The sequence below is a fragment of the Calonectris borealis genome, chromosome 22, assembly GCF_964195595.1.
Source record: "Calonectris borealis chromosome 22, bCalBor7.hap1.2, whole genome shotgun sequence".
Taxonomy (NCBI): Eukaryota; Metazoa; Chordata; class Aves; order Procellariiformes; family Procellariidae; genus Calonectris; species Calonectris borealis.
In genome coordinates this window covers 10,730,900-10,873,237 of record NC_134333.1, presented here as the reverse complement: position 1 = coordinate 10,873,237, position 142,338 = coordinate 10,730,900, and the positions used below count along the sequence as shown (strand labels likewise).

At 41.2% G+C, this 142,338-nt stretch overlaps 6 protein-coding genes across 12 annotated transcripts in view; 3 read left to right on the top strand and 3 right to left on the bottom strand.

Moving 5' to 3' along the window:
* The window catches only part of MEOX1 (mesenchyme homeobox 1), a 7,950-nt gene extending 6,087 nt beyond the window's left edge, over positions 1-1,863 (top strand). The window contains exons 2-3 of the mRNA XM_075171898.1: positions 639-811; positions 1,680-1,863. Of these exons, the coding sequence (XP_075027999.1) occupies positions 639-811; positions 1,680-1,802 (296 nt within the window). The 3' untranslated portion in view covers positions 1,803-1,863. The remainder of the gene's footprint in view (positions 1-638; positions 812-1,679) is intronic.
* A 34,563-nt stretch (positions 1,864-36,426) lies between these two features.
* On the top strand, positions 36,427-53,019 carry ETV4 (ETS variant transcription factor 4). Its single transcript, XM_075171776.1, has 13 exons — positions 36,427-36,494; positions 36,583-36,676; positions 36,854-36,933; positions 41,529-41,547; positions 42,528-42,581; positions 46,310-46,436; positions 47,060-47,218; positions 47,616-47,860; positions 50,202-50,276; positions 50,376-50,444; positions 50,807-50,979; positions 52,036-52,137; positions 52,798-53,019. Exons 1-13 carry the CDS (start codon positions 36,450-36,452, stop codon positions 53,017-53,019), a joined length of 1,464 nt encoding a protein of 487 aa, XP_075027877.1. The 5' UTR covers positions 36,427-36,449.
* Positions 53,020-59,639: 6,620 nt separating this feature from the next.
* On the bottom strand, positions 59,640-77,948 carry DHX8 (DEAH-box helicase 8). Of its 4 annotated transcripts, none has more exons than XR_012676937.1 (24): positions 77,799-77,947; positions 77,286-77,371; positions 76,586-76,658; positions 76,005-76,090; positions 75,282-75,391; positions 74,862-75,173; positions 74,414-74,558; positions 73,647-73,850; positions 73,042-73,129; positions 72,609-72,706; positions 71,953-72,100; positions 71,384-71,565; positions 70,779-70,973; positions 70,394-70,579; positions 69,676-69,886; positions 69,169-69,350; positions 68,280-68,420; positions 67,832-67,987; positions 66,841-66,978; positions 66,304-66,432; positions 65,011-65,207; positions 64,682-64,861; positions 63,565-64,122; positions 59,640-59,657 (listed from the first exon to the last, which is right to left on the bottom strand). XR_012676937.1 is itself a non-coding variant. In XM_075171769.1 (23 exons), the coding sequence occupies exons 1-23, from the start codon at positions 77,938-77,940 to the stop codon at positions 63,903-63,905; spliced, it is 3,528 nt and encodes a 1,175-aa protein (XP_075027870.1). In that variant the 5' UTR covers positions 77,941-77,948; the 3' UTR covers positions 62,612-63,902. The 4 variants fall into 4 exon arrangements, 2 of the variants coding, with proteins under 2 accessions (XP_075027870.1, XP_075027869.1); XR_012676938.1 differs by lacking the exon at positions 59,640-59,657 and adding an exon at positions 61,604-62,204; XM_075171769.1 differs by lacking the exon at positions 59,640-59,657 and having other exon boundaries at positions 62,612-64,122; positions 74,862-75,092; positions 77,799-77,948.
* A 1,153-nt stretch (positions 77,949-79,101) lies between these two features.
* TMEM106A (transmembrane protein 106A) lies at positions 79,102-86,506 on the bottom strand. 3 transcript variants are annotated; one of them, XM_075171773.1, is made up of 9 exons: positions 86,403-86,506; positions 85,434-85,567; positions 84,517-84,750; positions 84,016-84,079; positions 83,457-83,616; positions 82,804-82,944; positions 82,205-82,248; positions 81,505-81,558; positions 79,102-80,115 (listed from the first exon to the last, which is right to left on the bottom strand). In XM_075171773.1, exons 3-9 carry the CDS (start codon positions 84,728-84,730, stop codon positions 79,995-79,997), a joined length of 798 nt encoding a protein of 265 aa, XP_075027874.1. In that variant the 5' UTR covers positions 84,731-84,750; positions 85,434-85,567; positions 86,403-86,506; the 3' UTR covers positions 79,102-79,994. The 3 variants fall into 3 exon arrangements, 2 of the variants coding, with proteins under 2 accessions (XP_075027874.1, XP_075027873.1); XM_075171772.1 differs by lacking the exon at positions 86,403-86,506 and having other exon boundaries at positions 85,434-86,146; XR_012676939.1 differs by lacking the exon at positions 86,403-86,506 and having other exon boundaries at positions 81,357-81,558; positions 84,517-86,146.
* A 91-nt stretch (positions 86,507-86,597) lies between these two features.
* On the bottom strand, positions 86,598-106,618 carry NBR1 (NBR1 autophagy cargo receptor). Of its 2 annotated transcripts, none has more exons than XM_075171770.1 (21): positions 106,338-106,618; positions 103,911-103,973; positions 102,571-102,589; positions 102,160-102,182; positions 101,094-101,312; positions 100,447-100,521; positions 99,091-99,308; positions 97,834-97,998; positions 97,140-97,346; positions 95,727-95,886; positions 94,919-95,206; positions 94,340-94,492; positions 93,778-93,853; positions 93,201-93,311; positions 92,529-92,690; positions 92,275-92,409; positions 91,289-91,652; positions 90,891-90,985; positions 90,241-90,319; positions 89,372-89,477; positions 86,598-89,000 (listed from the first exon to the last, which is right to left on the bottom strand). In XM_075171770.1, the coding sequence occupies exons 1-21, from the start codon at positions 106,494-106,496 to the stop codon at positions 88,824-88,826; spliced, it is 3,054 nt and encodes a 1,017-aa protein (XP_075027871.1). In that variant the 5' UTR covers positions 106,497-106,618; the 3' UTR covers positions 86,598-88,823. The 2 variants fall into 2 exon arrangements, with proteins under 2 accessions (XP_075027871.1, XP_075027872.1); XM_075171771.1 differs by having other exon boundaries at positions 92,529-92,717; positions 106,338-106,504.
* A 1,025-nt stretch (positions 106,619-107,643) lies between these two features.
* Positions 107,644-134,150, top strand: BRCA1 (BRCA1 DNA repair associated). The gene is made up of 22 exons (XM_075171767.1): positions 107,644-107,732; positions 109,846-109,899; positions 110,227-110,307; positions 110,801-110,889; positions 111,825-111,970; positions 112,657-112,762; positions 113,719-113,764; positions 114,237-114,379; positions 114,883-118,254; positions 118,927-119,012; positions 120,588-120,762; positions 123,075-123,207; positions 123,400-123,566; positions 124,603-124,928; positions 125,594-125,681; positions 127,196-127,273; positions 127,790-127,830; positions 129,173-129,256; positions 129,672-129,726; positions 130,916-130,989; positions 131,520-131,580; positions 133,871-134,150. The coding sequence occupies exons 1-22, from the start codon at positions 107,653-107,655 to the stop codon at positions 133,972-133,974; spliced, it is 5,589 nt and encodes a 1,862-aa protein (XP_075027868.1). The 5' UTR covers positions 107,644-107,652; the 3' UTR covers positions 133,975-134,150.
* Positions 134,151-142,338: the final 8,188 nt, after the last annotated feature.

Below are 142,338 nucleotides of genomic sequence, written 5' to 3'. Positions count from 1 at the left end.
CCAAATCTCCTCGTAGTTTTCATTTAGCAAGGATTAGAAGCAGCTCAAAGTCTGGAGTATCGTGTGCCAATTCAAACAACACCGGTTCTCTGGTGTTGCTTGTTTTACCACGTTCCTCCCCCCCCGCCCCCAATATTTCCAGGCCATATGCTAGCTTAGGGTGCTTACTAAGTGACTTTATCTTACGCCCTGCACCAGAGGTCGTCACTGTGCGCTCATAACACATTACACATCGTACACACAGTGCTAGCTTTGCTGCCTGTTGCTTGGTAGATCGGGGAGAGTCATAATATGTATATAAGGAATGAAAGTAAAGATGTGGGGAAGGAAACTATTTCAATGCAATGATAGCAAGGAATGAGAGCTTCCTTCCCATAGCTGCTCATTTCTGACCTTGCAGACCCAAGCCTGTGCTTCTGCAGTTTTGACAACACACCCCTTCCTGACTCTGAGCAGTCCCACCTTTGTCCCCTTGAACCCAAGACTGACAAGTCATGCTGAGCTTGAGGGGGCATAACACAAACTTCTTAAAACTTCCACTGAACACTTCAATTAGTAGTTTATATCAGACCTCTGCAATGCACATGTTCACACAGATCAATGTGACTGCAAATTACACATGTGTGCTTGCCTCTTAGAAAACCAGAACTCAAGCAACAAGGCAGAAACAAGCAGCAAATCACGGAAGGAAAGGACAGCTTTCACAAAGGAGCAGCTACGGGAGCTGGAAGCTGAATTTGCCCACCATAACTACTTGACAAGGCTCAGGAGATATGAGATAGCTGTGAACCTGGATCTCACCGAGAGACAAGTACTTCCTGAATCCCTGCCTCCCCAGCTTCTTCTTCCTCCCCCACAACTTCTCCCTAAAGCTAAAAACCATATATGTTACTCAAGGGTGTACTTTTGCAATGGCACAGAGGTATTTTAATACAAAGCCTCCACATTCTTTTAAAATACATTTGTTACAAATTTCTGTAAGTAGTTAATAAATGTAATTATGTTTATCTAAACTAAAGACACGTTTGGGAATAACTGATATCTTCTGAGCTGTTGTTTACCATTACCCATTGGTACATACTGATATGTCAAGGCTTGCAGATGGAATACGGATATCACCTTAGACTGCGATTACCAGGAAATTATTAGAATTATATATGTTTGATACATGCATTCTTCCTGGGTCAGGTAGTATTTTGAGGTGATAAGGAAAGACAAAAATGCAGAGTTTCGTGGAGAGAGGTATTTCTGTTCTCTCATTGTGATCTCAGAAAGGGTTTCCTTATCCAAGCTTAGTGGACAATAGAGGAATTGCTCAATCAGGTGAAGCAAATTACAATTCCTGAAGCATTAGATTGGATGGACTAGATGTTAAATTACATGAGATCCACTGTGCTCATTGGATTGACATGCTCATGCTTGGTTGACATAAAGACAGATTCTAGGCAAAGCCCTTGTAGTACCTTTGCAGGTCTCAGAGAAATATCTGCCTGGATGTTTAGAAAGAATTGTTCCTGCCTCTGTTAGAGAGATGGATTACTTAAACTTGTGAGGTTCCTTTCACCTTTTCTTCTAGATTTCCACAAAACTTCTGTCTATTGATACACACATATATGCATAGGTCTGCTTATACAGCTCAGATTGAGGCAATAAGTAATTAATTCCTTTTTATCATCCAGGTCAAAGTATGGTTTCAAAACAGAAGGATGAAGTGGAAACGTGTTAAAGGCGGGCAACCAGTGTCCCCACATGAACATGACACAGAAGATGTGGACTCTGCTGCCTCCCCCAGCTCTGACTAGTCCTTGCAGCAATGAGAGAGGAGTATGGAGAAAGTAATTAATCAGAAAGTGGATGCAACACTGCTCCAGGTCAGCTACACCATGAGATGATCCTGCATGAAAAACCTGTAGCCCTGAGTCTTTAAAAGGTGCATGATGCTTTAGGTTACAGAAGCAATTAAAGAACGCAGGGGAAAAAAGCCAAAGGAGGGCATGATTTTGATTTTTGTCTGAATGAATTTAACTCTCTCTGGAATTGTCTTACTACGACAGATGTGTCTTCAAAGTGAAAGCTAACAAACACTGATTATAAAACAGGAGTCATGTAGTCTAGGCTCTCAAACACTCAGAAAATACAGGTTGTCAGTCAGCAAGAAAGGATTCAGCAAGTGATAATGCAACTGTATTCTCATCCAACCTTTCCCTGGTCACATCTATTCATTCTGTGTTTGGACTTGACAAAGCACATTTTCCTTGTGCCTTACTTTAAGAGAAGTAAGTACTTTGATAGTCACTGATTTTTCTTGCAATATGAATTGAACACCTGTATGGCTAGGCAGTAAGATTACAAAATAAAAATTTGAGATCAAAACTATATACACAGAATTCTGCTTACCAGTTTCAGAAGAGATGGCTTTCACATTGACAGTCCAAGAGGACAGGTGCCTTGTTGATGGTAGCAATTTGCAGAGGGAGATTTCTTCAAAGCTTACTGTAAATCCTGAAATTAAATTGCTAGATCTCAATTTCAAATATTTTTTCAAAGCAGTCATTACCAAATGTCAAAGCAGGTACAGCAGAGAATAAGCCCTCAACACAATAGCTATCACTATTTTGTTTTCAACATTTAAATTTATTTAACTAAAGGAAAACTACTGTTTAGTGCTGCATTTCTTTTGGATTTATGGAATCTCTCTGGAAACCCACAGTTTTCTTTGTGAATGCAGGATTGTCAAAAGAAACAGAAAACAATGTTATCTAGAGTGATTTAACTGAGTTTACTGTCTATAAATTCTTGTTTCATTTTTCATTGGAGACAAAACTTTCCTCCGAATAAACATGTACATGTGTATATTTAAATTACATATAAAAGCATCTGTTAATCTAGGTATTGTGTGGATTTACACTCATTACTGTCTTCTAAATCAATATTTGGATTTATGAAATTTACAGCTAAGTGACTAACCTAGCCCTTTTAGCAAACTTCCCATTAATAGGTTATTTTTTGTGAAATTTTTTTTTTAGTGTTTGCAACTGATCAAATATTTCATACAAACGAATAGTATCTGTGCTTTTCAAAACATGTAAACGTATTGTGTCTTTGATCACCTGCCTTTGACAGGGTTTGAGGACACCAAGAAACTTTACCAGCAATCTTTAAAGCCACTAATCTGACACAGCCAACTGCCCATACTTCTAATATAAATAATATGTAAAAGAAGCTTTCCAATACAGAATCATAAACTGCCGTGGCACCACCAGAAGTCTTAAAAACACTTCCACTTCAAATTATCCCGCCTTTCAGCCAAAACTTGTAATATATCAAATTATGAAGTTTTAGAAAAACATAGTGTCTGTTTCCATTTCTTTCAGCTTTTTATTTAATGTACAAATGCTATATTTTAAACAGAATTTTACACTAGCATATCACATTATGACTACTGAGAATACTAAAACTTCAGTTTAAATATTTGAAACGTAACCATTATTTGCAGCTATGGCCTACTATCTTCCTTTCACCTTACTCTGATGCATTGTTATTGGGGTTTAACATGGACTGCAGATATGCTGGATATGAAGTTGCATATCTGGATGATATGTTTATAAAGTTATCTGTGGTTATTCCCCTTGAATTCCCCTAAGACCTCAAAACAGATAAATATAAACTTTTTTTATTTTTTGGAACAGAGATGCTGTATTCTTTTCAAAGAGCTGATTACTGCATCTACTAAGAAAAAACATCCATTTCATTCCTTCTTTAACGTTTCCTAACTCTATTTGACAGATGAAAAAATGAACAGTTTAGAGTATATATTTGTGCAAAACCAATTAAAAATAAAGAATTATTTTTTTAAAGAAATTATTTAAAAATAAAGAAACTTGAGAAGTGAAAAACTATGCAAGATATTTTCCACTTCAAACCAAGCCCAGTAGGTGGAATGGAGAAAGGAGAATCTCTTGTTAAAAAAGAGTCATTAAATCTATTATGTATTTGACAACTGAAGATTGAGAATTCTTTCAGTCTTCCATGGTGACAATGAAACATCAGGATGTCCTTACTGATGTTTATGCACAAGGAAACAAGGGCCTTGCTTTGCAGGACATTCCTTACTAGCTTGAGGGACAAGGTGCCTTCAAGCCAGCCCTCTGCAGCAGCAGCAGCAGCAGCTGCTTGCCTCTCAACAACCAACAAGATGAGGGAGCTAGCTGCCTTACTGTATGATTTCCCACACCATACTACTTGCAGCATGCCTACAACTCTTACCCACTATAAACAAAACCAAAACACATACCCTCCCATCCCACCCCCCCCAAAAAAAAAAAAAAGAAACAAGAAAAGAAAAGAAAACTTCATCACTGATGTTTCACAGGGCCTCTGCACAAACTGTGCTGTGATCACAGCATGGATGCAAACTTATGTAAAACCTGTGACTGTATTCACAGAGGCGTATTCCTATTCTCAGACCAGCTAGACAGATAGTCAGCAAGAACTGTTACCCCTGAAAAGTCCACCTATTTCTCTGCAGAAAAAAATGTGCACCTCGTCACCATAAGTTTAAATGAATGCTGCATTTAATGCAAATTAATAATTAATAAATAATCAATTGAAACAATTAGGAGTATGCATGTCCTTTCTCTGAGCTAGATCTACCCACGTCTCTTCAGGTAAGGAAACACTACCCTCAATTTCCTCCCAGGACATTTGCATGTGAATAGTATGATATTTCGATGGGACATCTTGCAGACAAGAAGTTATGGCTGGATCCCAGTTACTCCAGCAGCAATAAGCTGAGGTGTACTATGACAGAGCACTATTATTTGGGTTACAAACCTGACGTTAATAGATTAATAACCTCACTACTCAGGTTACATAAAACTAGTTGGCTAAAAAAATTGCCCATGCACAGATGAGAAGAAGCTATGGTTTACTGTAACTTTAAGAGCAGAAAATGTGTATAGCTCCGCTTAAACCTTGGTGCCTTCTGATTAAGCTTCTGACTAAACTCACCAGTTTAGCTCTTGGCAAACAATGAAGAAAGCTATTTTTGTGAAGAACTCTCTGGTGCTAACTCAGACATCCTACCCTCATCTCCAAGAACACAAAACACTGCGGGGCAGGACTTCTTTGTTACTCATTTCCTTGTAAGCTCTTAAGTCAATTACGCACTGTACATGACCTTACTGCCTCCTCCCCACTGTGGTTAGAAAGTTTGCAAGCTGCAGAAGCAGCTTAATTTGTGATGAAAACTTTTGGGCTCTTGGCTACCAACATAAACCAAAATCAGGTTCCTCAGCCAGAAAGAAGGCTAATAAATCTTCCCTTTCAAGGAAGCTGCCAACAGTAGTACATTGCAACCTAATTCACTTAAAAGCTAGTCAATGGGATCTCAGTCCGTACCCATAATTACAGCTCCTAAACAGTTCTTGCTCTGTCTTTTGAGAAATAAGGTATGAGCCACCTGTGAGATCTTTTTATGCTTAGGCAGTTTCTGCATGAAACCATCTGCTTATTCTAAGACTTTAGTGTTTTGTGAAGGAACATTTCACTCCTGACATCAAAGCATTTGACCCCTGAACCTCTGGTGCCAAGAATCTTTCAGGCAAAGTCTGTCATCTGGGAGCAAAATCTCTGACCTGCAATTATTTTTCGCAGAAATACACATCAGGCTTTATTCTCCTCACAGAAGGGAAGTGAGCTACCTGGGGATGTTTGGCAATGCTTCCTATGCCTGATTCTCAATAAATAATCACATAACATTGGAAAGGTCTGGCAGGTCTGCCACAGGAAGCACATGCAGGCAGAGAAGCAAGACTTTCTTCCCATATAAGGCCAGTACCAATAGCCCACAGGGAATGGGGATATCTGTATAAACACAAAAATATGTGCTGTAGCCCTTTATATCTGTGCTGCCTCTTCTAAATACAGGAAGGGAAGCACTTTCCTTAGAGTCATATATTTTATGGACATTTTATCTACCTAGCCAGATGCCAATGTAGCATAGGCCCTAATTTGTTTTACATAGTTTCTGTATCCCATGACTCCTCTATTGTTAGCCCTCAGTTTCTCTGCATCTTTCTACAGCATTAAGCTAGTGATTTTTCCAGTCAATGGAGCTACTTGGACAACTTAAAAATAACCCAAAGGTGACGAAGAAAGCATGTACTCGTGTGTGTGTACACTTGACGAAGTCTTAGACATGTCTACAACCCCACTAGAAAAACTTCAGACAGTCCATAACTTTAAAGAATCACTGATTTTCAGTGTCAACTACACCATCCCCATCCCCTCACCCCCTCCAGCTTAGTAGAGATCAGGAGTCTTAGCAGCAATGGTATGATTTTAGAAGATGATGCTACTATGAATTCCTCATCTAGTTTTCTAGCTGTTGTCTAAGAATACCATTGCATGGTTTTTAATCTAGTAAACTGCAGATCTAGACTTCTGTGATGAGCTCTCCAACTCATATGTGAATAAGTATTTACTCATTTGGGTTTTTTTAATGATGTCTTATATGTTATATGATTCAAAGGATACAGATGAAGGGCCTTCCAGCAAAATACACGATTCCCTATTATTCACTCTTGACAAATTCTCTTCAGAAAGGAGATTGAATTTTGTACTTGAGAAAATAAAGTAAAAAAACCAACAAACAAACAAACAGAAAACTGCAACAACTGCAGTACAGACAGATGAGCCCATGGTAGTTAGTTCAATGCCCTGTTAAAGTAGAAGGGAAGCACTCCAAGCTTGCTAGTTTTGGTACTACATTGCAAGGATAAGACTTGAAGTCAATCATTTTTGGCCGGGTTGGGAGAAAGTCTCTAGCTATGGCCTGGAGTTAGACGGTACTTATTCAGGAGCTATGTTTCTGGAAATTTGAATACCTGAATGAATATAGAAGCTTGCCAAAGATACAACAAAATATAAAAGCTATTGGTTTCAAGTGTCCTGGTTATTTTGATTTATTTACTTTGGTCATTTTTTAGGTCAAAACATTTTCAGACATGTTACAGTTTTCTCATGAAGATGACACTATAGACCATCCAGTCAACTGCTTCAGTGACATTTTACAACAGTAATCACTAGTATTAATAAAATAGATATGAAGCTCGTAACAGTTAACTGAATCTGTGCATAGCTATGAAATTACTATACTATTAAATTACAATCTCTCTGTAGAAGTTTTCATGCTGGCCTCATCTGTAAACTCTCCAAGTGTTTTTTTCAGAGCTGAACAATAAAGGTTGTCTTTAAACACCTGAGACAAGCTTATATTCAGAATATCTGTTTCAAAAGAAAAGATCATTTCCTTAGAAATACAAGTATAATGAAGATTGCACAGAAATAGCTTGGAGAAAATACCTCCTCAGAGTGGAACAACATTCTGGTATGTTTCCTCTGCATGTATGTCTTACCAGACTGTTACTATTATCAATTAAATGCAAGAAAAGGATTTGTAAAAGAAACCTACTGCATCCTAGATCCAGAGACAAAAATTGGATTTCAAATATGTGCCAAAGTGCTGCTGTGCTTGGCTATATACCATCCATCTCATGCCAAACCAGATGTCTGCAAGGCCTTACTGTCATTCCAAGAACTCCAGCAGTAACAAAACACTCTTCCCCTCTTTTGCTTTCCAGCAACACAGGAGAGAATCCTGTCTATGTTGCAGGGTAAACCGCATTCTTCTATTTACAGTCTATTTTAGTAGAGGAGCAAGGAGAAATCCAGCAATAATGAAGGACAGGTATTCTTCAGGAATGGGAAACAGGGTAGATGACCCATTGGAACGTATTTTCAGTGGTTTGATGATAGCAAATTCACAGTAATAATTTTGTTTCTTTTTTTTTTGCTATAACACGTATCATTACCAAAGCTCTTCCAGCCCCTGAGAGCAACCTGTCCCATGTAAAGAGATACTCAGCAATCACTACCACTAAGGGATTGTGTAAAATTACCTGGTCCATGAAACAAGTGTGGTATCACCAGAGCTTAAGGAAGTGACAGATTGCTATTTTGGAAACATTTTTATTCATTTCTGAATAGAACAGGGCTTTGGAGGAGCTGTGTGGCAGTTTTATATCAGCAGGCCCATGGCTAGCCTAGGGAAGATGTTTGTGCTTTGAAGAATTTCACCTCATAGTGCTTTGGCATTTACTGCAGAGTAAATTCTCTCCCCAGTGATTTTCTGCCATTACAGGCAGAAACGTAACACTAGAAGTAGCAAAGTACCAGCCAGTGACTGACTCAATGTGTTTTGTTATTTTTGTTATCTTGTTTGTTTTTTTTCCAAATATTGCTAATTGTGACTGATCACAAACATCTAATACTGTTTTAAACAACACTCTCTCAACAATAAGCATATCTACTCAAATAGCCTTATAGTGGACAAGAATATCTACAGTTTCCTAAGCAAGACCCCTGGAGCTCCAGGCAGAAAAGGTGCATTGTGCTTCCTATGCACTTCATTTCATAACTAGTCTTTCCAAGATAATCTTGAAATTGCTGATAGGACTAGTGTGATTGTTACAATCCATGAACTGGCACCCTGTTGGGGAATTTCCTAAAACTTTGTCATGTCAGTAGAATCATAAAATGGTTTGGGTTGGAAGGGACCTTTAAAGATCATCTAGTCAAAACCTCTGCCATGGGCAGGGACATCTTTCACTAGATCAGGTTGCTCAAAGCCCCGTCCAACCTGACCCTGAACACTTCCAGGGATGGGGCACCCAAAACATCTCTGGGCAACTTGTTCCAGTGCCTCACCACCCTCATAGTAAAGAATTTCTTCCTTGTATCTAATCTAAATCTACCCTCTTTTAATTTAAAACTGTTGCTCCTTGTCCTATCACCACAAGCCCTGGAAAAAGTAACTCCTGCTGCTGCAAATCTCTGTCTCCGAGAAGGAGCCCATCTCTGTCAGGATTACAAGCTGGTGAAAGGCCTAAGGAATGGATACTTGCTCACAACTGCACTTTTCATCAGGGCTGGTAATAAAAGGTGTCCAATAAAAACATGACACTTCCTTTTTCATAAGGCATTACTTAAGTGGATATGACTGTATTTCATTACGGAGACAGCAAAGCAAAAAATTAGAAGCAACAGTTCTGTTTCCCTTCAAACACTTTTTAAAGCTGTGGCATATCCTTGCTAATGTTTTGTTAAACCACCTGCTCATACTTTTCCCTGACAGTGTAAGAGGCAAAGATTGTGGAGGGAAGAGTTGTGCACCCCAAGGGTAAAACTGTTGGATTGGCTGGCTGTAACTCAGAGAAAAGCTGTGATACCTTCTACATCTCCTCCTAGAGGCTTATTGCAAGGGTTGGGAAAACAAGGTGCTAAAAGAGAGCAAGCAACACACACATCTAGTGGCTGTCCATCCGTAGGATTTGCTCAAGCAGAACCACTGTTCTTTTTCCAAAGACATTTGTGACCCTTCTGGGGCAAATAATTATTTCCCCCCCCCCGTGCATAAGAAGTCTGAACCAGTTACAATCACATGACTAAACATTCATTACCTGCCTTTCCTGAGCTGCTTTTCCTGTGACAGTTTTCTGCTATGTAGTAGGTACTAAAGTTGTGGAAGATGGACAATGCCTCTCTTTACCATGTAGGCTATCTAGTAGCGGCGTTCAGAAGGGAGGAAGAGGAGGTGGGGGGGAAAGTAAGAAACTGGAGAATGTTTTTTGCAATGCATCCTCAAACCTGCACATCTGGGGGTTAAGCAGGCAATCCAGAGTCCCTTTGTAGCCACATGTGTTGTAGTGGCTACAACACTAAGAGGGCCACAATTTGGCACTAAAGCCTCTGAGCATCTCCTGTTCTAAAGCCAGCCTCAATAACAGGGTCCCAGACAGTTTGACACTTGCATCCTGGGTCTAGTTTAAGCTTTTAAGATAATAGATTACTCTGTTTTTATCATTTTCAAGAAAAGTGAATCTGTTTGGGGCTGGCGTTCAGTTTCAAGCTGTGATGTGTCAGCTCCAGCTATGAGATTTCTCCTGCTAATTAATTGCAACTTAGAGACAAATCTGGTTTCGTCTGTATGAAGTTGTGAGTAGACGATGAAAGTATATGAGTTGACATGCAAATTCAGTCACTCAAAAGTAAATGGTCATGAGAGGACCCTGCATTCCAGTTGGCTTAATCTAGGGAAACACCAGTCATTTCAAAGATGAACAGATAAATGTGGCATTACATATTTGGCATTGATCGGTGGAAGGGTAAATAGGACTACCATAGATCTACTATTAGGGCAGTGTATCTTCTAGAAAATATATGTTGGTGCAGCTCCTTATAGCAGACCAATCTAAAGAAGGTGGTAGAGCTTAATACAGCTAGTATGGATGGACAGAAGAGAATACACATTACCTTTTTGAAGCTATAATAATTATATCATGATCATAAAAAACAACCAGTCTTAGGACGAGGACAACAGAGCAGTGCAGATCTTAGCAAGTCTCGGAGAATTCTAAGCCAGTCTCAGGAATTTATGGCAAGTGTCATTTTCCAGAAGCCTGAGACAGGTCTCCATCCTGAAAAAGAAGCTAACAGAGATTTGCCAAAGGAAATTTTTAAAAAGTCCAAAAGGGCATCCAAAAAATGGTCAAGATTAGTGTTTTGAGCACATCTCTCAAGTCTCCTATAAGGTTACGCTTGACTGCTGGCTCTCTAGTTTGACCTAGAAAGTCTTTAATAAATCCTCAGGCAGTTTATCTTGCAGAGGAAATGAGAGAAATCTTACCATCCTCACTGAGCCAGCTGTTCACATTTGGGTGGCAGGCATATGAACTTTAAGAGGTTCTCTCTCTTTTGACATTATAAACAAAGATAGGCAGTATGGGTGAGCATTGCTGAGTATACAACCTGCATAATCAGCCTAACTCATTCCCCAAATTGTGAGTTCTGAAAATGAGCAAATGGAACTTACACCTCTTCCAACATGCTACTTTGACACATTCCCAAGAACTCCGCACTATGCTATCAGATAGTGGATAGTAGTCACAAAATAAATATAATGACAAGAATGTAAACTATGAAGAAAAAACTTGGATGCTTCTTTTTCTATATTCAAAATCTGGAGAAGCAATTTGTCAAAAAGATGCACAGCAAAAGCATGGTAGATATCTATATATAGGCTCTAGAGAGAGAGAGCACACACGAAAGACATTGGTATGTGATGACTTCTGGAATTAAGATGAATCTGATCTGACAAAAAAAAAATCAAAATCCATATTTCACAAAAAATCCTTCTTATTAAAAATCACTTTGAATTCTTCAGATAAAAGCAATTAAGTTCGCATTTCACTCTTTCTTGTGACTTTTAATTTCTAGAGAAACAACATTGCAGCACCCTATTTCAGCTGTTTGGAGCATAAAAGAGATCCTTTCAACATGCGTTACACAAATCTAGCTACCTGTATGAACTTTCCAACCGCCTGGCCTCTCCTCATTATTCAGTGCTACTCTTTGTGCTGGCAGCCTCTATCTGCACCATTTATTGCTATGGTAAGGTGGGTCTCTAGAGATGCACCGACTAATGCTAGCTTAAGCTCCTGTGACAGGAAATGCTCTGGATCAGGACTGACAAGGCAACCTTATTTTAATGAGTAATGAGATGGAGAGGAGTCCCACACAGGATATGGCTGTGTTCTGTCAAACTTTATTTCAGTGTACATCTTGGCCAAGACATAATCTAAATCTTTAGTTGTAGAGAGTTACTGTCTCAGCATATTTGGTTTCTGCATACTGTTTCTCATCAAGCTGGGTGGTTAGTGTTGGATAAAACGGTGCCAGCTTCAACAAAACAGACAGCTTATGATTATGCCACAGCACCATTGACTGACACTGTAAATACTAGAAGAATACATAGCTAGAAAAGCTATGTCTGAATTCTCAGCTTAAATGATAAACATAAGCAAACATGCTATAGCCAACTATGCATGTGCACTGAAAAGATACAAGCAACCTATGCCTTCTAGAGGAGGCTACCACTGTTCTTCGATTAGCTGTGCAATATTAGGAGATAATGTAGATGCCCCAGATAGCATGTCTAGATATTCTATATAGTTTAGAATGTCCTATATTTTATTGTCAAATCCCACAGTCCCTATAAACGCAATTGCGATACTGCTTTTTCCATGTCCAGGAGTAATAGATGCCTTTTCTAGACCTAGCTGAGAGAAGCAGGTATCCTACACTAATAAACAAATGATGCAGCAATTCTGACAATAGATACTTTATAGCTACTGAGTGTTGCCTGTATAGATGAACTGTGCAAGCAGGGACAGAAAGGGAAAAATCTTTGGCACATGGGTTGAGTCTGTATACAGACATACACATGTCCGGTGGTGTCATATGAGAGTGTTGCCCTGCAACTCCCCTAGTTGGTATTTCTTTCTTACCCCTTATGAAAGCAGTCCTGCAGTTTCTTTCAGAATTAGAAGCTCTTCCTCTCCACCTCCTAAGGCCAAGTATGATCATGTCTTCCTGGGTCTAGCATCTTAATCTCTGCTGAGATGCTGCTCTGCTGTAGAAACAACAGTCTCTGTCAATGTAATGTGGAAAAAAATCCAGCCTGCCATTTTTCTCTTTTCACTGGATACACCTTATCACATGGCTAGAAAAGCCTAATGTTTTGTTAAGGAGTGCAAAGGTTAACACACACCAGATGGCAGAGAAACATATTTCTGTAGAAGCTGAAGAAGTGTTCAGTTGAAAATACATCAGGCTGGAAATCCGGGGAAGAACGATCAGAGGTTTCTCAGCATTTTACACAGGAAAAGAAACCTGGTCTGAATGCAAACCATTGAAAGTCCTACTGCCTCTTAAAGGTCTCTAGAGCTGCCATATCTCATGGAGTATCACCTATGTTTTATATAACTGTCCTGGTTCCGGCTGGGACAGAGTTAACTTTCTTCCCAGTAGCTTGGCGGGGTGTGCTGTCTTTTGGGTTCGGTGTGAAAGGAGCGTTGATGGCCCATTGATGCTTTGGCTGTTGCTGGGTGGTGCTTGCACCGGGAGGGGGGAGCACAGCCGGGGTGGTGGACCCAGCTGGCCAATGGGGTATTCTATACCATGTGACATCATGCTCAGTATAAAAACCGGGGGTGGGGGTGGGGGGGTGTTGTGCTCGCCGCCGTTCGTGACACGCGGTCGGCGAGCAGTTGCGTTGCGCATTGCCTGCTTTGTGTATTCTGTTATTGTTGTTCTCATTGTTATTATTACTGTTCTACTTAGTTTTATTTTCAATTATTAAACTGTTTTTATCTCAACCCGGGAGCTTTCCTACTTGTGCCCTCCCGATTCTCTCCCCCATCCCACCGGATGGGGGGGTGATCGAGCGGCTGCGTGCGGTTTATTTTTTGCTGGCTGGGGTTAAACCACGGCAATAACACATTGGTCTATGGGCAGCTTGAGAATTTCCATGTGTATGACACACCGTGGAGACACGTTAAGCCCTCATTTAGGGCATTGTGCTAGCTGCTGAGCTCTCACACAGCCATTTTAGCTTTACAGAAAGAGTAGTGGAAATTATGTGCTCACGTTTAGCAATGACTAGATTTTTAGGGAGAGTGAGCCATTATTACTGACACGAAAGCAGTGGACTTGAGGGTGGCCAGTGCTCCACTTGATCACCTTTATCTCATGCTTCTATTGTCACCCAAAACAGACTTCCACCCCTCCTAGCCAAGAACTCCTATGCTCCCACCTTTCAATAGTCTTTCACATCCCAACCACTGGGAAATGACTAATTTCTTCCCATTCACAGATGAAACGGGTCTGGGGGCACAGAGATGTCATGCTGCTCCCTGCTTGGCACACAGGGTGCTGCAGGAAACGTGGCTGCACCCAGAGCACACAGGTGGCATGTGGTGTGCCTGATAGCTATTGAAAATGCATGTTTCTCCTCCAGTTCTCCTCCAACCTCCCACCCTGTCATGAGCTAATGAGGCGAGTCCTTAAAGTCCCCACATGTACAGTCCTCCTGATTGAGGGGGGCATGGTGTGACTAATGAACCAAACCTTCCAGAGTTCACAGTGTCTGGAAAACAAGGGAGTCCTTTTAGGAAACACTTCACAGCCAGAGATTTTGCCTGGGTCATATTCTACATGAGCAAAGCTTACAAATCCTTCTTCCAGTAGAATTTCCTACACACGGAGACAAGCACACACAACGGATCAGGGCAGCTTACAGAACAGACACACAATTTTTCAATTATCCCACTTTCTTCCCCCCCCTCTAGCAGTGCTCATATTAAGTTTCATCAGCCACTATCTCATATTTTGGGTAATTCCCTTCCCTTGAGGAAAGTGTACAGCCCCTTCAAGAAATATTATATGTCTGCAGTAGTGACTGAACTCTGAATACTGGATCCATGTAGCACTTCTAGGCAGATAGACGGGAAATCCATTTTCTTCCAGTGATTACAGTGGAAGGGCTTCTGTCTAACTGGAACTTGCCTGGTGTGGCTGTAAAATAATCTCAGGATCAGGCTATTGCCTTTCAGGCTATATTTGTGAAATATGATGGGGCAGTTTCCACTGCAGTACTGGGTATGGGCAAGTGTCTGCAGAGCCCTACAGCTTCTTTTCCCCACTTTCTCTCCACACAATGCCACATTGTTTTAATTTCTACGTGAAGAAAGGATTTGCATACAGGACCAGACTTTTCCACCACTATTCCCTCCCTCTATACTGTAATTTTTTATTTTATTTTTTAAAATAACTTTCACACAAGGGTAAGCAGCCAGTTGTCTGGAAGCTCCTTTGGGAACAGATTGCAAAGAGATTACGGGAGTGAGCAACAGAGAGATGGTGACTTCATACCATGGAGGTTTGAATCATGTTTCTCTCTCTCCTTTTTAAAGAAGAAAACATTTTTCAAACCTCCCTCAATCATGCCATGGGCCCCTGGCTTTGGAGCAGGACATAGACATGTGAATTGACACTTATGCTTTCTTGCAGCCTTTAATTCTTAATTCAGTGAAAGATTCTGATGCCCCACACTCATACCCCATGATAGTCTGTCACCCAGAATCCCACATGCAGAGTATTTCCTACACTTGGGAATTTATCATCAGGTGAGAGTTAGCCCAGCAAGTCGATGATGGGAGAGACACCAGAAGGATTGTTTCCTCCTTTCAATACTTGCCACAAACATCCTTACAGTTTTGTACTTTCATCTGCTTTTCATTCTATATTTCGACCCTTTTCTATATATCTACGTTCAACCCTTTCCATTCTGTATTTCTGTCATGAGAGATGATCAAGAAGAGTGATGTAACTGATGAGGATCTGTGCACAGTTTCCAATTCAGAAAAAGAAAAATCTATCAGATCTAATTTCATTGCTCCATCCACTTTCCGTAGCTGCAGGGAGGGAGGAGGACAGACCTCTGGTCCCAGTGTCAGGGTCACTAACAAATCTGGCCAGGAAGTTATTTTCCAGGGAAAAGAAGTATCACTTTCCACAATAATTACTCACAACTGTTTCTGTCTGAAGTTAATTGAAAAGGAGATTCTGGGAAAAAGTGTAGCTCAAGAAGCTGAGCTTCTTTCAAGTGTTTTGAGATTTCTTGCTCAGGTCAAGTTCTGCTTGCACCCAAGCTTGGCCCTACTCTTCTTTCCTTCATTGTGACTATTTTAGGCTAACTTCAGTCTATGCTTCTATATCGTTAGATTCCTTAAGAAAAATTAGCTAATTTAATGTAGTCAGACCTGACTGCAATCTCCAGCTTTACACATTATTAAGAAAGGAAATAATACAACATTTCCATGAAATTTAGGTCAGGGAAACTCCTGATTTTCACACAAAGCTGGAAGCAGGCCTTCAAACAAAACAAGAGCAAGTGAAAATAGAGAATATTACATTTTCAATACGAAAGACCCAAAAGTTGCATTCCCTGATTATTCTGCTTTAAGTGTTCTAATGGTTGCTACCTTATTTGTGACAGGTGGAGTCCAGAACAGAACCCAAATGCAGGTATGAAGGAATCTACTACTACTTTTGTCCTCAGGCAGCCAGGTTTATATGCTACCCTCTCCGAGTCTGTCCTTGGGGTTAGCAAACCTCAGAGCTCCTCTGAGCTACAATTGCCGCCATAAAGCACTTGAAACACAACACAGCCTGCCTCAAGTGCTCACTGGACATGCTCAGCCATGCAGGTACTATGTGCAGTGCCTCATGGTTGGTGGGCATTTAAAGATTTGCTTACAGGCATGACCAATGGGGCTGTGTAGAGCCTGTACGAGACACACCAGAAAGAAGATAAGCCAAACAGAATAGTCTGATCAGACCTGGCAGGGAGAAGGAGAAAGACAGAACATTTAAGAGAATTCTGGCATTACATGGCAATAAGAAAAACTTTTAAAAAAACAAACGGAACCATCATTTTTAAGAACTTACACTCCAGTACCAGCATAGCTCCTTTTCTATCTTTCTGCAACAGCACTAGCTCAGATGCTCCTTTATGTCAGTTTTCTCATGAACAATTTTCAATATATTCTTTTTGTACACTTCACATCAGTTTTTAAGTATGTTATAGGATCAGTCTTATACACAAAAAGGAGAGAAGGACAACAGTGCCTCTTTCTTTCACATGGTGTGTGGTTGGCTGCTGGCTGCAAAGATGGTACCTCTCCCCTAACTGTACAATAACTGCTCATCAGCCCTGCCAGAAAGAGCAGAGCAGAGCAAAGGCAGATGTGCGCAGCTCTAGGAAATGGCTGGGGGATTTAAAAAGGAAAAAAGTGATGTCAGACACCACAGAGGAGATGGAGGAAAAGAATATCCATGAAGGATTTTGCAAATAGAAAGTAAGGAGAAAAAGAATTCCAAAATACACTCCTAGTCATAGGACTCTTAGTTTAAAGATTTCCAGCATATGTTGGATACATATGTATCCAATACTCTATTCTGTGCATTCTACCCAGAAAATGACACGAAGTGTAAAATAAGGCTTCTTATTTAAAAGGACTAGCAGCATGGACTTGTGTCAGGCTACTCGCTGCCTTCAAGTGGCCTTAATTTAGCAGGATTGAGTTATAGCAAAGTTATAATAAAGTTCTTTAAAGTATCACCTTAAAAAAAAAATCTATTAAAAAGAGAATGAAATAATGAGATGAGAAATTGTCTGTCTCAGGGAAACGTTTTAGGCACATCTCTGCCTTGTTTATTTGCAGAAGAGAACACAGACACAACTGGGGTATGTTTTACATTACACAGCATAAGGGTTTGTGGCATTCCTGCCTGCACTGAAGACATGTTTATACTGTTAGGTTCCATTATGAATCTGTTTAATATCCTGTGAATGCTCAGAGCCCTTTGCACACTCCAGGCAGGAAGTCCTTAATGCACATACTGAGAAGACATTTCCATCCATTCCAACATTAGATAAATAAGCATGAAAAAAGTCATTCTACTGCAATAATTAAATTCTTCTTGTGCTTTTGCAAGATTTCTTAGAGAACAAACCTCCCAATTCTAGCAGAGTTGTTCATAAAGTCTGAGAAAGCCATAAGGGAAACAAACTCAGTGGAAAACATTGAGTCATTTACCCTTTGCATTTTGTAGCACCATGAGATATTAGTTAAGATCAGAGCCTCACAGTGTTCAGCTCAGAGCAGGCCTTGTCTCAAAGGCATTTTGTCATTTAAGATAGGTAAGTATCAAGAAGAAAGCAAAAATAGTCCTAAGTAACCTCCTTCTCTAACTGTAAAGTGGAGACTTGTCCAATGCTGGAAGAGCGCTAGTAAGGGAACTGAGATGTCTGGAGCCCTTGTCTGGTAGATCAATGACAATACCGTTCTTGTTCTGATGTTATTATAAGGAATAACTCTACTCATCTTTGAGAGATCAGAGTCTGGCCCATAGCATCTCATTACTGCTTATACACAATAATTTCTTTTGTATTTCTTTTCTTTTTGCATTGTGAGAATTTCTCAGCCTGTAACAAGTTGAGAGAGCAGCTGGAGAGGAAGTTGTGCCTGAAACTTTCTAGAACTGAAGATGAAACCACCTGTAGGGGTCAAATATTCTCAGGCCAGTCAAAAACTTATCCTTTGGAGACCAGCCCGTGGATGTTAAGAAACAGTTAAAACAGTTGCAGACGGATCTAGATAGATTGGAGCATTGGGCAATCATCTTTTTAACAAGAACAAATGCTGGATTCTACATCTGGGAGGGAGTAATGCCAGACATGAGTATAAATTGGGAGAGGAGTCAGCAGCGTACCCTGGCAGCCAAGAGGGCAAACCGCATCCTGTGGTGCATCAAACACAGTATAACCAGCTGGTCAAAAGAGGTGATTATCCCACTGCAGTTAGCGTTGGTGCGGCCTCACCTTGAATACTCTGTGCAGTTCTGGGCCCCGCCATTTAAGGATGTTAAGGTGCTTGAACCATCCAGAGGAGGACAACAAAGCTGGTGACAGGGCTGGAAGGCATGTCCTATGAGGAGTGGCTGAGGGCTTTGGGCTTGTCTCGTTTGGAGAGGAGGTGGCTGAGGGGTGACCTCACTGCTGTCTGCAGCTTCCTGAGGAGGGGACATGGAGAGGGAGGTACTGTTCTCTTCTCCCTGGGATCCAGGGACAGGATGCCTGGGAATAGTTCAAAGCTGCATCAGGGGAGGTTCAGAATTGACATTAGGAAACATTTCTTCGCCAAGAGGGTAGTCAAACCTTGGAACAAGATTCTTAGAGAGGTGGTCGATGCCCCATGCCTGTCAGTGTTTAAGAGGCATTTGCACAGTGCCCTTGATAATACGCTTTAACTTTTGGTCAGCTCTGAAGCGGTCAGGCAGTTGGACTGGGTGATCGTTGTGTGTCCCTTCCAACTGAACTATTCTATTCTAGTTGCAGTTGCTTCTCCATCTTTTATGTATGTAAGGAATATAACTCACCATTTGGAAAACAACGCAAGGGTAATAATGTTGGATTTGGAATCTGTGTATGTATCAAATATGAAACTTGGCTTGAATTTTCACTTTCCTTCACAGTTGCTAGGGCCAACTTGACTAGCATTATTTTTAGGAGAAAAATGAGCTCTCTTTTTACAGTCTTCTCTCTGCTGTAATTTCATTGTGTCTCTGCCAGAATCAAGATGAGATGATGCCAAGAAAAAGGATGAGCTCACTGCATTTAACGGTATGAGGTTTCAACAAATAAAAACTACATTACTCTATTGAGAAGTAGGCAATGGTATACAACAGGGTTAAAGGCAGGTAATTTTTCTTGGAAACAAAATGAAAATGCTTTATTTCTCAGGTGTGAAACTGGCTGCTATTGTTGAGAGTACATTTCCTGAAATACTAAATAATCTACCCCACCACTTGCCAGACTGGCACACCATTCACTAATGGCCATATTTATCTGTCCTACAGCTGCTTATGGGAGAGTGATGTTCAAACGCACTGAATGCTGGCAGCTCTGACTTGCTTTCATGACATTTGTTCCTGTTTTAGATAGTTTGAAATCAGGCCATTGCTGAAGTCAGTGAAGATATAATTATAAGGGCATGTGAGAAGATGATGCATATATTTTAAAATGCACCCGTGTACTTTATACACAGATTAAGCCTTAGAATTTAAAGTCTGGTCATAAGTGTAAATGCTGCAGTGCTTGAGATGCCTCCACCTGCATTGCACGCTAGTGTCAGCATTGCAAGCTGCTTTTCTCTTGTTCTAGGGTATCCATTGGGCTTTTACATGCAGAACTGCAGAATGTAGACCATGAGTCTTAGAATATCTGGGACTTTGCAAGAAGCTCTTCAGGCACAGCAAGAAGAAAGTGAACTGGGTGCCTGCCTTGATTGTTTGGCAGGTACTGGAATTAGTGTTTAAGCACATACTGCTGCTCAGTTCAGCCCCTGCTCTCATCTCTGAGGATTTCTTGGCCGTGATCACTTATGTCTTCTGTTACACGTGTTAAACATTCCCTTTAAAGTTGGTTGTTCCCACCCCAGCAGGGGTGAAGGCAAATGCAAGTGACTGGTGTTTGCAGAGTTCAAATGTGTTCAAATTGCTAATTTCCAACTCCCTGTGCAGCAGGTGAGGAAATGGTAGTATACAGCACCACTATTGTGTGTCAAGAATTATGTCAGAAAACACAATTATCTATTCACACTCAGCCTGAAATTTTTCTAGTTTTAGGATTTGCCTATAAACAAATTACGAATCCAAAAATGTAAGCTCTGTATTTCTACCCTAGTTCCAGTTTGCAAAGGCCCATTCTGCAAAGGCTTCCTTTTTTCCATGGTTTGTAATGTTTGTTCCATAACCAATAATATATTAATAAAGCATTTTGGTAGTCTGCTCCAGTCTAGGATACAAGCTCTCTGTGAGGTAGAGGCATTACAAATGTTGAACTTCAGAGAGTTACAGGCAGTATGGACATTTCCTTAGCTGGATCTTTCCTCAAAAGGGCTTGTGCAGCTGTGATTCAATTCTGCATCTCTTTTCATCTTATCACACAGGCTTTTTAAAGGAGAAGGGATCTGGGATATCTAGGAAAATTCTCCTGCTGGTAGTCCTTAGAGAACTGATCTGATTGCCCTTCCATAAGGATGGAGTTTCTGATTATTTGCCATTATTGTATTGTTATTGCACTTTTATGACTTAATATTAAACGAACAAGATAAATGCTATTGGTAAAACAACATAAATGAAAACAGTAAATTATAAGAAAGAGTCATTTGGATCTTCCTGTTCAAACCCAAGGTATAAGTCTCAGCCTCTGGAATGATGGATTCAACACCCTTTCCACACTTTGTTGACTTTTGGGTTGCATTGAGATGAAAAAGTTCTTATTCCACAGAACAATGAATCCTTCTCAATGGTGCTGTACTAGTTCAGAAGAATCTCTCAAAGCTGAGAGATCTATCAACCATTACCTCTCCAGCAGTGCATTTTCTAAGAAAGCCAGAAGCACAGTCTCTTATACAAGCCTCATGCAATGTTTGCAGCGTGTTGCATAAAAATGAAGGAGTCTTCAACAGGGAAAGACAGTTCAGATGTCTATAACGTACATCTGAGCTCATGATGTGTTTGACTGATTGGCTGGATTTTTGCACAAGGGCGTGGACAGGTACAACTTAATCATTTTATGCAAGATAGGTAGTCAGAGGTGTCAAAGATTGCCTCATTCTCTATGTGACCAAAATTTAAATAAAATTTAAAGATATATAGTTTTCCTGTATCCTTATGAAAATCCTTTAACTATGCTGCCAAGTATCCCATGGCTCCTGTTTAGAAAGCAATAGGAAGATATGACCCATTCTATCTCCTTCGCTCTTCCTGCAACATAACTGGATCAGAGTCCCCTGTGACTTTCCCAGTGGTGTCTGCTCCAATGTCTCACTGACACGGAATGACCTAATTTGTTATGGCTGGTAAGAACTGAGAGAAATGAAATCCAGGGTCTGTAGTTAATTGGGGTCAGGTTAAGATGATTTATGATCTGAGGAATGTGCTCACTCTTGACACTATCATACAAACAACAGTATCAACTGGTCTCAGCAACCTTTGGAATCAAATTAAAATTGGGATTTTCCAGAAAATGAGAAATAACACAGGCAAGACCCGAGGGAGAAGGCAGAGTAGTGGGCAGATGAGGCCGTATTTGATCTAGAAAGCCAGGCACCATCTCTTCCCACACTGTCCATCAGCTAACCTTCAAGTCCTGATTTATTGTGATTCAGAGGAGAAATGTTGCCAGGAATGGGTCTATGCCAAGAAAATTTCATCTGTCTGGAATCTGACAGGAGGAAAAAAAAAAAAAAATGTTTGGAAATTTCAGAGGAAGGTGGGATTTGTCCTAGTTACAGTGTCTGTGTTCACTTAGCCGGCTCATGTTAGCAAGTTAGGCTTGCTGAAAAATAGCGTCAAACGTTTTTCCATCACTCAAGAACCTTGAGCTTGATCCCAAGCCAGCAGGCTGTGCAGTGTAACTCATGACCCTAAACAGCAGGAGCCTTCAGCAGGTTCTCCCATGTCTTTTGCTGTATATCTTAAATCAACATCTTTGTTTTCTCTGTGGGTTTTAGAAAAGGATTACAGAAGAGTTACTCTATTTTCAAGTCCAAGGCACTTTAACACACTTCAGAAGTTAAATACAACATGAAAATAAATTCATTCAATACTGATTTTCTTTGAAAAAAATTCACTGGTGTTTTCTTTCCTAGTTATGACTCTGCTTCTCCATTCTTGCTAACTTTGCATCCTGTTCTTAATTACACAAGATGCAGCCATTCACGTGCCCAGTGAAACCAGTGACCAAACACAAATTCTGGGCCTTTTGCCCTCCAGTACCAAGAGGTACTTCAACAAGCTTGGAAAGCTCAGCAAGGAGCCCAAGTCTTACAATCAATACTGCAAATGTCGTATTTCAGGAAATACACAGCATTGCCACTAGAGCAATTACAAATGGCTATGCCTTGTCATGTCACAGAAGAAAGGTATGTATAAGACTGACAATGATCAGGTTTTGTAAACAGCCAGGGATGTTGTTGAAATTACTCCATCTGCTGCTCAAGATTCCTCCAGACATTAGTGCAAGTTTTAACCTTAATGCATTCTGTGAAGGTCTGGAAATACATGGTATATTGAATCTGCAACCATTGGGGATCAGCCTTCTGTGTACTGCTTTTCTAAAAGACCGGAAAGGAAGCAGTTGTCTCCTGATAGTGTGTTATTACTGAGACCTAAGCACTGTACACATCCTGAAGACTTAGTTTTATTCCTTTTTCATTGTTTTGGTTTTGTTTTTTAATCTCCATTTTTTGTTGGCATTCAGACAAAGGTCTGTGAAACAACCTGTGGAGAGCAAAAGCACTAACAAAGATTGAAAATCTCACCGACAACACTTTCCTATTCCTTCCAGCACTCACATACCTCCCAGACAGCAGGAATAAGATGTCATACTGCAGGTCTTGTACTATTATCTTGGGCTCTTTTGATGTTTTGTTTAAAAAAAAAAAAGTAAAAAAAACCCTATAGACTATGAAACTGAACATTCATGTTTCTTTAGCCACCATATTGACTGAGATACAGAACAGCATCTTTCATAGGTTTAATAGCTTTGTGTTAAATAATATTAGCCTCAGCTCAAAGGATTTGATATTCCATTTAGGAAGACAAATTCACAACTATTCTAGAGCTACAAAGTGCAGAGGAGCACCTTGAAATGGACAAGAATAGCACCAAAAGAAGAAAAGATAGGAGTCACAGGAAAATACAGACCACTCAGAAGGCTAGTCTACCTGAAAGTAAGCAACACAGCTGAACTCATTGTTTTGGAACTCATGTTATTCAAGAAAAAAATGAAAATTAAGTAAACTCATTCCAGCATGCCCACCTTTTTCTATGCTACCACTTCTCTAGCTATGAAATAGAAAGATTTCATCATCACAGAAGTTCTTTCATGAGAAAATTTTGTCCAAAGATACTAATTTTTTTTTTTTAGTGGAAAAATCAGCTCTATTCTGCTAATGTCTATCAAAATAGGCAGAAGAAGGGAAGAAGAGAAAGAAAAATTGTTGCAAGCCCAGGAGTGGTGGTTATAAGAACTCTCTGTAGGATCCTGTGCTTCTTATTGAACCCAGTCTTGCTTACACATACCTTCACCTGCTGGCTCAGTGGAGAGTGTATTAACCCTTTACCTTCCTGTACCATAAGAGGGTCTTTGTGTACTATTCCACAGGGATATGAGACCAAAACATATAAAGCTTCTTAGGAAAATGAATTATCACTATGGAAGGGGTGCAAAATGCTGTATAAGGGCAGAGATGACTGACAATGCAAAAACCAGCCTACACTGAATCATCTATGCTATATCTCAGAGAGTTCATCTAAAGGCACATGCTGAAAGAGCAGAAGAGCATGAGATTGAGTCATCCCCTGCCCCCAGTGGAAGACCAGAGTGCTCCAGTTCTAGCACAGGGAAAGCCGGGAAAGTAACTCTGCCCTTATAAATCTTTCTGACCCGCTCTCATCTGTGAGATCGTCAGTGGATGCAGAGTGTGGCAATAACTACATTTGGCAGCAGTGTTTGCTACCTGCAGTTTAACTCCCAACCAAGCAGACTGCAATAACATGGGGTATTTATTCAGCTGTGCCTCTCTTGTGGATCCTGGGGAGAAAATATATGTTCTGGCCTCATTAATCACTTCATTCCTTGCTGGAGTAAACAGGAGGAGCCACAGGGGGTTGTCTTTGCTCAGGAGGTTCTACAATGCATAGGGTTTGCTGAAAGGGACACCTTCACTAAAAAGAGCACAAAGTTCCTTCACTGGAAGGAGGGGAAAACGAGCTGGGGTGACTACAGATGATAAAGGGAGTGCAAAACAGGATTGAGCAATGGTCCAAACTACTCCTTTCTGTCCCTCCCAACAGATCAAGCAGCATCTTGACTGGTATGCCCTGTGCTGTGCCCAAGGTGGGAAGTGTTTCTTACCATACAGACATTGAAAAGAACGTGGATCAGCTACTCCCTGCTCCTGTCTGATTTGTGTCAGAGGAGTGAGGGCATACTCCCAGGCTGCAAAAACTTCTGGGATCCAGGGGTTTGGGATTTTTTTTTATTTCCTGCTCTAAAGTGTTTCTCTTCCTCCATAAGGCACAAAGCAGTGCCCCTTTCCGTGAAGGCCTCTGACACACTGAGGCAAGGACAGCATGGAGTTTTGTTTTTCAGGACCCAGGCATAGTATAACTTCACTTTTCAGACCACCAAAGATGCCACAAGTTAGGAGAGAACCGTGACACCTTTGAGCCTCAGCTGCTGTGCTGAATGACTAAGATGTGGCAGTACTGGAGTGGTCAGGGCCACTGCAGCTCTGAGAGGGGCAGATGAGACAAGCTGACTCAGCATTTCATGGGAACCACCATGCCAACCCCATTTTAGTTGGAAGCCTCTTAAAGCCAAAGAAGTATTTTTCCTTTGTCCAAGTCTGCAAAAGGATTAAACACCAAGGGAGAAGCAAACCTTTGGATGATGGGGAAGTATATATGGAGTGAAAGTTCAAAGCAACCCAGTGCTCTGCTGTGTTACTAATATTAGACACGTGGCTTTGCCAGGGCACGTACTCCGTATCTTCAGCAGCTTTCAGAAGGGGCCATTACAGTCTCTTATAAGAAGTGCTCTGAAAAGGAGAAAGGTGCTGCAACGACCTGACCAGACAGCAGAGTTCCCTAATAAGTATCTGGCCAGCACATCACCATGAATTTACACTGAAAACTCTGCCAAACATAAGTAATTGGTAGATGCTTTAAAACATTGTCAGAGTTGGGTGGGAAATTTATGGGTTTTTTTTCTTGTGAGCAATTCCTATAACATTCTTACACTGAAAATTATTATAAGGAAAAATAAAGGTTTATTTCAAAAACTTGGATTATTGTTTTTAATTTTGGGCTACTAAGAAAGAGTAATTTCAATTCAGTTCAGAGCTGAGGATTTTTTGCACTGTTGCTGCCCTTTACACGGAAGAGAAAGTACAGCAGGAGGCATGAGATCTGGCCAGGCAGGCAGAGGTGCATGAGGGCCTGCAGCTCCAGCAGGATGTGGCCTTTGATCTGGTGGGACAAGGCTGTTTCTTTACATCTGCTGCTCAGGAACCTCATCATCCTGGCACCCTTAAAGCAGGCAGAGCTGCACCTTTCCCCAGCTCCAGGGAGGGCACACATCTTGGTCAGTGCTACCTCCTAGTGCCTTTTGCCATTACTCACAGTGGGGTTAGGAAGGGGATTTTCCTAGCTTCCCCATATAAATATATCCACAGTCAGAAAAAGAAGACACTATTCACCCCTTCAAGACCATTCTGTGAGGCAAATTTATGCTGACTTAAAATGGCAAATTTAAAATTAATTTTATATAAAATACATATTATATTTGTATATCTTTAGGTTTTCACTATGCCATATACCAGTTTGTCTGGCAAAGAAGCATGAACCCCACCCCATCAGGGACTTCATTCAGAAAATGTGTTGTGCTGTAAATGGATGACTCACTTCTTCCCCTCACTAAGCACCAAGTTCTCTCTTCGCAAGCCTACTTGGCCAAACACCAGGACTAAACAGTTTATAAAGAAAACAAGGTAAAAATCTGATAAAGTAGGATCCTCTTTTCAGACTTTCAGAATCTGGAGTTTTAACATAATGGTTACTACAGGAAGAAAAATCTCAGCTCCTGCAGCTCTATGACCTTCCAGTCCCAAGGCAGCTTCTTCAGAAAATAAGTTTTCTCAAGTTGTAATTCTATGGATTTTTCTTACTGCTTTTAAAAAGGGTATGCAGAGGTTACACGTTTTTCACCCAGTCTCCTGGTGTTTACAAGCTTTCTTTCCCCCCCTCCCCTTTTCTGCTTACATGTAATAAAAAAGTCAGAGGTAGTAAGTGAAGAGAAAAGCAAAAGGGGCTAAGTATCCCAGGGGGCAGATTTGCTGTATTACTTCCAATATTTTTAAAATTGAAAATGCGGAAACAGATTTGACTGATACTTCTGCTTCCACATGGATGTTCTTAGCTGCTTTACTGTGATTCATGCGCAAGAAAAAAGCATGTATTGATCGATCAAGACCTAGCTCTGGATAACTAATTTTCCTAGATACCTGACTTATTTTGCATCACTGAATTTCTCTTCATTTTTATGTAATGAATGGGGAATGGCACATGATGTACCACTTTGTAAAAAATTTTTACAAGTTAATTGAGCCAAATTAAACTTAGCTGGAATTTAATGTATAGCATAATCTGAATTATTAGATTTTCAGGAGGTCTGTGTTAATAACTTCTTTCAAGATGCTTTTCCCAGTTTTGTTGTGATTTAATTATGTTCCTATGTCTGCTGGATCCCTGTTTAGTTTCTGACATAACAGAGCAATTTCCTGAGCAGAGGCAGTAGCAAGGCAGACACTCTGCTTTTTGTCTTCTAGTCTTAATAATCAATCAATACTGTCTAAAGCTAGACAACAGAAAGCCTCTTTTGGGACCAAAAGAAGAATCCTATGAGAAATGGAATAATTTTTTTTTTCCCCAACTTCTTTTGTTGGGTGGGTTATTTTGAATTTGGGTGCCAGAAAACCCTTTCCTTCATAATGCACTCTTGGGTCCACCAGAATCTTCTGTACTATCCTCGGCTCAAGATGCCGTGCTAGACTTCTGGCTGATGTCTTTAGTACAAAAAAGCTGAGGGATAATTCTGGGTATACTGTCAATTGACGGTTTGGCAGAGGGAGAAATTAAAGTCCTGCAAGATGAGCCTGTCACTAGACCAGTGACCACCATTATCACCACCCACACTGCTGGGTACTCCGCAATTCCCTGCGGAGAACGTCTCAGCGGAGCCTGAAAGCCGGGCCGATGGCCCCGGTGTTTCCGCCGTCCTTCCCCGCCGGGCGGGCCCCCCCCGCAGGCGCGGGAATCCCGGGTGGGCGTGGGGCTGCCCGCAGCGCCCTCTACCGGACTGCGCCAGGGCAGACGGCCTTTTTCCGGCACGACAGCATCTGGAGGGTTAAGAGTCTGCTGCGAGTTTTGTGGCTTCTTTCCAAAAGGTTTCAGTTAACACCAAAGGTCTCCTTATAGCTCACTTGCTTTAATAGATTTTTCCCATTGACTTCTCACTTTATAGACTATCATTTCCTTTTCTGCAGGGGAGCTATTTTCTGGGTCACTGATTCAACCAACTTAAAAGGGATTTCATTGATTATGTTTTATTGGTGGTTACTTCAGCCATAACGGGATAAGTTGCTCGTACCTGCTAAAAGCTATGTGTCTTGCTTTGCTACCCTGGCTCTCTACATCTACAAGTGAAGTCTGGGTTCCTCTCTCCTGCCTTGATTGAGTGCTTGGTAATTACTAGCACCTTCTTTACCTCAGTTGCTTTTGTCTTTTTTCATTTCAAGTCAGTTGCATGGCCAAGTGTTGCTGACAAAATCCCCTACTTGTTGCATATGGCACCTTATTCTAGTAGTGTCTCTGTGTTTATCTCTGGTCACCCTGCAGTCACACTAATACCCCCCAACTGAAGAGCTGCATACCAGCCAGCATCACAAGGACAGATGAAGCCAGGAGATCACCACTTTCAAGACAAGATTGAGCAGAGTGTTTTAGGGCAGGCCTTTTTTTTTTTTTTTAAATAGTGAAAACTGAGGAGTAGAGCAAAGAAAGGGAAAGAGCAGAGCTTCCAGACCTGACTACATTGAGGGGCCCTCCCCTCATACTTTTGACTTTCAGTGCTTCATTCTGTTGCCTTTTCCTATATGAAAGAAAGGATGGGAGTCTTAAGGTCATGTCTGTTAGACGCACAAATTGATAATCAAGGCAGGCATTTCTTCAAATGCCTTGCAAAAATGTACAGCTCCCCTTTGACTCCTGAACAAGGCAGGCTCCATGCTCTAAGCTCCTCCAAGCTTTCCTCAGAATCATATTGTTCATGCTTCTCAAGCTGTGTGACTCTCTTCCAGCCTTTTCCCCAAATCCATACTACTTTGCAGAGTGATGGCCTATGCATATCTTTCACTTGCTTATGCTTTTCAGTGCTTTTAAGTGGTAACATGTAAACATTTAGGGAGAAGTTGCTATGATTTCTGCAATTAGAGCAATGAAGGTGGCATACTATGATTATAATTTTTATAACCTTAATTGCGACAGAATTCAACCCAATCCTTTCCCCTTTCTGGTCAACTTCAGTACTCTGCAAGCACTAATTAATGATGTATCTCCAGTGTCCATTAAGTATACAAACGCCTGGCCCCTCTGCAGGTAAGAAACTGAGGCACAGAAGTTGAGAGAGCTCACCCAGATCCAGACAGCAGTGGAGCTGCAAGCAGGACTCCTCCCTGTCAGTCCCCTGCCCCAACACTCCTCCCAGCCCCAGAGGCAGACTGGTGAGTTGCCTGTGTGCACACATGCTCCTGATCTGCCCCAGGAGATACCATCTATGACCTGATACTAACTTAGTTTTTTCAGTTTTGTTTCTGAGCTTCATGAAGGTGCAGGGCAGGACCCAAGCAGTCACAGCAAAGGTATGAGCCATACTGAAAAATGAAGCAGAAGAGGTGGTACTGCCTGTGCATAGTGTAAAATCTGTAAGTACCAGTAAGCACAGAATTATCTTCAAAGATTTTAAGAAACTGATTCTTCAGAGCAACAATACAAGTGATTTGCAACTTGCTACTTCTAGCTTAATTTCCTTTCCTCTAACACAGCTGCTTTCCTGGCCAGAAACTACATGCTTCTCTTTGTGCTAAACAAAGTGCAATGGGCTTATGGGAAAGGATATAATTTTCTTCCAGCTTCTTTCACAACACATCTGACTAACAGCCCAGGAGGGTTTGCAGATTCACGAGCACTCTTAGAAAGGAAAGGGACGCTGGTGGCAGGGCTAGTACGAAGCTGCATGTCTCCATTGCCAGTGCTGAGAGAGTAACCTCTGTGCTTCTCCCATTTTGGGGATCCAATTCTGAAGCACTTCTGCTTCCCACATCACTGTCATAAGGAGAGCTAAATGTAGTCTTGCAGCATCAGGCCTTGGAAACTGAAGAGAATGATAGGGAATTTTTCTGTACTTCATCTCTCTTCACAGGATACAGGGAAAAGGAATTGAGGGTAGCAGACTGCTGCTCACCCCCATTTCCCTAGAAGACATGTCCCTTTCTCTGAACTTCACCTCCATACATTCTGAGCAGAGATTTCTCTATTTGATCTCACAACTGCCCTGGTACATTATAGCAGTATGACAATCAATTAACTGCTCACTCTATCACAATAAAGAAGCCACCCTACCTTATATAACTCTTTTTAATTGTTTTCCTACATTATAACATTTTGCTAAACTTATTCTGCCATAACTTACATCATTTAATTTCTCAAAGTGCTAATAATTTAATTGCTTCCTTCCTGCAGACAAAGTGCCTGAACTGTCTTCTCTCATTCAGAACATTATAAAAAATAGCTGGCATGAATACCTAAAAGGGGCATTTTATTCACAAGACCTTCTAGAAAACTGCTTTCTCCAGAGTCTCTGTTTCGTGTCTCAGACAGCCACAAAGGTGCAAGAAACCTACCCAGATACTTCCTTGCGTACTGGGACTACCTTCACTATAGAAAGTCACCTAGAGATGAAAAGCATGGCAAGTCCCATAAGCAAAGTTCTATGGGCTAGTGGAAATCTCCTGTCATATCGCCCTATACAACATCTTGAAATTAAAACATGAAATTCAAATTATAAGTAAGTAACTCATTCTACCATAGATCCTCTTGCAGTTTGCAGAGAGTGAGCAAAAGTAATCTTTGCAATTTACATATTCAGGTTTGAGAAAGAGAACTTACTAGCAGGAAGACATACTGCACATTTCAAACTTTGATCAATAACCTGTGTCTGCAGACTAGACTTCCCTAGTCTTCTGCCAATTATATCCACCCTATTTCTAGGAATATGGACTGATTATGCCAGAACTGGCTTTGGGCTTCATTGGGCACAGCCTTTCTTTGTTTCACTTTCTGTCTCAAAATAAATTAGGATGGGGACACTGCCAAACATCCTTCTTGGAAGTTGGATGACATTGTTTCTTTTATTAATTCTAGCTAATTTTAATGTTGCAGTTTGCAAAGTAAAAGGACCAAGAGCAGTTTGGAGCTTAGTCAACTGACAATACTGCTGATCTCTGGACATAACTTTATAAGCAATTATCCGATAACATTACTAACATTCAATTGTGTTGATGGAGGGAGACTAATTTCAATATTAAAGAGAATTAACACTTTTTCATTTTAATCTGGGGGAAAAGAAAAAAAAGGCAGTTCAAGGATATAAAGTCATTCACATTACTAAACCAGATTATCGAGAACAGCTATAATACTCGAAAATGCTAAGTGATGGACACATTAGAAGTGGATTGCAGAGTAGTCTGCATGTTACTGAGTGAAAACTCACATTTTTCTGTACACCGCTCCGCTATAGTCAGATGGTTAGTTACTTAGCTCCACAACGCTCTTTTACCAGTCCCTTGCTGAATATGTTAATTTGGAAAACCCTCATTAGAATTCTGGCCCTAGTCACTCTTTATAAGACTGGATGGAAGATTGCACATACTCCAGAGGCAAGCGTCTTTACCCACAGACTCATCAGCTGCATAGGCTCAAACGTCTATAGCCTGAACAGCGTTAACAAGAGACTGCTGTAGTGACAGTAGAATGCAACAAAGCTGTGATTGATAGGTTGCAAGGGCTTGACCCTCAGACCTTTCATGTCAAAGTGCAGGCCACTATCATGTGTGCTATAGGAGAAAAGTAGCTAAAACACAGACAAGGTATTTTCCCCTAGTGAAGCAATCAGCAAGAGAATCTCCACATGTAATGCCTGTATGTTGGACTTTTCGTTAAAACATAAGCAGAAACATTCCCTCTAGGAACATTCCTTAAATGATGCTTCCTTCCGTTAGCAGTCTCTTGCATTTTGCTTCTCTACAGTGTAAGGAACCAGCTTGATGTTTCCTGCCACATGCCAGACAGCAAGAGACAGAGAAGCAATGACTGAGAGAAGAGGATTAGGACAGCTCAGGGGACATGCTTCTTCTCCCCAACCTCTTCTTTGCACGCTGTCATTAGTGAGGTTGAGTTGGAACTGCACACCCCTATTTGGCAGGTGTTTCCAGTGTCAGGATTTCTGTGTTTTCTCAGGCAAAGATGGCTGATATCAACAGGCAATGACTAGACTCAGCACCTTATTCATAGTATTCCTGTCCAGTGAACAACAGGGTATTGAAGAGTGGCTGGGCTGATTTCATGCCTGATGTTAAGAAACCTGAGCTCTTCATCCAGCTGTTTCTTTATTATTATTTTTATAAATCTGCAGGTCTGTTTATGCTCCATTCTACAGTACAGAGAGTTTTTTCAACTTTCAGTTTGTCACTTTCTAAGACATTTGCCATTTGTTCCTGTTTGTGTCAGGATCTATCACTGGGAGCTTTACATTGCACTAACCATAGCTGGTGTGGACAGCAGGGGATGCATCTGAAACTCAGGACTGGGTTTTTCTCAAACCAGTACAATAGATGGAAATAGTTAAATCATGGGGGTGGACACAGGAGAGGGATTAGACACAGAACTCTATTGGTAACTAAAAAAAAAAAGCTATAAGCCCAGGGAAGAAACATCTCAGGCAGTGTGGATTACAAGGTTGGAATAAACCTATTGCTAATACTACATAAGCAAGAATGAGTTCCCCTGTGGTTTGTGTATCACTTCTGAACTCTTCACACACTCTACACTTTAAGAAAAAAAAATAACAGAAGGTAATTAATCACCCTGAATGTTAATTGCTGAGCCTGCAAGGAGAAACTCCAGAATCATATTCCCACATCTGATTAGTCAGCCTTTGAAAACAAATGTAACATATTTATACAACACGCACATGAGGAACGGAGGAGAAACTATCAAGCAAGCTATGTAATTTGTAACTTCTACTAACCTTTTGTCCATCCTGAATTTTCCTGATATAGTCAGCAGCTTTTCCAGGAATCCAAGCCTTCTCTCATGCCCTGTTTATAAACTCTGCATACTCCAAATTATTAACCAACAATATTTTTATTATTTCAATTTTATGAAAACAGAGCACTGAGAAGAGTACGGGACACAGAAAGAGGTAAGTGGACAGGCACACTGATTTAAAGCATGATTCATCCCCCAAGGCCATTGCTGTCATCAAGGGATAAATCAGAGACCGGCCTTGCTCATGATCAGCAGCATCAGTTTCACCTTGTGGTACTTAACTCACCATCAAGATCAGCTGTGCCATGATAATGACTGCCCCATTCTATTTCTGCATCTCTTTACTGTTGCTTAATGGTTTCTTTGCTTTTAAGGTGACATACTATGTGCTTTTTGTTTCCAGCTTAAGAGCTCATAATATAAGTGAAATGTGTCAAATAATTGGACTAAGTTGCCCAGATCAGTGGAGGAAAAATATTTTTCTGTTTTTGTGAATTTTATGCTTCTTTTCTCATTATCACTAATTACTGCCTGGATACTGGAACCCAGAAGTAGCCTATTGAATCCTACTCACTGGAGTCAGAATGTTTCCTAGAGACAAAAGGAACAATATATCAGTTTATATTAATGTCAAACCCAGCTAATTGAAACTAAAAAATCCTTTCCCCAAATTTCTTGAAATTGACTCAAAATCATGAGGTACATTAAATGATAAATTTAGCAATTTAGTTCCATGTGTCTGTTTGCTTTCTAACATTCTTAGCATTGGGATTCAAGCTTTCCAGCTTTTTACTGCTAGTAAATTGCTTTGAAAAACAAAAGATGCTAAAACCTGAACCTGCTCTAGGAGTTTGGATTTGAAGGGGAAAAAGAGCTACAATAACATAAAAGTTATAATAACATGGCTTGATCTGGAAGCCCCAAGTTCTCAGTGATTTTCCCTTCAGTGGCCAGTATGTCTAGCCCTAATTAATACTGTCCTTCTGATTAGCGTGTATGGCATTTTTTACAGGCTCAAAAGCAATAAAAAACCTGCAAAGTTTGTCCCAGATCCTGCCTCTGTGCAGCCCTCAAAAAAAACCTTCTATGTAGTTCGTCTTCTGTAGAGCAGTTTTATGGGTGTCAGGAAAATTTCAGCCATCCTACATAGGTATGCACAGACATAAATACACATACATATGTAAACACGTATATACATTCACATTACACAAGGTTCCCAATACAAACGGGGATGAGTTGATCTTAATTTAATTCAAAAAGATAGGAAAAGTCATTGATAGTACTGGCAACACATCTCAGTCACAGCAAAAAAAATAGCATTACTGCCTGGTTAGTACAAATAGTGACTTTGCTATGTCAAATGCATGCAATCAGTCACTGTAGCTCATATCTATGCCGTGCCCTTTTGCTTTTTCATTCACACATATGCACTCATGAACTGTAGTGACCACTCTGACTAGGAATCATAGAATCATAGAATCATTTAGGTTGGAAAAGACCTTTAAGATCATCGAGTCCAACCATAAACCTAACACTGCCAAGTCCACCACTAAACCATGTCCCTAAGCGCCACATCTACATGTCCTTAAATGCTACATCTTTTAAATACTTCCTGGGATGGTGACTCAACCACTTCCCTGGGCAGCCTGTTCCAATGCTTGACAACCCTTTCACTGAAGAAATTTTTCCTAATATTCAATCTAAACCTCCCCTGGCACAACTTGAGGCCATTTCCTCTCATCCTATCACTTGTTACTTGGGAAAAGAGACCGACACCCACCTCGATCCAACCTCCTTTCAGGTAGTTGTAGAGAGCGATAAAGTCTCCCCTCAGCCTCCTTTTCTCTAAACTAAACAACCCTCAGGCGCTCCTCATAACACTTGTGCTCTAGAGAGTCTCTAGTCTCTAGTCCCTCCTCACAGTGACAGGGAAGTGAAAAGACAACTATGCTGAGACCTAAGGCTCCTCCTACATCAGCAGTTCCATTACTGCCAGTTGGATGGGAAATTAGAACATCATAGAATAAACAAATATTACAGTAAAAAATCCCATCTGGTTTAGAGTTCAGAGCACAGCCATATATTGAAATCATATCTAAAGTAACAAAGGTTCCATTATCTCTTAACCAGGAAATGTAGCACTAATAACTGAGAGTCAAACTGCCATTTTGCTATGATACGTGTAGGTAAAAGTGCAAACCACGAGTATCTTGATACTTAGACTTTATAAGACATTTGAAGTATAAATTGCCTAACAACAATCTAACCGGGAGAAATATTCTCTTCCAATTCTCCTATAAAACTAGATTAAAATTAATAGCTTGAATAGATTGTTACAAAATATATGGAGCAGTAAAACTGAAAATTCAGAAGATTAACTCATATGTGTCAGTGATCTTCTCAAACCAGAGTATGTTTAAATTTGCTGCATTTCACCACATGTCTACAAGGTTTGGGGATGTGGGAGCTGTTGCTGGATGTAAACTTCCTGACAGTATGTTTTTGTTCTGCTCCCATAGACAGATCAGAACTGTGTTTCAGTCAGGTTTCCTGACAGAGTGGGGTGCTGGGAACACTGGAGCTGTAGCCTGCTAACAGAAAGATCAAAATATATATTGACTAGATACTTAAACATGTTATTCTGTATAACAGATACCCCTTTCATAGTAAGCATATCAGCAGATCACACTGGTGGTGTTAACTCTAGAGAAAACATGTCAAAAATGTACAGTTTCCATTTAGCCTTTGGGATAACTTTCCCATTTCCTTCTTTTTCTCTTGAGCGTTTACTTCTCTTCCAGGAGATGACATTCCATGAATGATTATCTTATTGTCGCCGGGTCCCAACCGTTACTGATCTTTTTTGTAGGACAAATAGGATCAATAGATGTTAAATATGATCATGGAACTTTAAAGGAGAAATTTGAAAAAATAAGAGGATGCATGCACATGGCACGGAAGATAGCACCTGGTTTGTACAAAAGCAGGCAAAACCACTTTTTTGGTGTGCAAATCCCACGACTAGATTTTTTTTTTCTGTTCTTGTCCCTTAACATTTGTAAGAGTAAAACTGATTTTGGTAGCCAGGGGCTTAATTATTTTCACTCCAGATGCATGAGTGAGATTTTTTTTCCAAATCTTGTTGAAATTTAAGAACTTCCCCAGAACAGAACTGAACATACCTGAAGACTGTTTTAAAATGACTGCAGTGTGCGTGAGAACGGGCAGGCCTGTTCGTGTGCCACGCTGGGTGGGAGTCTGAAAGTGCAGGCTAAACATACTTCTGCCACGCACGGTAGGCATGGTTGGAGCGCCTTTGCAGCCTTTCGTGAATGAACTCCGGGAGTCTTTATTTATGAATGGGACCTCCGGCCATGAATGACTACCCGAGTACTGCGTTCTGATTGGCCCTGAAGGCTAAAGCCGCTCCCACTTTTCACTGGGCGAGGGCCAAGAAGAGCTGGGATTGGCGGGCGTGTCCCAACCCAGAGCCTCATTCACGAAGTCAATGAAACAAAGGAGCGGGCGAGCCGGGCCCGTGAGCGCGGCGATGCGCCAATGGGAGGCCGCCCCCGGGCGCACGGCGGCCTGACGGCCCGGGCGGGGCGGGGCCGCTGCGGGCTCCGCGTGGGCCGCGAGCCACCGCCGGTGAGGGGCGGAGACCCGCCGGGGCGGGGGCCGCTGTCCCGGGGCGGCGGGGGCTCGTCCCGGCTGGGAGCTGGCGGGCTCGGTCCCGCCTCGCGTCCCGAGTTCCGCGCGATCGCCGCCTCTCGCGGGCGGTGGGGTGCCGGGGAGCCGTGCGGACCGGCGGGGCTGTCCCGCCGCGGCCGCTGCGTTCGGCAGGTGGCGGCCGCCCCGCAGTGCCGCCCCGGCGGCCCGGCCCCCCGCGAGCCTCCCGCTGCGCCTTCCCCAGGCGTCCGCCGAGCGCCGGCAGCCCGCGCCCGCGCAGGCAGCGCCTGGGCGGCGGGATGAAGGGGTACCTGGACCAGCAGGTGCCGTTCACTTTCCCGCAGGTGAGCGGCGGCTCCGCCGGGCGGGGGGCTCCGGGCCGGGGCCCGCTCCGGTCAGGGGCTCCGCGCTGATCTGCTCCTTCCGCAGCAGCCTGCGGGCCAGGCGGCTCCCGGTGGCGGAGCGCTGATGGGCGCCAGGAAGAGACCCGGGGACCCGGGCTTGCCGCCGGCGCAGGATTCGGAAGGTAAGGCGGGCTGAGGGTGGAGGGCTGGTCGGGGGTGATGAAGGCTTCTGGGCAGGGACCGGGTCCTCCCCCTGCGCCTCCGCCCCCACCTCCTTGTTCCGCCCGACATCTCCGTGGCGGGAGCGTCCTGCTGTCCATCCCCAGCGCTCCGCTGAGGTAACCTCTCGCTTCTCGCAGACCTCTTCCAGGACTTGAGCCCGTTCCAGGAGACTTGGCTGACAGAAGGTAGGCTCCTTCCCCTCGCTCTGTTTTGTTTTGTTTGTCTTTCAGTTGTTGGTCTTTTGATGTTTGTACTGCTCCTTTGCTTTGTTTGCCTAGCTCCAAACATGAAGTATTTTTTTCAGACTTGCCAGCCTCTGGCCTGTGTAAATGAAGACGCCTGAATCACACTATTGTGCTGGGTATTTGCTTATGAATGGAACTTGGCAGTTGGCCCACTATCCTGGTTACAATTTTCGTTTCAGGCTACTTGTAACTGGTTAGATTTTGTGCTAATTTGTCACTTATCTTTGTTGGTTGCCAGAACGTTGATTTTTTTTTTTTAAAAAACAAACAATAAACTATTCTTTTAATTTTGGGAATAAAGTGCTTCTCTTAACTTTTTTTTTTCCTTTTCTTTTTTTAAGAGATTTTTAAGATAATTCTTTGAAGGGACCTTCCTGGAATTTACGCACTGTTCAGTTTGGTTTTTAAATTGTTTTGCCTTTTGACTTCAAGAAAGAGAAAACTTAAAATCCCAGGGAGTCCTGTTAATTCCAAGTGAAACTAGTTTTAAACAGTATGGTAAATTTGCTCTAATTCCATACTACAAATGATCCATTTTCTAGAAAATTGAAAGCATATCCTCAAGTATAGACTCTTGAGAAATATAAAAGTACTTACTGTGATACAGGTACTTAACAAATATTTAACAATAATAATATAAAAATATGCATGGCATTTCGAGCAGGGTTATTTCCCCTAATTTTACCACAAGCGAAGGACAATCCTGTCAAACAGTTCTTTTTTTAAGCCTTCAAAAAGGTATTTGCCAACTAAATTAGATTATTAAGGAAAAAAAAATCAGATGTTTTATGTTCATTTCAAACTGAAATGAAATGACATTTATCAGGCAGTATTCAGGAGTGTGAGGATTGTAAGGATGCAAAAGGAATTACCTGGAGGCTGTTCCAGGATTGAAACACTCACCTAACTTACATCAGAACAGAAAAATGCGTATTAATTGCTGGTCATCTAATATATCTGCTGAATGTGCACACATGCTTGAGACTGGTTTCTCTTAAATCTTCAAAAACTTCAAGCTGCCAATAAGATAAGTCTGCCTCAGAACTGATTTCTGGTAGACTTTCAGTTTTAGGCTTTCTAATGTTTGATAATATTTCTAGCTCATTAATCTAAAGAATTTGCATAGAATTTCTTACAATATGTTTGTCAGTATCAGAGTGTTTGTAGAATGAATTCATAAGTATCCTGGAGTGAAGGGAAGGTCACACATGGTCTCATAGAACTGTAGAGAAAGAGGTAATCTGCTGTTATATATGATTAGTAAATGATAATGCATACCCCATCACATGTTTTTAGAATATAGGCAGATATCTTTTTTTGTATAGCTCATAGCATCTAGTTAGAGTCCAAGTGAAATCTTTGGCAAATTCAATGCCCATTTTAATATTCTAGCTTATGATTTTAGACCGAATATATGGGGAACTACTTTCTCCCATGGTGACTCCCATCTCCAGACTTTTAACAAGAAAAGTTGCCCTTTAAAGCAAACTATCATTTGTTTTTCTGTATTCACTAGTATGTCAAATTATTTTCATGAATGGTGAAAATACGTTTTTTCGTGAATGTCTTGTACATGTCTATATGTTAGCATTTGTTCATGAGATGAAGGCAACTGAAAACTTAAGAGTACCTTCCTAAACAATGCAGAAGAAAAGAAAGTGAAAATATGAAATATGTTATTTATTCTCTGCCTCTACCACATTTAGTTAAGAACTTTAGGTATTTTATTATTTCATGTACAGTTCTTCCTGTTATTTTTTAAATAAGAAAGAAACAAACCTAGGAAGGAAGCAAACTGGAAATATAAATTCACGGAAAACAATCAGCTGTATGAAAAATGCTAATAAATTTAAACCACATATACATGTGTGTGTATATGTGTCAGTATATATGTTTGTGTGATTTCATTCATAGGGGTATCTCTTTGTTAGCTTTTTAGAATATTTTTAATAGTGTCAATTAACACCTTATTTCTCCTTTGCAGGGTAAAATAATAATGTCTGCAAGTAGATGACTCTTAAAAGAAACAGATGCTGAAAAATCCTAGGCTTTGTTACTAAAAATCTAAAGTTTTCCTCTACACCATTTTAACCAGAATCTGTTAGAATGCAATGACATGAAGCTGGCAGTTGATAACTGTATGGAACTAGTTTCAAGCCAAATAATTTATAGAAGTAATTTGACATTCAGAGAAACAAAAAAACTTCCTTGGAGAAAAGTTGCACGGGTAGTTATCTGTGCTGATTGCAAGGAGGAGAGAGATGCACTTCTTTGTGTATCCATAGTCAGAAAGCTTTAGTTATGGTGCTCCAGATCTTGAAAGCAGTGTGGGACATGGTGAGGCACATGTTGATGCATGCAGTCTGAGTGACTAAACTAAGCCTGGGGTTGGGCTTTAAATGTCTGATTAGGTATCCCGGTTATTTTAAGTATAGGTGCTGGTTTGGGGAGAACAAGAAAGTGTCTATCTATCTGTATTGCAACTATATGAAGTAGATAATGAATATAAAATTTTAAATTTTCTTCTGGCAACTGGCACTTTAGCCTTCTAGTACAGGACTGTAGCTGTCTGCAAGCATCACTGTCCAGCAGTGAGGCTGCATGCTCTCGCTCCAGCCATGCCCTTCATTTCACATCTTTTTTATGGTCTATTGCTTTTAGTATGTAATTCTCTTAGTGAGATTGTCAGCAATGCGCTAGACGGTAGTAGCCTCAAGGCAGTAGGCTGTGAAATCCAAATTCAGCTCATACAATGTGATCCCTATTATTTCTTCTATTACAATGTTGCTTTTTAAAGATAATTCATAAAATTAATTTTGTAGGGTTTTTTTTTTTCTGTTACCCACCTTTTATCATTTATATTTCCAGTTTGTTGTCATACAGTTATTTTAAGGAACAGCGAATGCAGTGCAAAGAGCTTGGCTAGTTCCATTCTAATCCACTGCCTGTTGTTAATGCAGTGTTATTCCCTAAGGTTTATTTTTGGCAAGTCTTGTCTAGCTTAGCTTCAAGTGACTGAGATTAGTGGGCTTCCATTCCTCATGTCCCTTTACTTTGACTACATCACCTTTGCTTTGGAGCTGAGAGAGTGCAATCTTTTGCCCACTCTGCAATAACAAAAACTCTTGGTTTGTCTGTCATGTACTAGCAGCAGCATTTCCTTCAGCAATAATTTGTGAGAGATTTTGTGAAGTAACAATCTGCTGCAAGCTCTCCCTTCCCTGCAGTAAAAGGGATGTAAAAGTAATTGTTAGAAGAAATAAAATATTCTAACACGACATGTGCTATGGTTAAGGTTCTCCCCACGGTTTCTCCCAAGGCACACCCAAAAGCTTAGTTCTTTGTCAGACCTGAATTTGCCACATTAGTTGCTGTCTCTGGGTAATGGAGAACTGCTCAGGAGGTGGACTGGGGCCATATCTGAGCTAGGCTCTGAGTAATTGAGAAAAAATAGCTGTGTATTAAAATACGGGCTAAATTCTGATTAGTAATGTGTTCCTGACATCAGGATGCTGTGCTTCTCTTGCTTTCTTAACACCTTTTCTTTCTGTGGTAGGGAAGAATGCAAAGGTATTTGTAAATAAATACAGATGCTGCTGTCAGGGAGAAAGCCAGATTGGATCACTTGCTTTGGTGTCCTATTCCTTAAGGATGTGATTGTGAGATGTGCTTCAACAAAACCATACGTTCTAGACTCTGTGCATGCTGTCCAAGAGTATTGTTCTGTCTTGCTTATATAGCTCTTGCAAAGGAAAGATAGGCACAAACCATCTTGTAGAATGGGGCAAGCATGCACAATTACATTTACAGTTGGAAAATCTGAATTTTCCAAATGAATTGTTCCCTCTGTGAATGTTGATTAAAGCTTTTCTCAGAAAATAAGGGAAGCAGGAGCTAGAGGAGACTGTGTAGCTGATTCCCCTGTGAAATCAGAAAAGCACTAATTATATACACTGTTTCAACACAGGAATTTTAGTATAATAGCACTATGGACTATTATAACATTTGATTTTGTATGTTGGAATAATCTCTCAAGGATGCACCTGTGTACCTTGCTGGTTAACCTGTAGGTGAAGAAGGACAGTAAAATTCTCTTTCTTCCACTGTGCCACTTCATTGTTATATTACATATTTCGCAATGCAACTCAGGCATGGGCTGAGGCCATACTGGGGTAGGTGATCCATGAACAGAATGATCTAAGCTGGAGATCAGAAAAGGCAGGCAGCTATCTATAGGCAGATGAGGAATTCACATGAATGATGCCATAAGGGTCAGCACAGCTGCCAGTCTTCACTACATACCAGCTTCCAGCCACTGTTACATCTTTCATAGGCATCACAGGAAGAAGAATTCTGATATTTTAAGTTTTAATTTAAAATAAGTATTTACTCCAGGAAGTGATGAAACATACTGTGAAGTACATAGTGAAAGACTCTTCTAGTGCCTCCATTTTGGATGCTAGAAACTCTATCCATGTGGGCTTTACAGCTTTTGCAAAGTCCAGTCTTTCATGTAAATCAGAATAAATATGATGCCCTGAGTTATAAGAGGCATCAACTTACAAAGTGTGCAGCTGACTTTTCAAGTCAGCAGACAAACACACATGAGCCTCACCAGTTTGTCTAAAGGAGGCACTAAACCTGAAGCTTCTTAACATTGAGAGCTAATGGTGTTAACTCTTTCACTGCTTACCACATTCAGCAACATCCTGTTCCAGTGAGGTAGGCTGTTCTAAGGTAAATGAGGCCTCTGCAGATTTTCAGATATCTTTATTAGACGATCTTTGACATATTCACATATCTTAGACCTTGCTGTTATTCTTGGAGTTGTACTAACAATGCTGTCCACAGGGCAGATGCCTAGAAATAAGCTTTACTGCCCTGATTTGTGGGGAAAGAGCAGCTGTTTGCTGTCAGGTTCTCTATGACTACACCAGCACTTCCTCTTATATTTCCCACTTGTGAAATCGCACATGCATGCAAGGCACTATTAACCATTTCCCTCTCCTGCTACCGGATAATTTTTTTTTTTTTTCTTCTGAAATTTTCTCCTGCTGATTTACAAATTGTAGCCTGTTCCACTAGTGCCAAGCTATCCACTGCTTCTGGAGCTACTGAAAAGATTGTATGTGAAGGCATAGATGTTTCCTGTTCTGCTCATCACTTTGGCATAGCCTTTCCAAATTTATCAGTTGCTAGTTGTTTATCCTACGCTAAATGCTTAAAAATCCCTGCATGTTATGTTTCTAATGAAAACTGATCCCTGAGGTAAATAAACATGGCCTCAGCCCATGTATGAGTTGCATTGCTGTTGTCCTTATTTCCAAGGTAAGGGAGGAAGAAACTGGCAGGCGGTTAAGGGGTAAATCTGCAGGCGGAAGAACTGTATTCATTAATCCCAAAGGGAAACTATCCTTAGTCACTAAAGTGCATCCCAGCAGAAAGCTCAGATCTTTTCTGCATAGGCTTATTTCTGCCGTACTGTTAATTATACCATACAAAGTGCCAAATCTAATTCTCCTTTCTCTCTCTCCCTGCCCCTCTCCTTTCCTCCCTCCCCTGGCAGCTCAGGTTCCAGACAGTGATGAGCAATTTGTGCCTGACTTTCATTCAGAAAACTGTAAGTAGCATGGGGGCAATCACACATCTCAGGGGAGAAGGGCAGGATACACTTAAACCAAACAAAAATGTAAATGCAACACACAGACATTGAGGCTAAAGTACTCATTTTACTTCTACATTGCTGTGACAGTGACAAAAAAAACAGGGTAACTGTCTACATCTGGACAATGCAAAAATATCTTTCTGTGGTGGTAACTACCACAGCCCCTTATGCAGAGTGGTTTCAAAAGATGTGTATTTTAGTTGGTGTATGTGTGAATAATTAGGCACCCCTGGACAGCTGAGAAAATGCATTACTGCGACAATCAAAGGTAAAATTTGTGCTGTTACTCCTCCCAAAGCAAAACAAATTGGACTGTACATGGAATTATGGGTGCTGTGTTTCCTGCAGGTGCTTTTCTGGGGTTCTGCTCACCTGCGTGGCCTCTGGCTGAGCATCTGCTGCCAGCATGGCCTCTGTGAGATGATGGTCCTGTCTGCTGCCTGCTGCAGCATGAGGGCACAGTATCCCTGAAGAGATATGCTCACTAGCCTGCTTGCTCTCTGTTCTTAGGAACTGTCCACTGAACAGATTGCATGTGTTTGCACAGGAGTGTACAGACTGTACCACAAATGTTTGCTCTGAGAACTGGTCAAAGCACTTCACCTTACAAAGGAGCCGAATGTTGCACAGGTACAAGTGTACGTATAGGAACCTTCCACACAATGGCCATGCAACTCTTTCTGCTTTTCTCACACTGGGCCTGCTTCAGCTGGTCCTCATAGCATGCCACCATTTCACTTGAAAGCTGACGCTGAGCTAAGACTACGTGCCTGAAGTGAATACAGACTGTTCTGAATAGCTCTCTGTGCAAGCAGCCGCAGGAACCCGGAGCCTGACTTTTGACAGGCATCTCGAGGCTACAAGAAGATGCCTCACCATTCCCTGGGCATATACATGTCCGGCAACTAACCAAGTGTAGAGATGTCCATCTAAAGCTGGTGCAGTCCACTTTGGTGCTCTTCCTATGCTGATATCCTTCCCTGCCCAGGGCAGTTTTCCCCATGAAAACTAAAATGAAGCACTTTCACTGGTTGGTCTTGTCTACCTCCTTCCCCTGGACTTGGCCCTGCCACACAGCCGGGCTTGCTCTCTGAGTCATATATCTTGTTTCTTCCTCTTTTTGACCTAGAACTGAGGAGAGGGCTGGTCCCATGTTTCACTCTGAATGAATGAATGAGCCAGTTGTAATGCGATAGCCTGTTACAGCTATTAGGGGCTGGAAAGAATTGTCTGCTCCTAGCACATGTAGCTTCTTGAAACTTCAGTGGAGTTCAGTGTACTGGACAGAGCAATTTTCCCCCTCCCCCCGAGACTCAGCCGACACATCAGCATTTTTCGATGGTTTCTATATATCTGTTTACTCTACACATTGAGAAAAGCTGCTGCAGACAGAAGGGAAATGGATGCCTCAGGCATAGAAAGACTCTTTTCTCTTTTGACCCTTCCCTGGGCCTGGGGTACTTGCACGGATACAGGAGCGTCATGCTTGGGACACTGAATGCATCCCAGGTGTGGGGCAGGCCTGCGGGGTCCGCACACTCACACCTGCCATCAGTTCCAAGGGCTGTTTGTGAACAGGCGCCTCTGCTATGATTGATGGCAGCCCCAGGACTGGCTGTGGGAGCCAGCTGTCCCCAAGGAGGAGTAGGAGCCAGTACGAGGCTCTAATATCTTATGGATTTATTTATTTATATTGATTCTGTCAAGCTGTTTGGGTCCCTTTGGGTGTTGGCGTGATGTAAAGATGGGCTTTTCTGGCGTAGGCTGAAACCAAAGGCAGGCAAAAGGAGTCAGGTTTGGGGTTTTTTTCCCCTCTTGCTGAGGAAATTAATTTTGGGGAGGGATGTTCGCAATAGAAAGTGGCCTTAATATCCTATGCCAAGAGAGACAGCAGCACCCCTTTCTCCAGCCCTTTTGATAGCTGCTTGCTGGAGCACTTCTGAAGGGACAGTTAGTTCCTTTATGTGAGGGAGAACTGGCTTGAGGATGGCTGGTGCACATACAGTTCAGGTCAGTCCTGAAATAAACTCAGCAAAAATATGAGGACTTAACAGATCAGGATGTTACTTTCCATCCTTAAAACTGTAATCACAGCTCTGAACATCCCAGGCTTTGCAAGCAGCATCATGTCAGCTTGAAGAGGTGGTAGTAAGCTGGTGAAGAGGGACTGGAGCTAGCCTTATTAAAAGCTTACAGTTTTGATTTGGAGGGCAGATCTTTCCCTTGTCTGAAAAACAAGCCTAGACCTATGTACCTTTCTGGGGTTACTCTTCTTTCCTTCCTAAGTGTCAGTGACCTCCTAACAGCAGCAGCAGAGCCCAGAGGCAAAGGTAGAAGATGCTTACCATGTCCTCCAGACAAGATAAGCTTTTCTGAGGAACTAGTGAAGGAAGTTTTGCTCCCTGATGGATTTAATTAAGCATAAGAAGTAAGAATACCCACATCCTACTTCCTGGTGCTGTAAACTGCAACCCACATTTGTTATTCATGAAATTCTAACCAGCCCAGAAATATCCCTCCTCGTCTGCATCAGGCCACGACCACAGTGCACTGAAAATGAAAAGGAACCTTTTTACTTTTCTCCTGGACTGTCACTGGTGTTTCAGATGAGCAGAGCAGTTACGAGATTCCCCCAATCCCACATTCAGGGATGTTGGACTTTTAGCATAGAAGAGATTCCACAAAGGGAAACCTGCATTTGGAAATGATACGGGTAGCTGCTGAGTGCCAGCGTGGCAGCTTCCCGCCCAGGAATCACAGTATCCTGTAGAAGGGGCTGGCCTTTTTCTTGAGTGCTGAAGTATAAACATGATAAAATTAATGAAATTAGATACTTCAAAGGGAGACTACTGAGAGGACTGCAAGCTGCTTTTCAAACTTTGAGGTATATTATAGTGAAAGCAAGGACTTGGAAGTCAGACTTCTGTTTTCTTCTGTGCTTTAACACAGATGCAGTTCCTTTGGAAAAGGGATTTTAGCTATGTAAATGGGTTAGGTGCTTCTGAAAACACTACTTGTGTAAGGTGTCTGTGAGCAAGTTAGCCTGGTGACAGCCTGTAATAGTATGCAATGCATATAATAGTATTTTCCCACAGAAAACCTTCAGCTTTTGTAGCTATGTCTACAAAAACCTTACATTTATTGTCCTACAGGACAAACGATACTATCAGGAAATCGACAATGTGTCATCATATTAGTGCATTGTAATTTAACACAGTGTTACATGGTAATGCTACTCACAAGACATGCTTACCAGGTATGTCAATGAAAGAGCATTTTGTCTGATGCAAATCAAAACTTTGCTTTTATGTGTTGAAAAATAGAGTATGTGCATGCTACCACTTATGACATAACAGAAAATGTCTGTCCCAGCCCTGAACAGTTTAGAAAATACTCACTCTAAATCCTTTTCAGACTGCTCTGGATTATCACAGAGCCTGTTAACACTACCTTAGATTTGCTCTTTTGAAGTTGATGCATCATACAAACCTTACTAAATCAAGGGTAAAGCTCAGGAAAGTCCAGTGAACAGTTGTGCGTATTGGTATTTTGTTTCTCTCAGAGCCAGCTGAACAAGGACAAGGTGGTGTGGTGACATCTCAACTGCCTTTTTACTGGCTGATAAAAATATCTCTCCATAAACAAGAAAAGTGTCAACCTGATCTTTCATTTCTCTCCCACAGTAGCTTTTCACAGTCCTCCTGCTAAGATTAAAAAGGAGCCGCAGAGTCCCTCCTCGGACCCCACACTGTCCTGTAACCATAAGCAGCCATTCCAGTACCACAATGGCGAGCAGTGCCTTTATGCCAGGTAACACAGCTTACACAGGGGAGGGACAGGAGCTGTTATGAAGTCAAGTGCTACTGCATTATCTAATAATGAAGTGTTATGACAATGATCTGGTCTGCCTGCTGGGTAAAGGCAGTGCACACATGCTGCAATACAAATTAACCAGTGGGTCAGCTCATGGCAGCCTGCTCAGACTGCCATTTATTGCACTGGATAGCTCAGACCTGTGCAGAGTAGATCTGGGCTTGCCTCTTTTCTCTTCTCCCTAGTGCAGTTCCTCAGCTGTCCTGATGCTGAGAGCAGTCTTGACATCTGTCACGTGCCTCTCTCTCCCCATTGCTTTCCAAAATCTGTCCCGCAAGGAGCTCCCTGACACCACTGCCCACAGTCCCAGCTATTTGCCTGAGTTATAGTACAGTTTCTTCAGTGCAGGCACCTTCTCCAGTTTTTTGCTTGAAGGGTTATTGCTATTGTACGTGAGGGCAACCAATAATCAGAAAGGAAGGAGTTTATCCTGGGAGTTTTCTGGCCTAGGTGGCTGCATAGAGGGACAGCGTGTCTGCCTGTGACGCGTTCTCCCCAGGTGCTGCCACAAGTCCTTCTCGGAGAACTGTAATGCTCCAATATCTGTTTGACTGTCCCAGTGCCTATGATCAACCCAGACAAGTTGGAATCAAGTCCCCCAACCCAGGAACCCCGATAGAGTCACCGCTCCAACAGTTCCCTAGACAGGACAGGAGCTTCCTGACCCCTGCGGGGCCACCCCACCCCACATACAGCTGTGGATACCTCAACGAAAACAGGTGAGTTACTGCCAGGAGGAGGCAGCCACTGGCAAGAAAGATTGCCCTCGTTGGTGATTCAGGGAGGAGGGGCTGCAGCATCCAGATTAAAGTGCTCAGTTTCCAGCAATCACAGGATCCCCCCATCCAAAGTACCTGGGACCCACCACTGCTGCCTAGGGTTTGAAGAAGTCTATAACCTTAAGCCCATCCGATTCTGTGAATGATGGGCTGTGTAGCTGCCCTTGGAAACATCTTTCATTGGGGTCCCTTCCTTGCCCCAGCTATGCGTGCAGCTCCTACAGCCCTAGTAACAGGCTGAGGCCGAGGAATTTTCTGTCCCTCAACCAGCCCTGCACCAGGGCCGAGATCAGAGGGCCAAGAAAGCAGCCATCCCATGTCCTCTCCCCTCTTCTAGCTCTGCGTACCAGCCACCTGTGGAGATGTGCCATTCCTTCCCCTCCTCCCAGGGCATGGCCCAGGAAGACCCCATTGCCTACCAGTGCCAGATGTCCAAGCCCTGCCTCCAGTACCCTCATCAGGGCTTCAAACAGGAGTACCATGACCCGCGGTATGAGCAAGCAAACCAGGCGGGCAGCAGCCGTCAGTACCCAGCAGCTGTAGTGATCAAGCAGGAGCAGGTGGACTACATGTATGACTCAGGTAGGCAGAACTAGCTCTTTCTGACTGCGTAAACCAGGCATTAGTGGGGGTGAGCAACCTCCTGGGTGAACATCCACCACTGGTGGTCTTTGGGCTTTGAAACAGTACTACTTCATCTTCAGGAGCACGTGTGGTCTGGGAAACTGGCTGTGTAGCAGGAAATGCAGACAGTTCTGTCTGTTTACTGCATCCAAGAGATTCACTTTCTGTAGTGTGTTCTGAGAAGGACTTCCTGGTAGATAGTGGAAAGATTTATAAAGTTATAGGAGCTAGAAGGTGATGTTAAACCTATTCAAACTAGATTAAAGACATGCATTTTTTTCCAAAGGAATAAGTAGCCATTGGGGAGACTCTCAAAATTCATAATTAGCCCACTGAAACCATCAGAAATGGAGAAAAGTGCATTCCCAGTTTCACAGGGAGTTTTTGTCTTCAGGGGGGTGTGTGAGCTGGTAGGTTGTAGAAAGGGAGAGAAGTGAAGTTAGCTTTGAAGAAATTATACTGAAAATGTTCTGTAAATGGCAGCAGAAAGGAAGGATTCAAATATCTTGGAGTTTGTACCGAAAAACTGTCTCAGATCCCTGCAGCAGGAGGGCACCTTCAAGCACTGGCAGAGGAAAGCTGCGCTGGGTGCAGGCATTGCACTGCACAACCCCGAGCTGCAGCTCACAACACTCTCTGACCCTGTGCCTTTCCCCTGACTGGAGGCAGAAGAATTTAATTCACAAAATGGAGGCAAAGATGCAGCTCTCCCAGCCCAGCTGGTGGGTGTCAGCTTTCACTGCTGAGGTCTCTCACCGGCAGCTGACACCCACTGGAAACTCACTGCAGCAGGTCACAGAGAGAGTTGATGTCCCATTTTGGAACTTACCGTGTGAGGTAAACCAGCTTTGTTCTGACAAACAGATCTAAAAGTCTAAAACTAAAACAGTCTGAAGAGACTTGGGTGGCTAACAATAAACTGGCCAATTCCAAGGACAGGCATAAGCACAGAGTAGGGTCTGGGTTGACTTGACTAAGTGCAAGCGTGCTGCTCTGTCTCTTACAGTGTCAACCTCCACCTGCTACTTCCCATAGAAACAGGGCACGCAGAGCAAATAGCAGAGATCTCAGAGGATCACGGGAGAAAAAAGTTTATAATTCCAAAAATAGCACTCCAGATACTAGATCAATCGGGTAATCCTGTTATTCTTCCAGAAGGGATAAATCTTATTTTTTCAGCAGATTTGTCTAAAGACTTGCTACCCTGACATCACAATACCCTCTTTTAGAGGGAACGTTACTTCTGGTTTCCTGGTATTTTAATGGACATTTTGAATTGTTTCCTTTAGCAGAAATAAATACATAAATAAAAAGCTCCTATGAGGGTATGGAATCCACCACTGTGACTATGCTGATATTACACTTTCACTGGGTCCTTCTGTCCAGACAGCAGAAGAAAATGTGCAAACCCAGAAGAATGCTTTTTGTGAGAGTAGTTTACGATTGTAATAATACACAGTCTATCAGCTCGGAGTACCCTTCTGCCCTTAGCATCAGCAAAATGTCTGCTGAGAGCAATGGCTATGCACAGGAGTATGAGGGAAATGTAAGGTAAATCTTTTCAAAGCTCCCAGTTACACCTTTCATTTCAGCTGTGGATGGAAAACAGGTTTGATTCAGAAAAATGCAGGTTTCAGAGAACACAAGATGCAGAAGATATAAATTGCAGTGCCCAGGCAACAATACATGCTGCCCAGAGATCATGAAAAGATTGTCTGCTTATTTTCAAACTCAGGCTATTTTTTATTACATGTTTTCTCAGCTGTTTGTGAGAATGGCCTATCATGATGTGAAAAGACCAGCAAGACTTAAGACATCTGAAATTACATTTGTGAGACACTGTCTGTAGTAAACATTCAAATGCTGCTTCTCTCCATTAACATCATTATAGTACCCCTAGAAAAATGTAATGCCTTCTCACCTGTGAAAACAGTAGAGAGTGCATAGTTATCTTAAACTAAGATGAGGGAGAGATGTCAAACAAATCTAGCCTATTGTCCAAGATTTTGTATTAAGAGTGGTGTAGAGGTGACTGACTGGCTATCCTGGCTACTCTGAAGGAAGTCATGTGATAGTACCACAAAAATTTACTAGTGTAATTCATGACTGGAAGCATGATGAAGACGAAGTTGTGATGGGATGGCTGAGACATAAAAAGTTATCAGTCTGCCACCAACCCTTTAGGAGGGCCCTAAGAGGACATTGGTTAGACAGCTGCACTTACCTATCCACCTCTGGAGAGCAAAATCATTCTACCTCCTGTGCTTTTTAATTAAAGAGTTTGTTAATTTTTCTGTAGATGTTCCTGGCTGTCCTTCCACGTACATAAATGTTGAAAGTTATCCAAGCCATTCAAATACAGAAGATTCATTAGGTAAGAAACTCAGTGACTGTCGTCTTTTCCGTGCATTGCATTGCCCTCTAGTACTACCCTGTCTTTGTCTATGACTGCCTATGTTGCTTTCTCTTTCAGGCTGCAGCTATGAAAAGCAGATGAGGTCCTTTACTGATGATGTCTGTGTTGTTCCAGAAAAATTTGAAGGTCGGAGAAAGAATGGCTTCCAGTTTGGGTGTAAGATAGGGTTATCCAGCATCTTTGCTAGCCACTTGACTACTGTCTACATAGTTCGTTACACTGTGTTCTTGCAGGTGTGTTAGCTGTGGTTCATATCTGGCTTTTTGGTATCCCATTTCTTGAGCTTTTTTAGCAGCAAACAGGCCTTCTAGCATAAATAGCTTAATTGTGAGGTTCATCAGAACTCCTCTTGGAAGAGCTGGTGGTGAGCTGGCCATTCTGTTTTAGGTGAACTGAAATATTCCAGGTAAACGTTTGTGAAATGTGCTTTTTTTTTGCAATTGTTTTTGCACTGTTACCCTTAGAAACACCTTGTTTGTTCTTCTCAGCAGGAGACATCAAGCAGGAAGCCGGAGGGTACCGGGAAGGACCTCCATACCAGAGACGGGGATCTCTTCAGCTCTGGCAATTTCTTGTGGCTTTACTGGACGATCCGACCAATTCCCACTTCATTGCCTGGACTGGTAGAGGGATGGAGTTCAAGCTCATTGAGCCAGAAGAGGTGAAACCATTTAGCTTTTCTACAGGCTCAGGGGAAGCAGCCACTCTTTCTGAGGCTGCAATTTCCCAAGTGGCTTTTCCTCTGCCCTGTGAAGGCTCCTGCCTACCAGTGGTACTCGCTAGACTGTGCAGCAAGTCAAGATTTTTAGAAGAGGTCAAAACACTTGGGTGACACAAATATCAGGTTTAAGAAAGGCTGCTTGTAAGCTTAGAGTTTCCGCAATGCAGTGAGTCAAATCACCCACTGCCTCCACTTCCCTAGACTCTTCACCCTCAAGCTTGCAGTGACTTGTGCTGTCGTATCACGCTCCATACTTGAGGCTGACATTGAGGTCTGGAGTTTTGAATCCTACTGGTCACAGAAGTTTTCATAAAAATCTTGAAGAAACTATGTCCTAGTCTAAATATATTTTTATATCAAAATGACATTAACTAAGGTGTAACTAATGCTGCCATGTTCCAAAAAACCCAATGATATCTGACAATATCTGGATGTGTCTGTTCATACCTTGCTCCGATTAGAGCTGCATTTAGTACTGTTCTTGCTACATATCAACCTTTACGGGCACTTTCAGTGCAGATGAGTTGTTTTGGTAGGCTGACAAATGCTTACAACAGATTTCTGAGTCTCATGGACAAAGCTGAAAATCATGTAGTAGGAGGAAGAAAGGCACATGGGTCTTCCAATGGAGGTGTTCCCTCGTACTTGGACTCCTGATAAACCTGTGATCCTTGAAGATAAAGTGTAGCATAGGATGAAGCAGTCCTTTAGCATCCTCAAGTTTTCAGAGTACTGGAGAGTGAGAAGTAGTGACAGCAAATGAGCTCTGTAGTGGAAGGAGAATGCCCCTCTGTGGTATAGGGTGCTTCAGTTTGAGTTCTACTCTTCTTGTTGAAAAGCTGCTAAATAATTATTGTTTGAGTCTATTATTTAAAAGTTGTAAACGTTTGTTCGTGTTGTGGTACCGTTCCTCAAAAGATAATCAGCTGGATAATGTTCTTTTGCCCTTGGGTTGGGTTCACAGACATTCATGCACTTTGATGCTTCATTCTACAGGTAGCCAGGCTGTGGGGTATCCAAAAGAACCGTCCAGCCATGAACTATGACAAGCTGAGCCGATCCCTTCGCTACTATTATGAGAAAGGCATCATGCAGAAGGTCAGTTTGCAAAGCAGATGGAGTTTTTATGCCTTTAGTGATGCTTCTCTTGTTACAGACAGGAAGTCTTACAGGTACAGAATGTACTTGAGCTAGCCAGGCATCCTGAGCTTTCTTTCCCCATGGCTTCTCTTTGCAGCAGATAAATGAGGAAGGTGTAAAGGAGCTGAATCTAGGCAACATATGGGAAATAAAGGGGAATCATGATTTCTTTCTTTTTCTGTATATGTCTGTGGTCAGGAGAGATGGAATTTATGCAGCTGCAAGGACATATAATCAGTCTAGACTTGGTGTTGGTGAGAGAAAGGCTGCCTGGGGGTTGGTCCTATGTGGTAGGGATGGTCTCTTCCAGATCCAGGGCACCGGAGAGGATAACTGTGAGTGTAATTATGTCACAGTACAGACTGGTCAGGGACTGTTGATGCTGTTGCTACCTGGACAAAGAGTGAGATGGCAGCATCCCATTTCCCAGGAGCTGTTCCAGGGAAGACGAGAGCAGCAGAGAAGAAGGAGGACAGCACAAGAAGTTTACAACTCTGACATGTCTCAGGGCGATGGGCTAGAGCAGCCAGATGTTTTTGCAAGCCTTCTCCACGGCTGAGGAGCATTGCCTAGTGCTGCCTGTGTGCCTGCAGCATTCATCTCATATCTTCCCTGCAGGTGGCTGGAGAGCGCTACGTGTACAAGTTTGTGTGTGAGCCTGAAGCCTTGTTCTCTCTGGCCTTCCCTGATAATCAGCGGCCAACTCTAAAGGCAGAGTTTGACCGGCAGATCAGTGAGGAGGACACAGTGCCTCTTTCTCACCTGGATGAGAATGTCACTTATCTGCCGGACCTTGGGAGCCTCCCTCCACAGCTTTACAGCAAAGGCTACACGTACTAGCATTGCTGGGAGCACACTGTGCCACCCTTGCTTGTGTATATAAGGAGATGTCTGGTTAGTATTCAATCAATATAAGCATTTTTGCAGGCCAGCCTAGGGCGACACTAAACTATGAATACCTGCTTTGGTCAGGAAAAATGTTCAGGTACATATGTGGATAAACACCTGACAGTTGACAGGGCTCTTGTGTGCTTGTGATAAGACCCTCATATTTGTCAGGATGGGACTCGTTCTCAGCGATGCAGATGTCTTCCGAGCAGCAGAGCTGCAGCTTCAGCAGCATATCAGGTAATTGCTGCCTCCAGCCGGAACAAACGAGCCTGTCACAGTCCCTCTCTTTGGCAAGGGAGGAGATGCTGTCCTAGCAGGCTTTTTTTCAGATATGAGGACGCTACAATGCTGCTGCTGACTCCATTCCTCCAGTACATGTACTGAACCTCTGTGTAACCTGCTCTCAGCAGAGGATGGACTCAGCTCTGCAAGGCCAGTCTTGCATTCTTCCCAGCATGACTGGAACACAGTGGTCATGGATCATATGCCTTCCCCATGAACTGCTTTGTGGGAATGGGGAATACTTGTTGTCTTGTATGTGTACGCTCCTGCCTTATCTCCTCCTTGCTCATAACACTTCATGCCAGGGCTATCTGGTATTTAGGCACTCTGTTTGAGCAGGGTAGCTGGAAGGACTGGCCAGGATTAGAGCAGTCCTGGAGTACATGGCACTACATACAATTTAGGGGAACTACAGAGCTGCCTGACTGCATTGGTCTGGGGCACAGGTCAAAGCCAATGTCACCTTCAGGTAGAAGGATTGCAGGAGGCAGCAAGGCCTGAGCCACCAGTTCATTATAGTGTTGTGGCTTTTCCAAACTGAACGACTTGTTCAACAAACATCCTCAGTATCTTTGAAGACCTGTCAGGCTCTTGAGTATACCCACCCTGGGCTTGGCTAGAAAATCATCTGAGGCAAGAAAAGGACCTGGTGGAGGTGTGTGTTAAGAAAATGTTTTATAAAGTAACCTAAACCATACATAGTTCTTAATATCTGAATTTAGATTTAACCTCCACAGATGTTTGCATGTTTGAGGGAAATCCTGATGTGTTGGAAAGGCAGCTACCTCTGCAGCTCAATGCAGCACATGCAACTTAACTAGACTTTGACTGGTTTTCCACAGTAGTGAACATTATAATGGGCACCATATCCTCATTGAGAGGTGCCTCACTTTTTAATTAGCAGCTCTGACCACGTGCCCAGTTAGACAAGGGGCAGTACAGTGTACCCATACAGAAAAAGCCTGTTTCCTACTGCTTCAGGTTGATGTGCCAGCTGCTAAATACAGAGCATCGCCAATGCTGCCAATGTGGTAGCCTGCAGAGGAAATTCTGTATGTTGATTGAAAGCCTGACTTCCCCCAATGACTCTCCCCTGCATGGCTAGTGCCAACCCTCCCAGCCTTGTCGCTGGGCATGAGCGCCCAGAAAGGCAGCTCTCCTTGCCTGAGGAGAGGCCAGATACTCAGAGCAGCTTGCTCTGCTGATGCCTTTGCGTGCCCTGTGCAGTCCAGAGACTTGGTGTTCTGGCAGCTCCTGGCTCTCCTGCTTTGCCCTGCTCCCACCTGGCAAGCACACTGCCTCCGGTGTCCCAGAAGTGAGGGTGAAGGGGAACCCTTCCACTGGTATAAGCTGCCTTTACTATTTATGAGTGTAAAAATACTATAATTAATAAATTGTTCTATGTCTTTGGCCAGCGCACCTTCATTCAGCCCCTGGCTAGTCCTCCCTTACCTTCTGAGCTTGCTTTCCCCATCTCCTTGGCACCAGCTTGCAGCTTTGGGTAGCTGATCCAGAGAGTTCAGGGATGCGTGTTTACTTCTGAATCTTGGTGGAATTCAAGAAATGAATACTTCACTCCCTTGACATCCTCACAACCAGTCATACAACCAGGAGTGAAAGATCACAATGAAATATGTAACCTCCAGCTGCACCTGGAGTCAGGGGAACAGTTCTCTGCAGCAGCAGAGAACATAGCCCACGCTCCCACACTGACAGTCCACTGGCCACTGAGCCGAGCTCCATGGTTTTAATTAGCTTTTCCCTGAACTTCGTCTCTCTCTTGAGCAGTAGCCTCAACTTGAGCAAGGTTGCTTGCTAGGAAAGTGAGCGTGTTACCACCTGCTGAGCTGGCAACATGATAAGGCAGCGCAGGGCACACTGGCAGCAGAGCTGAAAGCCCCGCCAGGACACAGCCACCCACGTAGGCCTCAGCAAAGGCTACAGCAAGGACAGGAGTTACCCTGAAGTGGAGGAGCCCTTCCACACTGCACCTTCCTCAAGAGGGTCAGGTACCTCCTAAGGGAAGCATTTATGCCTCCTAGAGACAAAATGTAGGTGTGGACTGTACCCTGCTGCAATGCTGTGTTTCTAATGAATGAGACTAGTAGCTTGCTCTTATTTGCTATCTCAATCTGCAGGATTCCCAAGGATTTTACATTTATCCAGTATTCTTTGGGCTACCCTCTGCCTAGCCAATCTTCCAGAAAGGGAATTCAGGGAGCTAGTTCACATTTGGATGAAATTTTAGCTCCATGTTTCACTCAGGTTTGTCAAGTCAGTGCAACAGATCGATAGCTGCAGAGCAGTTCCAGGAATCAGCAAGATCAGGTTCTCATAATCGTGGGGCAGTGACCTCCAAAGGGCAGAGATTTATAATAACCAGATCAGAGAGTTGGGAGTCAAGAAATACACACTGTGTTTCCAGTTCAGCAAGACAGAGAGACAGCTGATCAGGGAAAGATGTTGGAGGTAATAGACAAGTGTCATAAATTTCTCATGCTGGTCCTGAAAGTGCCAGCCCCATCCCACCACACAGAAGATGTTTCAGCTTTGCTATCTAGTCACTCACATTCCTGTTCATACAGCAAAGTTGCAACAACTCTTGATACAGACAGCAGAGCTGTCTTTTCCCGAGTTGAATGCTTTTGGTACTTGAGTGGGGAGAAGTGCACGTTACTGTGTGACAGCTTATACAGCCAGCGTAACACACCTTTAAGTCAGTATCCCTTCACCACACAAATTCACAGCTGAGCTTTGCTCTACATTAGGCAGGTAAGAAAGACATCATTCTTCTTCATGGAAAACCCTCTAAAGACAGAGTTCTGCTCATGACAAACACACTGACATCTGGATGCAAATAAACCTAACATTCTCACACTTTTTTACTATTGTTTACTCATTATATTCAAGATTTATTTTAGCGGCTTATTCCTCAGGATGTGATGATGCTTTGGGACAGCCAGAAATAAATTCTCAGCAGTCATTTCTTCCTAATGTAATTTTTTCTAGAATTATTTTTCAGTGCGGTTGCTATTGTTGCAACGGCTTTCCTGTCACTCCTGCTATATCAACAGTACAAAGCCCATCAGGAAGCATCATAAGTCTATTACCCAGAACATGATGCAAAGTTCCTTTCTGGTCATAGTAAATAATTAACATATAACATTACAGCATGTCCCAGATGCACCCTTAAAGTGTACTGTCCAGGGCAAAAGAATTACCACTAGTCTTAACAGGTTGCCAAGCAGAGCTGAACTATCCGATGCAATTTGCTGAGGCTAACCCAGGAAATATTTCTATTACCAGATTCCATACCCTGAAATAAGTATGAATAGTGGTAATGAAGAACAAGGACAGCAGCAAATCTCACTTTATGGGTTGAGCACTGAACGGGAAGGCAAGAGAGTTATTAGAAAGTGCATTCATCTTTTTCAGGCTGTATATAACACAATCGGCTGATGTCATCTGGCTAGGCAAAGCCTTGACAATGTGCCTAGAGCCTGCAGGCAGGTTGGAAGGGGCGATGCATCATTCCTAGCAGTGCTGAGAGGAGTGCCAGGATGAGATCTGCCAGGAACGAATTCTGGCCTGGCCAGGTCAAGACTCCAAAAGCCACATGAACAGAGCCTGGTGGAGCCATCGAGCTCTCTGTTCCAGACAGACACTCCCGTGTACAGCATATTCTTATTCAGACCTATTTAAGAGGCTCAGCAGAGCAAAGGAAACCAGAGCTGGCCATGTCCCATTCTGGTCAGTACTTTTAACCTGAGCCCAACAGGGACTTGTCTCCTTTGCAGCACTAAGCCTGTCAGTTACAGTGTGCGGTCAGCGTGTGGGACTTACCAGCTCCCTGCTCTGGTGAGCCACGAACCTTTGGCTTTGCCACAGCTGAGCTTCCAGGAGGGAGATAAGCAGCTCCCACACAACCCTGTAAAACGCTCCCATGGAGGTTTCCATAAGCCAGAGTCTTCGGAAGAGCTTGCACTTGCTCTACTCAGCATTCAGGCTTGGGGATGAGGTGACCCCAACAGGAGCAGGGTGTCATTTACACCATTAAGCCAGCCACAGGGGAGCATAGGTAACTCCAAGGGCAATAACACCATGACATTTGACTCCTTGTAACATTTTATGGAGGTATAACACTCCCGAGAAGGACATTGGCATTAGTTTTGTTGATACGCTCAGGAGATTCATTCTGATAAATGAATCAGCCCTAATGACACCTATACACATCTCCCCATCCTCCTCTGCATTTGAATCACAGCAACGTTGTAATCTACCACAACGTTAGAAACCATTTTGCACAATGAATATTGATCTCTTCATGCCTTGATGGCTGACACTTTGATGAGATGGCAGAGGGGGAAGTGCCCACCAGCATGCTGAACACAGGCAGAGAAGAGCAAAGCTGAACTCAATGGAGGCCTTAGACTGTTTGGCCTCAGCAGGAAACCACCATTCAGTCAACCCTGAGGGCAGCATTTACTGCCCCAGGGCAGTATTCACCCCTCAGGCTGGCAAACAGAGCACATTCCCCTCTCTGCAGCCAGGGAGGGCAGCCATGCACAGCCCTCCTATGCAGCCCACTCCTCTTTCTGAAGAACACGTTGACAGATACCAGCCTATGTAGTTGTAAACTCCTTAAAGGCTTTCCTGCGTCTGGTCTTTTAAGAAAGAGTAACTGAAAAAACATTTCTTTGCACTGCAGAGGGTCATTGCTTAGTCAGGGCCTCTGCTTAGGAGATTAATAACCATTCTCTTGGCCCTTATGGAACTATGGACAGGTATCAGGTGAGGAATCAAAGCAGTAGAAAGGAAGGTATCTCAGGAGAGCTTATTAGCTGAAATAGCTAATGGCACCTGAAGTGCCTCTGACGTTCTTGCTGAGCTGCTGCTTTGTAGCACCTGTTTCCATTTCCCTAAATTAGCTTCAAGCATGTTTTGAAGGCACTACCATTACTGCCCTTTTTGCTTTGATTCTGTGAGACAGAAACACAGATACCCCCTCAGGCAGGGTTACACAGGCATGTCCCGCTGGCTGACACTGCATTTACTAAACTGATTTCTACCTATTTGAAGATTCCACATAATTAGAGAATCCTAATGCAAATGAACTAAACCCCATGAAGGGGAAGAGTTATTGAAGGAAAAAATGCTTTTAAACAGTCCAGCAGATAAGGTATTTTAAAAGCACTTGCAAGAACACATAACAGAGAAATTATGAAATCTGCCTACTTTTGTAAAGAGAAACATAGCAGGAAATCAGCACAGCAAACTGCATTAACATCTCAGCACGGGCTGAGGAGTGCCTATTCTGACCACTTATGTCTGTAGGGACCAAGAGACCTCACCAGCCTGCAGAGTCCCCGGGGGGTCTCCCAGGCTCTCATTCTGGAGAGGTTTCCTCAGGGGTTGTTCCTGGAGAAAGAGGTCAGTCCGCTCCCTTGCCGGGCTGGGGTCCATGCCAGCTGCAGACGGCTTCACCCCAGCTTGCCCTGACACCACCCACCACCTCAGCCCGGCCCTGTGACACAGAGAACCGTCGTAGCAAGGTGCCTTTGCCTGCCCCAGCTCAACACCGGGACTTTTGGCTGAACGCCACCCCCACTTCCCAACACACAACAAATACAGCCCTGAGTGCCTTGTACTCCACCAGCCACTGTCCGTCCTTTCATAGATCGTACACTTGCGTTTGCAAGCAGCAAGGGCTCAGGAGCTGCCGGGGCCTGGGGCAGCACCCAGGCCGGAGGCTTGTGCTGCAACAGAACAGGCTCTGCGCACTGCAGCAGGAGACAGCCCGGCAACGCTGCTCTGGCATGGAGCGCTAACCCAACGCTTCTCAAGACACCCTGAGGCAGGGCATATTCTACCCTGACTGCCCCCAAATCCTAAGGCTAATTAAACACAGAAAAGACCCCAGAGGCCCAACCGCTCCCAGAGGCCTTCAGCCGCTCCCCCTCTCAAACGGAGGGCAGGGGCTGGGAGCTCAGCTTTCTACACTGGCAGCAGCCACCTGTGTGCCCTCAGGGCATGATCAACACCTGTGTCACCCAGCAGGTCCTCATCCCTTCACAGGCTCTGCTCAACTCAGCTGTGCAAATGAGTGCTCCTTACCTCTGCTGCACAAGAGCTCCTTTGCCACACAGCATGTGTCCTCAGCACACAGCTTTCTCAGAGGGCAGGCTACCTGCAGTCCTGTGGTTGGTGACAGTTGGTGTTTTTCTGAACACCCTCAATCCTGGATGCAAAAGTGGCCAGGGCATTCCCACTGATCCTGCTTCAGCGCGAGGCCGAGAGCTTCATGGCTGTAGAGAAGAGCTTGAACATGAGTGCAGCCCAGAGGGTGGAGGAGAGAAACACAGCATTCAAATTACTTAAGTAAAAAAACAAATCCACCTCAGGGCCATGAGTCCACCTCAGCTTTTCAGGGAGCCAGGCTTATGTGTAGGGGGATAGGGCAGAGCAGAAGCTTCTACAACATGCATGTTTAAGTCCTAAACAGACATGGTGGAGAATTAACCAAAGGCAAGAGAGACATAAGAATTTATAATGCTTCTCCCCACACCTCTGATGGATTTTATGTTTCCTAAACTTGAACAAAATCTAACACTGGATTTCCATCAACAGGCTTTTCAGACACTGTCACTGTGGCAGACCTAAATGGTAGGAACTAATATTCACACTCCAAAATAGCCAGGATCTGCCACTGACTGATCCAGTTCATTTCCACCTCCTTGCCTTTTTTCTAGTAAAAGTGAACGAATATTGAACTCAAATAGGAGACTTTTCTATACTCAACAAAAAAGCACTACTTTCAGTGTAGCTTGCAGAGCAGAGCTGTGTTTGGACAGATCCACAGGCCTACCAGCTACAAGAACTGCAAGATCATTTTTGATCCAAATAAAACAGCATATCCAGATCAGTGCAGCTCTGCTTCTCCACCTCCAGTGTATGGACAGACCAGCCAGAGGATTTATGTAGGTTGCAGAACATATACATACAAAACACATTTGCTCAAATCAGATACTCACTGTATTCCCAGCTGGCTTGAAAGAACAATACATTCATAAATGAAAAATTCCATGAAACTGCTAATGGGTCAGTATCACAGCCTTCTGCAATTGTCACAGAAATCTCATGAAAACTGAATTACTGAAAAACAAAACCCCCATTGTGTAAGTAGCACATTGCTGTCACACTGGCTCTGGTAACAAGCCTATTAATGAGGTTAAGGTAGTTACTATAACAGATGGAGCATGTGTGGGGCTGGCTGTAAAAATCGTATTTATCTTTCTTGCATCAAGGGCAAAAGGTTGTTTTTGGATGCATGTGAGTGTGTGTGCCTGTACACATGAACGTGTGAGTTGTTCTTTTGCTGTGAAACCTTTGCTTGTGACAATCAGCGTGGAAATTGGCCTATGGCACATGCTGCTGGGGTTTGAGACAAGGGATTGTTTGCTCCATCCATTCAGAAAGATTCACACCTCCACAAGCAGACTGAGGTCCCCAGCTAGGGGAGGAACACATCAACCTCTGGGGAACTAGAGGAGGGACAGGAACCGGCAATGCTTAGTCCATGCTACTTGCATTAAATGTTCCACAAGCCACAAAGTTGTCGAGGAGTAGAGAGGTTCACAGATGGCTTGGAATTCCTCAGAGGAACCATTCAGCATTTCACATTGCTCCTTGGTCTTCCAGGAGGAGGGGAAAAAAAAAGCAACCATAGTTTGAGCCTTCATCTACACCCTCTCCGTGCCCCCAAAGGCTGGTGCCATTTTGCTAACCTCTTCTGGAAATGACAGTCATTATGATCCTTCAATTTATTCTTGCTTAGTTATTCTCATCCTGTCTGTATCCCTGTTTTTCCCCCTCTGTTCACTTGTAGCTAACTATTGTTAGTTTGCTCTCTGCCAGCAGGTATAAGAATAACCCCAGTGCTTTGGCAGCCTAAAGCTTTCCCCCTTAATTACAGCTGAAGCCTCTTCTCAACACCTTAACCAAGTATTACTGGAAGCAGGGAGCCACCCAAGCCTGAGGGAGGGTATTTGCTGCTGTTGCTGGCAGTAATGAAATTGGAGATAGGGCAGGCACATCTATCTCCTCCTGGCACGTGAGACTGGAGATAGGACAAGCTCATCTCCTCCTGGCATGTTTATAGAAACTTCCACCCCACACTAGCACAGTCTGCAGCACAAGACCTACCAAAGGCAAGGAGGCTATTTGCTGCTGACAAAGGGACACATGCAAAGAGTACACACACATACGTGCTTGTATTACTCAGGAAATTTTTAGCAGTTATACTAAACATAACACCTCCAAATTCCAGACTAGACACATGGCCTCTGCTGGCAGAATTTTTGCCTTTAGGTGAGAAAGCGGTGTTACCAGTTCTAGTGCATTAGCTCAGTACAGTCAAAATGAACCAGAAGATCTACAATTTATACCATTTAAAATAATGCAGTTCGTTTAGACAGAAGCAGGTTGTCAAGTGCTTACACAAGCACCTCATACAGGAGAGCTCAAGGAACACTTTCCCCAGCAAGGGGCCTAAATGTATGTTCAGTTATGCAAGTACTGCCAGAACAAAGCATTAAGTCTGTGGGTTTATCCTAGGATCAGGCAGCTTATTTTCAGGTTTTTACACAAGATAAACCAACTAAAAGTCACATAAACAGTAGAAGATGATAGGATGTGACGCTCAGAAACCTCAGAGCAGTAACAGGTTGCTAAAACTTGCTTTAAAAAAAATGTGTAAGTGGTTCAATTTGTAAGCCAGCATTCTTGTTTCACAACCTAGTTGTGGATGTGCGGTATTCCCAAAGCAAGCAGCTGAGGTCGACATGGGAAAGTTTCTGTAAATGAATTAAAGGATATTACTGAAAAAGTTACACCAAGGAAAGAAATAACAAACAAAACAGATGACAATTGTTCACTTAAAAAAAAAAAAAAATCCTTTCTGTTGATGCATTTTCCCCTACTATAAGTCAGAAAGAGGCTGCATTGGAGAAGCAAATACAAAATGAATCTGGAACAGAAATACCTCAAAGTATACTGTATACTGTCCTGGTATACTGGGACTTCCACTGTATACATTTTCTCTTTTAAATCCTTCATCTGACTTCTGAAAGTCAAGCGCCAATTTTCATAGAAAACAGTAAGAGATGCAGCTGCAGAATTCATGGAAGGAAAATATGCTTGGAAGAATATTCAATAGGACAACCTTCTCTGCCTAATGCCATAATGAGAAAAGCCTCCAAACTTACGAACTTCCTAATTCTATTTAACTTTATGAAGATATAACACCATGGGAAAGCTCAGGGCATTTATACAACATAATAAAGCAGTATATACAACATCCCTGCCCACCTTTGTACATAGATGCAGATTTCCAATATAGCTACTTTTCAGTGTGAAACATTCTCCAAATTCATTGAGTATAAAACAACCACCAACTTCGTTCTACTCATTTCAACAATAATTTTAGCAAATGTCCCAGCTTTGGTGGGGGCGGGGGGAGGGAAATTTGCGATCTGCAGCTATGGAGTCAAATAAGTTTCATCTGTTTGCAACAGAAAAAAATAATTTACAGATAGTTTCAGCATGACATAGCACACACTGGATAGTCAATTTCTTTTTAAACAAGGAACTGTTACACAATGTTTTACAGACATTTTAGCTGTAAGAGCACATTCAATTAAAAAAAACAACAGTTGTGATGTCACCAAACATTGTAAGTGGAAATAAAACACATGACACATTGTATAGAAAGTCTAAACATCTGTAACCACTTATGTTCACAGACAGAGCCGTGCTACAGAGTGGATGTGGTTAATTACCGTTTGATATACTAGCCTTCAGCACACAGGAGATGGTGATGAAGGATAAGACTTGCAGTCTGACCTGTGCCATTGTCCAAGTGTAACTGACATTCTAGCTGGGCTTCAAGGGATCTTTCCTGCCTTATCCCAAAGCCACAGATACTAAATATCTCACCACAGATGGCCTGCATAAAAGACAAATAGTTACACTGAGCAGGAAAATGCATAAAATAGGAAAAATGGAGAACAAGCAGTTCCCAAAAAATAGCCACTGTCCAAGAGCGTAAGTAGAAATAAATCCCTTTTAGCAGGGTAAAGAAACAAACTATTGCAGCCTCTGTTTGTCTGATCATTCAGAACACAGGTTGGTGAACAACTATTTTTTAATCATTACCTTTTTGTTGTTGTTCAGCTCAGTACCCAGATTTCCGAGTCTTAAGCTTTGTCTCTTAAAAGGGGAATGACTAAAGAAGTGCTTCAAGAACCATTTCTGAAATGATGCAACACACTGAGGAGACCCAGGACATTTGTCATGCAGCTGTGGAATCTGAGGGGTAGCTGACATGAGCACACACCGCCCCCTTGTGCTTTTGATCTGGAAATACTTATTTTCTGTTCATTTTGTAGGTAAGCTTCAACTGAATGCCCTTTCTTTCAGGACACTCACAACAGTGCAAAAATCACAGTCTCACAAATATAAAACCAGTAAGAGTCCATGAGGGAACTCTAGGCTCATCGCCGTCTGAATGCACGTGATATCCTCCAAGCATTGGGCTCCTCATAACGATTGTACAGAGGTTCCAGCCGCTGCTGCTTCTTCTGTTTGCTCAGCTTGGTTGGATCAGAAACCTTGAAGAAAGCTGGTGCAAATTCCACCAGCCAGCGAGGATCAATAGTCGTCACTTCACGCATATATTCCTTGGTGGTCAGCACCAGTTCATGATACACCACCCTGTAAAAAGGGACAGCAACTTTAGAAATTAGTTTTTCTAAACACAAAGAGACAAGGCAAAGGCTGGAGTATCTAAGCTTGCCTCTTCATCTCCATTTCACCCTCCTTCAGCATAAGGCTCCTTATAAGCTCCAGCGCAGACTCAAAAGAACCATCCAGAAGAGCTTTCTTCTTTTTCCTCTCCTACCTCACAACTACTCTTCAGCATAGAACTACTTCATTCCATTTAAAACAATTCCATCTCTCCCCGCCTCCTCCCTCTCCCTGCCCCCCCCCCCCCCCCAACACGCCATGTTTTAAACTCACTTGCACGATACAGAAACACAGAAATGCAGGCTTCAGGCCTGGCCTTGGCTCAAAAAGTAAGTCTCATCTCTGCACAGGCACTAATTTTAGCAGTAGAAAGAGCCAAAAGCAGACTTGAAACTTTTCTCTGCTCATTGCTGAGGAATCAGCAGCCTATACTTTGATCTGTACTCCACAAATAGTGCACACCACAAGGTTTTCACTTACGAAGTCTGACCTGAAATAGAAAATTACATGATATTGCCTTCCTTACCATTCTGGCTGCCTGTTGAAGAGAGCACTGGATGGGTGGATATATACTACTTGTTGATCAATGAGTGTCCGATAACCTTCCTGGGGATCCTTCTTTGCTGCATTTCGGAAGAAGCCACTACAGATGGCCTTCTGGACTCGAACTGTTGCCTTCCCACAGGATACTACATCCAGCTTGTGCCTGCCAGACAAGAGTTAGAGAGAGAAAAATTACAGTTCTCCAGATTCGAGTGCAGCTACCAACATCACATTAGCAAAATTTTTTTAGCTACTACAGTGTAGGAACACTAAGAAAACAAAGTCACTACTTGTCCTTCTCGACATGCTCACCTGTCCATAATGCCCAACATCTGCTTGCGGATGTCCTGTGCCCTGCGTAAGGATCGGGCCTGGATAAAATTTTCATAGCACCAGGGATTTGAAAACTTATTGTTCTTCCAGGAATTGTACACAGCCAGCAGAGTGAGGTGGTCACCTTCTGTCTGATGGAACTTGGCTTTCTTTTGATCAGCAAGTGCTTGTTTATCCTAACACATAAAATACGTATCAATCAGGTATCTACACCGTAGAGACAATCCTTGTGCAACATGAAGAAGGACACGGGCTCCTTGTCACTCATGCCAAGACTTAAAGTCTTAAAGACTTAAAGTCTACCAAGAAACAGACGACTGAGAAGACAACATAAAATTTTGAGTGGTGAGTGACTAAGGACCAAGTGATAAGAATCTAAAGGTCACTGGGACTGCTCTCACTAAGCCAAAACTATGCCTGTATGAAAGGAAAGTCTAGAACTGTTCTTGCTAAAGAGAGACCTCATGTAGACTCTCCTAAAGACTCTCCCACGGGTGACAAGGAGATGTCAGAAAAGATTAATAACTTTTTTTTTTTTTAAACTGACATTTTTTATTCAATTTCAGTCCCTGTTTTTGAAAGGACACTTCAAAGTAAATGGCTCATTTATACTGTAGGAAGTATATGCATGCATTGAACTAGCTAGTTTTTTATTGCTCTAGAAGCAGCCTCAATTACTTATCAACAAAGGTGCTGAAGCAGTAGCTTTGACCCTGCTGACCTACCAACCTCTCCCCACTTCTCCAATCTGCAGATAAAACACAAATCAAACACTGTGGCTAAATAGAATAAAATTGATGTTAACAGACTAAGCTGCAGCAGGCCATCATAATGAAGAAATAATGGATTCAAGAGGAGTCTGCTGTTGAGGAATCCTACCACAGCGTAGTCTGCTGCTTGCCAACTTAAAAGAAATCAGCACAGGATAGGATTGCCATGAAGAAATATGTTCTGTGTATCTGAAAATGACAAAGCCATTCTGAACTCCAGAGCTGGGAATGACTTGGTTTAGGGTTGTATGTGTTTACTGGGAAATGCAAAAGAGAATGTGAGACTTCTAGTTTCCACCTTCCCATCTGCAAAGAAACTACCAACATCCACAGCTACACAGTGTTTAACCAAAAGGTACATCAGAAATGTAACGTATGAGCACAGTCTAAGCAAGCTACAGGTTTATTTTGGCAAATATGCTCACACTCTGTAACACCTGAGGCAGGCACACAAAAAACACCCAAACGATAACACTACCGCTTCTTTGGCTGCATTCCTTACCTTTGGCCTGTAGAACACGTTCTGTACAGACAGCATGGAGACTATTGTCAACATTTCCTCACTGCATCCCAGGTGTACAGACATGATCAACATCTTGCACAACATGGGCTCCAAGGGGAATTCTGCCATCTGCAAGAAACCTGTTTCAGGGTACCCTGCAACATCTTGGAAAAATCCTGAGTTCTCTCAGTGCCCTTTGTTCCATGCTTCCTTTCCAAAGCAGCATGCTTTACCCAGAATAACTTCACTCAACATGAAACAAATTACTTTATTCACTATTACAAGAATATCCCAATACTTACAGGAACTTTTTAGACATTAATAAAAGTAACCTTATGAATAAGGAGAAATAATAGCTGCTCCTTAAAAAGGAGAAGATACGCAACTATGGTAAGTGAAAAGCCACCAATGAAACACAAGAGAATAATAGGAAAAGGAAACCAACAGTGCTAGGCAAGTCCTTATACAACTACTCTCATGTCACCCCCTAAATATTTGCAACCCAGCCAGCGCTAAGTAGTATTCTATTTTGCCTACCCTGCGCCCAAGTCGAGTGAGCAGTCCCTCATCATCCAGAGCTCCCAGGGTGTACAGCTGCTCCATGGCAGTTATGAGAGTTTCCATTGGGGGAGCATCCATAAAGTCAAAGGAGAGCAAATCATTGATGCCCATAGCCTGAACAGAAGGAATGGAGAAAATCCACGTTAAAACACTCGGAAGACACCAAACTCCAGCCAGAGATATATAACCATCAAACAATAAGGCACCACAGAACTTTAAGCAACCCTACCCTCATTTCCTTATCCTGACTATAACCGCAGTCATGAATACAAGGCTATATTTCTACACTTGAAATAACCTGCCTTGGCCCGCGACTTTCACCCAACCATTCAGTTTTCCAGTCTGTTTCTTTGGTACTGTTCCATACATCTCTCAAGCAAGATGATTCAATCGAGGAGACACACAGGCTAAATGCTGGTTTTGAGGACTTCCTGCCTTGTAAACCAGTGTGGCTTGACAGCTCCAATGGACACTAAATATGTCTCCACCCTTCCCCTTGTTCCCAGAAAGGGGGAAAGGCAGCAACTTCCTCAGCTGCTATGTACTTGGTTAGATCCAGTTTGCAGACTCCCAGAGGGATGGTACACGCTTAGAAGATGCGTATGTTTGGAGATCAAAAACCACGCTAAAACAGTTATTATCTATTAATAACGTAAATGTACCTTACATAGGAAATGTGTACTGTCTATAAGATTCCTGTTTCTCAAACCTTCTGCAACTAACTGTTCTGTGCAGCTGAGACTTGTAATTTAGGTGGATATTCAACGTTATAACCCTCAATAGAAAAACGCAGGAGCAAGCTCAGTGTCTAAGAATTGCATTCGATGCAGTCTCCCTTCCAAAATACCTCTGTTCACTAGAAGGATCTAAAATTATAGAAGTACTTCATGAGGCTCATAAATGCAGAGACTCATTTATTGAAGCACTTATGATCATGTTGGCTTGCTACAAGTTGTGAAATACCCACCTTCAGGGAAAGTACTGTACTGGCCAAATTTGTCCTCTGGATTTCGGGCACATTGGTGGTTAGCATTTCATCTCGATAAGCACGCTCTGTATATAACCTATAGCATTTTCCTGGTCCTGTTCTCCCAGCCCTTCCTGCTCGCTGCTTTGCTTGAGCCTAAAGGTAACAAGGCATCTCAGTGAATAGGTGCAAACAGGCACAGGTGAAAACAAGTACAATAAAATGATTTATTTTTCATAATTTCACTTGTATTAATAGAAAGAGATTTCCAATACAACCCAGGAAAGTATGTATTCCTTAGGCAGAGCCTCAAGGAGTCTCAGGGAGTTATTAAAAATGTGGTTTTATCACTGCCTCACTTTGCTTCCATGTCCTTGGATGCCACATCATCAATATACACATTACCAGCAGGGGGAAGGAAAAAAAAAGTCAAACACAGAATGCCTACCTGTGAAATCGGTGTAACAACTAGCTGGTCAATTCCAGTCTTGGAGTTATAAACTTTCTGCTTCACAAAGCCAGGATCAACTACGTAATATATTCCATCAATAGTCAAAGATGTCTCAGCAATGTTAGTGGCAATGACAACCTGCAAACAATAGTTTGATTCAGTATGAGTTCTGTTTCTGGTTGCCAAGTCAACCATGCTGCTCAACTTAATCCATTCTACATGATACAAGCAGTTTGTTAAAAATGCATCTGCTATCATTTAACATCAAAAGGAGAAATGTGTCCACAGAGGAACAGAAAGAACTATTATCTACAGTCAGAGATGGATAGGTTTTAAGTTTTTAGATTTGGGCAATACAGGAAAACAGCATGATACAATCCATAATTAAAAGCAAGTGAAAGATCATTTTAAGTTTGTAAGCAGACTGCACTGACTTCAGGGAGAATTTTTGCCTATCACTCAAACACAGTCCATATTTAGAGACAAATCTTCTAGACAATCTATCTTTAGATATTCATTAGCTGTTTGGTAGGAAATTTACATCCATCCAACAGGAATCGCATTTAGATTTCACTAAAGTTAAGGCAGCATTCAAAAACACACCAAGAACATCCCACACAGAGGTTTGCTACATGTTTTTATATACATTTTCAAAGGCTTAAATAATATGTATAGGCATGTACGCAACCAAAAACATGCTCTAAGCTACATAGAAGCCACCTTTTCTCCAAAACTACATCTGTCTGAAGTTGTAACTTAACAGAACCAGAACTGCTACAAGAAAAAAAAAAAAAAAGACAAAAAAAAGACATATGACTAGCATTGTAATAAACCCCTATATTAAAATGTATCAGTGGAAGATGAAGCCACACTTGGCTGAAATTACCTTTCTGCTTCCTGGTGGGGCTGGGTCAAAGATCCTGGTTTGCATTTCACTGGGTAAAGCCGAATATACTGGTAGGATAATTAGCTCTGGAACATCAGGTCCTAGAGATTTCATCCTCTCATAGAGGATTTCACAGGCAGTGTCAATCTCTTCCTGACCAGTTAGAAACACCAAAATGTCACCTAGACAGGAGGTAAATTAAAACACCCACAGAATTAATTCTGTTCAGTACAACTCCTGCATTACCACATTTCCATCCCTTACTTTTTCCATTTAAAGCAGAGGATCCCCAACTTTTGCTAGCCCCTGGGCAACAACTCTTAGCCAGAAGCAACATTCTTCCGTCTTTCACCCAACTTTTTCAGCATTTTATTTACTATATTTGCAAACAATACAGGATAGTGCCGAAAGCATTTTGCTCATGTTACTAATACATGATCTATGACTTACAGAAAGACCTTGCTCATAGGAGCAATCACCAATCACCCTAGACCATTCTCCACTCACCTGGTGGCTCTGTTAAGTGGATCTGCATTACTGTAATCAGACTGGCATCCAAATAATCTGTCTCTGGCTCTTTTGTGTACAGAATTTCTACTGGGTATGTTCTGCCAGGAATTGTGAAGATTGGCGCTTCGTAGAAATACTGAGAGAATTTCACAGCATCCAGCGTTGCTGATGTCACTATCAACTTCATATCCTGCCGTTTCTGCACTGTCTATAGCAGGAAGAAAGTTCAAGTGATTTATTGCCTTTGGGACTATTAACATATGGCACTACACTTAAGTCAGAGAAATATGACCAGTAATATCAAGCGTTTTGATGTCTGAGTAGAGAGGCAGCTCGTTCCAGTATCCAGAATGTCAAACAATTGATGACTAAGGTCACATTTCAAACCTTTCTTAGCAGCAGCTATCACAGAAAGCCTTTGTCAGAGAAGGAAGAGCAAAGCAAGAACGCTCCTCTGCTCATCCATCATTATGAGCACGCTGGACTGCCAATTCTCATTGTTTCTGCTAAATTTTGCTTGCTTTGTCTTCACACAGCGGCTCACCTTTTGAAAATTTGGACTACAAACCCTTAGGAGCATTTGCTTTGCTTCAGAAGAGACTCTTAGAGCATGTGAATGAACTTGACTTGTGCGACTTTGCCTTTTCCTGTGCGCTCCTACCCATATGTAGCATACAGAGGACACTGAAGTAATAAAAATCAAATGCTACATTACCTTCTTCAGGAGTCCAAAGAGCACATCTGTATGTATGGTCCTCTCATGGGCTTCATCCAGCATGATAATGGCATACTGAGTCAGATCAGGATCTATCAAGCACTCCCTCAGTAACATACCATCTGTCATGTATTTGATAACAGTTTCAGGGCTAGTGCAGTCTTCAAATCGAATGGTGTAGCCAACCTAGAAAGAAGAGTTGCACAGAAACTGAAGCTACAGAATTAAGTTATCAGCACCATTAATTCCCAGTTTGATTATTCTGCAAGCTCATTTTACAGCCTACAAGGGAACAGACGTATAGACACGCAACCTAGCTCCAGTACTGATTTTTCCTACTTTTCCTCATGTTTATTTTGCCATGTTCTTCAGCATGGAAATTCACCTCTTGTCCCAAGCAGCAACCAAATTCCTCTGACACCCTCTTCGCAACAGACATTGCAGCCACTCTGCGCGGCTGAGTGCATCCAATCTTTCCTCTTGATGTATACCCTGCCTCAGCCAGGTACTGGGTAATCTGTGTTGTTTTCCCAGATCCTGTCTCTCCAATAACAATCAGAATCTGGTTGTCATGCACAGCCTAGAAAAGATCATAATAGATACACTTGTTAAAATGTAAAAACAAAACCCAAACAAATCAACACAGTGTATCTTGGACTAGACCAAGTACCTACTGCTCTTGCTCCAGCTGACCCAGACCAAAAATCATGCAAGTGTTCTTACTGATCAAGTCAGCAAACTGCTTAACCGTTTAGCTGACTCATCCCTTGCCAACACGATCCTAGTTTCAATTTTAACTTAAGTCAATAAATATCTGGAGCTTTATTAAAATATAAAGATACATACATAATTCTTTAAAGTAATTATTCTGAACTACAGTTCTGCACTTAAAATTATTAACTGGCTATTCACCTGTCAGCAAGCTAAACCAAGAATGTTTATTTTGAATTATTGCTTGCTCAAACAAGAATGCCATTTCAAGAGTCTTACTTGTATCAGCTGCTCCTTCAGTCTGAAGATTGGGAGACTCTCTCTCTGCTCAATGATGGAAAGCTGGGTCTTCTTACCATAAGAAGCTTTGTTGCCACCAAATGCATGTTTCTTCCACTCTGGGATATCATTGGGCATCATCCCAATACCTCGCATGTTTGCAGCTATTTGTCTTCCATCCACTAGAAAAGAAACAATTTCACCATTACGTTTAAGTTCACACAGCACAGACCCTGATGATACTGCTCCTATTGTTCCATCATCCATGCCTTCTATACTTGTGTGTTTAAGTATTTTTTAAGTTCCTACATGTACACCCCCACTGTTACATTAATTGCCATGTAAAAAATGGCTTCACTATCCATCGCACCTTTAGGGCATCTGTGACGGATAGCAGGATGTACCTGTACATTTCCCTTGACTTTCATATTTCCACTTCAGTGGAAAAGCATTCTTCTTTGCCTTGCTTTTTAAGTGAGGCAGACAAACACAATATCAAGACATTTCTCCTGGGTTGCTCAACTATCACAAAAAAGACACAGTTCACACTTAGATGTGTTCAGACACACCATCAGGGAGAGGATCCACCCAGTGTGTGTTCAGTCCCATGGGGATAGAATCCATCTCTGCTTCTCTCTGGGCTTGTTTAAGTTCTCGTCTTTCTTTAGCTAAAGCACTCTGCATCATTGCAGCCTGGGACAAGGAACCATCTGGATTCTGGAAAGCAAGAAAAAAGTTAAGATTTCAAGCGCTCCCTTCAACTTCAATTACCTCTCTGTTGCCACTGTCCTTTAGATCCTCTAAAAGATGTTAACTTTTTATCTATTTGAGTTCCAGGATATTTCCGTTAGACCAGCCTCATGAACTTCCATGATCGTGACTAATATGGAGCATCCCTACTCTGTCCAGTCAGAACGATTATGGGCACAACCAATGAAAAAAAAGTATTTCTCTACCACTTTCTACTTTCAAAAGGTAAGAAAAAGCAGAACAGAGTATGTATAGTTGCTGCTGCAGGCTAATGAGCGTTTCGGTTCTATTATTCCATTTCACTGTCACCAGTTAAGTAAGAAACCAGCTTTATAAGTAAAGAAAGTATCTTCAGTTCAGTGGTAATGTTTTTCAGGGCTCTCAGTAATGTCCAGGTGGAAAACTGGTTGTTAAATTCCCAAATATTTATTTAATTAAATCAAGTATATTGGTCTTAGTCCTATAAATCTCTTACCTTTACTATTTTGATAGGACTCATATCCATGCTCTGTTTAGTATGACCTCGAAGGAACGGTGGCTCTTCTTCAACTAACTCAATCTCAAGGTCCTCATCTAAAATCCACAAGTGACAATTTTTACAGAAAACTTAAACATCTTTCCGGTACATAAAAGTACCTCTTTAAACAGTGTTTCCTGTGTATTCTTGATTATGATGCAATCAGATGGTTTTAAAAGTGAAAACACCACAAATAAAAAGAACGCACAGACAGGGCACATCCAAATATCACTAATAATAAGGCTAGAGCAACCCTAGTTCCAAATGTTTAAGATGACAGCAAATTGTGAGATGCTTCACATCCACTTATATCATCATCTCTTTTGGAATCAAAACACGACCAGAAACACAAGGAATTTACAACAACAATAAGACTACTTGGAAACGCTACCTTCTTCATCATCAACTTTAGGAAGAATCCCAGTCTCCTCATCAAAGTCAGGAAACTCTTCCTTGGAAAGCACATTAGCTGCAATCATCTGGGAACAGAATGAATACAACATGAATTTGTCCTCATGAACGATCACAACTCATGCCTAGAGGTCACAGTTCTAATGCTATTCCCAGACTTGTAAAACAGGCATGTTGTGATTTCAGAACAAAGGAATGGTCCTACATTCTGGCACACTTCTCCCAAAGTCATCCAGTCCCTGAGCAAATAGTCCTTTTGTTATTCTAAATACTATCAGTGTGAGACAGCTGGCTTATGCATGGGAGGACTGCACTCATAATCAAATACCACCCAAGTGTCGCTGGAAAAAGATCGTGATCCCCCAGGTCAGAGTGATCTCTGGAGGTTACCTGGTCCAATCTCCTGCTTAAAGCAGACCTAACTTCATAGTTAGAACTAAGCTAGAAGTCCCAAATTGCAAGAAGGCAGCAACTTAGAGGTAAGGAATAAGTTACAGAAACAAACAATCAAGAAGCTGTATTTTAGTTCATGAAAATCCCTAGCAATTTTACTGACACCCTATTTCCCTGAATACAAAACCACACCTGTTTTATTTCCCATTTCTCTGGGTCTGAAATACGGGTGAGGCGTTTCCGTTCAAGGCTATCATCCTCCACCTCCGGGGCATTCACCAGGGACAGGTGACTGGGTCTGTCCGGGTTTCTCATAGAGGTTTCTTCATTGGTTTCTCCAACCAGGTTTCTCCTCCGATTTGGGTTCAAGTCTTCCCCAGTGTCTTGATCAACATCCTACATTAGATTGATTAATCAATCAGCTCTACCTATATTGCACTTCTCCTTACCTATTAACACTGGTGCTTCCTCTAACACAAGAGAAAAAACAGAATACATTTCTCAGAGACTACTGCCAACAACAGCGCATGCACAGAAAATGCTATTTTGCATGCCTTTTTTTTTTTCGCTGGTATTGTGAGGTAAGTACACCCCAAGGCCTGGAACACTCTACTCTGCCTTAGCAATAGCAATAATCTCATTTAAAATGAGATGCTTCTCTCATACTGAAATAGGAAGACAAACATAGCAACAGCTTGAGGTCTGCCTTATCACTTAGCTAACATGTCAAATCAAAAAGCTGTTAGGACATTACATCAAAAAAAGAGAACCTAGAGAAAATGAGTAAAAAGTAATAGGCCACTTAAACACAGAAGAGTAACTCAATTTTTTTAACTCCCACCTGGAAGTTATGTATTCTTTTTCATCAAAAAGACCAAAAAATAGCAAAAAGATGCATGATCTTTAAAAATTTTGGCACCACAAACTCTATTGTAAGCACTATAGAACATCTTCTATACCTTCATGCTCAGGCTGGTTTTGGATCCAGTAAAGGATAACACTTTGACTTTTACTCTTTGTCCTTTGCTCACAACATCAGCCACATTGGCAACCCGTCCTTCTCTTCGAAGCTCTGAGATGTGGACCAAGCCCTCCCAACGCTTCCTGTAGGCGAAACAAACACAGGCAGGGGCATCAGATGTACATTATTACTCCGACAGTTCTTCAGATCATTCAGAGTCTGGATTAAAATATTTTGTTGTCAACTGATTGTTTATGTACGTTCATAAACTGTTTTTTATAAGGAGAACATCCTCTGCTATCAAATTTATTTTTCTGGAACAGACCTTCATTTTGGCATCAAAACCCAGCACACCTTGTTGTGGCCTCATAACCTCTTTAAGATACTAGCACAAAGGAGAACTCAGATGGAATAGTACCAGATTCATTGTGAACATCAGAAGGTACCTTAGTCCTTCCAGCTGCACAAAGCATCCAAACTGCATTATACTTGTGACTTTGCCATTGTAAATGTCTCCAATGGAAGGCTCTTCAGGTGGTGGACGGTCTATGTGCTTGTCTCTCCATCTCTCATTGCTCTTCTCGATGTACTTCTCTCGATCCTTACGGTCCCTACTGGGACTCTGACTTCTGCTCCTTGACCGGTATCTGGATTTTCCCCTGTTCCTATCCCAAGTCCTAGAACGAGACCTAGAGCGAGATCTGTGCTTTCGTTTCCTGTCCCTGCTACGACTTCGGCTCTTCCTCTTTTTCTTTGCCCTAACAAACAAACATTACGTATTTGCAGTGAAATTCCACACAAGAACAGAGTGAGCAGACAATACCAACTGCCAACACCCATTCCCCAAAGATATACTAGAAACCTACCGGTGGTCACTGTTCCTTTGCTTGCCTTGCCTGTCTGCACTAGGCATTAGAGCTTCAAGTTCTTTAAGTGCATCAGCTGCCACTTTCACATCATCTTCATCCAGCATATTCTGCAAGAACAGAGAACTGTTCTGTAAGGCGGCTGATAAAAAGTCTGTCACAGAGAATTAATCTACAGAAAAGATAATCACGTGCATATGTATTTAGAACAAATGTAAGATAAAAAAAGATCAGACAGAATACATTGATGGGGGGGGGGGAAGTAATAAAGCTACCCCCCTATTTTGCCACAATATTGAGACAATTCTGTTTTTATACAAAAGACAGCTTCATCTCAACACCTCAAATTATTACAGAAATATAAAATGCAAGTCCCTTGTAGCATCTGAATGTCCAAAATTTTTATCTAGTTTGTAATCCATCATTACTTTGGACGTTATGTAAGAAACGCCAGGTTACAGATTTTATGTCAAAGACTCTCATCTTCCAGGTATTCTGCAAAACAGTATCAACACGGCAATTGCTGTAACAGCTGTTCCTGATAACTACATGCAATAATACCAGCCTTCTGCCTCTTTTGCACTTCATTTCTCATAGTCCACTTTTATCCATGCATTAGCAGGAGACACTCACATTAACGTGAAAAAAACTTGAAACTAAGAGAAACAGGAAAAAAAATTGTTTTCACATACTCACAAAAGAAATGTGAAATTATGATCTTACCCTGATGTTGGGATTGTCTGGCCTGCAAAGGGCTGGAAACAATTCCTTCAACTTTTCCTTCTCTGATTTGGGTTTGACAACTGTCTCTGATTTTGAGATTTAAAACAAACAAAAAACCACAAACAAAAACCCCCAAAACTTAGAAGAGCTAGAAGGAGTTGCTCTTGATTTTTCTGTAATTGAATATAAAAGTTTAATTTTCATCTGAATGCAAAGGTTTATACAGATTTTACAGAGATTCAATTCGAAGATTACAATGTTACCTTCCTACAAATAAAAATATTATCCTATTAATAATAAAATTATTATTAATAATCACAATAACTGTTTATTAGTAAATCTGTGAAATACATAAATACTCTAAATAGCATACTCAGTACGTTTTTAGAGCCTGAACAGCTTTGCTAATCCACCACCAACAACAGCGAGACTTCCACTGCAACAAGATACAAAATCTTGTCTTACAAGACTAGAACAGTAACTACATCAATCTCACCAAACGTGTCCAAAAACTACGAAAGACTAAGAGTTTTGTTTTCCTTTGTACATTGAACTGATAAGAGGGACAAGATTATGCATACCTTTGCTTGTAGATGGCTTTGGTGGAGGCCGCATTGTCTGTATGAGGCGTAGCAAATTACTAATAAGGGAATCCTGAAAAATTTAATAAAATACTTTAATCTAAGAAATTACTGCAACGCTGTTTTTCATTATTAGAAGGCACAAGTAAGGATTTATTAGCAGGACAAAAAAAAGCTCAATTCTGAAGATGCAGGTTCATTTCTAGAAAGTAACACGGGACTTCAAGTACATCCTAAAAAGATACAATAAATCGAATCTGAAAATTGTTATGATAATTCCATTTAAGTGACTTTTCTACTTGTCATTTTTAATCACCTATTTAATCCAACTACAGTTATTTCTGGGGAACTCATGAACCCAGTATCTAAGTATCATAAAAAGGCTTATGACAACATTTGCCTTCGTAAAAAGCTGTTTCTTCTGTTTCTTCCATATTTTATATGCTCAATGAGACAAAGAGCAGTTCAAGTCCTCAGAAGGACGCTTTACAAAAACTACAAAAGTTTAAAAAAAAAAAAAAAGGAGGGAGGGGGAGGCTTGGCTTGATGAGACAGGAGTACTCAAAAGCTAATTAGTGCATAGTTTTCCAATTGGAGAAAACCAATAATCACTCCTTACACATCTCCCTTTAAAATAAAAAGCTCTATAAAATACACCAGGACACGAAGAACACGTAAATAACATTCAAATCTCACTTACAGTGAACTCAGCACCATTCTTTAGAAGAACTGCTTTAAACGTGTCAAACGTAGTATTTTTCTCAGCAAGACTTATCACAAACTCGGCTACAAAAAAAAAGCATTAAGTAAATTAGAACAAACAATTAAAAGGCAGTATAAGCACTTCTCATTTGGATGAAAGCTGTTCTCCCGGCAACGCAGTGACCAGCTAGGTCTATCTACCTACGGAAAAGCTGCAACGCTGCTTGCAATAGCAGCGGCTTCCTTTCCCAGTCCTTTCGTAGCAGCCCAGATCGAAGCACTTTCTCACGCTCATAAGAAGTTTTTTGAAGAAAAATCATGCGCTTTTTTTGAATTCGAAAAGCCCCTTCGCAAAATGCCTCCAGGCCGACAGAGACGGCTACAACAGCCTTTCCCGTAGCTGCCGTCAGGCCCAGGCGCGCCCCGGGCCGCGCTCGCCACCGAGGTCCCCCAAGGCCGCGCGGCCCGCAGGCGTTCGCCCACCTCCCGGGCTGGGGCCCGCCTCACTCACCCAGGTCCTTGTCGTTGATGCCCAGGTGGTTGTCCAACTCGGTGCAGACCTTGGAGACTAGCGACAAGTATTCGAGCTTCGCGAGCTCCTCCAAGGCCGTCAGGTCCGCCATCATACCGCCCCCCACCTCCACCCCCGACATCACTTCCGCATCCGGGCCGCGGCGGAAATGGTAGGTTAAGGTGCACGGGTCGCGCTGGCACCGACCATAGAGAGGGCGGAGGGTACTAGAGCGGCTCGTGCCTGGGGCGACTCTACGACACCAGCGCTGTGACTTGCGGCGGACGAGGAAGGCGGCGGCGCGGTGGCCGCCGGGGCCTGCCCGCTCGGCTCCCCCCGCGCCACCCTCACCAAAAGCTCACCGCAAGAAAACCGTCAGGGCGCCGGGGACGGCAGGATGCGGGCAAGGGGAGCGGGCTGCAGCTATAGAGGCTTTCCAGCACGTCGTGGAGCGAGCTACTGTGTTTCCCCCCCGGGCCGCTTGCAGCCGCCCAGCTGTCCCAGTCAGCCTCGGGCACCCGCCCGGGAGTCAGCGCTGCGTCTTTCCTAAGCCCTGCTCCCCAGAAGTCTCCCACCACCTGCTGATGAACAAGCTGCTGCGCCGCTGGAGCTGCACAGTGGCTACAGCCAGGGCGAGACCCGCCTCGCAGGGACCGGCCATCCCGCTGCGGCCGCGCAGGGCCCGTCGTTTGTGATCAGACGACAATGGTACAAGTGGGGAACAGCAGCGTAGAAGCGCAGCTGGAAACCCAACAGCAAGAGAGGGGGGCGCATAGCAGAATCAACACTATGGCAAATACAAAAAGCACCGCAGAGATGTGACGAGCAGGGAGGATTCCAGAGTGGGACACGGAGCTTCTTCATCCCTGCTTCAGGGAGGAAGCTGACTAGTTACCATTCCAGTGTGATCTCAATGGGTGATATAGTGAGGAGCAACACTCTGCAACAGGTGCTGGTTTAGGAAGCATATTTTGAAGACAGGAATGGAGACTTTCTTCAACTTAAATAGTCTTCAACTATTCTGATGCTTCCATTCTATCCTTCAGTGGGACAGATGCAGGAAAACGCTGAACTGCCAAGTAAAAATTTCAGTCCAGCAACTCCCAGGATCCTATTTTACCATCTAGAATGCATCAGGCAGCATCTAAGAACCTAAGGAATGACATTTAACCCCTCCATTGTTTGGGGGATACAACTGCCAGCTCTGGGATGAAAGAATGCTGCCAGGGCTATTCCTCCCATGAAGTCTGTTGGGTAGGTTTGCAGTTTTAGACAAAAAAATTTCAAAACACCACACCCCAAAAACAGCTGTTTCCTGATATTTGTGCAAACTAAGTTTTTCCAGTCACAGATTAACTCTCTCATGCTTGTTCAAGTTGAAAGCATTAAATACCAAAACATATAAGGAAATACAACAAACAGCATGTGCTGTCACCAAACACCACTGGCTGGAAAGCAGCAATCGTTTTGGTTCATGATACAAAACGCATTTTCTTCTTGCTGAAATGGATGCCATTAAGGAACAGGTAGTGGGTGAGCTTGTTTTAAAAATACATATATACAAAAATGCATATTCTCACCTGCTATACTGGACAGCTTAAAACAGCAGTCACCCAAGAGTCACTCTCACAAGGTGTTTTGGCACAACATGCAGTAGTTTTTCTTAAAAGATAGAGACATCAGTCCTGTTTCTCGCTCTTTGTTGTGCAGGTTGTGCAAGTGTCATTGGATTCTGGTGATGTAGATGCAATCCAGCCAAAAAGTCTCACCACAGCCCTTCTTTTTCAAGTTATGAAATACTTAAATTCAGGACAGAATTGCAAAATTATGCAAGGAGGAAACACCTAGAGTTAGCCTGACTAATACGGCACTGCCTCCAAAGTAGCAGTGAAACACCGGAGTGTGGCTCACTCCGATCAGCCACGCAGAGACACCCCATGCACTGGTCAGTCTGCTGAAGCATCAGCCACAATAAGGCACTGAAATAAGAAAGCTGCAATCTGAGGGCAGCAGAGTCTACATTCATAAGGCCAAGTATGTTACCATCTTTTCATGAGAAATGGAAGTCTTATCCAGGAAACACCGAGCGTCCTGTTTAAGGAATAGATTGAGAAGAAGCTCCAGAAGTTTGTCTCCCTAGGACTTGTTTTTGTGGTGGAATATGCTGCACCCAGAAGCTCTGCCAACCTGGCCCTATCATAGCAGGCGGTGGTACAATGGGTGAGGTAGCATGGCATTCCCCCGGCAGTCCACGTACTGGTAGTCTTCAAAAGCCAGCTGCTCTGAATGACACAGGTATGTGCAGGTCAGGGTACCCCTGCAAGGCAAAAGCAGACCAGAACTGCACTTGCGATTGTCCCAGGTGAGACTTCTCATAATGTCAAGGTCCCATGGTGCGCTCCCACTGCCATCCCGTTTTGTTGCTATTACATAGCCTCAGAACACAACAGTCAAGATGCCCTCAGCTCAATTTCACATGTTGGAAAGGGAAAGCATCTTTCAGACTGCATTAAAGAAAGCCTTTGCAAGATCACTACCATCACAACAGATGCTTTGGCCATTCTAGAAGCCATTAAGACTTCCTACCCCAGCATAACACTCCTATGCCATTTCACCATTTAGCTGTTCCCAAAGTGCTAGTGCAAGTCACAGTGGGTGGCTGTTTATGGAGTTAACTAGACAAAAGCATGTATCTTTCAAACACTACTTTTCCGTGCCACCTCAAGAGCTGTTTGCATCAAGTAGTTTCTCCTAACACTGTGCAATCCATCAGTGGGTAATATCGGCAGGAGATGTGGTGCAGAACAGTGTAAAGACGACTGGAATCATCTTCAGCTTTTGGCTAATGGAGAGCTTGCAGGTAGAGAGAGCAAAGGTCCTCAGCCCATAGCATCAGCTAAGAAGGACAAAGTTGCATAAACAGCCAGAGCCATTCTCCACGCTGTCCAAAATGCACCATTTTTTACCGTGCTTTGAGTAGCTTGGGGCTTCTCTGCATACTTTGCCTGTTTAAACTTCACATTACTCAGCACTGATTACAGTTAAAACCTGCATTAAGGCCCGTAAAACAAGAAACATGACAATACAGCCCTTCAAACTGTAACAGAAGACCAAGATTTAAACACCTGTGTTTCGGGAGATCGCCAGTGACATTTCTTTAGTGACTTGGGAGAATTCCAGCCTGGCATGCCTCCAAGAGATTCACATACTGTCTCCAATCAAACGCTTTTCCTAATATTCACAGTCCATTTCCAGATACAGCAGGTAAAGCCCTGACTTTAGATTAGCAGAACACCTGGAGGCAATCATCCACAAAACATCCAGGCTGAATGAGTCTGCCCCCAACACCATGAAGCAGGCAGGCATAACTGAACCAGCCAGTACTTCTAGCTCTGGACCAAAGGATTACTGCCCAACAGCTACAATCAGTATTCCAGAAAGAAGTTTGCCAGACCAGCTTGCCTTAAGCAACAGTGACAGCTTGAGCTGTCAGTAAGCCTGAATCCAGGGGGCTTCTCAGGGCAGCGATGGCTTTGGAGAATTATCTCCTCCTCATACCTCAGCACACCTATATGGGTAACAGCACATTCACACTGCAGGCAGTCCTGGTCTTGAAGAACGTAACTGCAGACCTTCTTGAAGAGAGTTGAGAAACAATGTAGGTGACGTGGATGTTAGTTATAGCTCTGAACCAGGCATCACTTACTGAATATGCAGCAGAACATTGTGAACTTTGACTTTTGTCCAGGTGCAAACATTACTACAAGAGAAAAGAGAGTTAATTTCACAGGAGCTGCCTGCACCATGTGTCTCCTGTCCTCAGTTATTCCACTGCTTCTCTGCTTCTCCAAAAAGGTCTGTCTTTGCAATATTCTGACAACAGCTATGTAGGCAAAGTTCTTCAAGCACAGCAGCATCTACACCAGTAAAACATGTTTTTGCTGGTGTGACTCTGTAACTATGGATCTAGTAAGCAAGGGCTTCAAATATGCAATGCACCACCCTGTCTGCACACAAGCTTTGGTTGCTATGAACTTCACATAGTTTGCTGGTCATTTGCAGAGAAATGCAGTTTGTGCAAGGTACCTTTAGCTGCTCACAAATGGAGCATTTAAAGCTGACAACATAGACATCAAATTGATATCATCACTTACTCATCAGAATGTATGGAAAATGACATTGTTGAGCCAACACTAAGCAGAGAATACCAATAAATAGAAAAGGAAATGAGTTTAAAATGGATGTGCCAGACTTGTATCCAGATCAGCTCCACACATTAAACTGAAAACGACACACTCAGCTTCGCTCTACAGACATGACCAGCACAAGAAATCTAGTCACAAAAAGCCTGTTAAGTATTAATGTTACTTACTAACCAAGGGAAGAAATCTTCAAGAATTACTCACTAGGTGTTGTTGTCCGATATCCTACTGGCCACTGTATAATAGATCTGCAAATGTGAACAGAAGAGAAAGAAGGAAGTACACAAGAACTACAGTTATGTTTGTATACAATTCAGAGACCTGAAGTAGGAAGAACTGGACTCTTGTTAGGTGTCTGAACCTGAATTTCAAGCCTAACAATTGTTTTTAACAGTAAGTAAGAAAATAGAATTAGAAATTAGATCTAAAAAGGCCTTAAAAAGGTCATCTAGGCCACACACCTGACCTTTACACCAAGAATGGATCAGCTGCACTCAAACTGTTCCCACGGTTTTGTCTAACCTATTTTTAAGCTTGCCATCATTTTAAGGCAAGCACACAACCCAGCCCACTACCTAAAGAGTAGACAGATGTTCCTTGCCCAGGAATGCATTAGCTTCAAACTCGGCAACATGGAAATTCTTACAACATCCCTTCCCAATGTGAGATGTGGGAAGCTGCACATGGAAGAGCTTTGAGTATTTGGCAGACAGATGACAAAGGAGTGGATCAAGTATACAATAAGCACCTCCCTATCCAGGACATCCAGATTAGGAGAAAATGCAAGAAACAGCAGAGCTCACCTGGCCGCTCTGCAAAGGGCTCATATTTAGCAGGGTTTTCATGGTGGTCTTCCCTACTACCAGGGACTGGTGCAAAACCTCTATGTCTAGCTGCACAACAGTGACCAGGTAGAAGTTGTTATTAGTTATGTTCAGCACATTCTAGGGAGAGAAACAGAAAAAAAACCCAAAACACAAATCACCTTGCAGCAGGGCCATACGTTACTGTTGCAAAGCTACTTTAAATATACTCCTGCTATGACCGTACAGCAACACTGGACCACGTCACCCTTTTCAAATCTGCAGACTTACATCCAGCCTGGCCACAAAGGCATGTATGCTGCAGTGTCTCCCAGGACAGTCAAAGGAGGACAACCAAGCAGCTCAAGGACGCAAAAGAAAAAGGATTCCCAGAATTAATCACAGTGCTTCTTCTACACAGCCCCTTTGGCCACTTTGTGTGACTTGCTCGCTGCAGCCAGGCCAGCCACACCTCTGATGCTGTAACACACTCCAGACATTGATTTCAAGCAGCCAGAGAGCAGACTGAGATGGTGGGATTGGTACAACCAACTTCAGACAGTGATCAGTTAGTCAGCCTACACATGCAGTGGCACAGGAGATAAGCAGGGAGCCCTTCAGGTTTACTCTTTGACTGTGAGCTGAGCACTTACCGTCATGTTGAGGTATATGCTGGTGGTGGTGGCATTAAATCCAATGGAGGAGGCATTCAGCCCTGCAGGCAGCACAGTAATGGAGCGAGGAAACAGGAAGAACATACTGAGAGATGTTGTCAGCAGGCAGATTGTCACAGCAAGACATATATAGAGTTTCCTGCAAAACAGCACCAGAGCCACAATCATTCTCTTGGTTTGTCAGCTGCAAGCACCTGCAGTTCTGCTCCAGCTCAAAGGGGGAGACAATAAAAGCTTGGGTGCCAGAAAACCAGGATGGGTTTGTGCAGAACTATTTGCCAGCTACCAAATCACAGCAAAAGCAGGGTAAAGTCTCACAAACTGACATGGTGCATTACAGTACAAATTGCTGGAGATCCCCAACAACTGCACACAGAAGACCGTCCAACATCTGCTATTGCTAAAAAGACACAGTAAACGCCAAACTTCCTGCAAGTCAGAGCACGAAGAGCAAAACACCCAAAGTACTGAGGCTTTCCTTCATACACAGAAGAAAGATTCAAAAGATGAGAAAAGGGGAAAATTTAACAGGACTTACGTTCGTCTAGGCTTCAGCCTCTGGTCACCATATGGAACCAGAGCCACCAGCTGCTTCTCTTGCTCTGAAAGAGGTGGCACAGAGACCACACTAAGCACATAGGTAAATAAAGCAAATTGCATTGCAGGACATTGCAGACCAGCCTAGTGTCCATCTGCACTCACTTTGCAGGCAATGCTGTCCAATTAGAAGGCAAGTGAGATGCAACTAAGATTTCAGTTTGAGCATTCCCATCTCTGGGCAGAACCAACAACTCCCCACGGGCTCCAGGGTGGGCTTTGAGTAATTACCTAGAAACAGCACTACCTGCCTTCCCACCACACCCTCCCCCAATACAGGCAGCCCACAGAAGTCACAAGTGAGCTGGAGGTACCAAGACAGGACACTCCTAGACTGGATACAATAAAGACCAACTGGATCAACCAAGGTCTTTAGGCAAAGAGACATACCAAACTCAGAAGGCTCAAAAAGCACTGCACAGCACACAGAAGAATCACCTACCCCCAGGGATCCTTCCCGTTCCCTGACACGTTGGACAATTGACATAGCTTTGATGTGCAGTGCCCACACAGGGCATACAGGATGTAGCAGAGTCATTGATACTAGCATAATTGGTGATTTCATCTTCAGCATCCAGTTGTCTGGGTAAAATCAGTTTGCCTTCACTCTCCTTTTGGTCAGGTGTTTTCCAGAACAGTGAAAGTTTTCCACCCATGATTGAAAGAAGAATTCACACTAGGTGTCCAACACAAAAATGCATTAAGAAAATTGTCTCTGTGCACCAACCTCCAAGAGCAGCACCATTAGCATTTATAGTGGATCACAAGTATCCTAACATTTAGCAAGTTTCTTAAAGCACAGCTCTGAAGTTACTTTAAAAGCTGAGTTATTGCAAGTAACTCACTCTTTTAAATACTCAACCTTCTAGACACCCTGGCTGCAGGAAAAGTGTCCGAGAATGGCACCCTACAGAATAGCATACCAGATTCTTCTTTATCTCTTAGTATTTGGTAAGAGAGGAGGATGCTGACTCAAAGCTCCTCAAGGTTTCAAGATGACAACATAGCCCAGAAGAACTGCCAAGTTCTTGACTGGTCATTATTCACCTACATCCAACAGGGAACTCACCTGAACGTCAAGGCCTTGGCATTCCCAATCAAGCACAGTGTTACTAACAGTAGCCTGACTAAAATCAAACAGTGAGCAAATGGAATCTAAAAATAGATAAATAATAGAATCTAAAGATAGTCTATTTTTAAAAGTTAAAAATACAGTTGAACTCATTTTGCCAGGCTTCTGACAATCAAAAATTCCTACATCAGCTCCTAGTAATCCTCCCAAAAGCATGAACAATACCAAGCTGAGGAAAAGCAACTGTATTTTCATCACAAAGACATCAGTTGAATGTAGTTTCCTACCTGTGCAAGTCCTTCCTCTAGGCAGTCTTGTTTCAGCAACTCGGATATAGGTAGGATGTTTAGCTTTGATAAACAGCAGCTTCTACATTTGCCCAGGTGATCTGGAGGCTTTGCATGAATAACCCCTCAGGGCTCTATTATAAAACATACGGGGGATGAAAATCACTGTATGGCAGTGGAGAACCACCAAGACAGAGTTTCAGAGAACAGGGCTCATTCCACAGCCCTCAAACCTGGGCCACAATGGCAGGACATGGGCTGATTCCAGGGGCAGCTGCTGTTTTCCTTGCTGACAAAGGAAGAAGCAGGATCTCATTTAACTCGCAGAGGCGGACACGGCTGCAGCATTGCCCATTCAGCCCTGGAGGGCCACAGAGGGACCTTTCAGCAGCCCAGTACCCCAGACAATGAAATTCTGCAAGACACTTGCTTGGAGGCTCAAGGTAATTCAGTGTTCCCCACCCTCTTGCAGCATGCAGAAGGGAAGGGAAGGACAAAGATGCCTGAAGGATCTGGGCTTTTCTAACACAGGAAGGGCCTCATTATATTGTACCACAGGTCCCCATCTCTGCAGTCTCTTGGTGAAGCTGCAGCTCTGCCTACACTCTTGGTTAATGTTTACTAGTTTTGCAGAAACAAGCAGTGAGGAGGAGTGGCAGCCTTTTCACAGAACTGGGACAACCAACCAGGAAAGCTGGGAAAGTCATGAGCACGTATCACCATAACCCCTGCACCACCCCCCATGCACCAGTACCACTGGGGAGAGTCCCGAGGTCTGCAAGGGGAAGCACAACACGACGGAGTAACTAACGCGAGCTCCGAGAAGGACCGGCGCCCCGCTACCACGGGGCGCCATCGGCTCCCGCAGGCCCGGCTCGACCCCGCCATTCGCGGCGACCCCCTCCAGGCACTGCCCCCGCGCCCCCGTCTGCCCCGCAGCTGCCCCACCCCTCCGGCCACCCCGCTTACCGGGCGCCCGCCACAGGCCGCAGCCGAGCCCGGCGAAGCGGAACCAAAAGCGCCGCGGGGCGGAACCGCTCCGGCCGAGGCCACGTGCCCCTCATGGAAGCGGGGCGGCCGCCCGGCCACGGCCTGGGGGAGCGGGGCGGGCCGCCCCCGGGCGCTCCTGCTGACCCTGCTTGTGAGGAGCCCGAGGGACAGCCGGAGGGATGGAGAGTTTTATTGTAAGGACGGAGGAAGAGGTGGTCCTCCCCCCTCATCACAGTTGACTTTAAAGTGCTCACTCTAAATCAGATACAGAGGTCATATCTGCACTATAGAATAGATTATAAATTATACCATGCATCCATTAACAAAATATACAAAGCCAACAGAAATGTATCTTAAGCCTGAGCATACATTATCTAAACCCTAGTAAAAAGTAACCTAAAGAAAACATCGTTTCACACTTCACATTTCCATCTGCAATGACGTGTTCCTCCTCAAACATTTTAGTATTTTGTTAATTTATAGAACACATTAACATTCTAAGTATGAAGGTACACACAGAAAGAACATGTGTCCTGCTGGGCATTCCAGATCAAAGCAGACAACCACACAATGTTTAAGAAATTTTTCACCAGCTACTGCACTTCATCCATGTCCTTTCCTCCTCTTCATTCTAGAGCAGGCATAAGCCAAAAGGTACTCAAAACAGTATGCATAAGTTAAGGTGGGAAAAAACAGTAGTTTCAAGTTACAGAAAAGACCTTTATCTGGTCCACAGGAGACAGTTGTACTAGTGTACAGAAAGATGGGAAACACTGCAAAATAGTTCTACTGTATTTCAAAATAAACATTTAAGAGTGTATCTTCCACAATCTATAAAAATAGGTTTAAAACAAAAATGGTATGATACATTTTTTTCCTTCAATTATTTTAACGGTATCTTATCTCTAAGGGTATTATGTCTTAAAAAAATTACTACTACTGATCACCTGGTCAGTTACAATACTGATACTGCTTCAGCTACATGGTGACAAAACAGAAACACCTTACTTTGAAGCAGCAGTAGTAAAATATTTTAGGATCAACGGTCTCTTACTGCAAAGGAAGAAAGGTTGCTTGAAAGTAAGAACGTAACCAACACTGCTGTCACCTTCAGAGGACTGGACTCTGAAAAGTTATCTATGGATACACCACTGCACAGCAGTGTATGTCGCTCGTTTCTCGTGATTCTTCAGAATCAAATCTCTCAGCACATTTAGAAGGGAATTCTTCAATTTCCAAATTAAATATGGGCATCTAAAGCAAAATCTTGTGAGAAAAATGAATCCTATATATGTGTCTATGGAAACACAGGAGCAGCTAGAACCATCACAGGAGACTGCACACTTAAAACTGCTTGAGTTAACGCATTTTTCAAACTATAACGTAAGTCACACAATCCCTACCTCAAGCACTCTTCCCGTTCCTAAACATTACCAGAATTTGTACTCCAATTCAGATCTAGGTTTCTACACATTCTTCAATCCTTCTATGTGGTATTAACAGAATAAGAGGTTTGCACTACATGGAAAAAGGATAGTGGTCAAATTTTTAACATTTTTACAAAGAGCCTGTAAAGATTCTTAGAAAGGCCTTTCCTACGCTTACTCTCCATTTTTAAGAAAATATTTTATGTAGGCTGTATCTTCCTGTTAGAGGTATGTTTTGCACTATCGTTACTAAAGATGGTTCAACTGCTGCTGGTAAATTCACTCTCCTGCTTCATTCTGGTACAGGAAACAATGACTTTCCTGGTATTCATCAGTTTAACAGTGGTTACACTTTCAGACTTTTCAAAAGTTGTTTGATGGTTCAAGATGGCTTTTGTGTATGTGTAACCTTTTTCTTCTAAGAATCATTTGTAAGGTTTAAGTCTGTTACATTACTATCATGCGTTGGACAAATGAATTACTAAATCATATCAGAAGAAACAACTTGCTAGTTGTGGGCTTCTCTTGTAAATCAGGCAAGACTACATTTTACAGCAGCATTTTACATTGGTTCCTATTCCAAAGCTTGTTAAAAGTCAACAAAACAGGTTTCCAGCTGCCTAAAAAAATAATCTCACACGCAATAAAAGGGGAAGTTCTCATCTGGGTAGAAGTTTAAAGTAATTCTACAGGATTCCCTGATAAAAGGATTCAGTATGAAATCAGAAACTTAAAGACTACTCATTTAATTATGAGGTCCGAGTAACAGTTCTAATTCTGGCCTCCAATTCATAAGACGCTGTGACAAGCACTGTTTGACATTTCCATGAGAAAAAAAGTCAAAAGCTCAAAGAAAAACCAAAGTTTTAGTCACACCTCCAAACAGAAAGAAGCTGAGGAGCAGCCTGCTACTGTTGCAGCATTTAATGAGAGTTTACTCAATGAAAACCATTCCTCCCTCCACCAGGAAGGTTCAGCATCTACTGCTGTACCAGTCACTGTTACTGATCTGAAGCAATTCAGTTACCACTTGAACCATATTATTGTTGTGTTTTTTCAGCAGTCGCAGGTTTAACTGCCTGTCACAGAATCCCATCTCACACAGACTGGATAGAAGAGTGGCAGTGTGCTCTTCTGTAGCTGCAGGTTGCTGAAAACAAAAGATAGTAAGATAAGCTACAAAAAGATCATTTATTTTTGCCATTGGAAGCAGCGGTCCTGCATTATACTGGAATATAATTTTGTCCACAATTAAGCTTTTTATATTCTCTTTCACTGTTCACTCACAAAGGTGAATTACTACTCTTACATGACACTATAAGACACACGCTTCTATCCCCATGATATGGACTTCCCTATCTGCTGGTGGAGCAGCATACTTCAAAAGGATGCCATCAAGCTTAACATTTTACCGTTGCATGAAGTCCTATATAGAATATTGATACATTTATAAAACACAGACCTATAATTTTAAGGTTTGCATTCTATGAAACTCACATAGCATACAGGAAAGACATTTACCTGTTCTATAATGGGTGGTCCAGCAAATAATGCTTTGTAGGCAGAAGCAGCAACTGACAAAGCTCCTTTAACTAGTTCTCCTGCAATGCTGCTTCCTTGAGGGTATCTGCAGAGAAGTCAGGCATTACTTTAGGATTAGTAAAGCCAAGTGTTTGTTTCACATGAAATGCAAGTCTCTCCCTGTTGCTGTGCCATATGAGATTTAGTTCTTGTTGGAAAGAACAACCTATGATCCAAAGAAATCATTGCTGTTTGGGAACTGAGCTATCCAGGAAGCTCATTCCTTCTTTCTTGATACCTTCTATTAAATTGTGGTTTTATGCTAAAGTACATTAGTTTGCTCTCCATTACAAGGCCGTTTGTAAAGAATTAAGTATTCTCACCCAGAAGAGTACATCTATACATGAAAGCTGTGCACTGTGACATATCCATTCAGGCCAGAGTAACTTCCGTTCGTTTTCCATCAATTCTTAAGTCACTTAATATTCTGCTCAATGTTTTGTCTTATTCCTCTAGTCTCAGCATCTTAAGATGCTTAACTTTGTAGCCAACTTACAAAATGCCTATTTTAAGAATTCTGAGATCTTCCAGAAAAAAACCACAGAATTTTAGAAGGATTCAGCTTGAGCTCTTCATACACTTTTGCTTACCAATTCTGCAACCTTCATATCTGTGTCTAAGTAGAAACCAAGATCTTATGAAAATATAGCAGCATATAATTCAGCATATGTTTCCTTTGAGAAGGGAGGCCTTTCTACCAAAATACTGACTACATGGAATCTGTAAGCCAGTGCTTTTTCCTAGGTGCCTAATTTAGCAATTCTTCGTTTAAAACAGTATTTGGGAAGTCACAGTTTCAGCTTCATTACCCTGGGTATTCTGAGCACTTCTGTTTACTAGTTCGACATCCCGAAGATCCTGGTCCATGACTGTCTTCACCACTGGGTTCTGGGACAGGAAGAAAAAAAACAAAATCATATCAATGTGTCCAGTTAATGAGAAGCTGAAGAGATGCAACATGTATATAAATGAAAAGGAGTGGGATTCAGTCCAAAACTAATACTTTCAAGTTTAGTTATCCAGACACAAACTAGGTATACAAGATTCTCACTGCAGTCAAAACAATCAAAAGAATTTCAGAAGTCATTTGGCTAATTAATCAGTGGGTGTTTACTTTAACACGCCATGAACTGCTGCTGAGCTCCCAGTGACTGTAACAACAGCTTAAATACACAGCTCGTTAATTCCAGAGCGAGGTAATTTTCCAGATGTCTACAAATATTTCTGAGTACCCTCCTACCATTTCTAATTAATAGATGCTCTTAGTTGATCCACAAAACCAATTATTTCTTTATTCAAATGTTCTATATAGTAACATTTCAACACCCAAAGAAAAAACAATCATTACTTGGTAGAGTTCTGCTCTCCTCAAAAATAACAAGACATCAAATCCAATACTAGGCATAAGGAACAGGCAATAACAACTGTGGATGCACCCTTCATTAAGTACTGTCAATACCTTCTCTTATTTGATTATGAGGAGTGGAAGAGATATTCTCCGAGGCAGGTATGTTTGGTTTTTGGAAGACATGATCCTGAAAAGACGCAAGATTCCTGAAAATGTAAGGCAAAAAAATTACTTTTACTATTTTCATTCTACGTGCACACATATAGATAAGTCAAGATCAACAGACAAAAGAAAAAGCTTCACATGCTCCCTTCTTTCCTTCTGTCGCACTCACCTGATCGGCGAGTACAGGCTTTATAAAAAGTTGCATGATTTAGAACATTCACTCCAGTATGTGACAAAACTTTTGTTGTAGCAATTTCTGTTGGGACACCGAACTTAAGCACAACACCCTGCAGATTCTACAGCAACACTAACATAACCATTTTGTTCTTGTCCAAAAAGCATACCTTTGTGTCTGGGGTAAGGTGTCCACAATCTCTGGGGTTAGTGGTACTACAGCCAGTGTTTGTGAAGTTGTCAAAATATCACTGACACTGCGGATCTGTGGCTGGCTTCCCCCTTCTGGATTCTCTGCTCCTGTTTCAGGTTCTCCTGCCCTCTCCAAACTGGGTTGAGAAAGAGCTGAACTATACATAGACTCCCCTAAAGGACGACTGGTATCAAAGCACTCGGGGAGAATAATGATATAATCCTCTGATGAAGCAGAGGAGGCTTGACTTTGAGCATCATCTTTATCATCATCTTCCTCTTCATCAGAATTGCCTGTATCACTACCGGGGCTTGCTCTCTCATCAGACAGTGGAAGGTCCCCTAACAGGGGGAAAAAAAAAGTGAAGTATTAACAATGTCCATTTTATATGGGTAACAGCAAAGACAGTATTGTCCCAGATATAAAAGGCAAGTATTCAGAAAAAATTTAAACCTTTGCTGCTGATATTAATGGCATAATTTTCTTTGTCTATTGGGGGGAGGGGGGGGCATAGTGTGAAAGAGTAATAGATCTTACTGTTAAGCCTATGCTTAACAGCAGCAGATATGCTGCTGATATTAATGCTCATAATAAAAACATGAGTTAAGAGCTACACTGAGAACTTAAACAGTAGTTTTCAGCTCCTAAATTACATGCATCAGAAAGTTCAAAGCACTGACTTCAAGCTACACGTACAAAATATGGAAGCACTAGCCATGCCTAACATATGAGCACTTATTTGAGTATCCCATTGGAACCTTTATGTCTCAATTTCACTTTTTTTAAAGCAGCTGCTAAACTAGCTGCTTGTTCAGAGTACTGACACCAATTTTGTGATGTAATAATGATTCTCTTGATCTAATGAAGATCCATTTCCTAGAACAGTGTCAGATCTTTTTACACCTGATTTTTTTTGTAGCTCTTATTACAGGTTTACTTTAAATTCAAACCTATTTTACTTACCACAGTCATTTTCTGTCATTGCCTCTGACTGATGAATCTTTGCTTCCTTTTTAGAAGTGGTATTAGTTTTTATCCTAGGAGATTCTTCATTTATAACACTGCAGCTGAAGGTGTCTTGTAATGTTTGTAAAGAGTCTAATAAAACAATCAGGAAAAACAAAGCGATACCACCACCTGCAGTGCAAGGCAGTTTGTGTCCAATGTCTGACTGCAAGAAAGTAAAGCCACAGAAGCCAGCTAAAGACAGTACTTACTCTGGAGGATTTTCTTTTTTTGGAGGGGCTTATGGTCAGGTGCAGCATCCAGGGTTAGAGAGCGAATTACAGTTTCACAGACAAACTGAGTCCCACTCATATCTTCTTCTCCTTCCTCCTGGTTCAGTGGATGTTCAGCTTTCACTTTCACTATGCGAGTATCTGCAGGAAAGCAGGCTTCTGTCATTCCTTTGAAAGGGAAACACAACAGATTATTTTAGCACCACCACAAGAAAACGTAAATATATGAAGAATTTTTTAGGCTAGCCAAAGCTAATATTGACTCTATATATTAATTCTTTTTAAAAATTCAAAGATTTTGGAATTCAGTTCAAATTGAATGTGAAAGTAATTGAGAAGTATGGGGGCCACACCTGGAGTGTTTGAATATAATCTAGTCTATAAAGGGCAAATTGTTAGTTCTCCAAAGAATTCTAGTAGTTGGACAAATCAAGAGAAGCATTTGTATTTCTAAATTCTACATATATTACGTTCCAACCTCTACAATCAGAGAGTAGCATCAGACTACAAGTTTACAAGCCAAACAACTGTTTGTTTTTCCACAGAAGGGAAAGACAGGAGTTAGACTTCTTTTTAGACATAAAGACTGCTGACCACACGGAAGTGACGATGTCCTCCTCCCCTCACCCCCAAGCTCCCACTACTGCTTACCAGGCACGGGTTTAAATCCACTCCCTTCATTCTCCTCCTCTATCTGACCTAAGCCAGGTTTCTCCAGCAAGGGACTGTCATGTGGCAAAGGGGACATGCATGGAGTCATGTCTGAAAAACAAAGGTAGCAAAGATAACTGGCACTAAAGGAGTAAGAACATTCCTTCCTCTAGGAGACAATCTTTTAAGAAGTTATCCTTTTTTAAGGGATATTCTTCCAAGACTGAAGAAATCCAGTTATCTTACAAGACAATTTGGTGAAATAAACAACTAGCTTCCCATTACACTGGCACTGGTTGAACAAAGAAAATGGCAGCCTTCTTCAACGTCTGGAATCTTATGGTCTTGGGGATGTGAAGCTGAAAAGAACCAAAGACTGAAAAATACAAAGGATACAAAGCACTATCAAATATCTCCTCTAAGATTGCAGCAATAATTAAAATGAAAAGACAGAAGAGGTGGGAAGACTCTAGCCTGAAGAGCAAATAAGCCTTGTGCACAAATAAGTTCAGCTTTTCAGTGGGTAAACAGTTAACTCGGAATGCTAGAGACAGCACACAGAATATGAAAACCTTACCAACAGGAGTATTGTGTGGCACTCGCTCCAATTCCTGCACAATATTAATGTCCAACAGCTCAAAGGACAGCAAATCCTACAGAAAGAAACATCACACAGTTTTCATCAGCAAACCCTGAAATGAAATCTTATGCTGTACTTCCCAGCATCAGATCCCATTAACTTACAAATAAGTCTACTCCACTTTGTTAATTACTCAGCATGATCTCAAGACAGAGGGCAGTTTTCCTGTAACGTACATCCACATCATAGAATAGGGTACACAAATCAGGGCAGCAAGAGGCAAAGCTAAGTACTCCCTTGATAGGGGCCAGAGAAAGACCCAACTCCGTGACTCTTTATTGAGAATCTTAGTCTGTCCTGCACATACCTTCCATATAGTGACAGTCCCCGATACTAATTCAAGAAAATAATTCTGCTATATAAAATGCAATATACTCTTCCTGAAAATACAGTGACTATTTTAGAGCTCAGAAGCTTTTTATTCTTACGGATGTCTATGTACCCACATATCAAACCCGAAGTAGTTTGTTTTATCTCTACCTGAATTTTAGCACTTTACCTGTGCAGTGAGGAGATCAACAGATGGGATATAAAATTCTCTCTCACTTGGCAGATTTTTGACCTTTAAAGGAATCGTTGGCAGAGATATTTCAGCCTGCTCCATGATTTCACCCATCAGTTTAGCACCAGCTTCTGTCTTTAAGGAAGCATCCTGCAAAAGCAAAAAAATAATGTCAGGCAGCAAATAAAACATTTACATAAAATATAAAGCCTGAATATTGTGTATAAGAACACAAGTAACTTGAAAAGAGATTTAATTCAACTCATTTTAGAGCTGAAAGGGCAAGACCTAACATAAGGAGAAATCCTGCAGTATTTCAGTTCAATCAAAGAACTAGACAAATAGCTGCAACAGACTGGTAACTAATCCCATGCCTGTCAAAAAGAATGACCATTTTAGAACTTACAAATGCAGTAAGTTGTGTTTCTTTTCTATTAAAAATTAGAAGCAAACATTTAAAAGAATGCCCTGGAAATCAATATCGTTACGGACACTAGGCCACTGCACCAAATAATATTCACTGCTCCTTCTTCTAGGCAATTCAGAACTGCCCCAAGTACCGTATGAATTACTTGCCTGTTCGGTGCTGGAAACTTTATCCTTCTGACAGGAGTCAGAATCCTTCCAATTGCTTTCTAGATAGCCAGTAGCTGGGGAGGGATCCACAACAATACTGCACCAGATCCTGGGCCCAAACTGTTCCCCTCTGTGTGACAGCCTCCAGTGAGAGGTGTAAGTTCCTTCTATATTAGGAGCTACAAACTCAACTGAAACAGTTCCTACTTGTCCCGATGGAAGAGATGGCACTAACACATCTTTTTTCTCAGAAGATGCCAAGGTCAAATTTCCCCACATAAGTTTCAGCTGAAATATGCAATAGAAAAAGCAAAAATTAACTTCACAAGCTTCTCTGCAAACCGTGGGTAGTAAGGAGCACTTAAAGTTCCTCTGCTGAAAGGTCTTGTAGATACTAGGCATGGAGAAGAGAGGCTGCTATTAAACATTCTCACATTAGTCACTATCACCACAAAGTAAGAAGATACCCCCGTCTTTCGACGTGAACTCAGTCACTCACAGAATAAAGGCTTTTTGAAGTCAGAAAAGCAACACACCTATTGTAAAGGTGTTCAACAAAGCTGAACTGTAACATTGTAACAGCACTGGAAGACATGTTCAGTGATGTTAATCCTGATTGCCTTCCTCCTATAGTCTGCAGTTGTAAAAGAGTACCTAGACAGCTTATTGCCCCAGAATTCCCAGCTTGTGAATTAACAGGCCAAATGACATCCTGAATGGGTTCTGACAGAGAATTCAGGTTCCTAATGCATCCAAATATTATCTTCCAGAACTTTAGTGTGTAAAAGTAATAGCAGAGGAAGGATACCTTTGTGTCCGAGCTCCATTCCACATTGCCAGTATTTTTCATTCGCCAGTGTTTGATAAACTTTGTTCCTGGTTGCAAGTGAGTCCCATCTGGCAAATTCTCATCCACAAATACCGCACTTAGCGTTGGGACAATTGCTTGGAAGGGTTGACTAGGACTCCTGGGATTGGGGGGGAGGAAACAAACAATAAAAGACACCAAAAACCACCAAAACTGAGCGAGTTGTTCAGCTGCTGTTTCACTGGCTAAAAATGGAGAAGGCCATTTAATTTTTCTTCTTTTATCTCCAGAAGCATTTCAAAATTCTAACGTTTTAGCTACTGTTTTCATTTTAAGTCTAAACATCACAACAGCACTTTGCTTTCCTTTGCTTAAGGAAAAAAGAAACATCAAAACAAGATTTGCTTATTTGGGAGAATATAATTACAGAACTCAGGTTTAATAGAGAGAAGTTTACTATTCTTCACTTGATTTTAATTAGCCTGACAGCACTTCGGGCTACGCTATTCTGTTAAAGAATGAACTCATTATCTTTACGATGTTGAATCAAAAAGATTGTGCTATAGTGTCTTGTATTTGGCCTTACAAGCAACATTTTTCAGCAAGATACCACAGCTTTTTCCTGAAAGGGGCTCTAAAATAGGTTTAATCCAAAGCTTTACTGTTAATTTGGGTGCACTGAGAGGAGACTGGTGAAGCAGCTCATATGCATGCCAACTTCAAAAGATCAAAAAAAAAGAATTCGGACCTAAATGAGCATTGATTTTGTTCCTGTAATATGCCTGTTCCGCAGATGTAAGTAACTGATTAATATTAATTTGACTTTTAAATGCCCTAAATGGAAGGGATGAATTAAAGAAACTAGAACTATACAAGTTTTACACCTGTACATTCACAACACCAAAGGGAACGGAAAATGCAAAGTGGTTCCCTGCAAAGGCTGCTGTCTAGTGAGCCTCAGCCTAAGATCACATAAAAAAGGATAAAAGAAAAAAAAAAAAAGAGCACTGAACATAAGCACACAGAATGTACTTGACTTTATGCAGAGACACTTAATATAGCAGGAAGATACAGACCTTTTTAAAACTGGCAGTAACGTTAATTTACACTGTAGGTGCATGCATGCATATATATGTAATCCTAGGCATTCCCCTTCCTCCTGAATCTATATAAATCTGCAAGTTTCTGTTAATAACCATCAGGGTTTTTTTTTTCTTCTCCTACTCTCATCCCAAGTAAAAACAGTAGACACTCCACCTTGCAAATTCCATTTAGACAAAATTCTCACAGGGTCCAATGACAAATGATACTTTAAATGATCAATTTCATAACCTTCCTCCTATTACTTTAACTTGGTCTCATCACGAAAGGACAGACAGTACAACTAAGAAATGCTCAGTTAATATCTCTTACAGGAAGGTATTAGGTTGGAGACTCTCAGATTTCAGAGTAGGTGAGCCACTAGTTTCCAATACATGGACAGAGTTCCACAAATGAATTTTCCTGTGCAACTTAAGCTGCTTTTTGAGCTCTCGAACCTCTGCCTTTCGCTGTTTCTTCTCTGCTCGTAATCTTTGCTTTTCTGCCTTCAGAAATCTTTTGTCCATCTGTTTCTGGAGCCTGCAAAGAGAGTAAGCCACCTTGTTACAACACATTAAACTGATCAGAATTTAGCTTTAGCCAACACAGTCTTAGTCTCAAAGAGAACACTTCAGGAAATGTCTCATGCTTCTAGACTGGATACCAGATAATTTTAAAAGAACATCTTCATAGTTGCTCGTGAAGGTATTTCAAATTACGTCAGTGAAAGCACAAACTTAAAGGCAGATTAGAGTATGCTCAAAGAAAAAGCAAGCTCTCAAAGTTTGCTACCCACCTATGACACAAAATTCTGTCTTTTCTACTTTGTTATTAAAAACACTGTAAGATTCGTGACTTAGGCCATTTATAAGTATATAGCTATTTTTAGCTACTCGCAATAAAGTTTGAGTACCATTTCCATTTCTTGTTATCTCTAAAATAAAAGCTGAACATCAACCCCAATACAGGTGTTTCCACTTCGTTATCAGGATAATCTTGTCAGGTACTGACAGGTGCCACCATTTACCTAACTTGCTCCAGAGTAGCAGGCAGGCGAGGTGAAAACTCTGCAAGACTGTAATTCTCAGCAATACATAGTACAGGTCTTCGCAGCTTTAACAAGACATGATTAGGATCATGTGCATATGTTCCTCCTTCACACTGTTCACAGATATTGTAGGCTGGACAAAGGCTGCAAAGCAGAAAAGGCAAGAAGGTTACCAAGAGGCAGACAAAGAACTAATGCACTAGAAAGACACTGAAGGATAATTAATTCTTGTATTTCTGCAGGGAAACAACTCTGTATCATATTACCATTGTAAGCAGTGCCTGAGTAAAACAGAAGCTGGTTCTCTCACTTACACATCAATATTTGGAGCCACCTAAATACCTAGATCAGTATCTCTCTTCTTGGCAAAACTGCAACACAGTTCTCACTTCCTTCTTGAACACACATTAAAAAAAACCTGATACTTCCTTTAGTATAAGTGACTAACAATTGTTGCTATAAAGGATAAAACGTTATACCGAAATCCAATGCCGGAAACAGCATCAGACTTAGGAAAATACAGAGGATAAGTCAACGGAAGTATTCAGGGATGCAAATCAGATTGTTCCTGCAGGAACAGGACTGGTAAAAGACAGACTGTCAACTCCTGCCAGCAAGAAAAATAAACATCCAAAGAAAAACCCCTGTTGGCATTCCGTTCACTGCTACTGTCTAGTCCTAAAATACTTACCTTTACAGCAATTGCCTCATTCAAATAAAAACCTCACTTTTGACACCTCACTTCAGACACTCATCAAAACCTATTTCATATTATTAAACTGACAACAGTGAGAGCATTAAAAAAAAGCATAACCTGCCTTAGTCTCATTGACTGTCAGGACTAAATAAAGGACTATTACAGACTGGTGGTTATAAGTTTGGCTTTTTGTTTAGTTAGCTGAACTCAATGAAACATTTTCCTTTACAATTACTGCATGTTATATGCAAAAAAAGTAAAGAGTGTGCGAGAATATAGTAAATGTTATAAAGTTCTCTCACTTTGTATTAACAATCACGTTTTCTCAAATAGTATTAATCTTGCTCTTGTGCAGATAAGGTCTAGTCACCACAGCAGAGAATATAAGCTGTTTGTGAGACACGTACTAGAGGTTCCAAAATGTACAGCACGCTGCAGATTAGAAATCTAGAAGTCTGACACCAAGATACTTTCTCAGTCTCATTCACATGCGTTAACATGTTAGGTTTCCCACACTCCCATCTCTCATCATATTCTACCTGCACTGGTAGCGAACTCCGACAATTCGGGCCTGGCAGTTGCAGCAGGAGATCAGCCAGTCACACTGGTTGCCATTCCCTGATTGGCTCTCTGAAGTTGGAGGTGCTGCTGCAGTAGAGCTCTCGGAAAAATCTGGAGGCTGATTGTGATAAACAAGCTTCTCATATAGCTTCTGTTCCAGTTTCTCAACAGTTTCCTTAACTACTTGTTCCCTGAACTGGAAAAAAATTAAAGTAGTCATGGATGAGACTCACCTATGCAGCTTCAAAAGTTTGATTACATTGTCCCAAGTGTCCCAAACCCATAAGTCATAAAGCAGCTCAGAATCCACTTCCCATCCCCCAGCACATTCCACATGAAATTAAACAAGTATCACATTCCTCAAAGAGGATTTGTATTTTAGAAAATACCAGCTCATAGGTTTTAACAAGGCAAATTAAAAATCATATAGTCATGTTTACAATATTAAGGTTCTTCCACAACCTTGCATGAAGGGAAGGAAACTAATCTCTGAGACAATTAACACAACTCCATACAAACCCCTCCAGAGTCTCTATCATCAAGTCCTGATTTTGTCCACCAGGGATGTTTTAAATACAACCATTAAGTTCCCCTATCTTTAGTTTGTAGAAAGAGGTGGCAAAGGAAGGGAGATGCTAGAAAAAAAAGCTTAAAGATAAATGCATATACTATTGTAGCACATTTTAGTTTCAAGAACTCACTAGCTAATTAATTCTTAGCATTCATATCTAACTGCTTCTCAGTGATATTTACTTGGCATTCAAAACAAGTTAACACCCACATCTTATTAATCTATAGGTTATACTCATTGGCCTCCTGGAAGTATTTTCTTAAACTGAACAATCAAGAAAAGCAAGGTCATCAAATGCCATGCTTCAAATCTCAGGAAACGGTAAGTATCACCCTACTGAAACTGGTCAAACAAGAGCCTCCAACAGCAACACCACATTTCATGCTCTCTCTCATCATGAGTGCCCCGAAGTTCCTATGACTATCTGGAGTGCAACGAGGATTCTAGCACGGGAGCTACTTAAAACTACATTCAAACCAATCAAGTGTATAAACCAAACAATCCACTTTTGACAAGAAGTGGCATCTATCAAACTTTTTTTTTAAGGTAACACTACACTGTACAGTCAGACATCTAGTTTCTATTTATCACCACAAAACCAAAGGGATTAGATGCCTAAATGCTCTTTAAGATCCTGGTCACAAGTACTGACAGCAAGTGTGATCAGATGTATAGAGAGTCAGGCACCACAGGTATCTTTTCCACCCACACCCTCTTATGTATTCCTTTAAAAATACTAAAATTCAGAAGAAAACACACTTACTGTTTCCAAGTAGCTAGTAAACCATCCTGGAGGATTTTCATTTGTTCTTCCTGTTCTAGTGTGATTTAACTTTTGCTGGGGAAAAAACCAAACCAACCAAACAAAAAAAAAACACACCACAAATAAATCACAAACCTCAAGTATGCAAAGCTGAAAAAAAAAACCTCAATACAGCAAGTTTACCACTTTCAAATAGCTCTCCCCTCAACTGTCTTTACAAAAAAAAGATTTAAAGTTCTCCAGAAAACAGTGGAAAAGCAACACAAGGAAGCAACTGACATTTTCCTGAAAGATGTCTGCCTTACTAGCATTTGATTGTAATTACACATCAAAGCCAAAGAAATCAAGTCAACCAGAAGTTACCAGATAGCAATCAGGGCTTCAGGAGACCAATTGCTTTGTTTATCAAAATACTTAAGAATGGTCAACATGAAAGAATCTGTATTTGTAAATGCAGCATCAAAATATCCTCTTGAAGGCATTCAAACAATTTTGCAAGCTTCAATGGGTGCAGATATGTGAAAGTGAAGACAACTTCTGAACTCAAGAGTTTTTATATATGGGTAAAGATAACGATGAGTCTATAAAGTGAATTACACTTAGAATTCTTTGTTTTAATGAATATATACTCCAGCTCGGCATCCTACCTGAATTGTCAGCTCCTCTTCATTTTTTAAGGCTTCCTCTAACCCTTGAGCTGGCATGGAATAGTGCGAAAGAGGTTTCTTCTCATCTTTAAGAGGTGCCAACTTTTCTGTCACAGTTTTTTCATGTAGTTGCAAAGAATAAGAACACGAAGTTTCTTTCAGAGAAGAGTTTTCTTCATACACATTCATTTGAAGTCGATTTCCTTGTTTAATTGCAATCTAAATAAACAGTACATACATACACCATATTTACTCCACTTACAACCAACATACAAAATCCTGTAAAAATACAGCTGGTGAGGTTGGGGAAAGACTAACACACACAAAAAGAAAAACTGAGTGAAATGCCAAGGTACAATCAGCTGATAGCCTATTCTGCCTTTCTTAAAGCTCACCAATATGCTTATTAAAAAGTTTATTATAAGCAAAAGGTTAATTATGCAGATATTTTGCAGGAATTTTTCAATTTACAATAAAGCTGTTCATATGACCCACTAAACAATAGAGATTTCATCCAGGAACTTACAGTAAATTTTAATTTATTGTTATTTTCAAATTATTATCAGATTGGAAATTCAGACCATGAGCAAAAAGTTCTTGAAAGCATTAGTATTGTACAACTGAAATGTAAAGGAATACAATTCTTATTTTGTCTAAGTAAAATGAACTGCTTATAAAGTAACTAAGCATTGATACCAATTAAAGTTTTAGTGCCAGAGAGTACAACATTAGAGGCTAGGTGGCAAGATTTTTAAAGGGATCCCATTAGAGCCCAGTATCTCCAAACATGGGATTACTGTTTAAGTATTTGAGAAAGCCAGTCATTTAACCAATGAATTGGCTGCTCAGGGCCCTGAATCACAATTGCCTATTCTACTAATTTATACAAATCAAGATTAGCCTGGATGGAAAAAAATTGTAGCAAAACATTCAAGCTAGTGTCCAAAGCTAGAAAACTGAGCTATTCTGATTTCCATGGGCCAGGTAATGCTGTTTTTTTCTCAGCTACACCAATTTTAATTGGAGAAGGATAAATATATTGAAAAAAGTCAAAGAGAGCATTTACCTTCAGAGCTTCTTCATATTCCTCTAAAGAAAAAGGGAAAGAAATGTGAATTTTCCCTGTCTCAAACAACAGATGTAAGTTTACCACATAGTATTTAGGGACCCTTACATCAAGGAGTGTCTCCCGTACCTTCTGTAAATTCTTTTAAAATAGTGCTACTGAAGGAAGAAGTTGTATATACAGCAACAAGCAAACATGTTCTCACAGCCTAGAGACTTAACATTCCATTAATTTAGTCATTTCCAATTTGTTCCTATGGATCAAGAACTCGTTCCTTTGGGAAGAATTTGATGCCCAACCATACATAAAATCCAAAAATCAAAAAGCAAGCATTCTCAACTGCTTCTCCAGAAACAGGAACAACAGTTGGAGTCTGTTTACTGATTTAACTTCAGTAAAGTAGCAGCTCACCTTTGCTATTCACAGAGACCTGCAAAGAGAAATAATAGTGAGTAATAGCCAATATGTTTCTGTGATTCTCTTAAAATTAACACGCTTTCAGAATAAATGTACTTTTATTCAGAGTTTCCAAAATACCACTCCTTCAGATTATCTGTTATTGCTGCCAAGTTTAATCATTAATCAATGTTGTGGTGTTCTGGAGTAGACCATGTTCTTTATTAGGTTTGCACAATAAGCAAGGCCTCTGGCACCTACTAGCATCCAGAACAAGTGTGGTCTCATCAACTGGAAGTAAGTTGGCACCAGTACCAATGGGTTCACTATGCAAGTACACAGAGGTTGGACCCAGTTGCTTTTAATACCCAACATTAAACACTTAACTGTTTCTTTGGTTTAGATACAAGCCAAACCCACCTTCTACAGGTGCTCATTTATCAATTTTGCACATAGACGTTACTAATACAAGAAGCTATTTAGTCACTACAGCATTGCATGATTCTGAACAATGTTTACTCTACTAGTATTTGAAAAAGATGTTTAACAGATGCATCTATATATTTATATAGATACAGGCTGGAAAATAAGGGGAGAATCCTTCCCTGAAATGTTGCTGGAAGCATCTTGACATTTCCCCTTACAGGAAAAAATAAAAACCCAAGATCCCCATCTCCGCAATTTAGTAGAGCTACAAACCAAGTAGTGGAACACAGAGTTTGCAAAAGTTATGTTCTGTTTGAGAGCTACATTCTACTCTAAATATTTAGATAAACAGAAAGAATATGAGAGGGTGAGGTTATGCCAAGCAGAAGTTAGTCAGCAAGGACAACTAGAAGTAACCAATTTGTTTTCTGAGTCAGTAATCTGCTTGGAGATTATAGCATTTGCATAAAACAAGCAGAGGATTTGAGTACACCAGATCACTGAAGTGAACATATGCTAATGACAGGGGACCTACATTTTCCAGAGGAAGGAGTGTAGATTGAAGAGACAGGGCTTTACCATGGCGCCAAACACAAGTAGTTACAACTACCTTATTCTGATAAAATAAAAAATAAAAAAGTCCCTCAACAGAAGCATCCCTTCCTTAGAGCACACAGAACCACTGGCTGTTTCTATGGGGTGGGAAAAAGAAAGGCAGTAGCTTCTAAAAAACTGTTTTAGAATAAATAGGTTACATTAAGAGTGAAACCACAAGACTAACAGCTATTTTCTTATCAAGGGGCAAAAACATCACCTCTGATCCGCATAATAGACGCTCCTGAAGGACCCACTACAAATTATCAAGAGGCAGAAAGGTTCACACCAGTCATATTTTGGTAGACCTGTTGGGAAGGTGGGGGATATTTTACCTCATCATTATCCTCATCAATGTATTTGATTTGAATGTCACCCAGGTCAAATGAAACTTTAACCTGTAAGGAAAAAAGAACACAAAATCACAATGAGACAGGACTACAGATGTTTTCAGTTAATCATGATTATTAATAGGGAAAAATGTTTTAACCCTTCTGCCCCTTCCTTCAGTTTCTCAGTTGAAATAAACACTGTTTTACAAAATCCATTCTTCTGGAGTTGAAGAACTCTCCCCAGTGCCTTGCCTCCAACCTTTACTAACTTGCTATAATGCAAAAAAAATTCTTTCATACTTCACCTTCCCTAGTTAACGTTTATCCCAAAATAAATAATAATAACCTTTCCATTACAAGAGGACTATCTCAGGGTTAATGAACTCAGTCATGGTAAACACTGCAATATACAAAGGCTAAAGCCAGCAATCACTGAATGCTAACTCTTACATTAAAAAGCACCAGGAATATAGCTCACACAGGTGAGCAGCCTTTTTTCCACAAACCTATTTGCGTTTTGAGAAACTAGGATTAATTCAAGTACTAAAAAGTGCAAAGTATCTCATTCTACTACTCACTGGCCGATGCACTGTACATCTGAACATATAAATCCATTAGAGATCAGAATTAGGAGAATAAAGCTGAGCAGCTATTTTGTATTTTGCATTAATAGGGCAGAACGAACAGCATCAAATCAACCATAAATGAAGGCAGTTGCTTCCCCATGTTGTATAACGGTCTTGGAGGCTCATGTGCATTTTTGTATCATTTACCTACTCAAGCTGTATTTTTCTTGACAGAAACTCTCTCTGAAAAACTGCTATATCTGAGACACATTCTGCTAGCCTGGACCTAACAGAAGAACACTAGCAACCTGAGAAGACAGCAGATGGTTGGGACTTACATAGCACCATAGGAGCAGAGTGACATAGCTACATACATTCTGCAATGAATGTGCTACAGGCAGGTTCTTCCAGCGATATATCCCAAATTAATTTTGGGAGTGCAGCAAGAGAACCAACTCAGTTTGTCAAGAAGAAACTGTGGTCTGTACCTGCATTGTCTAGTACCACAAATTGTTCCCCTAAAACTCAAGCTAGAACCAGAGATCAGGTTATTCCTTATAAACTTTTAAATAATACATTAAAACATAGGAAAGAGACAGTTTAACTGCTACTACCTTGAAACAGTAATTCACAAAACATAGTGCAGGGACACCCAGTGGCACTACCTTGGTTAGAGAAACATTATTGTAATACAACACCACACCTTGAACAAACACACCCTCACTCTCAGACTACTTAAGATTAAGGGCAATACCATGCTTACACAGCAATTGCTTCCAGCTGTGATGCAAGTAGGATTCTGACTAGTTCAGACATTCCTGCAGGGTCTACTTGCCACCCAGCATTTTAAGCCTGAACTAGCGCCTCTTGTAGGAGACTGAAATACAATGAGTGAAGATGATGCAGTTCAAACTTTGAATATAGGCAATTCACAGTGCAAGAATCTTCTACAAGGTACACTGGAATATGTTAGCTAAAAAAAGAACTGAAAGAGAGAAAATAAAATACTGGCAAGATCTCTTAAGATGCAACTTGGAGAGTAAGCTAAAAAACCGTAACAGTTGCTACAGAAAAAAAAAAAAGAAACATCATAACCAAGGGAATCCTTACTAGACAATTTCAACCTCAGCCAATACAGGAATTTTCACTAAATAGCACTGGAAATATCCATCCAAGCAAAAACTATTCAATATACCAAGTGCATGATTTACTGACCTTCATAAGCAATTGTCTACATATGCATGGGCCACTATATATATATATATATCCAAATCAGCACACACAAGGCACCAGGAAGCAAGAAACCAAGAATGTATGTTAGTGACTCAGTACCCCAGAGAACAAAGAGAAATCTTCAGGAAAATGTTCTGTAAGCAACAGAAGAGTGTTACTTCACTGTATCTACTTGAATGAGTAAAAGAATGAGAGATAAGAGGAACGGACTGTACTTTATAGGGGTACAGTGCCAAAACCAAGTATCCATAACTGTGGAAAAGAGCAAAGCACACAGCTAAGGCCACCTGCTCACACAGAAAAACAAGCGACCCATAAGAAGCTTTATCCAAAACAAGCTTTTCATGCCACTCTACGTATAGAACATGAGTAAAAGTTACTGTTAACGCTGAAAGAAAAACTGAGACCGCAGCAGAATAAAACAGCAGTTCTAACAGCCTGTGAAATGGGGGACACAGCTTAGGAAGCCGAGAGAGAAGATGCTGGGCCCTCGGGGAGGCGCTTACACTCCCAGCGCCTCACCGAGACGGCTCCCCACGGCTGCGGCACCGCGGCTACGGCAGCGCTGCCCCACGGCGGGCCCTCCGCTCTGCCTCCTGGGGCGAGGCGGGATGGGGTGGGCAGCGCTCACCATGGCCTCCACATCCGCCCACGTCGTGTGCGCCGAGTCTGACACCAGGAAACTCTGGGTCTCCCCACGGCAGGTGACTCGGAGATTCACCTGCGGCTCCATGCCGCGGTCCTGAGGAGGCCAGTGGACCCCTATCAGGCTGCCCGATAATCCTAACATGGCGGACGGAACGCAGCCAGCCCCGCGCCCTCCGCGCGATACTATTGGCGGTCTCGCCTGCCACTCATTCTCCCCACCGCCCTGGTTGGCCGGCGGGGACGGGGCCAGACGCTGTGGAACCACAACAATAAACAGAGGCGGGGGGGGGGCGCGCGAGCGGGGGGCGCGGCGCGGCGCGGCGCCCCGCCCGCAGACACGCACTTCCGAGGCTGCGCCGCAGCTCCTACAACGCGCCGCGTCAGTCCCTGCGCAGTCCCATGAAATACGTGAGGCGGGGCCACGCTGCAGCGGCAGAGCCAATCAGCCATGCCCTTCCCTGCACCGCCCTGCCGCGGCAGGGGCGGGAGAGTCACGCGACAGGAAAGAGCTAATAAGAGGACGCTTCTCGGCCCACGTGCTGTGGCCTTGGTGTAGGATTGGCTGCTCAGGTGCGCTGCGTCCTGGGGTGGTGGAAAGGGCGCGAAATGTGATGCTGCAGGGCGGCTCCTGAGGGCGGGTGAGTGGGTCTGGGCTGGGCGGCCGCGACTTGCTTCTGCCTCGGTAGTGTCCCGCTGGGCCGCACCAGCGGCGACCGGCTCTCCCTGCGGCGGCGGGACAGTTGGGGCCGGGCGGTCGGAGCGCGGCGAGCTGGGTGCTGGGCCGCTTCGCTTCGGCCTGCTGATAGGCCTCGCTGCAGGGCCCGTCCCTGCTCCTGGGCTGTCGCCGCGTAAAGGTCAAGTGGTTTCTCTTTGTGGCAGGATTTGCGATGCTTGATGTAGGGCCTTACCTGTGCTGGTTGGTGTAGGCAGTTCCCAGGGTCCTTTGTGTAAGCACGTCTGCTCCCTCCTTTGCATCCTTTTCTGCCTAGAAAGCTCCTTTTTTTCGCTGTTACGCTTGTGTGTGCCCTTGCTGAGTTTCTGCTGAATGCTACTTCTGCAAACCCTTTCAGTTTGCCCCTTTGACTGCAAGAGACTTGACAGGTTTTAACTATAAACATTCAGAGTAAGAACTCCGCCAGTACTGTAAAGCCTCTTCGCGAAATAGCAGCTAAGTGTTCGGTACTGTTCAGCATGTTACAGAAAAGCCGTACAGGAGAAAAGATGGTCATGGGATGCAACAGATCAGAAACAAAGCCTATGACTTTTTTTTTTCTGTAGAGTATTTTTGGATGTGAAGGATGGACTTCTCAGTGATTGCTGTTGGAGATGTACATAATGTGCTTTCAGCTATGCAGAAGAATTTGGAGTGCCCAATATGGTATGCCAGGAGAATTATGTGAACTCTATATTAGTATAGTTAATGAATCTTTTGTTTTTCTCTCTCTCCTTTTCCTTTCTTTTCAAATGCTTTTTCAGTTCTATGGGTTATCAGAAAGCAAAAAGAATTGTATTTTAAGGCTAAGTATATTGATGTTTTGTAAGGCTCAAGTGAGAAAGTGCAAGACAGAACTTGTATTTTGCTCTTATGTTCTAGTAAATTTTGCTTTTCTATTACAACCTAAATATGTCAGTCCTCTATCCAGTTAGGAAAAAAATGTAACTGATTGGATTAGAGTATTGTTTGTAAAGCAGCCTGGATCTTTGTCCTTTGTCTCTAAAAGGTAAGCGAGGTCTGTAGTTCTTTAATGCAAACAAATGTTGAAATAGCATAGATTCTAGTGAAAGTCGAGATACCTAGAATGTCTGATAAGCTTTTGAAAGACTCTTGCTTCTATTGAACCAAACTGCTGAAGTTTATTTTGTCTATGGTGGCAAATGTTTTTGAATCCTTACATTTTAAATCCATTTGGAAAGATTTTACTTTACTGCCATTGGAAAACCAAAATAGTTTCTGTGTTGGTAATAACATCTATTACAAACGCACAGAGCAGAAAGCATGGAATGTCTGTAGTGCTATGCAGAAAAAACTTGCATCCAAGCCTGAAGAGGCAGCATGCTTTTTGCTGAGGTATCGCCATTGGATGGTTGGCTTGGTTAGTCATTGACTTAACAAACAACGTTACAAGAGCTAGAGTAGAAACTATTTCCTACATCTGCTGTTCTTTATTGCATGTGGAATAAATATCTCAGAAAGTGATTTTACACAGTCTGATACTGCTGATTGACGGGAGGAAGCTGACTTCGACATGGACTGGGGATTTTCAATGTCTACTTTTTTTGTATTTGTGCACTAAAGACCATGAAAGTGTGTACTGTTTAGCTTAAATAGCAAGACACGTTGTGAATGGCAGTTCAAAACCAGGATTTTAATGCACCTAGCAGTTTTGTTGGTAATTATTAACTGGGCAGAAGGCTGTGAATATGGCGAGGTTGGGCCTGTCTCACTTTATTTCCATATGTGACATTAAAGCATAAAGGTATAATCTTTCTTTTCTATTATGGCAAATTAAAATATTAAAACATACCAAAATATGAATGAATGAGATTGGGGAATGAGTAATGCATGCAAAAATAATGGTGAGGCTGCTTTTGGCTCTTTGTGTATATTTTGCTATAGGCACAAGTTAGACTGTTCTGCAATAATAGTGTTTTATTTGTTTTGGCTGGTTTTGTCCAAGTTATATTGTTGTGGTGGTTTAATTGGAATCATTAGGTAAACTTTTTCACATACTACTAGGTTGTAGACAGAACACAATCACAGAGAGGCTTCTTATGTACACAGTCTATGAAACTCATGAAACCTTTCTTATGTAACTAGGGTTTGTAACACAGTGTATGTCTAAATTAGAGCAGTATTTTTTAAAATAATTTTTTGTTTGTTTGTTTTTAGTATGTGTTCAAGGTAGATTATATTTTAAGGTGAGTTGAACAAGTGAATTGATTAGAGCTTTTCTGAAAGCCTTAGTATTGAGTTAAATGTTAATTTTCACACTGTGCTAGACAGGAATGGGTTTAGAATAGAAAACTAGGGGAAAAAAAGAGTAACTTAAATATTTATTTGTGTTGACACATCTGTGCATTTGGTTTATACCAAGATAGTAAGAGTCCAGTGCGCTCCTGAACCCAACAGAACTATACTGTCCTTTACTCTTCTCATGGGAGGTCAGTGTTGAAAAAGAAGGCATTAGCGTTCTAATACCAAGTTTCCTGCCCTGCTGAACTGGCATTTCCAGAAAATGCTGTCTTTTTGCCAGAGGCAGACAAAGATTGTGAAGAGCTAGTAGATATGTATATATCACATAATGACAATATTTGTTACTGTACCTGGTTCTCAAATGAAAAATTGTTGAATGTGTCCTACTTCTCTTCCCCACCAAGATTTTTTTTTTTCCAAGTTCAGAAAAGTGACTGTATTTCTGAATCTTATTTTGTTGCTCCTTTTTTATATGTAACTTCTGTGTTGTTGTTTTCCTTCATTTTTCTTTGTGTAGCTTGGATGTGGTAGAAGAGCCAGTTTCAACAAAATGTGATCACATATTCTGCAGGTAGGTTTGAAAACTTGTAATTGCAGTGCTTAGTCAATCTGTTCTTATTCTCCATGTATACTTCTTTTCTTTAGTGCTAATGATGTATACTGTGTTTTGATAACTTAATGTGTAGCTATTTTAGGGGAAAATTCAGTTCTGAATAAGAAATAACTGCAGTTTCACAGATGTGTCAAAGGGGATTGATAATTCATTGTAACACCAGAACAAGAATACAGGCATTCAACTTGATAATGTAGGATTTCTACTTAGTGGTGCATGCCTAGGCTCAGTTTTAAAGAAAATAAAATCTCTTTTGTTACCATCGTGATTATTCTTTTTTCTTAGGTTCTGCATGTTCAAACTCCTCAGGAAAAAGAAAAAAGGTGTGATACAGTGTCCTCTGTGCAAGACTGAAGTTACCAAGAGGTAATGCACCTTTGCAAGTGGGCTTGAGGATGAGAAGTTTGAAGTCTAAGGAAAAGTTAATAATTGTCTTAAAAATGTCTTAGCAGAAGACTGAAATAAACAAGAAAAGGTGGTATTAGGTAAACTGACAGTTTCTAAAGGAGTAACTCTTTAGTGCCTTACCTCAATATAAACTTTTTTCAAGTGACTGCAGATGAAGACACGGTTCTTAGCAAATGTTTGCGCTATCAAGTATGGACTGTATTATTGTTCAATTATTACATCTAGTTTCTCTGTGCTAAAACTACGTGAGGAAAAATACGAAATTTTCACTTTGTGATAGTTTTAATTCCCATAGTAATGCTTGTTTGGGGAAATTGTGGTGTTATTCCTTGGCAACAATTTCTCATTGTGTCATCTTCCACTTTGCAGTTTTATTCCTTTTTTTGTTCAGCCTAAATTCTAGGAGAACTATATTTGTCTTAAAACAACTCCTGTGGTCATGTTATTTCAGAAGTCTGAAAGAAAATTCCAGATTTAAGCAACTAATTGAAGGATTGTTGGAAATTATCCATGCGTTTGAGCTTGACGCTGGAGTAAAGTGTAAGTGATGTGAATGTATACCCCCCACTTTTTTTTTAAATAAGATTTCGACATTTGTAGCATAATTATTTGCAGGGTATCTCATTTACTGTGCAGTACTCAATATGGGAAGAATTATCAAAAGTTTTCTCTTGGATGTAGAAGCATAAGTTCCATTAAGATTCCAAGGTTTTCCTACAGTAACCTCTTGAATAGTCTTAAGGGTTTTTACTGTGCATTTGATGACTCCAACCAATCTTATTTCCAGTTCCTGAAATATGGCTGAATGTGTATAAAATAATCTTTAATTTATAACTGTGTGGCAAAGTCCTGCTCTTGATTATGCCCAACCTGCAGCTTTAACTTCTTAGACAGTCTTAGAGCCTAAATTAGCAAATGCTGTACCAATGTATGTTAATTTGTCTCATTCAGATATATCCTTTTGGAATACAAATTTATCCTTTGTAGTACTCAGTGCCCTGTGAAAGGTATTGGCAAATCAGACACATGCTTGTTTATATTTTGGGAAACAAGATATTGTTGTTGGGCATGGGTGGTGGTTTGCGGGTTTTGGTTTGTTTTTTTTTTTCTTAGTATATTGTGCTGTAAAAACTAGACTTTCTTTTCAAATTCTTTTCAAATTCTTTTCAACTTGTTCAGTCATTCTAAAATCACTAGCATTAGATCCTGTTCTTGCTAGATTATTCATGCAAGCAAAATTGGTTGGGAAAATTAGTTGGCAAGATCAAGATTTTACTTGATACTTGAAAAGTACTCGTAAAGAACAATCAGACTAATAATTCAATTAGATTTCTTTCTTTAATAATTGTATTTTAGCTGCATGTGTGCTAGTTGCATAGGGTCTACGCCAGGCTATTTTATTAATATAGGATACCTGTTGTCATGCTCAGTGTAAGAAAATATTGTTGCTTTTTTTTCCTATTGACATTTTTCAGTTTTAAACAGTCATCACTTTCCTAAAACGTCCACAGAAGCTACTGCTGCTGAGCTCCTGTGTAAAGAAAGTTCTGTCATCCAGAGTAAGGGTTTCAGAAACAGGGAAAAAAGTGCTAAAGAAAATGGACAAGAAAACTGCACCTTGGTATTTTTTTTTTCCTTAATTTATTTTTGTGGATTGTTTGGTGTTTTATTTGGAATGTGTATACATGCATATACATAAATGAATGGAATAGGAGATTTTGGTTTGCTTTCAGATTACTGCTTGACTTGAATATTATTCCAGACAAGGACATATCTAAATATTTTTGTCTTCCTAACTTACTTTAAAAAGTTGTTTGCATAAAATGACCTGAACTTAAAGATAATATTGTCATAATGTATTCTTCTACTTAAACTAGGGTTGAAAGCTTTTTCATACTGCTTGTTTAATGAGGCTGTCTAACTATTGATAGGCTTTTTACTTTTTTAGTGGTAAGACCATGAATATGTCTTAAGACATTACCCAACTTGGGGTGATGGCTGTGTGTATGAGTTTGTTCATGGTATGTTGTTTCTTGTCTCATCTGCTAAATGCTGAATAGAATGTTAAGTAAGATAAAACTGTTAATGATTTGAGCTGTTAAATGCATGATAATTGTTTCTATTAATACATTCCATTTCTGATATCAGTATGATAAATTACACGGATTGGATTTTTGTATAGAGGCTGCCAATTTAAATACTTAGTTCATATGTATCAGCCCCCCTGCTGTAGTTCAAATAATTACTACATATTTTTTGAAAATAGCATACTGTTATAACTATTCCTTTCTATTCTTCTTTCAACAGGAAGCTAATGTGGATGCACAGCTTACAGATACCAGGGTCAAAAGGTGTCCCCTAAGAAACAAAACCCAGAAATGTGAATCTGAAAAAGGGATTTATATAGAGTTTGGTAAGATCTGTTATAGATCCACACTAGTTGAGCTTATGTATAATGCTTGCAAAGTAATGAAAGGTGATGAAGTTCAAAGTCTTTATAAACACTTAATTTCTCTTTAACACCCAAAATGAGAACAAATGGACAAATGATGGACAATTCGAAGTTGGTAAATCAAAGGGTTTTTTACATAATTTATTATATTGTAGGAAATAACGCTGCTGTAGTAAACCTTTAAGGCTCAGTGTACAAGATCCAAACAAGAGAAACAGCTTACAGATGTGAAAAAAGTTATAGTTGTTATAACTAATGATAACTACTGTTTTCTAAAGAATATTAAGCCTTGTCACCAGTGCTTGAGGCTCTAGTTAATAACCAGAGATAAGAATGAAATCTAACTGAGAAAAGAATATTTCATTTCTGTCTATCCTAACTTTTCAGAACTTCCTTTTTATCTGGTGCTGACTGCTGCGAGAAGCAAGATAGATGGTGTGCATAGTTTATTTTCTCCCCGTTGCTTCAAGGAAAGAATTGCTCTTTTTAACAGACAGTGTTCATTGCCTCTTTTTTCCTTATTGCTTTGCCAAGATCAATCAAAGAATCTGAGACAGATACTCGAATATATTGCTTTGACTTCCGTTTCAAAATTCTAAATACTAGCAGCTCTTTCATGTACAAATTTAGAAATGAGAAACTAAGTCTTATCTAATTAACTCTTAGTAGCTCTCTGTTACCAGTCACTGTATTTAAACAGAATTTTATGCTGGAGCCATGTAGATATTAATACATAGAAATCATTATAATTAGGTAAAATACTGCATAATTGAACGTGATTTCATCTGATAAATGTTGAAATCATCTACCTCTAGAAAGAACTAAGCATGCATGCTTCTGTGATAATAAACACTGAATCTGGCAAGTCATCTTTCTCTGTGTCATTTCAACCAGAGTAACAACTGATTTGTTTTTAGGCTCAGATTCATCTGAAGAGCTTTTTAAACAGGCAAGCAATACTGGGTAAGTAAAGGTGATTAAGGAATTCATTTTTCTTAAAGACAGTAGTTCAGTATTCTCATTCCTATGTTTTAATTTCTTAGCATAGGACTGATAGAATTCTTTAAGCTGACAAGTGATTTTCAACTTCGAGACCATCAGGGTAGAATGGGTAGCTGACTCCCATCAGTTTGTCATATAATATTCTTTAAAGCTCTTTTCTAAATGTTTTGTTGCTTACATAGACATTAGATCTTCAAGAGAAAAGCACGTACTATGCTTTAGAAAGTAAATGTTAAATTCAGGAATGTGGGAGGGGATCTTTTAAAGAAATGGCCTGAAACTCTGAAGGGATCCAGTTGTGGTGAGTGCCAGTCATGAAGCCTGACCTCTCCAAACACTATTTCAGAGAGCAAAAAGGGAAAATTAAGTATCATCTTCTATTATGCCTATTGTGGTTTTCTCTGTAATGAAAGTAGATTTCCCTTCCCAACAGGCTAGAAGACAAAGAAGCGCTTCGGATTTCATCTCAAGACAAGCTAGAAGAACTTAAGAGTGTTGAGAAGGAGAATGAATATTCTTGCAATACGCAGCCTGACAAGCTGGGTGCTGAAGAAATAGTTCTACCAAATGTCGTAGGTGTGTTTTTTATTTTGGTGACAAAAATGATGAAGCTTGAAAGAAAGACCACAAGTTAACATTTTGATTTCACATGATTAAATATATATACTTGCAGTTATGTATGTTGTGGTTTTGTTGATGCCTACAGCTAGTGACAGTATAATACAAGACTATACCCATAGACTAGATGCTTAAATTACAGATATTCTGTGCACAGGAACAAAAGGGAAAACAGTAACTTGATAAAAGTGCAAAACTTACTCTACTCTACATAGCCATATTATTCCTATAATACAAGTTGAGAGCACTGTCTGGTAATTCATGTAAGAAGTTGGATGAACATATGTCATATGTAATTTGATCTTTCTCCCTTTCTCTAGAGGGAGATTTGTGCAGTGTAATATTCTGATTTGGGGGGAAATAAGAACAGTTCTTTTAAAACAAAGTAAGCATTAAGCTTGTCATTGTTCTTGTGCATGTAAAATAGGGCTTAATAATTTATAATACCTATAAATCTTCAGGTGAAAGTGATTTCTCGAAGGAAGGCTTGAGCAAGAAAAGCACTCGGAGCATCACTGAATATGCCAAACCTGGCCAAGTGAATGTGACTGAATATCAGAGTTCTCTTTTAAATGTTCTTGCTGTAGACCTATTCTCAGAGCAGTGTGATAGAATAGGTAATGCCAGTCCCTTAAGGAACAGGGTCACATCTTTCTTTAAGAACGCAGAAGAAATGGATGCAGAGCAAACTCAGTGCAATAGTAAAAGCAAAGAGTTTAACTTAAAAGATAGCTCAGAGAACAGTTTGGATAAAAGCAAGGAAATAGATATTGTTGTACAAAGTGTGGAAGCTGTGGAAATGTATGATCCTGAGAATGATTCTTTGCATGAAAAAGAACTTCCTCTGGAGAAACTACTTCAGCCAGAGACACTTCACCATGCTACCCTGAATCAAGTCTCTAGGAAGAGACTGAAGCGAAGCATTCAGAAAGTCAATGAATGGTTTTCAAAAAGCAACGAGATTCTGTCTTCCAATTCTTCCCAGGATGATTCTGCTGGAGCAACTGATGTTTCAGGTGAAGGAGATAGATGTTTATCAGATAAAGATTCCTGTATTTCAGAAAAGACTGACCCTATGGTAGATTCCATGGAAATTGCAGTGGTTAAAGGAAACAAGAGATGGTCAAAACAAACAGCAGATAGCATCAAAGACAAAATATTTGGGAAAACATACAAGAGAGAGAAGAAGTCAAATCCCCCTATTATCTTGAGAGAGATTTTAGCTACTACAAAAAAGGAAGATGTGGTTGCTGATAAGCGCTTGAATAATTCCAGCAAAGACAGACTAAAACGAAAAAGAAAGACTGCCCATGTCCTGCAACCTGAGGATTTCATCAAAAAAAAAGATACAGAAGAAGCAGATGGTTGCCCTCAAAGTGTTAACTGGTGCCTTGGAGATGCTGAAAAGAAAAGATATGATGAAAGTTCTGCTGTTAATGAGAGCCGCCTCTCTGAGAACAGCGAGGATAATACACTAGAAGAACTTGAGGAAGGAGGAGGATCCATATGGAAAAAAGCTATTGAAAAGGTGACTGGCAAGCACTGTGATGGGGAGCTAGAACTGAATAACTGTGATCAGAAAAGCACTAAAAAAAGAAGTTCTGCAGCAAAAAGATGCAGGCGTTCTACTAGAACCATGTGTGCTCTACAGTTAGTAGTGGATAGAAACTCTGTTTCCCCTGATCCAGCTGAGCCACAGATTGATAGCTATCCAAGCAGTGAAGAACCAAGGAGAGTTGATTCTGAGCAAAGACAAGTCAGGCGCAGCAGAAGGCTTCAATTACTTTCTGAAGAAATGACAAAAGAAACGGGAAAAGGAGCAGTAATTAAGGGAGCAAGAAAGTATGACAGTGATCATGAAGGGTCTGTCTTTGGAGACCAAGGGAAGGTGTTAGTTCACACTTCTGAATGCAAAAACCTGTGTGAGCCCCAGGGTATGTTGAGTTATGAGCCACTTACTAATCTGAAGGGTGGTGATCTGGAAGCAAAGGAAATACAGATTAGTCTAAAGAATTTATCTGACACTGCAGAAACTGGAAAAAGTCTTTTCAATCCTACATCTTCATGTCAGCATGCAAATTGTAGTTCCTTTGCACCTGATGCAGGTTCTCAAGAAAGTGAAATACTAGGTAGCCCTTTCCTCCTACAGTCTCCTTCAATGACTGTTGTGCAAATTGCTTCCCACCCGACTGAAGAGAAGACTGAATCATGTACTACTTTTCCCCAGGATAGTGGACATGATACACAAAATGTTCCAGGGGACTTCAGAACTGAGAAGTTTCCAATGGCTAAAAATGTTTCGGAATTGACCAGGAAAGCTGAAGATAGTGAGTTAGACACACAGTATCTGCGAAATCTATTCAGGCATTCAAAACGCCTATCATTTAGCCTTTATCCTACATCCATGAAGGCATGTGCGATAGAAGATGCTGGTTCTGAAACTTTAAAGATATCATGTGCTGATCAGGTAGAAAATAAGCATAGCAAATATTTAAAAACAGAAAACTTGCAAGAAGGGAAAACAACTGCTGAAAGCTTGAGTAAGGTTTGTGAGAAAGAGGAGCTTAAGACCTATAAGTCTGCTTCTGTTAGTCCTGTGACTTGTTTTGTTGGCAGCACTGAATGTATGCACGCAGGGGAACATCAAGAAGATGTTTCACAGGTTGCAAATCAAGGGAATCTGACACCGATGAGAATGGGTACGGCTAGGACTGAAGACAAAAACAGATTGCAAAAAGGAGAGCAGGCAAATGAAATGACAGTGTCAACTGACATAGGGATAGAAAGCGAGTTGAGACAGAATTCAATCAAAAGTAATAGAAGCCAAAGTGATCAGAGTAATACAGAAGAGCACATTTTCAAAAGAACCAATTTAAACACAGTCGATGAAATATGCTTCAGTTCAGAAAGCAATCAAGTAGGAAAGGCCAAAGATGTTAATAGCAAAGGACCAATACTACATTTTCAGTCCAGATCGATGATTTGTCCTGCAACCTGTCAGCAAAGGCCTGCTGAATTCAGCTGTGAAGTCACTGGAAAAAAAAGTAGCAAAAGAGAAAGAAAACAAGTAAAGGGGAATGAAGAACAAGGAACACAAACTGCTAGCACAGGGGTGCCTGAGTGTTTAGTTACAGAGGCTCTAGAAGAACCCCTTAAAGGGAATAGTGATTTTACAGGTTTGTCTGAAACCCCTGATGGCTTACTGTGCTCTGATGATGATATTGAAAGGAACACCAGCTTTTCTGAAACTGCTAGGAAAGAGAGATCTGCTGTGTTTGTAAAAAGAAGTGACAATGCCCTGGTAAAAGAACTATACAATAGAAATGTTAGTTCTAAGCCAAGATCTCAAGGTATTCAAAGGTCTCGAAGAAGAGCACAGAAACTGCAATCTTCAGATGAAGAATCTAACGAGGATGAAGATTTACCATGTTTTCAGACATTAATATCTGGCAAATCAGTAAGCACACCTTTGCAGATCAATAAACAGGTAGAGTCTTCAGTAAGTCCCATCACATCACCGCACAATGGAAGTCATGATGACAATAATATGCAGAAAATGCCTGAAGCTGCCCTAAGTAATGGATGTGTTTCACCAAGCCAGGAGTCAGAATGCTCCGTCAACTTATTTTCTTCCCAGTCCAACATGTCTGAAGAATCAGTTGATGGAGCACAAGAGCTGAAGAAACCTTTAGTACAAGTTCATACATCCCGACAAGTGAGCAATGTGAATGAGAATAAAGAAACTTTTCAAAGTTGTAATGGAGGGCTGAAGAGAAGCAAAACTAACTTCAAAGATGAATGCCAAGAAGACCCAAACATGGGAGCAAACCTAGGTACAAACAAAATTTTTATCTCTGCAGCTGTGTTTGTAATGTCATTGCACCTAGGTTTTTGGTGTTTGCATGGGAACTTTGTTCTGTATTTATGTGGTGCTTGCTCTTTTAAAGGAATGTATCAGTCCTAAACAATCAAACAAAAAACCCCCAGTGGTTTATTTCCTGAAAATTAAGTTCTCCCACTATTCTTTGTTCAGAGCAAAAATGAATAGACAGGGCGCTAGAGGCCGGACTGAGTCTGTCTGATGGGAATTAATTTTTGAGTGAAATGCTAGCTTTCTTACTGCAATGTGATACTTGCATCTGTCAGCAAAATTTCATAAAGCCTACCTAAGCTGTTTCACAGATGAAATATTTGTTGAAACTGGCTGTAGAATTCTGTAGTGCTTATTTTGACCTTTTTATGGCTTTCATAAATATGTAGGACTCTGTCATCACTGTTGAAACACTTTGAGTTCTATTTACTTTGCCGTGTGACACGATATTCTTCAAAATGTTCACTTAAAGTAGATCTGTGCTTCTAACTTAAGTGTTTTCAAAACGTGTCACTTTATCGTTATAGTTAACAGCTGGCTGAAAGGTCTGTGTGGTAAGAGGTCATGGATAATGTTTGATTTGGGTGTTTTTTTTTTCTTTAACTAACTCAGATTTTCTTCCACCTTCCTCAAGGTGAAGCATCTGGATATGACAGTGAAACAAGTAATGTAGAAGATTCATGTGGACTGTTCTCTCAGAGTGAGATCCTTACTACACAGGTAAGTGAGTTTATGCACTGAATTCTAAAAGTAGTTTGCATTCTAGGATTTAAGCAAATCCTGTGAAGTCAGTGTAGTGGGGAAACTGCTTTCATCATAATTCTTTGTGTCACTATGAAGAATTGTAGAACTGCTTCTATGCCATTATTTGCCCAACTTTGCCTTCCATGGTAACATTACATTCTAATGGCCGTACCCTGTTATGTGGTATTGATTACAGTGCTTAGTTGTGGGAGATGCTAGTTAATGAATCTCCACACTTGACCAATGCTGGAAGCCTCAGCTTCCTGTATTTAAAAGCTTCATTGGTAGGAATTTATAATGATTGGTGATAAGGATTGGATTTGCTACATTATGATATTTAGAAGCATGGAGACTTGCCTTCTAAGGGTAAAGATTAAATTATATCATTCCATATTAGAATATTATAGATACAAGACCCAACAGACAGTGTCCAATGAAAGGTGTGTCTAGCACAGTATGTTTTCTCTACTACTAATTTCCTGATTACTGCTTAATGGCCTGACTTAATGTATTGGGTGATTGGTTTTTCAGTTGGGGTTTTTTTGTTGTGTGTTTTCATTTTTGGGTGTTGTTTTGGTTTTGTTGTTTTTTTTTTTGTCCTCTGTAACTTCAAGGTAGGTCTTACGCCAAATCTTTCTCATTAATGCTGTTAATGGCCCTACGGGTTTTAATGTATGTCAAAGAAGATTGAATTTCATTTTGTGCTTTATGGGTGGTTCTTCTGTTTACTGCATCAGTGTAAAATGTGGTCAGCTGGCAGGACATTGCTCCCTGATGTAGCTTCATTGATAGAGATTCTAGGATATGCCTGGGTTGACTGGAATAGTGGCAGTATGAATTGCTGGGGACTTTCTTGGTTTGTTGTGTGGTGGGGGTTTTCTGTTTGGTTGGGGGTTTTTTTATTGATTCAGTAACAAGGAAGTTCCACATGGTGCCAGTGCTAGAGCTACAAATGCAGTATTCAGTGCTGTGAAAACTGCTTTATCCTGTATGGTGAAGGTTTTAGGATCCTTTGAAGCCCTGAACTCTTCTTATGAGGAGGTGTACATGGCATGTTTTTAATAGAGGGTATTGTAATTTTTGAGAGAGAAAGTAAGGAAGAGTAGGATGAAATATTTTATTCCTTTTAAACAGTCTTCGGGGCTTTCAGTAATGGTGGAAAGTGAAGAGGCTCAATACTTGATGTTCATGATTAAATTTTAAATTAAGTGGCTAATGCAAACTAATGCAGTTGGGGCAAAATTAGTTTTAAAGAAATCTGTGCAGATGTTCTTTTTTTTCCTGACTGATTAAACTCTGGTGAGCCATCTAAACCGAAATAATTTGAACAGCAAAATGACTGTGCAGTTGGTTTGGTTGGGTTTTTTTTGCTTTTGATATAGCATGTGTGCATTATTTGTTACAGCAAAAGCACCACAGTCACCTTTTGAACACAGGGTAAAAACGAATTCAAAATAATTTTGCTGTTTCTAATTTTCAAGCGTTAAAAAATTAATCTTACTGTTTAAAACTGAGTTTGCTAATGTTGGCACAATTGTGTATCTTTTGCAGCAGAAGAATGCTATGCAAAATAATCTAAAAAAACTTCAGCAAGAAATGGCTGTACTTGAAGCAGTGTTAAAGCAGCATGGAAGTCAGGACTGTGAATTTATACCTATCCATAGGGAACAGCCACATTCCAGTAGTGAAGGAACACTTGGAACGGAACCAATGAGACAAGAAAGAGGTAAATAGCAATGAAAACCTTTCCCAGGTTTCTTACAAACAGTTGTGTGACTATTACTAATTCTTTTTTCCCTCTAACACAAATGTGTTAATTTAAAATTGATGCGTTAGCAGAATTTTACCTAAATTCAGCTGTTCAGTGAGACATACATGTTTTATTTATAACTCAGGTACTACACTTAGTCTAAAAAAAACTCCTGTTACAGATCTGTGTGAGATTACATGGTGTAATTGTATAAATGGTGTGAGTAGGCCTTGTGGCTTGGCAGTACTAATCCGTGTTACTGTTCTGTCAGTTCTAGTTGTACTCTTGTTTTCTCTCACTGGAATGGGTTAGGGACTGGGAGAGTGGCTGAACACCTAGAAGGATTTGGCCTCTATTACTGTGGTAGAAATTGTCCTTTAGCATATCAAGGAACAAGACAGAAATTAGATTAGGTATGTATTGGTTGCCAAAAGTAATACAGTACAGGTCAGGCTGCTGATGGGCAAAGAGGAGGAGAATACCTTATAGTGGTGTGTAAATCCCCTGAACAGGACATGAACAGAGTTCCTAGCTGGAAAGTGCACAAGGCAGTAAATAAATGGTGAAGAATACTTTAGTAATCGCCAAAGGCTTATTGTATATTGAGGATAAAGTGAGTTGCTGCCAGCTATGTAAGTAATAATGAGAGGGCTTTATTTAAGGTTTTTCTTTGTTAAGGCAAGACAGATACTGAGATTACTATCAGAGCATAGAGCATTCTTTGAACAAAACCTACAGTAAGTCCAGATGTTCATTGTTGAACTTCTCAGTGTTCTAGAAAGGCACTCAATGCTGATTTCAAGATTTCCAAAGATGTAATGCTTATTGAACTCTTAGATAACTTGCACCAGTGTTTTATTATCCTACTTGCTGCTAAAAATTTATTTCTAATTCTGTGATCTTACTTCAGTCAGTTACCTCTGTTTTCTGAGGGCAGCTAGAATAACTTAATGTCCTGGAATTCAAAGTTATTTAGTGTCTTATCATGCCTTTACTGTGTATGGTTTTCACTGTGGAGTCTTTTCTATCTAAATTCAAAGGCTTTCATCACTGCTGTGGGTGCTAGTCAAATATCACAAAACAATCTGTAGATTTCTTTTGATCTTCTGAATGATGGTGTCGTACAGTGTGAGGTATGAGACCTGTAGATTAACCTCTATCTTAAAAAAAATACGAAAAATGTGGAATTGTCAGCCAATATGGTGCAGCTATACCAATGGTCTTCTGCTTGTGTGTTAGTAAGTTAGTTCTTGTTGTCAGTGTAGTCTGCATTAAGAAGCTCCTTCATGGAGAAGAGGGAGCTAAGACAGAAGAAGCAAAGAGGCTGAGCCTTTGCAAGGTACACAGTGGTTTGCTCAATTCATTAAAAAATCTGAGGTAACAGCATCCTTCCTACTGTGGCTGCTGCTTTGATACTTGGATTCCTGACAGAAAAGTAGGGCCATTTATTGTGGAAGAAATTTGCTGTAATCCTCTTATGATTTTGCGTTACTGATTTAATAGCTGCACTGTGTTTTCAGCCTTCTCTCTCATCTTCTGGGCGTCTTGAGCTGTTAAAACATTAACAGTATATTTAACACTAAGAGACTGGTTACAATCCATGCTCAGTTAACAAAGCTCATTGAATTGTATGGCATTCAACCTTACTACAGTTTGAGAATATTATTTCATAGAGAAGACTTTTGAAATGTGTCATTTCTAAGCCCAGTAGGCCAAATTCGTAAGATAACTATAAATAGTCTGCTTGAAGATTAAGTCAGCAAATCAATGGTTAGTTTCCTTCAGATGGGAAAACTACTTAAAATAGTTTCATTAATACAATGCATGTTTACATTGTTATGCTAGAATATGGATTTCTGAGTTGTAAAAACTTAAACTAGATTAGTTATTGATAGTTTGATAAAAATTACAGGCATCTTTAGCTATCGAATAAATGTCTCTCTACTGCTTGTGAACAGAGATATGGTAATGTGTTAAAGGGATTCATAAACAAACTGTGCTAAATAGTGTAAATTTGCCTTCGGCCTATTTCATGTTTTACTTTTTCCACCTAATACATAGCTGATATCTTAGTTTTGTAGATGATTTAATATGTGAAATAAAATGTAGTTGTTAGCCGTGCTTCAAATGGCTTAGTATTTTGTGCAAATTTCTGTTTTGGGACACTTGCCTCTCTAAAGTGTATCTGGATTGAGATTTTAGAGAATGCTTGACTTCTTACCTGAAGAAACAATTATGAACAGTTGCTTTTATTTTGCTTTTTTATGAATTATTTTTCTTTTTTAAAGGGGTAGGGTCAACCTCAGAAGGAAATTTTGAAAATCATAAATGCAGCAGTTCAAAGGGATTTTCAGCCAATGATTTCCATGTTATGCCAAGTGATTCTCTCAACAGTAAAATCAAAGAGTTAGAAAAAGAAAGGTAAATGTTTTTGTTTTGTTCTGGTTTTTTTTTTATTTTTATTTCTAATCTTGTATTAAAAAAAAGAAAGAAAAAAATCTTGAAATAAATACCTCTCAGCTTTTGAGCAATTACAATAGCTTAGCTGTTGCTACATGGTTCTGATACTTAGAAGAGTAAAAAAGGTATTAAAACCAATTTCCCTGTCTCAAGGTCTCCAGAATTGTTGCTTCCATCTTCTAAATCCTGTTTGTTGAAGAGAACAGATTTGGAGAAAGGCCTTCAGTGTGACAGTGTTCTGAAGAACAAAGCTCCATCTGAAAAGATAAAACCTGTGCAGGAAGCAGTGCAACAATATAGTCAGTGTCAGCTTGAAGCAGGTAACATTTAAGAGGGATCCAACACATTTTGATTTCTGCTTTTTTCCTACTTGTCCTGGTTTCGGCTGGGATAGAGTTAATTTTCTTCCTAGTAGGTGGTATAGTACTGTGTTTCGGATTTCAGCTCAGAATAATGTTGATAACACATTGATGTTTTAGTTGTTGCTGAGCGGTGCTTATACTACGTCAAGGACTTTTCAGCTTCCTATGCTGCCCTGCCAGCGAGGAGGCTGGAGGTGCACCAGAAGCTGGGAGGGGACACAGCCAGGACAGCTCACCCAAACTGGCCAAAGGGATATTCCATACCATATGATGTCATGCTGAACAAAAAACTGTGGGGAGTTGGCCGGGGAGGAGGCGGGGTGCGGCCACTGCTCAGGAACTGGCTGGGCATCGGTCAGCGGGTGGTGAGCAATTGCAGTGTGCATCACATATATTCTTTTATCATTATTATTATTTTCCCTTCCTTTTCTGTCCTATTAAATTGTCTTTATCTCAATCCATGAGTTTTACATTTTTTCCAATTCTCTCCTCCATCCCACAGAGGGGGGAGTGAGTGAACAGCTGTGTGGTGTTTAGCTGCCTGCCGGGTTAAAACACAACACTGCTCTTTTTCATGTTTTTACGTATCAGCAAGATACAACTTTTTCTTGTAAATCAAAGATTTTAATTTATATATTCCTGGTATTTAAAAAGATGTTTCTTCGTGTTTGGTTGGTTTTGTTTAGTAGCCCAGCTGTATAGCTGCCCATCAGGATGGGGTTGGACAACATTTTGACAGTAATGGGAGTTATTATCTGTCTCACATGTAAATTGGTACTTTTGATAGATATGCTACTAAAAGTTTCACAGGTATTCTAGTGTCTCAGCTATATAGATCAGAAAAAAGTAATGATAGAGGCAAAGGTGAAGTAATAAACAAATAAGGAGAGGAAATGACTGCAGCATTTAAACTTAAAAGGTAGAGCAACAGCTTTCCACCATGACTGCAATAAGGATGAAATTGTTTCAAGGAGTAACTTCTCTTTTCCTTCAGAAAATGCAGATGAGCAGAAATCTGGGCCCAGGCTAAACAGTGCATCTGTCTTATCAAATCTCCCTGGAAAAGTGATCAGGAGTCCAAATAGCTCTTCCTCCTCTGTAAGGCGTCGTAACCCTCAAGCTGCAGAAGCAACAAATAGTTCTGTTGTAGCTCAGGATGCTAATAAAAGCTGCGCTCAAGAATGTAAATCGAAGAGAAGCATGTGTTTTCCTATATCTGTTCTGCACAATGCAGCTGGGAAAGAAAATGCTACAAGTCCACTTGTGACTAACAGGAAAGAAATGTCAATTGTGGCATCAGGTCTGAATCAAAGTGAACATGTAAGTATATTTCGGAAGTTTTAGAGATCACTTGTTAATCGTTCCTGATTACTACTATAGCTCTCAACATAGAGGGATCTAAGTATAATGGAAACTAATCTTACAGGAATTGCAGATCAGTAATACAGCAACTCAAGTCAAACTTTTTCACTCCTAAAAATATGAAGAATGCTACCTGTAAACAGTACTATTAAGCTTAGTGAAGTTTGAACTTTTTTAATGACTGCCTACTGTCTAGGGGAAAAACACATTATTCCAAAGCAAGAGGACTTTATTTCTAGAAAGTCTTGGTGGGGAGGGGGCTGTTTGGTTGGTTGGTTCCCTTAATGTTCTCAGGTACTGCTTCTTTACCCAAATTCTGATCCGTAGTGAGGATTTCTGTAATTAATCAATTCTGAATTGCTAATAAACCTGTTTCTACAATCCATTTCCAGGAGGATATGGCTTTTGGTTCATAAACTACTGACTGAGAGCTCTTCTTTACTTTAGCCTGTTGAATGGTGCCAAAATTATTGACTTTTAAGGAAATGTACATTCTGTGTGCCAACACAAATAAACCCATTACTTTAAAGTAAATATCTTATAGGTTATACTCCTGTAAACTGGAGTTGTTGTGTTTTTTTAATCTGTTTTGCTAGCTATTAACTTTCTTAACTACTTTTCAGTTGGTGGTCCAGAAGTTTGCAAGAAAAACTCGGAGCACTTTATCTAATCACATTACTGAAGGAACAACCCATGTCATAATGAAAACAGGTTTGTTGGGAGCTATGTGAACAAATCCTATATTTACACACCATATAGAATTTTAACTCTAGGCTAACCAACAAGCAGGCAGTTCAGCAATAAATTTGAGTAAGTTTGAGGAGGTGGTGTTAATTGTTTTCTTCTCTATCATAATTTTTTCCTTTAAACTTGGGAATCTTTCTTATTCTATTTCACAGAATCAGAGTCAGGGTACGTTTTGTTTCCTTGCATGGTTTGAAGTTAATGTTACTTAATTTTTTTTTTTCTCCAGGTGTCTGGTCACAATTTTCAGATGTTTACAGCATGTTAAAATGAGGTAGTTCAGAAGCAACCAAAAAGAAAGCAAGATAGTTCCTAAAGAAATGAGATACAAACATTCTGGAAATAAGATGCTATTTTGGTTTCCTAATTCCTTGCAGGGATTATAAATGCTGCTTCATTCTAAATTTTGGAAAGAAATTTAACTTTAATAGAAGACTGGAAGTGGGACTTAACAGTATGCATAACTGATGGTAGTTGATAGTGAAGGCATGCTTCCATAGGAACAAAGCAGCACTACCATTTCATCGTAACTATTATTTGCGTGCTGAATTAAGGTATTTAAATTAGTTTTTAGTTTTTGCTCTTTGGTAGAGCTCAAGAATCCCATTATTAAAAGCTTGAAGGAACGTCATAGAAACTTCAGTACAATACTACAGTTTCAATTTGACAAATGTATTGTATTCTGATTAGATTGACTTCAGGAAAGCATAACGTTCCTCAGTAACATTGTTACTATACTGCTGTGTCTAGGCATAGCTCTCTACTGAACCTACCACTAGCTTTCAACCAACATTTTCTTAAAAAGCAAAATTTTTTGAGCCAAATCTGGGTGTTGGTATGCTATATACTGTGCTTGCATTTTGCTTCATAGAAGCACTTCTAGCTGGCTCATATTTAGATACAATCTATCACATCAGCCTTTCTTGCTTTTGAAAACCATCATAGAAAAGGAGCCAGAAAGTCCTGTTACTCCAAATCTATGGACTCAATTTTTGCCTTTTTCTTCATGAAGTGTATCATAGACACCATGACCATATGTTTTTGAAGAGGTAGATTGTTCTGCCTTCATACAAATACAGATAGGATAAACTGCCTTCTGAAGTTGGGGCTGTTCTGGTAGAGTAGAAGATGATCTTAAATGGCTAGTCATCTGAAAGTTTATGCCAGCATTAGGCACTGAATCCTACTGTTAGTATCCTCTGTCTTGACTAGTATTCATGCTTTTTCTTGCCTCTTATCTTTACTGAATAACTAAAAAAGGGTCCAGTTGTACATATGATTAGTTTCTGCTCATTTCCTTCAGTTTAGTAGAATCAGGACACTAGAATTTTGGAACCTTTCTATAGACGCTCTTGATATTTTGCCGCTGCACTTAGCAAAAAAAAAAACAACTTTTGCTTTCAGGTACAAATAACCTGAGCTGTTTGGTTTTTTCCCCTAATGGCAAAACTAAAGAGATCTTATTCTTGTTTTCTCTGCAGATAAAGAGCTGGTGTGTGAACGAACACTGAAGTACTTTCTGGGTATTGCAGGAAAAAAATGGGTAGTTAGTTATCAGTGTAAGTACAACTTGTTTTGGAGCTAAATGGTCTCTGCCCTTTCAGCACAAATGTATTCTTCACTTGTTCCAGTAAAAAAAAAAAGAAAAAAGAAAAAAAAGGGATCTCTTCATGTCTTGGCATCTGATGTTTTGCAGAGTTTCTTCTAAATACTTTAAAATAAATTTAAAAAAAAAAACACAACAAACCCAAACAAACAGCAACATCAAGCTGCTTTATTTTCTGAATACTTTTCCTGCTTTCAGATAACCACATTGGATTGCTCCCTACCCTGATAAAAGCCTTTCCTCCCTCTTAATTTAAATCTTTGAGATGCATGGCATCAGTTCGTGTGAAATTAGTATTCTTTATAAAAGGTAAAAAAATTCTTTAAGTTCTTTCAGGCATCGTAGAGTATTCAGATTCCCTTAGTACAAATACCTTCAAGTTAATATAGCAATGAAGTCAGACTATTGGCAGTGGAAGAACAATTTTGCTGGATAAAATGACTTGTCCTGTTCTGATCTTTTTATTTAGGGGTAATTCAGTCTTTTAAAGAAGGAAGGATACTGGATGAGGTAGGTCTTTTATCTTAAGAGTGAAATGTCAAATGTGCAAGCAATGCTGTTACATTGATAGACCTATTAGTAGCCTCAGATATTGTCTAAACATTTAATATATGGAAATTTGGCTCTGAAAACTGGGATTCTAATTTCAGCATATGCTAGAACCAAAAGCCACACTTCGGCTATATGTATTCATTGCTATTGAAGACATAATGGGTCCCTATTATTTTTTGGAACAGGTTGTAGGCATATTTTTTTATAAGTGTTCCTACTGATATTGATGGATTACAGCATTGAGGAAAAGATCTGCTTAAGGAAATAATGTTGGAACATAGTTATATACAATTTTGTTTTGTTTTTAAACTTTAGAATAACCAACTACTGAAAACTCGTTCCAGCATTTACTATCTTTCGTAGCAGAAATGGCTTATTTGATACGATCCTGATTTAGGTGGATTTTTGTATTCCTGGATAGTATTTGGATTTTCATTCTCTAGTACAGATTTTTAGAGAATGTCATATTAGTGACACAATATGGATTTCATATATCTAATGAACAGAATTGCCCACTTTCTGGTATGAAATCCCTATGCCCTTCTGTCAAGCCAAGGGTGAAGAAGAAAAATCTTAGTCCCAAAAAGGCCCTAGGAAGGGTTATTAAAGGCCCTCATGTGCTTGGGGTGAAAGGGGGAAGTTGCTACAGAATTGACTGGGAATGCTAGAATATGGGACAGCTGTTAACATTGTCATACACTCTCACATTGCTTTAAGCAAGGAGAATAGCTTCCAATTATAATGAAAATCAAAATTTCTTTTCAAGTAAACTGAAAATATGCAGCTGCTCGTCATACTCTTGTAGCAGGTTAGACTACATGGAAGTTTTGGAGAACTTTCAAGAAAATATTGGAGAAATGGGAGTTTGATTCAAATGTAGGCCTGAAATTATCAAATGCAGCACTGTATTTGTTATTAATCCTTATACTAAGTGAATGCCTTGAAATAAAATAGATGTTGAAGATCTAGAGGTAATGTACTAACTAATTTCTATCAAATGAGACTTTACTGATAAGTTAATTACAGTCTTGGAGTGTGCCCCTTCTTTTACACAATTTGCTGGACTACTATACAGTTTGACTATAATTTGTTTCTTTAAAAATTGTCTGATGCTGCAGGGGTTTCATTCCTACTCTCCATCATTTTTCTTGAAAAGCCTTTTAATTCATTTTCTGCACACACTTAATTGTAAGGTCTCCAGTTCTGAAATCTGACAACTTCTTCCTGTTCTGATCCAGAACTCTGACCAGGAAAGTGTTCTCAGTCTAATTTCTGATTGCTTGTTTATGTTATGTTCCAGGAGAACTTTGAAGTTAGAGGAGATGTAATCAATGGCAGAAACCACCAAGGTCCTAAGAGGGCTAGACAGTCTCTGACTGAAAAGGTATGAGCACATCAGGGAGGAAAATCCTGTCCTGCTGTGACTGTTTCAGATATGTGGCTGTGCTAGCTGAGTATCTAGAACTCTTCCAATTCCTCTGCTGTTCTGTATATGCAGAGCTGTACAAATTAAGCATTTTTATACACGAAAGGTGAGCCCTGTCAGCAGCAGTGCAGATGTGCTCAAGTGACTCACTATGCTTAGAGTGAATGCTGTCTTTTTATAAGGATAGAATAGCACAGGGTTGGGGGTTTTTGATTATATTCTTTTGTTTTGTAGGTTACAAAGAGCTTCAGATATACTTGGGAAACAGCAATAGCTTGATAACCAGTCCTAGAAGTGCAGTGAAACCAGCATATTAAGTATTGTCCTTTAAAGATACCGTATGTACTCTGTTAACATGTTCCTTGTTTTTCAGATCTTTAAAGACTTTGAGATCTGTTGCTATGGACCTTTCACTGATATGACTACAGGTGTGTCATTTTAGTGGAATTAAATGAACTCTTAGCATAAAAAATATTTGGAGGGGGATTGTGTGCATTCACCAGAGTTTTACATTTGACCTCCTCTTGGATACTTTTGTACCTCTTTTACTCTGAAACTTTCAAAATACCTGCATGAGGTATAGTGTAGGTAAAAAACTTTATCCAGTTCTATCTCCAGACAGAATGGAAACGGTGTTCTCTTCTGTTTGGATGTCCTCAGAGGACTGCTCTGGCAATTTTGCTGTACTTCAAAACAGGACTTTTATCTAGTTTATCTCTGTTTCTCTAGCAAGGAAGGAAAAGCATTAATATCATGCTGCCTGGTGATTGTTTTAGATGCTATTGAACACTTGTATTTGAGCATTTTTTCTTCTGTCTTAGTAAACAGTTCCTAAGTATTGTTTTTCTAGTGTAATCTCTCTCTAGCAGCAGATGTTAAAAGTGAAACACACAACAAAGCCAAGATTCTGTATACAAAGAAAAAGCTGGGCAAGATAGCTTCTTTTTGTTAGTTTAAAATGGAATAAAGTATTGTAGCTGTTTTGAAAATTTAAGCTAGAATTTTTCTACTTAAAATATTTGTACCTCTCTTCCCATTTCTGTGGCTTATTCAGCAGATACTTTCTGATTTGTCCAATATAATTTTATTTTTGGCTGGGTGAAATATCCTCACATCTCTTGACATTTACAATAATTACTACAGAGGATGCAGTGCTTTCACCTGCTGCAGTGATCGTCAATTACGGTTCTTATACTTGAGAGACTTATTTATTATCTTCTTCACTATCAATTCAACAAATTGGTGGAAATTAAATACTTTGGTTACTTTTGTTAATGAGAGATGATCACAGTTCTAACTTCTGATTTTTAATTTTAATTTCATGTCTTATATTCTTATGATAAGAGGAAATAACTTGTTAGGGACTTTAAGTTTTGGGCATGTGGTGTTTTGCTTTTTCAGGGGTTTGTTTTGTTTTGTTTAGTCCTGACTAGAGGGTGATGTTGATGTTCCTCAGCAGGCTAGAAGGTGAAAGGACTTATTCTCTACTAAGGCTTACATTTCATTCAAATGATGATAGTTTCTATCTTGGAACAAACACATGAGGGCTTAGGGAATAGTATCAGTTTCAACGTGATATAAAACATTGAAGTAATAGACTTTATCTGATTTCTTCAGAACATCTAGAATGGATGGTGGAGCTTTGTGGTGCCTCTGTAGTGAAGCAACTTCATCTGTTCACATACAAAACAGTAAGTGTTAATGAATGTTACACTTAACATAGTGAATGGTCTATAGTTACATAATACACAACATGTTGAAAGATCACGCGGCCTTCATGGGCTTGTCAAAGACTGATGCATACAGGTATGTTAGAGCTGTCTGCACAGTAATGATGCCAAACTGCATGGCAGCAGTTCTTGTGTTCTAGGCTCTGGCCACCCTGTATTAGAAGACAGGCTAACCTGTAGCGGAAAACTGATCAGAGTACTCTGTGCAGGCCAGATAGCTAATTTCTTTTGAAATCAGCACTGAGCCTCACTTCCCAGCGCAAAAAGCCTTTAGTGCCTTAACTTAGTCACAGCATTCCTGGACAGAAATCACAGAAAAATCTTAGGAAGTAATGTCTTTCTCTCTCTATTACCAATTCTTAAATTCCTCTCTGAAGCGATGCACTGAAGCAGAGTTAGCCCAGTTATTGCTCTCTGCAGATAGGTGTGAGAGTGATTTCATGACAGACAGATAACAGTAGCATTTTTATTTTCTTATCTTGAAATCCTAGAATTCTACTGCTGTTGTGGTTGTGCAGCCAGATGCGTGGATGGAAAACACAGATTATAGAGGTAAAACAACACACTGTCATGGACTGTTTCATGGTACACATTGAATGTCTTTATCACCTCAGTCCTTTTAATAGTTAAATATCAGAGGAATCAAAGTAAAATCCTACTGCATCTGCAGATGGAGGTATGTCTTGGAAGAAAAATCTGAAAGGACGAGGTATATTATCTCAAGAATCAGCAATAGAGTCTTAAAAGGTAGTCTGGCAGGCAAATCCTATTCTTGGCTCAGTTGTCCTGAATATTGTCAGTTTTACGGAAACTTTTCTGATTGGAGCTAGTTTCTGAAAGGTGGGGAAGCATGCCCTTGGAGGACTAGTAAGATCTAGGAGAAACCTCAGATGAGACAAGATTCTCTTGGTCTGGAAAGAATATCTAGCCTACAAAGTGTGAGCTGATATAGCTTCGCTGTTCTTTTTTTTCCCCTTCTTTTTTCCCCTTCTTTTTTCCCCTTCTTTTTTCCCCTTCTTTTTTCCCCTTCTTTTTTCCCCTTCTTTTTTCCCCTTCTTTTTTCCCCTTCTTTTTTCCCCTTCTTTTTTCCCCTTCTTTTTTCCCCTTCTTTTTTCCCCTTCTTTTTTCCCCTTCTTTTTTCCCCTTCTTTTTTCCCCTTCTTTTTTCCCCTTCTTTTTTCCCCTTCTTTTTTCCCCTTCTTTTTTCCCCTTCTTTTTTCCCCTTCTTTTTTCCCCTTCTTTTTTCCCCTTCTTTTTTCCCCTTCTTTTTTCCCCTTCTTTTTTCCCCTTCTTTTTTCCCCTTCTTTTTTCCCCTTCTTTTTTCCCCTTCTTTTTTCCCCTTCTTTTTTCCCCTTCTTTTTTCCCCTTCTTTTTTCCCCTTCTTTTTTCCCCTTCTTTTTTCCCCTTCTTTTTTCCCCTTCTTTTTTCCCCTTCTTTTTTCCCCTTCTTTTTTCCCCTTCTTTTTTCCCCTTCTTTTTTCCCCTTCTTTTTTCCCCTTCTTTTTTCCCCTTCTTTTTTCCCCTTCTTTTTTCCCCTTCTTTTTTCCCCTTCTTTTTTCCCCTTCTTTTTTCCCCTTCTTTTTTCCCCTTCTTTTTTCCCCTTCTTTTTTCCCCTTCTTTTTTCCCCTTCTTTTTTCCCCTTCTTTTTTCCCCTTCTTTTTTCCCCTTCTTTTTTCCCCTTCTTTTTTCCCCTTCTTTTTTCCCCTTCTTTTTTCCCCTTCTTTTTTCCCCTTCTTTTTTCCCCTTCTTTTTTCCCCTTCTTTTTTCCCCTTCTTTTTTCCCCTTCTTTTTTCCCCTTCTTTTTTCCCCTTCTTTTTTCCCCTTCTTTTTTCCCCTTCTTTTTTCCCCTTCTTTTTTCCCCTTCTTTTTTCCCCTTCTTTTTTCCCCTTCTTTTTTCCCCTTCTTTTTTCCCCTTCTTTTTTCCCCTTCTTTTTTCCCCTTCTTTTTTCCCCTTCTTTTTTCCCCTTCTTTTTTCCCCTTCTTTTTTCCCCTTCTTTTTTCCCCTTCTTTTTTCCCCTTCTTTTTTCCCCTTCTTTTTTCCCCTTCTTTTTTCCCCTTCTTTTTTCCCCTTCTTTTTTCCCCTTCTTTTTTCCCCTTCTTTTTTCCCCTTCTTTTTTCCCCTTCTTTTTTCCCCTTCTTTTTTCCCCTTCTTTTTTCCCCTTCTTTTTTCCCCTTCTTTTTTCCCCTTCTTTTTTCCCCTTCTTTTTTCCCCAAAATGCTCCAGAGAAACCATGAGACTTTGAAAGTGCAAGTGTTCCAGACTAACTTACTTTTAAATGAGATAGTGGGAGTTATGGGATGAATGGGAGCTAGTTAGGCTACAGTGGAGTTCAACAAAAAAATGGAGCAGGAGGATGATGTAAAAACAACAGCTGTTTCCATGGCACTGAGAAAATGAGAAAATAAAGAAAAAGATCCTGAAACAGTGAAGAACTGTCTAGGAGCACTTCAGTAATTTTCTGTTGCTTCTCTCTTAGTGAGACTCATTGCTTGTCACATACTCAGTATGCCTGACCAGACAGGAACGGGTCTGTCACAGAGGTCCTAAATTAAAAGGTGTCAAGGACTGCACTCTTTGCTTTTTAGCGTTTATTCTGTGGTGTTCAAAACTTCCTGCCTGACCATTTGCCAAACAGCTATTCTTTTTGGAGCAGCAATATTACCTGCATTGTTAAAAGGAGTAGTAGTGCCGCATCACTGTTTTTAGACTCTTGTTTTTTATCAAGGCCTTTAAAATGTCGAAGATAAAGCAAATAGCTTAATCTGAAAGACATCAGTAAGCTCACCTTAAGCTTGCTTTGACTCATTGATAATAGTTTTATCGTTTGTGTCTTTGTCTTACAGCAACCCAGCAAAAGAACAATGTTGCCATGGTGACTCGGGAGTGGGTATTGGACAGTGTTGCTTGCTATGAGTGCCAGGAGTTCGATGCTTACCTTGTGTCCTAAGGGTGATCTGCAGTTCTTTTTCCATTGCTCAGAAATTCTCATCAGTGCTGATACTTTGGTAACTATTTTAAGGACTGAGAATTTCGAAGTCACTTATGCAGAGATTATGTGCATGTAGTGTTCTTGTTCAGAGTAAAATGACTACATTTTTATTAACAATAAAGTTATTTAAACAACATTGCCATAAAAAGATGGAATTACCCACTGTTCTTTAAAGATTAACATTTCTAATTCCAAAGTAGTCCTTTAAAATTAATGTAAAACGAATTTTGAAAGTTAGAAAACTTAGAATACGGCCTCCTCAGAGAAGTGGTAATGTGTTATTTACCATTGCAGCCAGTTCCTGTTTATATACTTGAAGACATTTTGGAGACAGTCATTTACAAGAGTAATATGGGGCTCAAGGCTTGAATTAAAACGTACTGGCACTCCCAAGTAACCTCCATATTTTCATTTTGCATAAATACATACCCTAAATAGGGGTGTATACCAATACAATGGAATATTATTCTGTGATTACTAACGCATCAGCCTGGTTAATCTTAGGCCATGGATTACAGTTGTGTTGAAAACTATACAAACAGCCCTCCTGTTGTATATAAAAGTACTAACTTGTCCTAACCAGGAAAATCATCTACAAGTACAGGCCCTGAAAAGCCAACACTTGATTCTCAATGTAAACCAATCCTTAAAACCACAAGCCTATACCAGTGTTATGTCAGTCTTATTTGTGAGAAGTTTATGTGGCACCTATGAAGAGATAACAGATGCACTTTAGTATCCCAGTGACCTAAAATAAGCCCTATAAGAATCTGCTTCTAATAGTCCCTGCCTGCAAAATGAGACTGCAAAGAAAATAAGTTGCTTTTTATGGAAGAAAATACGTTGCTTCTTTCTGTTGCCGAGCAATTCAACTTAATGAATAATTTTTTACTTTCAGAGCAGAAGGAGAACCTGTTTTCATAAAGTTGTTGTTTAAAAAAAAAAAAAAATTTGCAGCTAAGTTCAGAGAATTGCTTCGTGCTGCTAGGTTGTCTTGGAAAGTTATAGAAAGTATGTTTATAAATATTGGAAATAAAATTATTTTGGCAAGTATTTTACTTAATTGTTTAGCTCTTCTTATGTGAATCAGTCACTCAGTCTCTGCATTGAGGCATATATGGAAAAAATATTTGAAGTCCAGCCTCCTGGAATGGAGGAAAGGAGTGGAGATTTACTGGAGGAGGTCAAAAATGTAAAGTAGGATTTCAGAGCTGGAATCAGAACTGTAATTTCCATCAACCTGAGGAGCAAATGTGTTATCAAGTGTCTTGCAGTTGCCAAGTGGAGACAAATGTAGTCTAACTAGGCATTGCTACTGGTAGTCTAAGTGTTGGAAGCATTTACTCAGTTGACATACATTAATGTTTTCTTCTATGTGACTATTTCATAACTATCAAGGCTGTTCAACACAGCCTCATTTTCAGACTGGTGCTTCTGTTATCTCTAGAGACCACATTGGTTGGTTTTTTTATAATCTACATTTCAAAAGGTAGCTCGGGGGGACGACTAAATGCTGCCTGTTAGATTCAAGTAAAAGGCCAAGCAAGACTGTTTTGCATCTGCCACTGTGAAATTGTTCCTCGGATCTTGACACAAAGGTTGTCCTTCCTAGCAGGTAAGGTACTAGCTCCAACTAGATAATTGTCTGTAGGAATGACACCTGTGACGTTGCCCTTCTTCCTTGGAGGCAACCAGACTACTTCTGTGGAAACTGTTATTATAAGTATAATCTATGAACTTTTGTAGTAATCTGCATCTCATTTAAGATTTGAATGAAGTGAAACAGTTTGGATAAACAGATAGCTAGATAAAGGAAGGATATGCTTCCAGAGAAGTAAGTCAGTTTAAGGGGAGCTGGTGTGGCCTCCATCATGGAATCCATATTGACTTCTCTAGTCTGACTTCCATCTTCAGTAATAAAGCTCCAGCACTTGGAGCTTCACAGCCACCATGTGGGTTGGAAATGCCATTTTTATACATGAGGATCAAGCTGCATTTCCTCCTATATGCAAAAGCAGCTTGCTTTACAACATTTCCCAGGGTAGGAAGCCTCTGAGGTAAATGCGTTTTTGAGACATGGCTAGGCCATGCTGTGCCTTTTGCAGTAATTACCTGAGGGCAAGGAGTAGTAGAATCAAACATCATTAAAGAACTAGACACCTAGTTAAAGGGGCTGCATACAAACGGTCCTAGTAATTAGCATGTGCCTTGAATGCTACTCACTAGAGTGAGGGAACAAACAAAGGAAAAGCTGGTGCTTGATGTAGGTTTACCTGAGGCTTTGCCATCAGGTAAGTACTATATCTGTAATTAAAACTGCTCTGCTTTTGTAACTTAACAGGAGCTTTTCTCGATGCAGCTGCATCAGGGTCAACTTCCAAGAACCCTGAGCTCTGCTGTTGTTCAGTGTATGTACCCCTTCCCATGGTCCCAGCTGCAGGAGGAATCTATTGGACACAGAGCTTTGACCTCATCTTTCTGGTCAGTACTCCTGACGTTGTGTTCAGGCTATGTTTTCTTTGAATCAGTAGGAGCTGGTGCCTCAGAGTAGTGCTTTACTGTATGGAAGTTTTCAAAACTACATGGCAGGGTGGAGCAATTGACTTCTTTCCTTCCCCTTTCCTGTAGGCTATTAAATGCTAACTAATTCCTAATGCAAAGGAAGAAATTTAGTACTTTTGGGGAACAAAGTACATCCTGTGCTAATGAGAGCTCACCTTGCACTGGGGCAGTAACAGGCTGGCTTTGTCTCGCAGCCACTGCACTAGCATTGTTGCAGCCCGTCCCTTTTTCCCCTTAAGGTGTTGTTGAGAATCCTTAGCATCTGATTCTGGGTAATACATTTTGCCTGATGCCTGGTTATGACATGCATGATTCTTGTTGTTCTTTACTTCACCAAGCCTTCAGCTATGTAGAGTAGGAATCACAGCTATAGCACCAGGCAGGCTCATCAAAAACGTTTAGCCTGGATCTTGTCTATTATACCTCTGAAATCAGGTGCAGCCCAAAGCTTCAGGCCCTGCAGAAGTGTTCTGGGGCTCTGTTTCTGCCTTTTCACCAGCACAAATGAGTTGAAATATTTCTGTGAGGCTGCCTTATCTTACCACAGAAACTGTTAACAAGCTGAGAGGGGGCGAGGCAGAAGCTGTCCCGGGCTTATTTTCTAATATATGGGAATGAATTCCTGGTTAAAATTCATGTGTGTTAATTAGGTATAGCTTTGTCTTGTATCCTTATCAGCCATGCTGATGTAGAAGCCAGCAGAGCGTAAGCAGCCTGTTACCAATTCAGACTGTCCTTTACATTTTGCTGCTAGGCAGCATGGAGTTATGCATTGACAGAGCCCACTCAGGTTACATTAATGTAGTTGGAATAAATGTGTAATTGTGGTTTGCTTCATAGCTGTTGTGGAGGCTGCAAACTGAAGCAATGGGGAGCCATTTGTGGACTGTTGGGGGTAATTAAGCATCAAAGTAAAAATATTACTCAATAGTTAAAAGCCCTTTGCGTTTGGCAATGTTGAACTTTGATGTAGGCTTCTGCTTCTCAAAGAGAGTTTCTGGTCCTTAAGAGAATAAAACAGCAGACTTTCTCCTGGAACATGGTGCAGCACATCTGTATCTAAAATGTTTGTGCAGTGCCTCTGATGCCTTTCTCCTGCTATACCAGACACTTCCTGCATAAGGGAGTGAGACTGAACCATATTGTCACTCTTTCCCTCCTTGGTCCAGTTCCTTGCTCAGAACTCTTTAATGTGCAAGAGTCTGGGGCCACCACAGCTGCTGCTGATGATATTGGAAACACCTGCATGGCATGCATGTTGAAGACTGATATGCTGGAAGAGTCCACATGCTAGAAATTCCAGATGGGTTTGTTTAGCCTGGAGAAGGCTAAAGCAGTAGGTGGTGGGGTATAATTGAGAATCCCCTTTAATACAGCTGCCAAATTATGTCAGTTTTTCCTACAACCTGACCATGCGGGATGGTGCCAGCACACTGCTTTTTCCACCTCTTACTCTGCAGCCTGATTTGTAGATTCCTCATTATACAGGTAGGGTAATCAGTGTTGGTGGTGACTGTTTGCCGGGGAATACTCTTCACATTCCTGATCGGTTATGGATGGCAGCTTCTGCTCAAAAAGGAGGTGAAGGGGGGCTTGCTCTTTGCTATAATGTAGAGATTTTAAATGCATCTGTTAGCAGAGCCTTGTAGTCATTATGCCTGTAAATGAGCTTCTTTGAGGCTTGGTTTTATTAAAGTGGCAAATCCATTTAATGTATGTAGGAGGCAAAGGAAGGAGAAGACAGCAGCTGGGATTCCCACAGCAGGCTCTGTACTGATTGGGCTGTAGAGAGATCTCCCTTGTTCTTTCCTGCTTGGGGTTTTAGATGGAGGGGAGCTCTTTAGCCTGCACTCCCTGCCTTGCCACTTCACTGTCATTATTGTTTGGAAAGGGATTTTAAAAGTGCATCTTTAATTCATTGGAATTCCCAGTTGTCTATCTCTTCCCTCAAAGGAGTGGTAACTCCCTGCTTATGGGACTGATAGCAGAATTTGGTGTGTGTGTGTTAGTATGGCACAGGGCTTGCAGAAGGAAAGGTTGGATTCCAGTGGGGCTGCAGCACTGTCTGGCTAGGGTCTTTTTCTACAGAGCAAAGATTCATGCGACTTCACTGATTTATGGAGAGTGCCTGTGTACAGGCTGGAGGCATCCCAGCCCTAGACAGTGTCTGTTTGCCAGACCAACTGCTCGTTCCCTGTGAAAGGAGACTGACAAGGGCTTGATTGTGGCTTGGGATGGTAGAGATTTGTTCAACAAAGGTATCTTTTGCAACAACTTTTTTCTGCTGCCTTAGACTGGCTTTTCTGTGGGTGCCTTAAATTTGGAATAGTGTTCCTTTTGAATTCTATAAAGTTGTACTGTCCTGGTTCCGGCTGGGACAGAGTTAACTTTCTTCCCAGTAGCTTGGCGGGGTGTGCTGTGTTTTGGGTTTGGTGTGCAAGGAGCGTTGATGGCCCATTGATGCTTTGGCTGTTGCTGGGTGGTGCTTGCACCGGGAGGGGGGAGCACAGCCGGGGTGGTGGACCCAGCTGACCAATGGGGTATTCTATACCATGTGACATCATGCTCACTATAAAAACGGGGGGGGGGGCTCACCCCCTGTTTGTGACACGCGGTCGGCGGTTGGTGAGCAGTTGCATGGTGCATCGCCTGCTTTGTATATTCTGTTATTGTTGTTCTCGTTGTTATTACTGTTCTACTTTGTTTTATCTCAATCATTAAACTGTTTTTATCTCAACCCGGGAGTTTTCCTACTTGTGCCCTCCCGATTCTCTCCCCCATCCCACCGGAGGAGGGGCTGAGCGAGTGGCTGTGTGGGGTTTATTTGCTGGCGGGGGTTAAACCACGACATGTATGTATTTCGGTACCTGACCTACTAATACTGCTGATGAGCAGCAATGACTACATGTATAGCTTTTTGCTGAAGTAGTTTACTCTTTAAAATCCTCCCTCTGCATTTTGATCCATACACAAAGAGTTATTTCCTTGCAGATCTGAAGCCATTTGTAAGACAGCAGTTTATTCATGGATGCAATTAGAACACTTGTCTGACTCATTACTAGAGTTAATGGTAAATCAAAGAAATATTCACTACGTTCCTATAATTATTCTTAGTGATTTGCTGGATTATTTTCATCTTGGGTCTGGTGTCAGTTTTATTTTGCTGATATTATGAATAAAAGCCTTGTGCATAATCTATCATGATCCATCTTGGTAGAAAATACTCATGAATTCACCTGGTTCACAGGACAGATGATGTGAGCTGAGGCTAAGCGGTGAAGGTAAGGGCTTTGTCCTCCTCTCCCTGTGTTGTTCTGGGTGTTTGCTGGCTCTCCTTTAGAATCTTAATTATGAACCTGAGACTGCAAAACGACTGTTCAGACTCTCCAGGCTTTGTGCAGGGATTCTTTAGTGCAAGTTGTGCTACACACCTTTCTTCGCTGAAGATGTATGTTAAGCGTTTGGCTTGGATCAAAGTGGAGTCTGCTAAAGAAGATGAATGTTAATTGTTTGGAGTATAGGTAATAGCTTTTCTTGAACAGACACCTTCCCAGAAAAGAGGTGAGAAGGGCTTTTCTGAAGGGATTTCAAGACTCCTGCAATGCAGCACTTTTTCTGAAAGGTGGGGGAATGTGTGCAGGGGACTACCTGCAGATTAAGGTCAGAAGGTGTGGAGGCCAGGGGTAGAGTACGGGCTCTGTTCTTCTGGGGTGGCAAAGGCAGTCAGAGACTGTTCTGCAATTCAGAGGTGGATTCATAACGTGCCATGCTGGACTCATATAAGAATACCTGCACATCAGGTCTTTGCTTTAACAAATCATGCACCCGTGAAGCACAGCAGTGCGTTTTCCAAAGGTCAAGAAATCTTAATTTCTGTGGTGGCAGTGTGACTGTAGCCTGTAAAAGCTGCTGAAGCAAAGCGAAACTGTCACTTGTGCTGCCCATCTGATTCTAGGGCCACTGCAATAGATAGAACAGCCAACACACAAAGAAGGCTGATCAATACTGAACTACCTCTCCCAGAAGCAATGGTCTGAATTTAGGAGCACTTAAGGAAAGCAGAGAAGCAGTTGGCGCTGACAGTCCTTCCAAGCATTTGTGTGTGAACTAACCTCTTCATCCTGTCGTGGGTAGGGATAACAGAGTGTCTCTTGCTTTGCCTTTTGCCCAAAGCATGGAGACAGTCCATCTTCAGTTGCAGGTAACAGCAAGATGAGGGCTGAAGATGAATTTTTTTTATTCCTTGCGGTCTATGAAAGGGCCAGGGTCTGAGACAGGTAGTTTTAGCCTTGGACCAGTGTATTACCAGGAGGTTACTGAATAGAGGAGGGTGGTACAGTTGCTCTCAAGTCATACACACATTAGACTGAACTCATTCTTATCTATACAGGTTCGGCTCTATTTAAAGGATGTGCTATTTATTATGTGCCTACCAGCAGCTAATAAGCCTTAGTTTAGACTTGAAACACATCAATTCTTGTTTGCTTGTTTCTTTGATGTAAAGAGCACTTCTGCAAAGCAGTTCCTTGTTCTGCTGTGGAGCAAAGACATTCTCAGCTCATCAGGCTCTGAGTCTTTCAGGTTGAGAATGCTGGAATGATAGTATTTGGCAGGCAACAGGTACTTATCTTCACAGGCACATGAGGGAGGGCAGATTCTGCAAGCTGTGTCTTATTCATGTGTTGAGTGCTGATGAAACATCTAATTAAAAAAAAAAAAAGCTTTCAGGAGATGATTTACTGTGAAGTTCAGATTTTTAGCAGAACACAAAGTCTTCTTCCCTAAACCAGGATGCAAAGCAATCATACCTGGTCAAATCAGTAGCCAGGCCCTCCCTGCTACATTGTTTGCTGCCAGGCCTGCTAAATAACTATAGCACTTAGCCCTTAGAGAGGTAGGAGATCTGAATGCAACTCAGTATAGGTATCTGGCTTGACGTGGACTTTTGATGTTAAGGTGACATGCGGCCCACCTGCAGAGGAACAATTCCAGTACTGAAGTTGCTGTTGGAAGTCAAAAGGACACAGGAGAAACTGTTGCTGGGATTTTTTTTTTTTTTTTTGAGCTGCAGGTTTGGTTAATGTAGGCTTTGAAATGAAGTACTTAATTGTACAAAGATTTGACAAGTTCTTTCTGTGAAAAGCAACCTTTGGTCTGACTGGTTTTTTTCTCCTTCCCTGATCAGTACCCAATTCCTGGATGAAAAGCATGAAAGAAAGGCTGTGCTTAGTTGGACCAAGCTGTACAGTGAAACAGTTCTTTCCTTCCAGTTCCCTGTGGGGATGGTACCCTATAACATGAGAGCTGGCTTCCCTATATCTGATGAACAGTGCTACTGTTCATCAAAAAATTTGTTCAGGTGCACAGCTAATTCTTCTGACTCTCTGGAGTACTAGGTGACCTGGCTCATTCTGCCTACCATGCAAGGGTTCATGTTTCCGTCAGACAGGAGGGGCATGTAGCCAGTACACTTGTGCTCGGTACAGTCCTTTCTGTTTTTGTCTAGTCACAATCCATGCAGCAAACAGATTTCTGGATGCTATGGCTTTATCAACTAATGAAATCTGAGACTATGTCTGTTCGGGCATCTCCCAAGCAACCTCTAAATTCTTTTCCCTGTGAACCAAAATGTCCAGAAATACTAATGCTGTATCATTACCAACGAGTTTCCGTGCATGCATCTTGCAGATGTGTACAGTGCAATCACCTGCATTCACATGTATGTGCTGGGTGTTTCCAAGCTAGCTGATGAAGACACAT

What these genes read in the sequence shown, in the direction of transcription:
- ETV4 (XM_075171776.1), top strand. Translation starts at nt 36,450, where the DNA reads ATGAAGGGGTACCTGGACCAGCAGGTGCCGTTCACTTTCCCGCAG. An exon ending in GAGCAGTGCCTTTATGCCAG is followed by an intron (nt 46,437 to 47,059) that starts GTAACACAGCTT and finishes TGACTGTCCCAG; the next exon opens with TGCCTATGATCAACCCAGAC. An exon ending in AGCTCATTGAGCCAGAAGAG is followed by an intron (nt 50,980 to 52,035) that starts GTGAAACCATTT and finishes TTCATTCTACAG; the next exon opens with GTAGCCAGGCTGTGGGGTAT.
- TMEM106A (XM_075171773.1), bottom strand. Translation starts at nt 84,730, where the DNA reads ATGGGTGGAAAACTTTCACTGTTCTGGAAAACACCTGACCAAAAGGAG. An exon ending in AGGCTGAAGCCTAGACGAAC is followed by an intron (nt 83,617 to 84,015) that starts GTAAGTCCTGTT and finishes GCTGTTTTGCAG; the next exon opens with GAAACTCTATATATGTCTTG. An exon ending in GCATATACCTCAACATGACG is followed by an intron (nt 82,945 to 83,456) that starts GTAAGTGCTCAG and finishes TTCTCTCCCTAG; the next exon opens with AATGTGCTGAACATAACTAA.
- BRCA1 (XM_075171767.1), top strand. Translation starts at nt 107,653, where the DNA reads ATGGACTTCTCAGTGATTGCTGTTGGAGATGTACATAATGTGCTTTCA. An exon ending in TGTGATCACATATTCTGCAG is followed by an intron (nt 109,900 to 110,226) that starts GTAGGTTTGAAA and finishes CTTTTTTCTTAG; the next exon opens with GTTCTGCATGTTCAAACTCC. An exon ending in GACAGTCTCTGACTGAAAAG is followed by an intron (nt 129,257 to 129,671) that starts GTATGAGCACAT and finishes CTTGTTTTTCAG; the next exon opens with ATCTTTAAAGACTTTGAGAT.
- DHX8 (XM_075171768.1), bottom strand. Translation starts at nt 77,940, where the DNA reads ATGTCGGGGGTGGAGGTGGGGGGCGGTATGATGGCGGACCTGACGGCC. An exon ending in AGAATGGTGCTGAGTTCACT is followed by an intron (nt 76,659 to 77,285) that starts GTAAGTGAGATT and finishes TAAATTTTTCAG; the next exon opens with GATTCCCTTATTAGTAATTT. An exon ending in AAACCAGCCTGAGCATGAAG is followed by an intron (nt 73,851 to 74,413) that starts GTATAGAAGATG and finishes AATCTAATGTAG; the next exon opens with GATGTTGATCAAGACACTGG.
- NBR1 (XM_075171771.1), bottom strand. Translation starts at nt 106,496, where the DNA reads ATGTTAGGATTATCGGGCAGCCTGATAGGGGTCCACTGGCCTCCTCAG. An exon ending in GCCACACAATACTCCTGTTG is followed by an intron (nt 93,312 to 93,777) that starts GTAAGGTTTTCA and finishes TTTGTTTTTCAG; the next exon opens with ACATGACTCCATGCATGTCC. An exon ending in TGGATTTAAACCCGTGCCTG is followed by an intron (nt 92,718 to 93,200) that starts GTAAGCAGTAGT and finishes TCCCTTTCAAAG; the next exon opens with GAATGACAGAAGCCTGCTTT.